At 39.4% G+C, this 144,179-nt stretch overlaps 2 protein-coding genes across 2 annotated transcripts; one reads left to right on the plus strand and one right to left on the minus strand.

Moving 5' to 3' along the window:
- Positions 1–10,611: 10,611 nt before the first annotated feature.
- Positions 10,612–98,178, minus strand: LOC140306497 (voltage-dependent calcium channel subunit alpha-2/delta-4-like). Its single transcript, XM_072385111.1, has 40 exons — positions 98,078–98,178; positions 89,178–89,259; positions 81,189–81,305; positions 80,529–80,588; positions 77,490–77,652; positions 77,273–77,404; positions 76,505–76,565; positions 69,562–69,712; positions 65,225–65,299; positions 64,606–64,695; positions 64,334–64,447; positions 63,575–63,653; positions 63,366–63,499; positions 63,066–63,083; positions 62,270–62,347; positions 56,365–56,445; positions 56,173–56,247; positions 55,580–55,666; positions 55,175–55,246; positions 54,699–54,760; positions 54,136–54,203; positions 53,759–53,804; positions 53,359–53,456; positions 53,099–53,189; positions 52,877–52,969; positions 45,642–45,763; positions 45,448–45,516; positions 28,294–28,355; positions 26,214–26,228; positions 26,080–26,124; positions 25,912–25,974; positions 18,412–18,482; positions 18,224–18,299; positions 17,986–18,038; positions 17,509–17,564; positions 14,104–14,124; positions 13,757–13,874; positions 11,342–11,457; positions 11,071–11,153; positions 10,612–10,713 (listed from the first exon to the last, which is right to left on the minus strand). The coding sequence occupies exons 1-40, from the start codon at positions 98,176–98,178 to the stop codon at positions 10,612–10,614; spliced, it is 3,300 nt and encodes a 1,099-aa protein (XP_072241212.1).
- On the plus strand, positions 39,565–42,526 carry LOC140307564 (uncharacterized). Its single transcript, XM_072386514.1, has 3 exons — positions 39,565–39,697; positions 40,251–40,928; positions 41,236–42,526. Exons 1-3 carry the CDS (start codon positions 39,571–39,573, stop codon positions 41,712–41,714), a joined length of 1,284 nt encoding a protein of 427 aa, XP_072242615.1. The 5' UTR covers positions 39,565–39,570; the 3' UTR covers positions 41,715–42,526.
- Positions 98,179–144,179: the final 46,001 nt, after the last annotated feature.

Here is a 144,179-nt window from a genome sequence, read left to right on the forward strand (position 1 = left end):
CTCTGACCTCACTAATTTAACGTGTTCAAAAGAGAACAATGTTGAAATATTTAATATTTCAATATTTTGACATATTGTAATATTTTGTTAGTAAAAGCTTGGTCTGTACATTTTAGGAAACCTCTTAATGTTACTGTTGGAGCATTTGTTACTATGACTGAGGGGGAAGGCAGGTCTGGATTCCTGGATCCCTTCTGGGGACAAATGTACTGTTGTTCCCTCAACATTTCACTGTAATCTATATAACTGTAATTTTGGAAAATATGCATTAAACTTATTTAAGCAGATTACAGATGCAAAACAAAACCTTTTGAAATATTTGGATCTGCTTTCTTAGTTTGATTCTGTCTGTTTGACAGGTTCTATGGCTAAATTCAGTGTACTTTGGAAATGTGATAGGGGAAATCGAATTACATGATTTTCAATATACAAAGTAGGAAAAATAATATGGCTGCTTCCAAGGTTGTTTTATCATTAACAGTTCACCTAGTGGGTTAAGCTGCGTATAAAAGTACTTTGTCCAATGATTTACTATTTCAAGAAAAACAAATTAAATGCCATATTTTCCAGAGTGTAAGTCTCAATTTTTTTCATAGTTTGGCTGGTCCTGCGACGTATATATCAAAATATATATAATTGAGCATTTTTTTTAAATGTAAAATTTATACTGACATGAACCAAGGAGTAAACGTTGCTATCTACAGCCTTGAAAGGACACTCTAGGCTTGTAACAACTATATGCTAACAAAGAAAGCTAATCGCGGGCTGAAAGCAAGATGGCCAGAGCTGGAGGAACGAGGTGGGTGCTTGAACAACATACTGCTGGGACAGGCTTGTCAACGGTGCAGTTATGTCTCCATGCCCTGTTACTTGCCAAGGAGATGAATATAAATTACTTTGCAGGCAGGCCTTCTTGGTGTTACCGCTTCATGCAATGCACCCGCCTCTCTATGAGAGCATGGACAACAGTGTATCAGAAACTGCCAGCAGACTTCCAAGTCTATTTCGACCGTTTCTATGAGTTCATTGAAAAGCAGGTAACTCGCACAACTTGTCACCGGATTACATTATCAACGTGGACGAGGCCTGTTCTTGGTCTTGGAATTTGTGAAAAAAAATTCAAAATAAGTGCGACTTATGTTTTTTTTTCCTCTTCATGGCGCTTTTTTTTGACCGATGCAACTTATACGGTATATCTGATTTACCATTATGGAAATCTGACTTTTTGTACCGTTTTCCCTGATTTGTTTTCGTCAAAATTTGGAAAATCAGAGTTCTCTGTGGTCACCTAAAACAATGTTAGATACAACAGCAGCTCTTAGTCTCTCCTTGTTTGCCAGATGCACCTCAGCACAAGTAAGCTCAGCTTTGCAAAGGTTAATGTATCATTACATTAATCTTTTGCATTTTGTTTGCTCCATAACATTGTGTTATATGTTCCCACACATCTGTGAAGGCATGAAGTCTACCTATAACTAAAATCATCCGAACTTGAGAATTTTGGTTTGGTTTATGATACAAGATACTTGGTTAAATCAAAAAGTTTGGTTCGACTAAAAAGGCTTTTTGTGCCAAATTGACTTTAACACAAAACAGGAAGTCTGATGTTTTACTTGAGTCACATGTTTCATTAGAGACATCAGAATATCTGCAGGTATGTGAATTAAACCCATGGTGAAATAGTCAGAATTTAAAAAAACATTTAAATAAACCACTAAATGAATTTACCATAGAGTTTGGAAGAAAAAGAGACGAAAGTTTGCAGAGTCTATGCTACTTTATTCTTCTCCTTACGCCACATCAGAAGAAAACTCGTATAACTGACAATAACTGACATCAACTGACATAACTCACATTTCCCCAGAACACACAAAATAACAAGCCAGCTGAACTGCGTCATCCTGGAGCACGTGAACAGGCTTCAAACGATATACTGAAACCCGTTCCTGACCTGTCCTTGATCAGAAAAGACTTAAGCCTCGCTTCCAGTACACGAAAGGGACCGTTATATGGGGACTCGGAAGGAACTCCCCTGGCACTCTCAAAGACTGACCCAGAACCAACTGAGCAGAGGAGTGCAGGTCCTCCTTAGGGGCGGAGTGCAGGCACAACAAAACCCATGGCAGCCTGTCCACCCAGCAACTGTCCACTAAAGAAGCATGGAGAGTAGCCTTCATAGTACGATGATACCGCTCGCGCAGTCCGTTGGCTTGTGGGTTGTATGCAGTGGTCCGGTGAAGTGAGAGGGAGTCAGCAACCAAGTTGTCCTTCCCGGCAATGTGCTGAATGTCAGTTGTAAACTTGGAAATAGGAGAAAGTGGTGAACTCCCGGCCCTCCAAGAGGAACCTGAAATGGCGTGTGGCGAGGAAAAGGGCCAAGAGCTCTCTGTCAAATGTACTGTACTTTTTTTCTGATTCTCACAACTTCCTGTTGAAAAAGGCCAGGGGCATCCAGGCCCCATCCACCCACTGCTCACAAACTGCCCCGACTGCTTAATCAGAAGCATCAGAAGTCAGGGTGATAGGTGCTGCAGGGCTGGGATGGGTGAACAAGGCGGCGTCAGCAAGCGCTGTCTTAGCTTTGCCAAATGCTTTATTTCATTTTCATTTTTTGTGTTTGTAGTAGATGAAGCCTTTCCCTTCTGCAAGGACCTCATGAGGCCTTTTCCAGGAGCCAACCTCCCTCCCAAGAACAGGGTCTTCAACTACAGGCTGTCAAAAGCGAGAATGATCGTTGAAAACACCTTCAGTATCCTGTACCGTCGGGTCATTGGTGTGAGCCCTGAAAATGTAGACACATGTGTGAAGACGACCTGTATCCTGCACAATTATGTCAGGAGGAACACCAGGACCAGGAGGGAACCAGTGCCAGTGTCAGAGGGGGAGGTCTCGGTGCTGCAGAATCTGAGAAGAGTGGGGAGCAACAATGCTGCACAAGAGGCCATCCGTGTGAGAGAGATCTATGCTTCCTACTTCTCAGCTGAGGGTGCAGTGCCTTGGCAACCTAGGCTATAGTCATAAAACACATAAACAAAAAAGGTTATTTTAAGAACCAACCACATTAAACTAAAGAGCATGTTCTCCTCCTTCTGTTGGTGATTTTTTTCTTCATTGTCTTGTTCAGAAATAATAGTTAATCAGAATTATTACCAAACACAGAGTTACATTCCAAGCATCATTGTGATGATTTTAGTAACAAAGATTTATCATGAAGTCATATTTTCAACCCTCTCTGCTTCAGGTAGTACGAGTACAACACTATTAACATTACATTACATTGTCTAATTCAATCATTCACTCTCTTTCACTACTCAGGTAGTGTGACTTTTCAAACAACATTTTTTGGATAAGGAAGTATTTATTAAACATTTTTATATAGTAAATGAACAGGCTTTGAACAATTTCAACATAAATAAAAAAGAGAATGAAAATGTGTTAACAACTTGGAACAAAAAACTCAACAAAAATTATGATTCCTCATCTAATTGTTGGCAGGTGGCCTCAAAAATTAGCTTGTGTATTTTGAATTTTATATTTGCCTTCCTCCTTGCTGACAGTGACTTGAGGTCTGGGAGAAGGCCTTCAAAAAATTGCCTGTCTGGATCAGGGGGTGCTGTCTGGGTCACAGTCTTCTCCACAGCACCTATCAGCTGCTTCTCAAAGGGAGAGAGGGAATCTTCATGTGGCCTCTTGTGCGCCTTAGGCCTGGACCTCTCCCTGGAGGTAGATGGTAATGGTGTGGGTGTGGGTGTGAATGGGAATGTGTGTGATAGGGCTTCAAATTCAAGGAGCAATTCAAAGGGCACAGGTTACAAAAACTCAAGAATTCATTTTCTGCATCACTGGAGGTGCTGGCATCCTCCGCTGTATTTCCTCCATCTCCCTGCCCCTGACTGTCACCTGTAGGGAGATTGCTGCTGGTGGCCCTGTCCTCTGTAAAGGCAATTAAAAGTGCCATGATTTGGCTATAACGCCATGGCCTGTTGGTGGATGTCTCAGCCCCGCTTCTGCATCTCTCCATCTCTTTTTTTCTCTCCCTCCTGTGAGTGTCCCTCAAACTTTTCCACCTCTTCCTACAATCATCAGCTGGAAACAACATACACAACATCACTATCTCTCCCTCTGCATATGAACACAGCATGTCACCTATTGCTGAAACAGTAGATTAGCCTATGGTTTGCATTTATTTTACTCAGGTCTGCAACCTTCCTCCAAGCATCTTGTTTTTTTTATTGTCTCTGTAGACAAATAGGGTTGTGTCATACAGCTCTGGGAAACCGAAGACAGCAATAATTAGTTTTTCCTCCATTGTTTTCCTCTCTTTCTGCCTTTTTCCGCCGTCGGCATCCAGATCGGCCCACAATTGGTTGTCATCGCCGCCATCGCTGCTCATTTGCATAAAGTTGAGCCTCTCTCAACTTTTGATGCTCACGATGCTCACGAAGCTCATGAAGCTCTCGACGCTCACAAAGTTCAAGAAGCTCACAACGCACCGCTCACAACGCACCGCTCACAACGCACCGCTCACAACACTGGCTGCTCAAATGAATGGCAGCTGCCCGCCTAGGCCGCTCAAGACGTTTTTGGTGTGAGCACCGGTTAAGCTGGTTTAAGTCATATTTATCTGATAGATTCCAGTTTGTTCTTGTAAATGAAGAATCTTCTTCACACACCAGAGTAAGTCATGGAGTTCCTCAGGGTTCTGTGCTTGGGCCGATTCTCTTTACTTTATACATGCTTCCATTAGGTAACATTATTTGACAGCATGGCATAAATTTCCATTGCTATGCTGATGATACTCAGCTGTACTTATCTATGAAACCAGATGAAACCAATAGGTTGGTCAGACTACAAGCATGTCCTGAAGACATAAAGACCTGGATGACTCAACTGTCTGCTTCTAAATTCAGACAAAACTGAAGTTGTTCTCTTTGGACCTGAGCGCTTCAGGGAGAAATTGTCTAGTTATATAGTTACTCTAGATGGTATTTCCTTGGCTTCTAGTTCTACAGTGAGGAACCTTGGAGTTATTTTTGACCAGAATTTATCATTTGATGCACATATAAAACTGGTTTCTAGGACTGCCTTCTTTCACCTTTCGTAATATTGCCAAAATCAGGGTCTCAGGGTGATGCAGAGAAACTAAACCATGCATTTGTTACTTCAGGATTGGACAACTGTAATTCTTTATTAATGGGCTGTCCCACATATTCTCTGAAAAGCCTCCAGCGGATCCAAAATGCTGCAGCCAGAGTTCTGATGAGAACTAACAGCAGAGATCATGTTTCTCCAGTTTTAGCTTCTCTTCAGTGGCTCCCTGTTAAATTCAGAATAGAATTTAAGATTCTTCTCCTCACAGATAAAGTTCTTAATGTCTGAGCTCCATCATATCTTAAAGATCTCATTGTAAGATATTTTCCAACAGAGCACTTTACTCCCAAACTACAGGTTTACATGTTGTTCCAAGAGTTTCTAAAAGTAGAATGGGAGGCAGAGCCTTCAGTTATCAGGCCCCTCTCTGTGGAACCAGCTGCCAGTAAATGTCTGGGAAGCAGACACCCTTTCTACTTTTAAGATTAGGCTTAAAACTTTCTTTTTTGATAAAGCTTATAGTTAGGGATGGCTCAGGTGATCCTAATAGTTAAACTGCTATAGGCTTAGACTGCTGGAGGGTCTCATCTGTCACACCTTTCCTCACTTTTCTCTCTTTTCCCCCCTTTTTAATTTCTCAAATGATATTATGTACATGTGACATTAGTTTCCCTGTTCCAACAGGTATCCTTGAATGGTGTTATGGTGTTTTTTCTCCCTCTTTTCTGTCTTCTCAAACCCCAGCTGGTTGAAGCGGATGGCCCCCCTTCCTGAGTCTGGTTCTGCCAAAGGTTTCCTCCTGTTAAAAGGGAGTCGTTCCTTTCCATAATCGCCTCATGCACGCTCAGGACGGGAGATTGGACTGAAGACAAGTTTCGTTGCAATCTCTTGGTTTCCTTAGCTGCAGCACGGTTAATTTACTCCATGCTCTGTGACAGTTGGCTAACTTCACATGTAGTTTGCTACTGATAGTTTTGTGCAACATGGCAGGATATTTATCAGCTTTTGACAACGTGGACGACAACTTTGAGTACGATGGACGTCCTTACCGGAGTGAATGAGCTGTGCTGCAGTGGCGGGCGTCAATGACGTCATCCCAGTAGACAAATGTGTAGAAAGCCCTCTATAAGCCCCCCGATAGCCGCCAATAACGACAACATTGCAGCTACGAACTAACAGTGCAAAAGTACGCATTCATTCATTCATTCGTCGTAAAGTATTGGTGAAATAAAGACAGATAATGCCTTATTTTGAGGCTGTATTGTCTATGCCCCCGTTCACTCCGTTATATGGATTATGGATATATAGATTAACGTATTTCATGCCAAAAATAAGGTCTAAGTTTAAAAATACCGGAGTTCCCCTTTATACAGTATGAGTCCATCTTTTCAAGATATAAAATGGATTGTGGTGAGGCAACAGATTTTGTCCACAGTATTCGCCTGGTGGACGACATGCCCTTCAGACTTCCATACAGATGGGTTCCACTGTGCCATTGTGACAAGCTTCGGACTGCTCTGACTGCGATGGAGGAATTGGGGATAATTTGCAAATCTCTGAGTGAGTATTCATCTCCCCTTGTCTTCGTTGTCAAGCCAAAGGGTGATCTTTGCCTCTGCAATGACTTAAGGTGGTTGAACGCAAGAACGGTGAAAGACACACACCCATTGCCTCATCAGACAGACGCCCTCACGGTTGCAAAGTGTTCTTCTCCACAATGGATCTCACAACAGGATTCTACAATGTCAGAATGCACGAGGATGACAAAAAATACACAGCGTTCTCCTCCATTTTGTCTCTATGAATATAACAAGATGCCCCAGGGCCTGACAAATAGTCCTATCACTTTTATGCGCATGATGATGTCCATCTTTGGCGATGAGAACTTCACAAGCCTGTTATGCTACCTGGATGACCTTATGGTTTTTCCTCCATCAGAAAAGATTGTACTTGAGCTTCTACAAATGGTTTTCTCACATCTTGCTGCCAACAACTTGAAGCTGTCTCCCAAGAAGTGTCACTTTCTCTGCCGGTCTGTCAGGTTTCTGGGACACATCATATGTGAAGATGGTGTTAAGTCAGATCCAGGGAAAGTGCAGGCTATTAATGATGTGCAGGAAGTTGACCTGATGGGAAAACACCATGTACTAAGAAAATCAGATCTTTCTTAGGAATGGTTCTGTACTACCATCATTTAATTGAGGCATGTTCTGCCAAAGCTAAGCCTCTGTTCAATCTCGTGGCTGAACCACCCACACCACCAAAAAGAGGGAGAGGCCACAAACCAAACTTAAAAAAAAGCTGTGTGAGGCTGTCTCCAACTGCCTGGACTGATGAGTGCGGAGAGGCATTCAGGACTCTGAAACATGAGGTTGTGTACAGTGTCACTTTAGCCCATCCAGATTTTCAGGCACCATTCATCCTTGCAGTAGATGCCTCCTTCGATGGCTTAGGAGCTGTTCTTTCACACTTGCTCCCTGATGGAAAGTTTGCCAGACCAGTGACGTTTCCTAGCAAGACCCTTTCACACTCCCAGCTGAATTATCCAGCACACCGGCTGGAGTTTCTTGCTATTAAATGGACAGTCTGTTATAAGTTTAGCCATTGGCTCAAAGGGCGGCCTTTCAAGGTCTGGACGGATAATAATCCGTTGACATACATTTTGACTAAACCTAGGCTCGACGCCTGTGAACCGAGATGGGTTTCAAAACTTGAAGCATACAGTTTTGACCTGAATTATGTCCCTGGCGTGTGTAGATGTCTTAGTGGTTACAGATGGTGTCAAGGGGAAGAGAAAAATTGCAGACAAATAGGACTCTATGGTCTATGAAGTGACATCGGTGAAACCAGGAATCAATATGTACTGCATCAGAGATCCTGTGACATCAAAGGAAAAAATTGTTCACAGGAATCTCCTGCTATCTGAGTTTTCTCCCACTGGGAGATGATGACACCTTGGGGTCAAGCTGCTATTCAATTGCTGGAAGTTTACAATGTGACCCAGGGGTTCCTGCTGACATACAGGACAGTGAGACGAGGACAATTAACTGGCTCCTACAAATGGATGAAGCGAGTGATTGGGATACTACAGCCAGCCAACCTGACTGTTCTCCTGTTGAGGTTGAGAATGCTCCATCCTCAGAGACTGAAACTACTGTAGCCCCACACACTGTGAGTGAGGTTTTGGATACCTACCTACCTTCCCCTGAGCCCCCTGCTGAGTGTGTTGAGTTCCAGAATGCACTCTCCCCACCCCAGCAGATAAAGCTCAACAGGTCCCTGGACATGCAACTGACACATAGCTAGTTGCACTCACACTAGATCATGAAGTTTGTGCACAGCCACCTCCAGTTTGCACCAGGTTGGTTAGACCTGTTAAACCCCCAGATTGACTCATTTGTGAAATGAATGAACAGGTTGTTGATGACTCTGCATCAAGAGTTGATTCCTTGTTTTCTTTTGTAAGGACCATGTTTTCTGGATATATGGTGCTATATGTTTTGAGAGCTGCTTTTTTTTTTGTTTTGCACTTGTACTTACCTGAGGTATGTCAGAGTTCTCTCTGTTATGGAGCAATGTTTACATTATAAGAGGTGTACCAGGCATCTTTTGTGTTTTTGTTGATGAGGGGAATGGCCAACCCCTTGACTTATTCCCGAGTGGAAAATTTCTAACTGACTTGAACTAAGGCGTGCTCCTATAACTACACTGCTTTGTGATTTGTAATTTTTGTGTTTTCTTGTTATTGTGCCCCAATTTACCAGGATTTAAGGGGGGTGTATGTAACAAAAAAAGGTTAAGGTAAAATCCAGCTAAATGGGATAACCACGCCATCTGCTCTCATAAAGGTGTACCTGCATGACTAGTAAAAGCAAAGGATTATGGGCAATCCTAAAAGCAACAGAGGATTTATGATGAGACAGAAAACGTGCTGTTACCCACATGAGATTACAATGCTACTCTACTCTATTGCCCTTTGTTATGAATGCAGATGAGGAATAAACCTGCTGTTACCACAAACCTGACCGGCTCCCGAAGAGTCATTTTAGGCAGAAGACATCTCACGATGGTCACATAAATGGATTACTATATATGCCTGCTGTTTGAAAGAGCCACCCCTTCGGTCGCTTCAGTCGCTGCCTGCCAGGCAACTGCAGGTGACGCGATGTGAACGACCAGAGCGACCACAGGTGATTTTGTCTCTTTTGGTCTGAACGCACAGTTAGGCTGAAGGTTGCCCGGTAACGTGGATGCAGGTTAAACTGTAACAAGGGAGTACCCACAGAGTTCAGGGAGAGCAAGTAAACAACACATAAAGGATGCCGTGATTGAAACAAGGAACCTTTTGCTGTGAGGAGACAATACCAACCACCACACCATCACTTACTGATATACAGAAGTGAAAAATTTTTATTGATTTTTTTTTTTGGTTCAGGATGGTTTTTACATCTTTCATCTATGAAAATCAAACTGATCAGTTATCAGAAATTCATTAAATACTTTCTCTTGCAGCAATACAACCTCTATTTCAGCACTCAAGATAAAAAACAAAACATAAATGTAACATGATGAGGTGAAGGCAATGTGAAAGCAAATTGTTCATTTCATGCCTTTGAATCAAAATTGCCTGGTCTCACAGATGACTGTATGCTTCACATGACAGTTACACTGTTTCAGTCAGTTGCAGGTCAGGTTAGACAAGCATTCACAATTATATCAACACATCATTGGTATTCGTCAAATAAAGGCTGTAAAATATTGGCTTTGGTCCTGAATGAACGCTTGGGTGGCAGATGAGATGACACCTTCATGCTTAATGCTGTGTCCCTGGCATGAGGCCAACACTTATAAAATGATGTCAGTCTGTAAGAATAAAAAATAGGGAGAAGTAAGCCTATATTTGTGGTTTGAAGGTTTTTTTTTTTCAAGAGTTAGATAGTGAGTATAAAGTAGCTATTTTCAATGATTTTGCAGTGTGAGTCATGTAGAAAAACTAATGAGATTCTTTCAACACGAGAAACACCAGTGCTTGAACTCTTATAAACACACTGATACTCTGTGTTGTTGCCTTAAGATAACTTAAATCATACTCAATATTTCACTGATTTTAAAAGTAGATTAAAAGACCTTGTTTCTTGTTACTGCTTGAAACATACTGTGTCTGTATCAAAAAGCCACAAAAAAGCTACATTCTTGTTGAAGTATAATAAAAAAGTCCCCACATACAAGCTGCCCTGTTTTTACCCCTGAACCCATGGAAAATGTTCTCCTGCCACCTCAAAGCTTTGATCCAGAGTCATTTTGACCTACTCCTAAAGAAATAAAAAGACATATATCTCTGCTGCAGAGTGAGGCTATGCTTTTATGAACAGCGAGAGTTCTCCGGAACTCAGAATCAGAGTTCTGCAGTCCAGGCCTTCATGTAAAAAACACAAAAAATGTTCTTAGGCCACCTGCTCAGAGAACGATAGTTTCTTCAAGTCCACACCACATCCTCCTAATAGATACTTTTTTCCTGGTTTATGTCCAGTGGAGGAGAGCCAATAAGATGAGAAGAGACGATGAGAAGAGCGAAAGTGACAGGGAGATGGCTGACGCCCCACCACATTCTGTAGCATCCTCCTGTTAGACAATTTGGACATTTTATTTATTTATTTTTTAATCAACAGGTACACATAAATTTACATTATATTACTACTTAGCAGTAGAAGCATTTTGTTATCAGGATACAGCACAACAAGACTTTGTTGGCTAAATTAATATCTTTGACTAGTCTGAGGTTTTGTTTTGTTCTCTTAGTTATATCATGTCTTCTCAGAAATACACACACTTTCCTGCAGTGTTGTAGCTTCATGTCTCCAAAAGGTTTTTCTTAGACTGCATATGGTAAAATGTCAAAGAGTTAAGTTTGGCTGTGTTTTTTCTTGTTGTTTGAATGACAGTAGGAGGCCCAAATGCTCTCACAGCCTCAGCACTGACCTTCGGATGGTAGGCGTGGCAGGACTCTGGACGCCGCCGCACCTTTTGAGATTTCATCCTGTTGCACTTCACTGTTGCATTATGTTCACAGATGTTAAGGAAGACAAAATCTGGCTGCTTATGACAGGATCAATTGAAAACAATTGTAATAGTTATTTTTGTTATGAAAAGTTAATGTTGAAACACGAAGTGTTACATGGATTATTATTTCCTGCAGTGACTGTTTGTTGTTTACGGCAGGGGGCAGTCTTGTGGAGTTAGTGAAGGATATATTTGATCTCTTTGGGCTCCAGCAGGATGGGTCCATATTGACGAGAGCAGTCACAGGAGGCTTGTGTCACAACCAGAACCAAGTTACTGTCAGGGATCTGCTGCACCACAAACATCCTGAAACAGAAATAAGGTGCAGATAGTCATCAGTTTACAGTCACTCTTTAGATCCAAATCACTTAATTCAATCTCAAAAGTCTCGTTAGTTTTGCTAAAGCTTTTTTCAAAAATATGTATTACAGTCTTTTCATTAAAAAGCACATTTTGACTCATATTGTACATTATATAAATGAATCAGAGAGTAAGCATCAGGTATACATTTACAAGTAACGATAGAGGAATTATAATTTTATATTCAACAGAGTAAAAAGGAGTTTATGTACATTAAGAATCAATGTAACTTTGGTTTAGTAAACAACAGTATGTGGTCACTGCAAAAGTAACCTATAATGTAAAGGCAAATTGTCATGATTTGTGTCTTTTGTGTTTTTGCTGTCTTGTCTCGGTTTTGTCACTTCCTCACTGTTTTCCTCAGTTCCCTCCTGCCTGCTCATTAACTCCTCTGTCTCACCTGTGTTCACTTATGCTCAGCTGCACTCATTCACCAATTGCTCTCCCCACAGTATTTAGTCTCCTTGAAGTTATACAGCATTTGTCAGATTCTCTGTTCTCCTCCTGTGTTGCCGTTTACTGCTTGGTTTTGTTGTTTTTGTCAGTTCCTGTTTTTTTTTTTTTTTTTTAATTTTTAAAATTTTATTATATATATATCCGGCTCTGCGCCTTTTGTTTAAACATAAAACGTTTTCTTTTCATTTTACCTCCTGGGTACCAATTTGTGTCTGCACCTGGGTCCTCCTTCCTCGCCACCTCCGACACGTGAGGCAATATGGGTTAGAAAATCCAAAACTTCACATTCAAAACTGGTTAAAATTAAGTACTGTGATGTGAGAATTTAATATATTTTTTATTTCTAATCAATATTTAACTGATTTAATTAATGTTCAACTTTAATTTTTGTATTACTTTGCATTGTGTTCTTATCTTTGTTCCCATGAAAGTCAGTGGGAATTATGTTAAACTAATTTATGTTTAACTATTAACAATTCAAAGATTTTCAAAGCCACCATCAGTAGGCATCTGATTGGTCTATTATTCATTCTGCAGCAAGGCAACAAACCCAACCAAAGGATTCCTTTAACAGGCAGTATGACCTCTATAGAGCCAGATTTTCAACATCATGACGTCAGTTCTGGTTTACAGGAATACACCGAAAACAGTAAAAAGGCCTAATTCCTCAAAAAAACTGTTAAAAGAGGTCCAGCTACCTTACAAATTCAGTACAAGTGCACTAAAAATAAAAGTGACCACACCAAGTACTTATCTAAAGCTGCATATAATTTTTTTTTCTTTTTCCAAAGCTTCCTTGCTCTACCTTTAGTGTGTAAAATATTATTTTTTTTTGTCACCATTTAAGGGTAATTACCTTCATTGGAACGTTCAAGCACAGAACAAACAAACAAACAAACACATTTGTTTTCCACATAATGCATCACATAAAAAAAAACTAAACAAATTAAGCTTCAGTCCGTGTTTCATGTATCAAATGCATCAAATTCAAGTCACTGACGTTATCCTACAAAATGCTTAATGGAACGGCTCCCATCTACTTGAATGCTCTCGCAAAGGCTTACATCACGACTTGGTCACTCCGGTCATCAAAGGATTGTCGTCTAGCAGTGCCTACACCATGCTTAAGGCAATCCAGACTCTTTTCATGTGACCACTACCAGAACAGGGGCGTCCCTGTCTGTCTTCAAGAAACTCTTGAAGACCCAGCTCTTCAGAGAGCATCTCCTACACTAGCACTTACCCTGTACTTCCCTACCACCTCTACTGCACTTTCTCTTTCTGTACTTTCCTCTATGACTGCACTCTATCTCTACACTGTCACCCTGACAGAGTCTGAGCTCATTATTAGCTTTGATGTTAGCTGTAATGTTATATCCTCATTTGTAAGTCGCTTTGGATTAAAGCATCTGCTAAATGCATAAACATAAACAGACAGCCTCCTCTCAACAGGAGAAATTGTACAGCTGGTTACTGTGTCACTGAATAATGGAATTATTCAATCTCAAAGTCATGTTTGTAAGAATAGTCATGGCCACCTATAGAACTGTTTTGGTTTTAACTAGTTAGCCTCAACATCAACAGTGGACAGGCTATTATAATGCAGCATGTGTTGTGTTGGAAGCACAGAACCTGGTCATAAACAACAATGAGGGACCCTGTTGAAGGTGATCACCAAATAAAATACTTGCTGCTAATTCAGTAAAATGCAGCCTGAAAGAAGAAATTGTTCCTTAAAAGCAAGTATGTGTAGGGTTAAAGTTTTTGTGTACGTGTCTGTGTGTCATACTTCTGGCAGCGTCCACACTTGATGAGGCTGTTGGCCTCTCTGACAGATGGGTCATATATGAAGCCAGGGTAAGCAGTGTCACAGGGTACCAGTGCATCCACTTTCTTCTGCTTATGAGCTGAAAAAGAAACACACATGATATTTCTACTGTTGAACGTGACAACTTTTCCAGTTTTTAACCTGTTCAGCCCCAAGAGTCTTTCTCGGGTTCCCCTCCCTCCCACAGTTAATGTGGGAGGCGGTCATCTCAGTTATCGTCACATTTCTGTTTTGGTGGGAATGTTTCTCTTTCACAAATACAAACACACACACACACACACACACATAAGCAGACATGTTGTACTCACAAGTGTGATAGCCAGCTTTGGCTGAATGGATAAAGATGGATCACAGTGAGCTCATAGAGAAACAGCGAGATGATGAAGTTGAGGATGATGATAGAGAGATGATGACGACAGCCGTTGAGGTGCGGGGTTCAAAATGAGACATAAAGCAGTGATATTGTGAATGACACATGAAAACATATACACCTCACATATTTGTCTGTTCTCAGCCTCTATGGACACAAACAACTTTCCTTATTGTTTGAATCCATCCTTTTTTCATCTTATTTGCCCAAGGTCCAATGTCTGAGCAGGTCTTGTATGAATGGGTAGGTCATTCCACTAATTAAAAGCTGCCCTTGCAAATAAATGATTACCTCTGTTTTTTGTTTTTAGATCTTACAACATCATTGAGGATTTGGTCGGATGGAATATAACAATGATAAATGTCATTGTAAGAGGCTGTATAAACTTGCTGTTGTCAGAGGAGGTCTGGGGCACTTACGTCCATTCTAAGGGTGTCTTGGGCCACATTGAAACTCCACCTAGTCACTTGATTTGCCTCCATTTTTTTCTTGCTCTTGCATTGTCCAGAAAAAAATAAATCTTGCATAAAGCAGAGAAAACCTTCTGCTCCTGGTTTGTGGAAATTCCTGTCGCAGTTCTGACATTTTTTTGGTTCACAACAAAAACTACAGAAAGTTTGTGAGTCTTTACTGACACTGCACTCGGCAACGCCACAAGATCTATCATTTGATACTCCTTCAGTTGTCATGTGAACCAAAAAAATGATGGACATAGTGTTTATATAAACGTTTTAATTAGCTTATTTGGTATACTATTTCTGTGATGGACTGGCGACCTGTCCAGAGTGTACCCTGCCTTTCGCCCGATGTCCGCTGGGATAGACTCCAGCAACTTTTATTTTCATATTCATTATCATTATGTCTTTATCATAATTTTACTGTGGGTATTTTCATTTGAACAAAAATATTACAATCAATACTTTTAATGTAACTTTAGTATGTCTAATAATTATATATATCTCAATCCTAATCTAATTCCAAATACTACTATTTTATATCCACACAAGGTGTGAACAATCTATACATAAATCTAAAATAAATGCTTTGTACAAAAATTCATTGCAATCTATTCAACAGTTATATTTATGAATTCAAAGTAAACACAAGAAACTTGTGCTACAAAAAAATAATAACAAATAGACCTATAGACCACTGAGCAGTGCTGACCAACACGTCATTGGTGTAATCAGGTGGTAACCTCCTGTCATCAGTGTTTCGTCTAGTTGGGCCCACGACACCTGCTCCTCACATCTTTTTTTTTTCCCACAACCACAAGCTATCCCACAAACTGCACACCAGTCATAGCGGGTGGGGATACAAACCTTGGTTCGGGTAGGGGGTAATGAAAGTAATGACGGTGCCAGAGGTGGAGGCAGGAAAAGACGCACTGGCAGATTCAGCAGAGAAACTCACCTAAAAAGTCCTACAATCACTAAAAATGCCAGCAAAAACCAGGCCATACAGGCTAACTCACCTGAAATGGCCACCTGGTTTCAAGAGACTCACATGGGCCACACCCTCCACTTAAATATATCCTGGATTTCTTCCTTGCTTCTCCCAAGAGTTTGTTTACCCTAAGTACTCCCTCTGCTGGGCCTCCAGCTACTATTGCTTCTTCTAATCCAAATCCACTGACTGGACCTTACTGCCTCATCTGACACTTCCTTCACTATTTTCCTCACACTCTGTCCACTTACACCCAACTCCCTCAACAATGAGACAGCAGACTTCACAACAAATCCTCTACATCCTACTTCCACTGGACAGATCCTAACTTTCCATCGTCACTGCTCTGCTTCTGCCCCCAACTCCACATACCTAAGCTTTTTTCTTTCATTTGCTTCTACTACTACTACAGTCAGCTACTACAGTCAGCTCTATGAAATAGACTCTCATTCTACTCCTAGACCACAAGACTATATCAGGCCTTAGATTCGTAGAGGCTATTTCCTGGGGAACAACAAGCTTATATCCTAAATCTACCTGCATCTCCCAATCACAAGCATCCTCTAAGCTGCCTTGCATCCTTATTGTCTTATTAACTTTCTCCCCCTCTTGAACAAACTGAATTGCCACTTGCTTCTTAATACTTAATACTTAATACGGCCTTGTGACAGACTAACCTTACAACCTGACACAATGTGCCTTAAGCTAGATTTATACTTTTCCAGAACATCGACAATGTTGATGTGATGTCTTCATTGATCATTCGAAGTTCTACGTCGAGGGAACACGTTGCTCTGCAATTCACCATGCCGGTCGGGGGGTGTGGCTGTATGTTTGTGTGGTTTCAGGGGTTAAAGCGAAATCCTTGCTTTTTCTTCCGGTCACAATTAACAACAGTAAACAATGGCAACCGAGATGGAGCAGCTGTATTTGCAGTTGGAGCTCATCAATATTGAAGTACAAATGCTTAAATTGCAAATGTTGAAGCCAGGCGACAGAGAAAACATTCGCGGGGGTGGTCTGTACGACCGGCCGAGGCTGGGAACGGGTGAATTTACAACACTGAATTCACAACCTGTGAATTCACAAGCATTGAATGAAGTGAATTGAATGGAGTGAATTCACACCAGTTGTGAAGTCACACCAGTTGTGAATTCACACCAGTGAATATTTGACATATTTTTGAATGTCAATGAGCTTCTTCGCCGTATACAGCCATTAAGACCAGAAAAGGCAACTGCTGGAAATTACGTTCTGAGCGTGCGCGTCAGGCTACGGCGGAGGGGTCAACGTCGACGACATCGGTACAAAGTAGCGACATCGTCGACATGACATTAAAGCATAAACTACGACTTAGAGTTGCAATACTGAACGTAACAAACATAGCGGGTCTCCAGTTTTAGGTTCTGGGGAGTTGGCAATAGATCATATGTTGCCCCTATCAAAAATCGAATTCTCCTTTCCTCCATTCTCCACAGCTCTTTCCAGCTAAGCTTTTTCTTTTCTACACCTTCCCAATTCAACCACTGTCCTTGCTTACCTGAGCCACTGCCTTTGTACCCCTTAACATTTCCTCCTGTCTTCGAACCTGCTCAACAACTAGCTTTCTCTTCTCCTTGGGACCTGTTCTACTCCACACCGGTTTGCATGGGCCAAGCCCCAAGCTTCCCCGGCCTATGTGAACATTATCCACAATTTCTGTATGTCTAAGAGTTGCTTCTACCTCCTGAGCTGCCATTCTTGGATTCCATTTCCTCCCCTTGGTTGGGTTTGGATATAATGTGGTGAATTGACAGACTTCACAGAGCAATAAAGTATAGCTTAACATTTCACTGACTTTGTTTTTCGACCCGTTTACGACAAAACATTACAGATCACAGCCCAACGATCATCTTACCGTCCACAAAATAATCAGAATGCCAGAGACCGCAGAGGTTAAAGTCCAGCAGGAACCTGACAGGGAACACACACACCTTATTAAAACAAAAAGAGCACCAAACATGTAAAACCTGCTGATGCCCTGTGGGAATTTCAGCTTGGAGACATTTTCTATGAAAAGAACAAAGTAAACCCAGAACACTGAACAGTGGTGAATTTGAATTTGACTCTTAATTTGAACAGTGGCAAAATTGACTTGAATTTGACCCACAGGGGATCTGAATGGTGGAAAGCAGACTTATTAATTACTTACTTACTATAGATAAGAGCAACTGTGATGTTATGTTATTTTCTAGATTATACTTATACAATAATGTGATATATTAAACAATAATCAAATCTATCTGCTACTTATATACAGGCATTAGTTATGACAAATTTGTGATAAAACAAATTCTCCACAACCGAAAAAAAATAATCCATGAGTGACACTTACATCAGTGCATTGGAGAAGAACCATCTTATCAAGGCCACAATGACGTAAAACGGCTACAGAAGATAAAACAAAACAAGTTTGTTGTGTTTGTCAGTAATGATTGAAATCTTTTTGTGATTTAAGAAAAATTTTGGGAGCACAATTGTAGTTTAGATTAAAACAGTTTTTATGAGGAAACTGTCTGTGCTGTCAGACTTGCAGATTCTTTAACTTTGTCCATGTGTGTCTTTAAACTCACACTGAGCAAAGGTCGAGCGCTGCTTGCATGATGGTGGCTGTTCTTACACATAGCCTGGTAGTCAAACAACGACACTCTGCAAACAAACATCCAGGTTAAGTTTAGTGATAAATGTAGCGGGAAGGTCGCCAAGTATTCTTCACAGAGCTTTTAAAATGTATTAAAAAATGTATTTGAGTCAATCATACTTTTTGAACATTCCCATCTTGATCAGTGATGCCATGATGGACCCGTCCACCTCACCAAAGAAACGGCCAATCTGAAAAAACAGTATGAAGGGATGTATTTATATCAATTCATCTACCTCCTTCTGTAACTTCATTCTCATACCCTACATGTCACATTCTATAGTTTGGTCACCAGCTCTTCGTGTCACTTTTCAACACACTGTCACTTTCTGACACAGACAAATGCTGCAAATAGCAAGCATGTTTTTACAGCAATAGCAAACAGCTGGAGGAAAATAGCATCATATAGTGCTGGCTCAAAAAACAATTAGTACATACTGCAGACGTTACTATGGCATGCATTAAATGACTTGGTTAATGTTAGGAAAACATTGTGGTTAGGTGTTCAGTTGCACATTAAAACATATTTCATTCCACAAAGGTTTGCAGACATATTTTTCCATGTTACTATAGCAACGTGGCCTGTGATGTCACATTACTAGCTCAGGACCCATTATTTGACTGTTTAGTCGAAAAACTTTGTCATAGCCTCATAATACCTCAATTTATTTAGTGGATAGGAAGCAAGTTAATATAAGCAGTGCTCAGACCAAAGCCAAAATCTGTCTGGCAACTTGTAATAGACTTTTTTTTATTTTTTTAATCCTGCTTCTGCCAACTTCTAGTTAACTGTATATTAGTGCGATTCTCTGGCTCTGGACCTGTTTTGACTTTCTGCCTCTGCTCTCTGCCTCTGGCCTCTGGCCCCTGCATCTGGATCTGTCTCATCCTCTTTTGGAGAGTTGTTAATGTGAGTGAGTTGTTCTGAAGAAGGTTGTTTTGGATGTGAGTGAGTTACTCTGAAGAAGAAAGGATTTATAATTATGACTAACTCTGAAGAGGATTATTTAGTGAACAACTCTGAAGAGGATCTTTGTGAACATTGGTTTTAGTTTCCCCAGCCCCCCATTAGAGATTCTCCTGAGTTTTTGCTCATTCTGCTTCAGTTACCTGTTGTGTGCTCTCATCTAAGGAATGGCCCAGTCTTCCTAGTCTCTACTGAAAAACAGATGCTGTTGGTAGTGCTGATCACTGCTCAACATCATCGGTGACTACGTGACAGACGTCAAATGTGGGAACAACCTTCTTCATATCCCAGCATCCCAGCTTCATACCTATCCTGCATGAGGGCCATCTGCTGTTGTGAGTTTGAAACTCCAGGGGTTGATGCCCACATCATCTTTTTCCACATTCTGCTGTCACCTTCTGAGATTTATTGGACTAAAAACTGTGCCTGGCTAATTCTTTGGGTCCTAAAAATGATCACAATCCTTACACTGACTGCTCTGACAGCCTTTCAGACTCGAGGTTCCCAGTCTTTTTCCAACTAAAAAAAGTGGAAGGCCTCCTGTCAGTCTCGAAGCCACCATTTGGGATACTATGGTGGGTATGGGATTGTTGGTATCTAAATAAGTTTTTGAGTTATAGTCAAAGCTTAACGACTCATTCTCTCCCTCCTCCAGCCTTTATACTAATCAAAAGCTAATCACACCATGACTTCGCCAGGTAACTATTTCCAGCAAGTTGCAGCATCCTAAAGAATAACATTAAACTCAGATATTTCACATGTAAAACAGGTTTCTAGGACGACTTTCCAATCATAGCAAAACGGTGTGGTGCAGGGTTGGAAACCAAAGTTGTGAACTGCGGTATCTCAGTCCAGAGGTACTTTAGGGCAGTTTCAGGCCAGGGAATGTACATAACAGAGGCCAATGTACTTGAAAATGAGTCAAATGCACATAATTTTAGGGTTCACAAGCTTCTCTAGTGTTGTTTTAAAGTTGGTTATCTGGTGCATCTCTTGTTGAAACAAGGGGGCAAATCCTGTCTTTAGGATTAAATTTTTATTTTTGATAGTTTAGTTAGGCCTAGTTCAGGTGAACTTGAAACATCTGCTTGGTGATGCTGTTGTGTAGGCCTAAACAGTTAGAGGACCTCACATTATGCACCAAGCACTGCTCTCTTTACTCTCCATATATACATATACCATTTACATTCCTCTTTAATTTTTCACAAAGCAGGAATCTCTGGCCTGATGTCAATGTGTTTGTTTGTGTCTCTCTCCTGTCCACTCCCCCTCCACCAGTCAAAATAGCTAGCCACCCATCCTCAGTCTTGTTCTGCCAGAGGTCTCTTCTTGTTTAAATGGAATTCTGCTCTCCACTATCTCCTGCTACCCTAAACAAGCTTAGGACCAGGGATTAAATCAAATTGAAGATTTCATGCAATGAGATTGTTTCCTTAGCTAGACACATTTTTTTATTTGTAATGGGGCATTACATGAATGCAATTAAAAGGAATTTGACTGAATTAGATAACAATGACTTCTGTTTAATGGGATAAAAAATTGGATTAAATTGAATTATAATTGGACTGATTCAAATTAGAGTTAACTGAATTTGTTTGCTCTCTCCAAAAGTTCTTTGAGTTTTGTTCTGAATTGAATCTAATCAGGTCAAAAGTCCTGGAGATGTTATCTTAGCTGGACTTTCTTCAATTTGAGGAGGATAGTTGTATCTGTCACAAGATCAAAAAATACAACTGCAAAGAAAGAAAAAAGAAACATTAGTTGTAGAGTAAAAACACCACGATGATTGAGAAGCAGCAAAGCAGATTCAAAATGTTTTACAGGGATTTAAAGCGTCTGCAGTGTGGCCGCTCTTTCTAGCCCTCGGCTGCTGCAGCAGAGAATCTGAATTATTCAGAGCTTTTTGTTTCAGCGGCTCTGTTCACATTTTTAAGCTGCTCTCTGCCCACACTTCCTCTTCATCGGTATGGGAAATTCCAGCTGCCTCTGAGGACTCATAGGTTGGTAACAGTTGGATGCTGCTTACACTAAAAACCGACCCTCTGTTTTCCTGACAGAAGCAGGTGAAGCAGTGGGTAAACGCACTGGGTTAAACAAAAAAGAAACAAATGTGGCGGGAGCTCAACCAGTGAACAACACAGGTTCTGAGGTCCTTGTTGCTTCTAAGCGACTTCAACCAAAACTGTCTGGGCTCAGGGCTGTGTGCTTAACTCCCCGTTTACCTTAGACATTATAAAGAGTAGACGCCGCATTGGCTGCTGAGAAATACGGCCGCCATCTTGGACCGGTCATCCTACTCATTAACAGCAGTATATTCAAGATGCCAGAGCACTGTATTCTTGTGCAAATCGGCGGACGATTGCGAACATGGGTCGGGGGATTACTTTTCACAAGAAAAATTCAACATTATTATTGGTTGTATTTTGTGAATAGAATATTATTGTACTGTATTTATGTCCGCCACCGAAATCGTAGCCAGCAAACGTTAAGCTAGGCTAGGTTTATAGCTGGTGTTCACCCGGCTATTAGGCCTGCTGAGACTTTATAAATCATATATTCCATAACACAGGCTACAACTGACACAAGAATGCTATTGTAGAAATAATGCAAATATTGCTGATATGACATTGATCAGCAGATTTTTTACATAGGTGACACAGGCTGTATTAAAAAAGTTTGTATGTAACCTTACACATTCCGTCACACATTTTAGAGAGATAAAGCTGTGTGAAGATAAAGCTCTGTAATACAAAGCAGGCCTATGGAAAGAAGGAAGTCAAGCAAATACTAAGTTTGCATGTTGCATGTTGAACAATTTAGAAATAAGTACTCTGTTCTCTGTATATTTTGAATAGATGAGTATTGCTTTCAACTATCTGATACCTAATGAAACCCTGTAATGATAGTGAATTAGATTCCATCACAAGGCACAGTGAAGGTGCTGAGAGCTGCAGAGAGGGTGATTCACCAAGCCTCAGCAAGGCCAGCTCCAAAGACGTCGACAGTCACTGACATCGTCTGGGAGGAACAGAGGTTGTTTTCCAGCTTGGGGAACACATTGAGGAGACACAGTTTGGCATCGACAACCATTATTCCAACTTGTTGTGATTGGATTGATTGTGTCTGTGTTTCTGAAAATAAGGCTGCACCTCATTGCCAAACTCACCTCTGTTGAGCTGCAGAAAGGGAGCACGAGAAAGAAGCTTTGCAAACAGTCCTCTTTCAGGGCTTTTAGCTCATTTAAACTTTCATGAGCAACTTTGTGTAAATATTGTTTGGGGAGGGGTGGTTCTAGTGTTTAACTTGAAAATTTAATCTTTTTAGGATTTCTCCATCATCTGTCTGTCTCCATTTTTTCTGATATATATAGATTTTCATTTATTTCAGAGAGAGATATATATAGAGAGAAAGAGAGTATTTAGATAATAATTAATGTAAATGATTCAATGTAATTGTATTATAATTTAATTGTATTTTGGTATGTTTTGCTTTTGGCAACAATGGTTGATACATTCATGCCAGTATAGCCAATTTGAATAAATCTTGATATAGATATAGATTTAAATTTTTCTGAGATATATGTAGATATATATTCATATATATTATATATTCATATATATTTTCTGATATATAACTTTGATCTATTGTGTTTTATCTTATATATGGATGTATAATGTATTATTGTTTCTTAATTTTTCAACTTAATAAAATAGCTGAGTAGTACACAATCTGCTTCTGCTTCTCGATCATATACATGCCAATACGCAGTATCGGTCGATGCAGCGTTTATTCTTTATATGTCTATGCTTATTACTGCGTGCCCAGATATCAAGACAACATCATGTTGGTTATGTTTATCAGTCTAACTTGTTTTCAGCCCTGAAGACAATAGACATTTTCTCTGTACACAGGACAGGAATTCCAAAACATCTTTTTGCTTCATCCCCCTGCTCATTTCCAGCTGACCCAACTTATTTAGTCAGATTCAGCAAAGAATTAATTTCTCTCCTGATTAAATATTTACTGTGCCCTGAAAAGTGTTACAAGCAAAACCTTCACACACCAGCGGCATCAACACTAGAGAAAATTCTGGGTGTTTGCACAAACTTCCTGCAAAGCCCAGAGCTCAGCAAAACATTGAGGAAGCACTTCATCATAATATCTGTTTAGTAATGCGGCTGGGAGCACAGGAGACATGCAAATGATGAAAAATGAGTTCTGCCTCAAATTATTCTGAATTCAAGGTTACTCTACACTAGAATATTTGCCTTGTGTGCCATGAAACTGTATCTTCTTTTAATGTGTATTTCACCAACACAACACACAGCACCAGCTGAGACATGGCTGCGAAGACTGGTAGAGTGGTCACCTTCCAACTGGAGCTATGGCGGTTCGATCCTCAAAGTGTTCATGTGCCCTTGGGCAATGCTTTCATTGGTTTCATTTCATTTAATTGGTTCGTGATTGTGGAGAAAAAAAACGCTGCATACCTATCTCATCCCACATCTAAAATGCATACATTTAATAGAACGCGTTGGATCTGTGTGAATGGGTGCATGTGAAACGGAGATGCCCTTTCAGATGCACCTCTGGCTGAATATCACTCAGTACTCTGTGATATTACATCAAGCATCAAATCACAGCACCTGTACCTCATGTAGGAATAAACATAGAGCAAAGTTGAAGATGTTGGACATGAATTAGGAGTGGCTGTATATATACTGAATGTGTGGCAACATGGTGGGCTCAGGATTAATCCACACTGTTAAAGCTCTGAGCAGTTAATCCATATCTAACAAGCAGCTTTCAGATAAACAGTGAGTTCACAGTCGGCATGCCTTTATGTGCAGGAAGATAATGCTCTGAGAAACAAAGCGAAAAACAAAGACCATCCTATAAGAATAAAATAAATTTTGAGATTTCTTAAATCAAAACATATTTGCACGTGACATCTCAGATATGTCACATGTAAGACTCATTAAGTCAAAATCATGACAAACCTAGTTATAAATACATCAGTCTAATCACAGAATGGTTGCATAATTATTACAAAAAAGAATTATCAGATGAATCAGTTTTTTAAAATAATCAGTCCTAGAATTTTGTTTTATTATCAGTATTTTCCTCATTTTCAAGAAGAAATTAATGTTATGCTCTTGTTAATCCATTAAAATGGGACGAAATTACACAGATGATATAACTGTAGACTTTAATCTCAGAGACAGGGCCCTTTAAGATTTTGCAGAGCTATAGAATTGAGTGACTTTAATGAGTCAAATCTATCAGGCAGTCTGGCAGCTTGCATGGCTCCATTAAAGCTCTACTAGGGTCAGATGATGCTAGTAGGTGCAGCAGCTGTCGTAATAAGTATTAATGCACAACAAATGCACATATTAAAACTCATCAAATCCTGTGAGCAGTCCAGATGTTGTTTTGAGCAGATTATGATCCTGAGTAGTAATGAAATTGGGAAATCACCAACTTTAGGTCTGATAAAGCAGCACGTCCACAACTCTGACATCAAAACTTACAATTACATTGTTACACAATTATACAATCAGATTTATTAAAAGAGGCAGTCCCTGGCCACACATCTCTCATGTTGTTCTGCTGAAGGTGGCGTTCTAGCTTTTTCCGTACATCTCCTTGATATGCCTGATCTTCCTTTTAATCGTTTCAAACAGTTCTCAATAATTCTCTGTTTCCCTTCCCATAGGCTCACGTTTTTATGATCAGAAACTTTTTCATGTTACTGGTGATCCGGGGCTTGTTTCTGGGTAAGCACCTTACTGCTCTTGTGGGAATAATACTCCTCACAGAAGTTAATGTAGTCTGTCACACACTCAGTCACGGCATTGATTTAATCTTCATGTGGCTCACAGAGTACATTTCAGTCCTCATGAGCACTCCAAGATTGTTCATTATATTTGCTAGCAATCTCACATTCCCAATGTGGATCAAGGGAAGGAATAAACTTCCTCCGCCATTTTCTCCGTCCTTCTCCTGCCCTGCATCCAGTGTTTCCTCTCTAACTAACTTTTTTTTAGCATTAGCTAGTATTGGGAACGTATTGGCTCGGTAACTTATCATAACAGATGTTAATAAGTAAGAGAAGTATGAGGAGAAATCACTCAAGCAACACACCTTCTGAACCAGGGCAGAAAAAATAGTTCAGTGGAGAATCTCAACATGATCAGAGCTGCTGCACAATGGTACAACCTTTGTGGTGTGGCGCTTTTTTCTAGAATAACATTTTAGATTAGGATAAATGTCATTATGACTTTTGGCAATCGAAAAAAATAGATATCAGAATTTGTTGATCAAAATATTTGAAGAACTAGCCATGACAAATTATTTAATCCAACTGAAATGTTTTTGAAAATCATCAGCAGAGGAGGGTGTGCACAACAGCTTCATGCTCGCTAGCCTATTGTGATAGAAAGGACTTGTTTGATGCATTTCTCCTCCAAACAGCTTTTCAATCACTTCTTCAAACTCAAACAAGGCAGTCACACCTGCAAACATACCCCGGTATATGTGTAAAATATGTAACATTGAATTCTTTGTTTTTTCCTCCTTTCGACAGGAGGAAAGCTGTTAAAGCTGTTGGAGTGAGGTGGGAAGACAGGGTCAGGTCTGATAAGGAATCTTACCTCATTTCTCTCTTTGGACAGCATGATAAAGCCGTTGTTGTCAACTAAGAAACAATTAAGATCCTAACCAGGAAGAAGCAAAAGGAAATACAAACAGTAAGTTTTTCTTTTCAACTTACAGGTGGTAAGCTTTGTTGATGAGCAAAAGACATGAAGCTATATACTTACACCGCTCTCACAGCTGAGAGGACATACACCTTCAATGTTTGTGCACTGAAAGAAAAGGAAAGAAGGTCGGAGGTTAGCATTATAAGATCATCACTGACACAGTTGCTGTGACACAATAATCAGTGTTTACTTACATCTGTATCAGCAGGCTGAAAATAAAACAAACAGAAAAGCGATTAATTGATAATTATTGATTTATGAATGATTACAAACATTTGAAGACTGAAATAACTCTTCATCTATGTGCTTTAAGTGGTCTGCCACCAGCGTAAATAAATGATGTTCAAAAATATCAACTGAGTAAAAACAGGTGACACACACAGACCCGTCTAAGCTTTTTGTGTCATAAAATAATCGATAACAGCAGATCTAATCACTTTTCATTTGATTCTACAGTACACAGGTGAACTTGACTCACATTAACTTTGCTCAGACCATCTCAAAGAATTTCTTCTTATCTGTATTTTTCATTCCCCTCATTTGTATTAAGACGGGTGAAGGAAATAACATACAGTAGTTTAAACCTCAGAAACTGCGAGTCAACAGCGTGTTGTAAACAGGTTGTAAATGTGTTCTGTCAGTCAGATGAGTTTATGCTGGCAGCGAAGCAGTTTTGTAAATCCATTAATCCAGTCAGTCACAGCTGTCAGCTCCCATTAATAACATTATCTACACTATCAACATCTACAGGACATCTGTGCACATTTAACTCAAGCTCTTATTTTGCTTCACTAAACAGAAGGAGAAAATGAAAATGAAAAGGAAAGTGTGTCGTTGAATATTGTTCTTTCTTATGTCAAATTTGAGAACAAATATCAAAAAGCTGAATCCAATCTAAGTGAATAATAAACAATAAAATGAAACCAGTCCATCCCGAGGGTGGTGCCCCAGGAAAGTTCATGCCACATTAACAGGGCTTCTCCTCTAAGCAATTTTAGGACACCTCTTTTCTTTTCAGGCTCAGCTCAGAGTTACCAGTTTAAGGCCACCATTTTTTACACCAACATGTCACTGTGAGCCAAAGGGATTTGCTTGAAAAGATGCATTAAATCCAGACAGAGTTTTGTTTCCTACAACAGATTATCTTAACACAGCCCTTGATGGAACAAAGTTGAACCTTGATCAGCCATCAGTTGTAACACCAAAACTACATGTTTTGCTTTAGAGGTAATTACTGCTAATGCTGGTGTTTCTGAGCCTGGTCACATTCATCTAAGTGTTTAGCTAAGTACTAACTTTGGGATGCTGAAATCAAGGTATTCATGAACCTACAGTTAGCATGTCAGCAAAGATGAACAAACATTGGATCTACATTTAGCATGCATGTTAATCAAAAATTAGATTTAGTCTTTAAAGCCAAAGATTCATCTTAACTGAAAAGAAGCCAAATAAACCTTGTAATGACAGCAGTCATCAGTAAGAGCACAACCATGAATTGTGACCACAGTATGATCTGCTGAAGGTAAAATCATGTTTAATAGATAGATAGATTATCTATTGACCAAATTCTGCAAAAACTTTACTGTAATCTTAATAAAAGGTCGAAAACACTTAATGCATCCACTTAATAGCCTCAGTTCCCAAATGAATGTAAAGGAAAATTGAATTCACAGTGAAAAACTACTCTTCTTCCTTGTGGTAGACTCTTGTCAGATGCTGGATCTCTTTTGTGGAGCTTCCATAGAACCAGGTGATATAAAATTGGATGGTGTGACACACACCTACACTAACAGTTTCTTGTATTTTGCCCACTTTGGCATACTGTTACTAAATACTGTTTCAGATTGCAGAAGGTAGTGCAGAGTAAAGCTCAGCAGTGAAAAGGATTCATGAATGATTCATTCTTTAACTACACTTCCTTGTCCTCACTGCTGTATATCAACTTCTACATGTCTCACTGTTTCATTAAGAATGCTGAATGTCACTGAATAAAGAAATGCAACAAGGTGCCGAAAGACAAGGACGTAAAGAACTACAAGAGCTTTACACAGACATAAACAATATCATTAATTTCTAAGCAAATTTTAAAGGAAAGGAACAGATGCCTCTAAGTTGTCATTTCTGAATGGAATCACATTGAGGTCATTTGTTAGATGGCTGAGTTGACTCCACAGGGAACTTTTAACTGATCCATGTTATTGTGGTCAGGTGATAGTGTTTAAGAGTTTGTCACAAGTCAGCTGATGTGAATGTGAAAGTGATTCCTCCAGTTACCTGCTTGGCAATGGCCCAGAACCTCTTTTCCAGCAAATCCAAGGACATCTGCACCCCAACAGCTAAAAATAGAAAACACACACACACAGCATTAAGACAGAGTACGTAGGATGGGATGGACTCTGCAGAGGCAGCACTGAACAGCTTGCTGTGTTTGTGGAAGAAGGAAGGAGGACAGGAAATCAATTCAACCCTGGTTTCACCTCCGTCATGTGCTGACACTAATGAATGGATGTAAACATTGATGAATCTGATGGTGTGTGTCCTCTCTGCAATCTGTGTTAGGACTGTCTCAATAAAGCACTGTGGTGGCTTCATCATTGTGAGCACCAGACTGTAGTACACTACAAGCATTTAGGAGAAAGCTGAAAGGTAAATAGTCAGCACCCAAACTACCCCTTCAGGTAATCTTCTAATGTTGGTTACACTGAGAAGATTAATCAGCCTCAAACGCTATATTTTTACTGGCCATAAAATTAGGCCATACATTACGTGACTATGATTATTTCCTCAAGTTACTTGAATGTAAAGTCTTCAAAACCTCTTAAAACTTCTTTTTTACGCTATAAAGAGAAAATCAATAAAATCCTTACATTAGATTACCAACTTTAGTCTTGATGCTTTCCATCAAAGCAGTGTATCAAAATGATAGCAATTATAACCACACTGACAAAAGAATATAGGGTAAAGAAAGTGTTAAATAGCAGTCAGCTTCTTTGATTCACTTCAGTGTTGTCACAATAAGTTGAATAGCAAAGTAGTTACTTTGGTAAACTCACACAATTAATCAATGACCTTGCTGGGGACCCCAGTTTATACATACACAAAATCAAAATCTGCTGTTTGTACTTCTGGCTCCTGTTCACATTTACTACTCTCTGCTTGCAAACTGTGTCAAGTCAGATTTGTGCTGCTGGTGTGCTGAAGACTTTACTTAGTGTTCAACCACAGCACTGCTAAACCCCTTCCCTGAATAGCAACCAGTCACTGAGGCTTTCTTACTTAACTTTACGTAGAAATTTAACATGACATGAGAAAAGTTTCTAACCCATTAGGACCCACAGGTGTAACAAATGATCCAAAATGGGCAATATAACATATGTTACATAATAGATCTTTGACACTTGTTGGTAGTACTTGAATTTATTTTTCAGAAATGTGATCTATGAGGTCCATTTGGTCTATTTTATATTAGGAAGGAAAAATGTTACTGGGTTCTTATGGATTAATATTTTTCAGTGTAACTGCGCTCTTGATGTACTGACTTACAGCAAATGAGTGAAAGATAGTTTGAAATGTGCCATTTGTAACACATTCTTCTCTTTGCTTTTTTATTTTTCCTTTTACTGAAAAAACTATTTTACATTCGAAACTTTTAATTGATTATAGAGCAAATTCCAATCTTCCTTTTTTAAGTTCTTGAAAAAAACATATTGCCACCTAGCTTTGTGATCATTTACCCGTATTTTGTGCACCATAAGGCTTACCTGATTATAAAGCGCACCCTTAATTATGGGGTCCATTTCTGTACTTAACCCATACATAAGGCACACCTGACATTGGCTTACTATTACCCAATGTTCTCTGATTGGTTTATCGCTGCCAGCACACGTAGTGTATGTATTAAGTCCCTGTGTCAGCGGGAAATGGTCCGACAACATCATCGGTCGTTTTTACACTTATAAACTGCACATTGGTCTGCATCACCCATCTCAGACTGAAGAACGGGCACTCACTGGGACATGGGCAAAAGCATTAATGATGACACGATTCAATCGCTCAGTACGAGCTCGATACACCCTTCGCCCCAATAAGAGTGAATGGCTGGGATCCGCCTAACCCTGGATTCACACCTAATGCAAAGCGAGCGACGGAAGTGGCCAGTTGCCATTCTTTTCCAAAGTACAAGAGCGAAGAGGCGCGGCAAAAGTAAACATGGCGGTGAGCGGCGCGAAGGGAGAGCGGTGAATGATGCGGAGGGGGCTTAATGCCCCGATGAATGCTCGGCACTCCCTGTGGTAAATTCAAAATAGCGGTATCCGTGACAGATTTTGGAATCTGGTGCACACATAAGGCGCACTGGATTATATGGCGCATGGCCGTTTTTTGTGAAAATTTAAGGCTTTTAGGTGCGCCTTATGGTGCAGAAAATACGATACATAGAAATAATCTGTTTGAAGAGTTTCAGTCAGGATTCAGAGTGCATCATAGCGCAGAAATAGCACTGGTGAAAGTTACCAATGATCTCCTCTTGGCCTCTGACGGTAAACTTAACCATGCGGTGTGGGGTGTCTGGGCTTGTACAGTTATTGCTGCATTTAATATGATTGATCACAACATATTATTACAGAGAGAACAAATTATTGGGATTAAAGGAACCCCATTAAATTGGCTCGAGTCAGATTTATCTGATAGAGTCCAGTTTGTCCATATAATCGAAGCATCTTCCTGACACACTAGAGTAAGTCATGGAGTAACGCAGGGTTCCGTGTTTGGACCGATTTCATACTGTGTATGTTTTCATTAGATAACATGATGAGACAACAAGGCTTACATTTCTATAGCTACACAGATAATACTCAGTTATACTTAGCCATAAAGCCAGATGAAACCAATCTGTTGTTAGACTACAAGGATGTCTTAAAGACATAAAGACTTGGATGAGTCTACATTTTCTGCTTCTAAATTCAGGTAAGTTTTTTGGACCTAAGCACCTCAGAAAGACACTGTAGCCATGTTGTTATGCAGCTATGTTTTCACTCTAGATGGCATTACCTTGGCTTCAGTAGTACTGAATCAGTACTTGATTTACTACTCCAGAACTTGCTGGTACTAGTCATTTTTGACTTTGTCTCACAAATAAAACAAGTTTCTAGGACTGCCTTCTTTCATCCAAAGCAAATTGCCAAAATTAGAAACATCTTCTAACACAGTGATGCAGAAAATCAAGGGTATGAATTTGTTACTTCAAGTGTGGGTTATGGGAGGCTGGAGCCTAAAAGAGATGCTATTAGACAAAAGGTGGGGTACCTTGGATGGGTCACCAGTCGTTACAGGGCCAGCACAGACAAACCAAGCACACTCACTCCTAGGGAGGATTTAGAACTGCCAATCAACCTAAAATGCATGTTTTTGGACAGCTGGAAGAAGCGAGAGTACCTGCTGAGAACTGTGAACACAGATGAGCACAAGCTGCGATTTAAACCAGGAAACCTCTTGCTGCTGAGGCGACAATGCTAACTACCACAGAGTCATTACTGGGTTCTCCTTAAATTTCTCTGAAAAGCTTTCAACTGATTCAAAATGCCACAGTGAAAGTTCAGATGAAAACATCCTCAAACTTTAGCTTCTTCTCATTGGCTCTTTGTTAAAGCATGGCTGGAGATTTTCGTAATTAAGTTTGCTCTTTGGCTCCCTCTAAAGTTGTGGAATGTAACATCATTGATGTAAAAACAAGCCTCTGTCTGAACTGCGCATGTCTGTTCATGCACAGCTGCACATGTGAATATGTTATCATACTTTAGAGGCTGACAAAAACACCTTCAGAAGCAAGAAAATATATCAAGAGACACGGAAGGGTAATGTTACAGGACCTAACATGAATAAGACTGTCTATATTTACATGAACAAGTATGTTCACAAAAAGGCAAGTGTTCTAGGCTATCTGTAATACAGTTTGATTTTTGAAATGTACATTTTTGAAGTATTTGAATGTGGTATATGTGCAATATCAGTATATGCATGCATCAGCAACTGAGCAAAGCAAACACAACAGAACAAGAGAGCTGTTAATCTATCTGCCTGTCCTGTTCTTTCTCTTTTTGACTTTTTTAAAAACTTTTTTATGTCGAAAATGTTCTATTTTTTTCTGGTTGCTGGTACATGACTGGGTACCGTAAGGCAAATCTGTACAGGATAGTTTGAGGCTTGGAAATGTGTATAATAAAGGTTGGTGTACTTCAGTATTTCAAAATTAATTAGAAGCACATAGTTTTAAGGTTCTTTTGGTGTTGCTTTAAATCCAGAATATAATTTGAAATAACTTTTCTGTACATAAAAAGCTTTTAATGACTAAGCTCCATCATATCTTAAAGATCACTTCATTCTCAGACTACAGGTTTACGTGTGGTTCCTACAGTTTCTAAAAAAATTGGGTTGAGGAACACTCTATACGAATGGGCTTCAAACTTTCTTTTTTGTTTAAGCTTAGATCTAGGGATGGCTCAGGTAATTTTTGACCCATCTTTTCTGTCCTCCAACCCCCTAATGAGTTGAGATAGATGTCCTCCCTTCTAGAGTCTGGTTCTGCTGGAGATTTCTTCCTGTTAAAAGGGATTTCTCCTCTACTGTCATGTCACGCAACTTTTCTTTTTTAGAAAGGCATTATGTGAATTGGACTAATATAGACTTAAGTTAATTAAATTCAGATTGATTACAACTGGCTTAAATCTGACAGTATCTTCAAAAAGCATTGGGACATCATTTGTTGTGATTTGGTGCTGTATGAATAAAATGGAATTTAATTGAATTAAATTACAAGTCAAAAAGTAAAGATAAGTTAAATTCAGCCTGACTATCTAACTTTAATCTTCTCTAAAAAAAGTGTCAACACCATAATTTAGGGTATCTATTCTTGGTCAACATTTCTTAAAAAACTAAATAATATCTGCATTATCTTCAGAACTGCAGTGCTGGTTGGGCTGTAATTTGGTTTCTTTCAGTATTTCCATTTAATGTGGAAACCATAATACTAAACAGTCCTGGTCCTGATTGGGACATTCTGGCTGCTTATGTACAAAGGAAAGAAGAAGCGGTAGATGCAGCCTCAGCCTGACACCTGACACTGAATAACATCACCCTCACAGCACCTGTGGGAGTCATTTCACCTCAGAGCTAAATAATGTCTGCCACTGTTTTTGTCACTTTAATAATGAAACATATCTTCACACAGGCAGCCACACACACACACACACACACTTATAAGTGATATGAGATGACAAGTTGTGCTTGTGTACTGGTATTATTGGAGAAGCAGTGCAGCTGTGAAACCTTTTATTTGTGGTCTCTGCTTTCTATCAAGCTTGTAGTTACTGAACATTCCACTGACTGCATGTTCTTGTCTGTAGTACAATAAAGTGCTGCTTTCTCCTCAGTTTAAGTAAGGAGGTTCGAACAAGCTTAATTCAGAGACTTCTCTTTCACTGAACATTTATTGTCTTTATTCCTCCAAAATAAGTTGAAATGGGGAAAAAAAACTTGCTATGCAGTAAATAACATTAGTCATTCAATCATGGCTGAGGTGCAAACTGAACTCACCACTGATTATTCCTCACATTTAAACCCATCAAAAGTTTCTTTTACATTTGTTTTTGCTCTATATCTATTGGCTTACAAGGGAGGGAAAAAAAGCAACACTGTGTTTGTGTTCATGTAGTTTCCTGACCTTTAAGCCCATTAAACCTCTTGAGGCACCACTCTCTTTCATTCTTTTAAAACAGCCTCCCTGCAGACTCAGTTGTATGCTGCTGTGCTCCACTGTTTGATTTTTAAAATCCTTTTCTGTCAGCAGCGTCTTTATCACAACCTTTCAGCACTGCAGCTGAACTGTTCCTGCAGCATTCTGCAAGGACAAGTCCACAATGGAACAAAACACATCTGATACATTTATACATGACTCTTAAAACTAAACAATAGTAAAACACAACTATTACAGAGCTTGCTCTCCTGTCACATTCCTCAATCACGACAGAATCAGAAAGTCATTGATTTAATTTTATCATACCCAACTTTTTGCTTGATAATTGACTGCTAATTAAGCCTAAAAAAAAGTGAACTCTAGATAATTGTCAAATTGTTTTTGTTGTTAAGATGAGATTTTTGGGGGGATCCTGCCACATATTGGAAACAAGCTCGTTTCTCTATAGTATTCTTTTTTTAATTGATTATTTCCTAAATGGCTGATGCCTCTAGTTTGGTTTCTTTGATGTGAAGATATTTGGATAATTTTACATGGGGTTTGTGTCCTCATGCATTCATAAAATCTATAATATTCTTAACCAGAAGGGTTAAGAATGAATTATTACTTTCAATTAGAGTAAACTAATGAGTCTTTTCTTTACTGACTGATCTTGATCATTGTCATAAATACTCTATTTCTGTTTGGTCTATATATTTAGCTGGTAAAAGTTGTGAAAATTGTTCATTCCCTTTTCCCTCACTGTGCAAAACTTTCATTACACGAGTAATCCTCCAACTTTGTGTCAGTTCATCATTGGTCTCTTTCCTGGTGAAAAATGCACAACACTCATTAAAAGAAATATATCCATCAATTTGGCATATAGGAAAAACTTGACTAGCCAGCAAAGTCCTGATTTCAACCTCATCCAAAACTTCTGAAATAAAGTAATAGTGCTGGACTTCCCTTTTGTTTTTGGGCTTTAAGAATGGAACACAACAATGTCAAGGATTGAGTATTCACATTTTGAGGAAATGTTTAGGTATCCATATACTCTTGGCAATGTATTGAACAAGGTATTATATGTGTGCTTTAACAGACAGTGACTCAAATCAAATGGGTGTGACATTATGCATGTGCTTTTGGCATGCAGCCAATGTTAGAATGCTTGCTGTTTACTCTTCCCTGCATCTAGGCCTCAATGTGGATGCTGCAGTGTGTTTGTGTTCTCGGCCTTTTGGACCAAATACTCGGCTGCCTCATTCTCAAGCTGTTTGGAGCAAAAGTGCAGCAATGGGGGGAGATAGGCTGTCTGTCAGAGGCCATTAAGCAGCTAGCGGGTTGCCAAGTTAGAGTCCAGAAAACTGGAGTGATGCTCTGCAGAGCATTGCATGGCAAGACTTCAATGACAAAATCCAAAAAGACTGGTTTAAATCCAAGTGTTAGTCCTTTACTTATACACACAAAGGGAAAGTTGTTCTTGTATGCTGTTTAATGTAATAGAATTTCAACCTACAAAGCAGACACCAAAAGTTCTGCACAGTCAATATATTTGTTATGAAGACAAAAGTACTATTAGAATTTTTTCCCAGGGCTTTCTAGGGGAAATAAATCTCAAAGTCTAATTTTGTATTTGGTGCAATCCTTTACAATTAGTGGAAGTCGAAAAAAATAATTTGATTTTAAAAAAAAAAAGGTACGCAGAAGGGGCAGTAGGGTGCTGAAGCGGTGGAAGCACAATGTATCAATCACATAAACATAACTATATTGGAAGAATCCATAACAAAATTACTCCAAACATTCAGGAAGACATAAAAGTTTGAGGACTCAATGTCAGTGAAGCGATTTGGGTTGAAATGGAAGATGAGGATATTAGCCATGTTATGAAAAGACCGGTGCAGAATTCCAGGATATTTTTCTGCTACTTATACTTATACTGGATTTGGCACAAAAAGATGATGTCCAAAAAGTTTGCTCACTCCATTTTGCTCTGACCGGCACATTTTTTATTCTTTTATTTCTTTTTTTTACCAAATGTTAAGGGGCTGCTAAATGGATACTTCATTTGAAAACAAATCATATAAGAAACATTTTTGGCATCATGAGAAAGAAGATGTAAAACATTTGAAACCTTTGGTTTACAAATTTTCTAATTAACATTTCTTTATATAAAGTTCATGGAGTGAACAGGACCTGTTGGTGAGAACCAGGGAAAGAAGCATTAAAGTTGACTACATGATGGGAAAGGAGTTGAGTATTTAGTTCCTGTATTACATCCTTTGACCAGAGTTACTGTATCATCAGCCACATTGACCAAGCTAAATAACAACTTTCACATAGACCAAGAAAAAATGAGATAGAACCAGATATGAAAAAGCAATCAGTATCAAAATCACCACTAAAGCAGCTGATGTAAGACTAATGTCACATTAACTAGATACCACTTTTGAGAAGATCAACTCAAGAGTTTGAAAATAATTCTGCCGAAGCAGAGCCACTGCCAGGTTTCTGTTAATGGAAAGAGAAAGTGTATCATGCTCTCACGTGTTTATGAGGATATCCACATTATATACTGTCAGTCTCGTGGTGCTTTAAATGAAAGCCAAAAGAAAACAGCCGAAACATAATGATGACAGGACAGTAAAAGCCTAGAGTGAGTGGCCAGTTGTTTCAACACCATCTGGAGCCATGAACAGGGATCTGTCCTGCTTAGGGACTGAAGCCTCCATTTTAATCTGTGACCCATCGCTGCTGTGAGGGCAGCGTCTAAGTTAGCTGATGGTGCATTTGAAAACCCGTTCTCCTGGTCTCAATAAAATCCAAATGGTAAAAAAACAGAGGATATTTTCACTTCAGTTTCTATAACTGAATGTATGCATTTTCTTTTTGTTTACTAAAATTGAAAGAGGATTTCAATATTATATCTCAAGGAGCATCATTAGTGTCAGTAAAAAAAGAGGCAAGAAACTCTAAGCCCAAACCACAGGATAACAAGTGTTTCTAAAAGATGTATCTAAGAATATGTGCACTGTAATTACTGTTCCTTAATTTGACATCATCTGATTTAAGTAAAGACAGCTATTTCTAGGCTTTGATTCACAGATGACAAAGAGAAGAAGGGATATGACACGCAAGATAGTCTACATTTAAAGCTTGCAATTATGTGAAGTCACCACATTGGATAAATTCCAACGTGTACCATATACACACAACCAGATACTTTTTGTCATGTGATGACTGCAGTGATAATGTATGCATGCTTGCATCTTTATGTTCCAAACCAATCAGCATAGCTGATAGCAGAGCCAGATTCAAAAACTGTAATCTAGGACGTGAAAGAAAAAGTAGTTAGTCTGCAATCATCTTCTGCCAACACATGATCCTGTCAAAAGTCATTCAATATAAGAGCATCTACATGGATATTAAAACAAATGTACAAAGTGTGACTTATACAGAAACAAAAAAACAAAACAGCTACATCTTATTGTATCTTACTGACAATCTTGCCATCCTTGACCTACAATCAGATGCCTCAGGACCAAGTGGAGTCCTTAAATGTTGTTCGTTCAAAGAAACATACAACAAGTGGGGCGGAGATGAGAGCGCACTCAAAGAGATGAATGAACGCAGCCTGGTAGATTGAGGAAAAGCAGCCAGGAGCAATATCAGTGCTTGATAAACATAATGACATGCCAGCTCCTCCGTTTGCTTTTCATCCATGTCTTGCAGCTGGACATGTGTCTTTGAGTGTACAAGTGTGAGTGTGTGGAGAGTTTTTAAATTAATCCCAGGGTAGAAGTTTTATAGATGAAAACGCTGCCACTGTCTTTGTGTTTTGTATCAATTTGCAGGATATATGCTTATGCGTCAATACATTCTCTTCTGTCTCTGTAACAAGATCAATCTTAATCTGCTAATACAGCCATCAGACAATGAAACTGGAGGTAATTTCCTCTAAATGATATTCCAGAATTCCAGGAAGGCCCCACTCACCCTCTTACAGGCTCTTGTTTTTTAACTAATATGATGTGTAGCTGTTACTCAGCATCGGATCAGAGATTGTTTGATTTATTTTGTTCAGGTTCTTTCACAGAACACAGGCACATATACATGCATATATAAGATAAGAAAAATGAATCACAGCTTGGCTAATGTTGATGAAAAGAAATGACATCCTAATTACGTGTAGTGTGAAAGCAGTACTGCAGTTTTTCTGTGGAAATCATGAGATTCAAGCCATTTCAAAACAGTCATATAAATGTCTAAAATATGCAGCCAAATCTCTAAAAAATGTTTAAGTGGAAACCAATTTCCGATCGCGAAATTAATGATAGATGAGTTGCAGACATTTTAGCACACTGAAAACAGTACTTTTTAATTGTATCATCGATTTGTACATTAAGCATTTACTTATCATTTTCAACAAGGGACTCAGACTCTAACTTAACTTTGCACTTGTAAGTTTTGATCTATTGATGGTGTAAATTGCTGTCAAATGGTCTTTAAAAGTCCCACTTGCCTCTTGTAAGTTTCAACATCTCCCCTCACCTCCATTAAATGTATTTTTTCTCTTTTTGTATTGTCAGCTGTGGCCTGAAGACCCCTTTCTACATAATGCAGTCAGCAGCAGAGTGACTGGCATCTTTGTGCCAACTTGATAAAAGAAAGACCTGTGACAAATGGAAGACCTTGAGGCAGCACATCTCTACTCTTTACAGCAGTAAAAACTGGAAGATAGAATCATGGCCCTTTTCATTTCTTTTTGTCTGTAGCTTAATCTCTTCTGAAGATCTCCACTGCATATCTGAGTGCTCAAAACTGTCAAAAAAATTGAAAAGAAATCAATAAGAGATCATGAAAAATATGAATAGTATATGAATGTATGTAACAATGCTTAGGCAGCATATGGAAATTGTGAGTGGGCATTAGGAAAAGTTGGCAATGACTTTTCTCTGTTTGTGATGGACACAGATTATTACACTTTTTTTTAGAAGAGCTTTGCATGTTTTCTTTGAGATTGAAAGACAAAGAATCAAAAGGATTGATGACAGATGACGAAAAGCTGTGAGGACAAAAATCAGGCCTGTAGGTGTAAGGCTGTCGGTGTTCTTTAATGAATCACAATTCCCTTAATCTTACATAAAGTTGTACTCATTTCGGTCATCGATGGGTTTGTGGAAAGAAGATCAACTGTGTGAATCCGTGCACCAGTGGTGCAACAATTATTTTTTCTTCATATAGTACTGACAGAATGAAGAAAAGTGAGACAATGTCGAGCTGGAGGGGAGCATAGCAAATCCTAACAAAGCATTATGTTTCTTGCCAAAGAAAGCATTATGAAGATTCCCCATCATGTGGTAAGAGAAGGTCTAGTTCCTCTTCAGAGATACAGACAAAAATTATACTTTGACCAACTTGTGGCTAGATTATTTTATAATGAAAGCAAACATTACCAGTCTGTATACATAAAGATGGAAAGACAGTCCAAATACGTATCCAATCTCAGAAGTTCAAATTCTGTTGTAATTTGAATAATGACAATGCAATTATAACCAAGTATATTAAAAAGGAAAAACCAAAAAGGGCTTTAGTGTTTGCAATAGGAGCACTCACTGATGATGATGATTACCATAATACTGGAAGCTATTTGCCATTTGCTAATGCTTGTGAAAAATACATCTATCTTCCAATGCTTGTAAAATTACCAATGGAATTACCCCTGGAATCAACTGCCATAGATTACTTTTACTTCATAACTTTGTTTCTTCAATTAATATTTCCTTTTCCATCTTTGTTTTTACTGTTTTTTAGGATCATCTCCAATGCTGGATGTTAAGGTGACACAGCAGAAAGCAAGAGTAGCCAAATGCCAGTCGAACACTGAAGCAGTTGATGTTGCAGACATGAAGAAACGTGACCAACATGTACAAAAACACCTGGAGAGTGTGGGTGAGTCACACGCATCCAACACACTGTAGAGATTTATCTGTAGACAATAGTCCCTGCTCCCCGTCTCTTAAAAATACACATAAATGGTAACCTCGCCCCTTCAACCAACTTTGCTTTTCTTTATTGCCTTCCTCATTTTCCCTATCATTGGGATTGCAGTGCTGTTCTCTGTATCCAAGCGATGATGAAATTAGCAAGAAAACCCTCATAACAAGATTTTTAAAACAAAATCTGACATTGAAGCCTATGTTCAAAATGAACATCTTCAGACACAAAACCTTGGGTCGCCTGTTTTTGTTCTCTGTGCCTGGTAGACTCATGAGCTTGTAGTACTTAAGAATAGCATGAACTTGATTAGTGGCTCATTACATTGAACAAAAACCTTTGTGGTTCAGTTGAATCCACCTCCTTTAATGGCCGGAACAAAAAATAATTTGGGTTCATAAGGAGAAGAAATTCAATTCTTAATCTCTGTTATAGATCTCTGTATGGTTGAATTTGTTTTGGCAATTTAAAGGACGCATTTGTTCTGTTTGCTTTTCATGTCTTCCAGTCTGTGGGGCGTCTGCTAGTTTGGTTCTACTGGGACTTCTGGGGTCAGTCAGTGGCTGCCCCGGTATCTGTACCTGCTACAGTAACACAACAGACTGCTCTGATGTCGGCCTCCTCTCCCTGACGTCCATCCTGGAGCTCATGGACCAGGACTCTCTGGTTCTCCGTCTTTCCCAGAACAACCTCTCCTCCCTGGAGAAGGCTGACATGTTTAACCTCAGCAACCTGGAGCTCATGGATCTCTCCCAGAACCACTTTTACAGCTTGCCACCTGGGACTTTCTTAGGCCTTGCCAGCCTTCGCTGGTTAAATCTCTCTTTTAACTACCTTGGCATACACATGGCAACCCCTGAGTTCAGCAACAGCACAGGGATTGTCCACGGCTTTAATGGCAGTCTGGAAAGTGTTGGTTTGAGCAAGCAAGTTTTCAAGGGGCTGTCGCAGCTGCAGGGGCTAGACCTCTCCTCCAATGGCCTCCTGTGGCTGCCTAAGGGCCTGTTTGATGGGCTTCAGAGCCTCACCTGGCTGTCCCTGGCCAGCAACCGACTTGCGGCCCTGGACAGAGTCACGTTCGAGACCCTAATAGGGCTGCAGAAGCTGCAGCTGGTGGGAAATCCCTGGGAGTGTAATTGCAAACTGAGAGACTTCAAACACTGGATGGAGTGGATGATTTACAGGGGTGAGCAGGGCTGTTTAGCAGGCTTCTTTTAATTTCAAATTATCAGTACAAATAGTTTGGAAGTTGAACGACAGTACCAGTACTAGAGAAAATTTGGAGTGTTTCATAAAAGCTGCAGAATTGAAGCAATTAGCAGGATGAGCAGGATGGATATGTGAAGATCAAAGACATCTAAGAGTATAATGATCTCCATCTCTCTCAATCCTCCTTTTGTCTCATCTGATTTATTTTTCTTCATTCCACTACTTTCTCCTTCCTTCCCTGTTCTCTTCCCTCTCCTTTGTTTCCCCTCTTTGTCTGTTCATAGACGGGCAGGTAGATGTGATGCAATGCAGTCTCCCGAGAGATTTGAAGGGCAGGGACATCCGCAGCGTGCCAGCAGAGATGTTCAGTTACTGCCTGCAAAGTCCGACCGAGGAGGGTGTGCTGGATCCCGCCACGCGGCCTCCTTGCCTGCCTGGTCGGGTCAGCAGCACAGAAGATTGTGCTCGCCAGCGCTATAGGCCAATTAGTGTGCGCCGGGCACATGGCACACAAATAGTTGCAGGCGTGGTTTGTGGAACTGTGTGCATCATGATGGTTGTTGCAGCAACTTACGGCTGCGTCTACGCCTCGCTGATGGCACGGTACCAGAAGGAGATGAAGAGCCGTGGGCAGCCTCTAATGACCGAGTCTGCAGCTGAGACTGACCTGGAGGATGGGCAGATGTCTTCTCCGGGTACACCAGAGGAATCACCCAAAGAGGCCTGCAACTTTGTGCATAGCTATCGAATCAGCAGCTTTTGACACACTGATGTATACCAATGTTAGATAGTTCTCAGATATTCTGGCTGCTTCTGCTCCTCTGATCTGATTACTGATGTAACAAAGAGACAATGTCTCCATAAAAAAAACCCTGCAGCTCTGCCACTATGCCGGTTCAGCTAATGGAACAGACTAGATGCGGTAAAGCTGGAATGCTGCAGCTCTTCTTTTAATGTATGGATGCTCTGTGAATAAATATTCCCTGCGCTGCATTGCTCAGCCAGCTTTTAAACTCTTCTGAAGCTGCTGTTTGGCACGTCTGCACCTTGAAACCACTTAATCTATGTTTCTGTTTAATCTTTAGAAATATGAAACTACCTTTTTGTTCTAGTTGTTTCTCTTTCTATCCGAGTGGAAGCAACAGGCACAAGCTACAAAAGCACACATCTCTGTGATTCTCATTTCTTTGTCTGTTGCACAGAACTATATTTCCCCTGATCGACTGTGTGTACTTTATTCATTTTTTTTGTCCCTTTATTGTATACCCTGTTGAAGTCCCTGTTATAATAGACATTTCAGATCATGTCAAAGTCTGCTGCTCAGAGAAACACTGCTGAAGCCTCATCCACAAGATTAGCTGCATTCAATCGGTGCTTGTCTTTTACTGCCACCTGAAGGACAAGCTTTGAGCAACAAAAGCTTCTAATCCAGCACGAATTCAACAGTTCTTGTGACAATATCATTTCCGATGTTGCAAATTATGAGAAACTAAGTGTGCAAACATATCCTCCAACACAAACTGTAACTTCAAATGTGTTAATTTATTTTCTTTGATAAGCACATCAAGCATTGTCTCAAATTTAACTCCAAGACTGATGAATGACTAATGCTGAAGAAAATAAACTCTATTTCTCTATACTGCATTTTTTCCTCTTTATGCAATGACCACAAAACATAACAAAACATAACAACAGTTCACACAATGACAGATCTACTCTCAAACAAAAGCAGATAATCCAACAACAGCCAACAACAAGAATATGAACTTATTTGCATTTTTCTCTTGCAAAAGGCAGCATCTGTTATATGTTGGGTTGTGTAAAAGGAATCCACTGTATGCTCCACTGATTATCTTGCACAAATGTTGATGTTTTTTTCAAGACAAGCATCATAAATTCAACTAAGACTTGCAATCTGGTTTATTTGGCTTTTCCCAGTCAAACATCAGCTGTTCTGGATAATCAAAGTCTTGAGCCTAAAGGGTTTACCTATCCGGTTACAATCATATTCAGATAACTGAGGTGAAATTGTTATTCAAACAAATATAATATATACACACAAAATTGTTGGTACCCCTCAGTTAAAGAAGGAAAAACCCACAATTATCACTGAAAGCACTTGAAACATACAAAAGTAACAATAAATAAAAATTAATTGAAAATTAAATAATCAAAATTAGCCATTACTTTTGAAATGTTGATTAACATAATTATTTAAAAAAACAAACTAATGAAATAGGGCTGGACAAAAATGATGGTACCTCTATAAAAGATTGAAAACTATTTGACCAGAGGGACATGATTAACTCAGGTGTGTCCTTTAATTGACATCACAGGTGTTTCCAAACTCATAATCAGTCAGTCTGCCTATTTAAAGGGAGACAAGTAGTCATTCTGCTGTTTGGTGAAAAGGTGTGTACCACACTGAACACGGACAACAGAAAGCAGAGGAGAGAATTGTCCCAGGACATCTGAAAAAAAATTATAGACAAACATCTTAAAGGTGCAGGCTATAAGACCATCTCTAAACAGCTTGAAGTTCCTGTGACAACAGTGGCTCATATCATTCCGAAGTTCAAGACCCACGGGACAGTAGCCAACCTCCCTGGACGTGGCCGCAAGAGGAAAATTGATGACAGATTGAAGAGACAGATCGTTCGAATTGTATCCAAGAGCCCAGCCCTGTAAGTTGCTTTGGATAAAAGCGTCTGCTAAATGAAATTAAAGGTGAACTCCAAGGCCAAGGTACATCAGTGTCAGATCGCACCATTCATCGTTGTTTGAGCCAAAGTGGACTTCATGGGAGACGACCAAGGAGGACACCACTACTGAAAAAAAATCATAAAAAAGCGAGACTGGAATTTGCAAAAATGCATGTTGACAAGCCATAAAGCTTCTGGGAGAATGTCCTTTGGACGGATGAGACCAAACTGGAGCTTTTTGGTAAGGCACATCAACTCTATGTTCATAGACTCAAAAACCAAGCATACGAAGAAAACAACACTGTCCCTACGGTGAAACATGGAGGAGGCTCAGCAATGTTTTGGGGCTGCTTTGCTGCATCTGGCACAGGGTGTCTTGAATGTGTGCAAGGTAAAATTAAATCTGACGACTATCAAGGCATTCTGGAGAGAAATGTGCTGCCTAGTGTCAGAAAGCTTGGTCTCAGTCGCAGGTCATGGGTCTTCCAACAGGACAACGATCCAAAACACACAGCCAAAAACACCCAAGAATGGCTGAGAGAAAAGCGTTGGACTATTCTAAAGTGGCCTTCCATGAGCCCAGATCTGAATCCCATTGAACATCTGTGGAAGGAGCTGAAACATGCCATTTGGAGAAGACACCCATCAAACCTGAGACAACTGGAGCAGTTTGCTCATGAGGAGTGGGCCAAAATACCTGTTGACAGCTGCAGAACGCTCATTGACAAATACAGAAATCGTTTAATTGCAGTGATTGCCTCAAAAGGTTGTGCAACAAAATATTAAGTTATGGGTACCATCATTTTTGTCCAGCCCTATTTCATTATTTTGTTTTTTTTAATAATTATGTTAATCAACAATTCAAAAGTAATGGCTGATTTTGATAATTTAATTTTCATTTATTGTTACATTTGTAAGTTTCAAGTGATTTCAGTGAGAATTGTGGGTTTTTCCTTCTTTAACTGAAGGGTACCAACAATTTTGTCCACGTGTGTATATATCATATGTGGAGGTGATATTCCAAAGTAAGAAATGTACACCATTTAACTAGAGTAGCAGAAAATGGTAAAATTAGAAAATTAAATTATTATGAATAATATTCAAAGATTTAAATGAGGTTATGGATAGAATTGGGCATAGGGGTCTTTAGTGTAGAGCAATTCTTTAAAAACACCATGCCAATTATTTCTATAATAACAAAAAAAAGTGTGCAAAATTGAAAAATGAAGACAAGAATCAAACAATCAAAGATGATTACTGTCCAAATAACTCAGGATATCTGAACAGCAAGCAAAAAATGTGTCACTTTTCAACAAATGTCTGTGTCTCTTCCGGGAAGCTTTGAGAATGACAACTGTACATATTGTTTTGATTGGTCTAAAGTCACTGTTGGCAGATTTGGATCGGACGGTCCTAATCTGCCCCAGAGGGGGAGTAAACTGTTTTGGCACAAAATACTATGGTGATCTCATTAAAAGTGAGCCAGCATTCTGATAAAGACAAATCCAAGTTAAACCGAAAGACTCTGGTTTGCATGTTTGAATTTGCTCAGATTATGAAAAACCAGATGAATGGAAGTACTTTACTATGATCACATTTGATCCTATTTAATTTGTTTCTGATCAACAATGATTACACTTTAAATTGTACTACCTTTAGTAGTCTGCAGTACATAACACACAACAGGTCAAATTAAGTAAATGTAAACAACTTGATAAAAATGTATTCAGCAACATATTTGAGATTTCTGGCTCTTAAATGACTTTAAATAAGAGCTCCAACAGTGAAACTCACCTCCAGCCATGGCAGTCTTTCCCCCAGATGTCACAGTCACTGCTGTTGTTGCTACAACATACTTCACTCCTGTTGGTGGAAAAATTTGCTCAATATAAACTGAAGATCTCCAGTGGTGTTTGACAATCACAAGATAGTCAGTAACAAGCACAAGAACTAAATGTTTATAGTTGAAGTGATGGTCATCAACAAACCTTTGTCATTAACAGGGTAGTAATAAAATCTTCCTGGAGTGTTTTCCACAGCTAGACGGTACCACAGGGGGAAGTGATCAATGGTGAAGAGGTTGTCTTTATCAGATGGAGTCAGGAACTTCCTTTGAAGGACAAACATAACTTTAGATAACTTTTTACTTAAACATTTTGTATTTCCTGAAGACAAATGATACTCGAGATAATTTATTGTCTGACCACTGCACGACTTAAACACATTAGCTGTGATTCAGTTGCTGAGTGAGAAGGTGGATGGTCTTCTCTGTCTTAATCTTTATGGGTTTCCTCATCTTTTCTTTTTTTGCTGGACTTGCTTGTGTCACCCTTGTCACTCTTTTGTAAACGTGTGCAGACAGTTGTAACAGCAAACAACTGACCTAAAATTAGATAGTAAATGATCTGGACTTATAAAGCACTGTCTAACCTTAGCTGTGCTCTACAATGTGCTTTACTGTGTATTTTTCTCTCTCTCTACACACAAACACACACAAAAGTGCTTAAAGAGCTGCCATACAAAGCACTGGCCTGACAGTAGAAGCAACTTGGGGTTTCTTAGATTTTATTTCTAGTCATTCAGCGTGATGACGTGGAAAGTAATTGCAAAATAATTGCAGGTTAGAAGTGTTAGAGATGCTCTCTGTAGGGGTGAGGCTTTAAGAGCTTCTTGAAGGTGAAGGATGAGTGTAGGGATTGTTTTCTCAAGAACTTTAAGCTCATTTTCCATTTTATGTCAATAATATACTTAAAAAGGCTGTGACGTGCATGTTAACCATTCTGTTTGAATATTGCCTTCCTTTTCCAGTGAAGTACTGCTTGATATAGGATTTCAGCTGTTTAACATATTTCCATCCTGCCTTAATTTCCCCGAGGGAACATCTATCTATCTATCTATCTATCTATCTATCTATCTATCTATCTATCTATCTATCTATCTATCTATCTATCTATCTATCTATCTATCTATCTATCTATCTATCTATCTATCTATCTATCTATCTATCTATCTATCTATCTATCTATCTATCTATCTATCTATCTATCTATCTATCTATCTATCTATCTATCTATCTATCTATCTATCTATCTATCTATCTATCTATCTATCTATCTATCTATCTATCTATCTATCTATCTATCTATCTATCTATCTATCTATCTATCTATCTATCTATCTATCTATCTATCTATCTATCTATCTATCTATCTATCTATCTAATCTATCTAATCTATCTATCTGTCTGCGCATGCGTGTGAGATTGAGGCGAGTGTGAGTGACTGATTCTCTATCTTTATATTTTTTGTTTTGTCCTTGTGACAATATTTTCTTTGTTTGTTGGGTGGTTTGTTTTGAGGATAATTGTGGTGTTTGTTTGATTTTTTTGCGGCGGTGCGCTCCAGCGTTTGCTGGGAGGCCGGCACCCCGTGGGAGAACGATGGATTTTGAAAGTTTGACAAGACGCCATGGCATCAAGGTGGTTTCTGATGTCAGTATAGAGGAGTGCAGTCTAGCTGTTGGGGAAGTCGTGGGGCATGAGCATATTGTCTCTGCCTCGCGGATGAATCGGGCGATTGTTTTATTTCTTAGTTCTGTTGAAAAAGCAAATGAGGCCACTCAACATGGTATTGTTATTCAGGGTTCCTTGACACCTGTTCTCCCCTTGAGTAGTCCCTCACGGAAGATAATTCTGTCAAATGTCCCCCCCTTTCTAAAAGATGAGCATACTGCCCGTGAATTATCACGTTTCGGAAAACTGGTATCTCCGATAAGAAAGATCCCCGCTGGTTGCAAGTCACCTCTGCTCAAACACCTTGTGTCTTTTAGGAGACAAGTCTACATGGTTTTAAATCATGGTCAAAATGAGCTGGACCTAACGATTAAATTTAATGATGGTTTTGACTATGTAGCCTTTGTTACCTCGAATGTAGCACTGAAATGTTTTGGTTGCGGCAGAGTCGGGCATTTGGTGCGCGACTGCCCTGGTGAGCAGACAGCGGCCGCCGGTGATGAACCAAGCACGGAGCAGGGGGGAGCGGCTGCGACACAATCTGCAGGATGCGTAACTGACCCCCCAGCGTCTACTGATGCAGCCGGTCCTTCTAAGACTGGTTCCCCTGAAAATGCTTCTCACGGTGATCTTGTATTCTCTGTGAGAGACCCCTCGGCTGCTGTAACTATAGCAACATCTGCGGAGCAGGGACCGGGTGGGTCTGCTGGAACTGAAGCTGTCAAAGACAGTGTCGTTCATAAGTGGGCTGCCCTGGCAAACAGGATGGTGCCTGGACCTGCGATAGTCGACTGTAATGTTGCAAAATATATTTCACCTGAACCCGACGCTGGTCACCCCCCTGGGCCTGTTAAGCAGGCAGAGCAGGTAGATGATCTAATGGCAGATATAGTGTCTGATATGGAGGCAGACGCACAGTTTAAGGTACCAGACAGAAAGAGAAAGCCACAGGGAACTCTAAAAAATGCCAGCAAAATGACGAGGGGGGAGGATAGTGTTGACCCCTCTGACACTGGGGAGTCTAGCTGGTCGGAGTGTTCACAGACTGATGCATCAAACACTGTTTATACGTCTGAAGACATATTGAGTTTCCTTAGAACCCATAAAGGGGAAAGAGGTGTTGACTTTGAAAAGAAATTCCCTGATCTCCCACAGTTTGTTAATGATGCGACTTTATGGATGAGGGAGGGTGTCATTCCCAAGCCAGAATTTTATCGGCTTCGAGCAAAGGTTAGCCAGATTCGAAAACAACTGCACGGTAAAGATGCTTCTAAGTGACATTTCGGTTTATCGGTTGACCGTGGTTCATAACATCTCCACTAGGCTTGTTTCAACATTGTGAGGAACTTCACTATTGGAACTATTAACTTAAATGGTGCAAGGGACATTAAAAAGAGAATGATGCTTTATGAGTTTCTGAAATTGAGGCGTATCGATGTATGTTTTGTGCAGGAAACACATAGTGATGGGGTCAATGAGGTTGACTGGAGAAGGGAATGGGAGGGTTTGTCTGTGCTAAGTCACAAGTCCTCCGTGAGTGGGGGCGTGGCTGTGCTTTTTTCTAAGACCTCTGTGCCGCTTCACTATGAGATAGATGAGATTGTTAAGGGACGATGTTTAAAGGTTGTGGCCAAATTTGATGGTGCGACCAGGATTTTCTTAAATATATACGCACCTACGTTAGGTCCAGAGAGAGTTCTGTTTTTGAATGTAGTTAATATTTTGAAAGATGCATGTACAGATGACTTGTTATTTTTGGGTGGTGATTTTAACTGCACTGAGAACGACACTTTGAATAGAAACCACTCGGAGCCCCACTCTGCTTCTCAAAGGGCTCTTATACAACTGACTGAAGCCAATGACCTTTGTGATGTTTGGAGGAGTTTCCACCAGAACACTAGACAGTACACTTGGGCGCATAGTAAAGACAACCTTGTATCTCTTGCAAGGTTGGATAGACTATATGTTTTTAACCATCATTTAAGCTCTATGAAATTGTGCAAAATATCCCCTGTTGGCTTCTCTGATCATAGTGCAGTAATTTGTAGTGTAATTATGGAGCCGATTAAGCCTAAAAGTGCCTACTGGCATTTCAACGTATCTTTGTTAGATGATAAGCACTTTCTGGACTTTTTTGCCTTTTTTTGGGAAACTTTTAGGAAGGAAAGGAGAACGTATTCCTCCCCGCAGCAGTGGTGGGATTGTGGAAAAGTACAAATTAAGCAGCTTTGCCAACAGTATACACTGAATGTAACAAAAGAAATGGCTCAAGCGATGACAGCCCTGGAGAACGAAATCCTTGATCTGCAAGGGCTAGTAGCTGCCACTGAAGATGAAGAACATTCTACAGTACTTAAGCGTAAACAGAACATGTTGTCTGATTTGTTAGGTACAAGAGCCCAGGGAGCCCTGGTGCGTTCTAGGTTTCAATGCGTCACCCAGATGGATGCACCCTCCAAGTTCTTCTTTAATCTGGAGAGGAAGAATGGGCAGGGTAGACTTATCCGCTGCCTGCTCTCAGACACTGGGCATGAGCTCACTGATCTTACGGATATTCGTAAGCACACTTTAGGTTTTTATGCTGGTCTGTATAAATGCGAGCTTGCTAATGCAGCAGATATAGCCAGTGATTTTTATGATGGGTTACCCAAAATAAAAAAATCAGCCACCACTGCTTTGGATGAACCTCTGTCCCTTCATGAACTCCACTCTGCACTTATGAGTATGGACAACAGTAAAGCGCCAGGAATTGATGGTTTATCAGTAGAGTTTTATAAATGTTTTTGGCCAGTGATTGGGCAGGACTTGTTGGGAGTCCTGCTTGATAGTTTTAAAAGAGGCCTACTACCACAAAGTTGCAGAAGAGCTGCTATCACCTTACTACCCAAGAAAGGTGACTTACGAAATATAGCAAACTGGCGTCCGGTTTCTCTCCTGTGTGTAGATTTTAAAATAGCTTCCAAGACCTTGGCCACAAGAATGCGTGGGGTAATTGAACAAGTTGTACACATCGATTAGACTTACTGTATACCACAGAGGTCAATTTTTGATAATATTGCTCTGGTTCGCGATCTTCTGGATCTCTCTCACAAAAAGGGCATTAAAGCTGGCTTGATTTCATTGGACCAACAAAAAGCTTTTGACAGGGTCGAACATGTGTATCTTTGGCAAACGTTAGATGCTTTTGGCTTTAGCCCTGGTTTTAGTGCCATGATAAAAACAATGTACAGGGACATTGAGAGTGTGCTTAAGGTCAATGGTGGTTTGAGCGCTCCTTTTAAAGTCTGTAGGGGTGTTAGGCAGGGTTGTGCTATGTCAGGGATGCTTTATTCCTTGGCTATAAAACCATTGCTTCACAAACTGCGATCTGAATTGAATGGTCTGACATTTCCTGACTGTAACAGCTGCTTTTATTTGTCTGCTTATGCTGATGATGTAACAGTTTTTGTCACCTGTGCTGATGATGTGCGCAAACTTGTATGGATTGTGGAAGTTTTTAACAGCTTATCTTCTGCAACAGTTAACTGGGGGAAGAGTGAAGCGTTATTGATGGGAAACTGGAATGGGCAGCCCCCCAGCTTGCCTGGTGGGCTGATCTGGAAAAGGGATGGTTTTAAGTACCTTGGGGTTTTTTTGGGTCATGACGCTTTTCCTCAGAAAAACTGGGTGGGCACTGTGGATCGGGTCAAGGGTCGTCTGGAAAGGTGGAAATGGATTCTTCTTTGTCCTATAGGGGGCGAACCTTGGTGATCAACAGTTCATCCAGAAGCTTTTGCTGGGGCCAGAAAGCATGGTTTGCCGCCCCCTGTCGCTGGCTATTCTGCGGGAGGTGGACACGCTGAGGATGGATTGTGCCTTGTTCCTGGTGGATCCTAAGAGACTTGCTTTAAGTGGACTGTCACCCTTCTACCAGAGTTGCTTCAAGGTCTGGGGCCTGATCAAGCACCGCTGGCTGAATCCAGTGGTTTCTCTACATTGGTTGTTTGAAGAACCGGTCATCTTGGGGGCTCGTTTTGATTTGTGTGGGGATGACACCCCAGGACTGAAGAAGGTATTGTTTGCGTGTAACTGCTTTCAATTGCGACCTGTCTTTGAAAAAGCTGGGAACAGTTTACAGGATGCAGAGGCTTTTGCCTCTTCTTTGGGACTGAGGTCTGTGAGGTATGCTCATAGGCTTTTAGAAAAAATGGCTGCACTTTTGAATGGTGGGGAGAGGGCCCTCTTAGAGGGGTACTGTTCAGGTATCCTTCAGCCAAATGATGAAGATCCTTTTCCTGACATTGTTTTTAGTTCTGGTTTCCGTGAGTCCAGCTACACTAGTCCACTGCTGGACCTAGGGATCCGTGGCAACCTTAACCTGCATTCAGCTGATGGGAAAGCAATGTACAGAATGATGGTGAAGATTCTGAATGTGAAACAACTAAAAGATAGACCTGATACGGCGTGGAGAGAGAAATTGCAAATTGATGGAAAGAGTAAGCCAGCTTGGAGGGTTCTATACAAACCACCATTGACTAAACTGACAGGAGATCTTCAGTGGAGGATCTTGCATGGGGCCATAGCTGTTAATGCACTTACTGCTGCGATCAATCCAGGTGCAAGTGATAAATGTCCATTTTGTGACGAGAGGGAAACAGTGTTTCATTGTTTTATGGGGTGTGACAGGCTTCTTCCTATGTTTATTTTTTTAATGGGTTACTTCGCCCATTGGGGGTGATGTGTTCAAGGCAAAGGTTTATTCTTGGGTTCCCTTACTGTCAAAAACGTAACACAAAGTGTTGCCTGATTAACTTTATTGTTGGGCAGGCAAAGCTTGCTATTTATTTAAGTCGCAAGAATAAAGTTAACCAGACACCAGGTTATGAGGCTGTGGTGATCCTTAAGAATCTCCTTATGTCGAGGGTTTCACTGGAATTTTGTTTCTACAAGACAATGGGTTCTTTGGATGTCTTTACTGATCGTTGGTGCTGTGAAGATGCTATTTGTTCAGTGTTTGGGAATGATTTAGTTTTTAACTTTTGATTTATTTGTTTGTTTCTTTGGGTTTTGGCTTTTTTGATTTGACGTTTTCCTAAGTGTCTTGTACTGGTATTTGACTCTGTTCACCAATAAATGTTATTGTAAAAACTAAAACTATCTCTCTCGCTCTCTCTCTCGCTCTCTCTCTCTCTCCCCCTCCCTCCCTCCCTCCCTCCCTCCCTCCCTCCCTCCCTCCCTCCCTCCCTCCCTCCCTCCAGGCCCAGAGTCCTTCTGCTGTGTTATACAGAATGTGGTCTTTTGAGTTGTTTTGCTGACAACCAGTAACTCGCAACTAGTCTGGATGGAAGCATGTGCTGTGTTTCCAGAGCAACATAAATGTTACTTTTTTAACCAGGGGAGTTTAAATATTTGCAGATTTTGTCTTAACACAGAAAGAAAAAAAAGGGCAGAAAACAGCTGGGTGGCATTTCATGCTCTCAACGTTTAACTGCTGTTAGCCTGCAAAAAAAGTAATATGGCTGGGGTACACATATGAGATAATGGAAGAGAAATTATTAGGTAACAGGACAAGAAAATTAGAGTTAGAGTATTTTATAATGTTGATTAATGATATGCTGAAATACTATTATTTAAAAGGATCTGGGATGAAGAAATAACTTGTCAGACAAAAAAACATGCTGCTTTTATTGTATTTATTACAGATGTTGGATCTAGTGAGAGGTAGACTCTTACTTTGCTACCCTTGTCTCTGTTCCAGCATATCTCATAATCCTCATCAGTCCGGAACGAGTACCAAGAAATGCCGTTTCAAGCCCCGGCTCCACCCTGCACACACATACAAGATACACCAGGCAGAAATGACAGATTATAGGAATAATTTATTCACAAAGCTTCAGTCACTCGTTTTGTAACGCGTGTTACTCACGGTTTGAAGGCTTCATTTCTCTTGCTCACCTGTCATTAAGCATCAGGGCATTCCAGTAGGCCTCAACTGGAGCTGTTACCACAGCATCAAACAATGTCTGCTGAAGCAAAACCTCATCACCTAAGCAACAGGCAGGTTCAGTTAAAAAAAAAAAAAGGCAAAATCAAGGTAAAATTAAACCCAAGTCTATGTTGACTAATGGAATAACCAAACTAAAACTGAACAATTATTTCAGTTGAATTCAGACAATTAGAAGAAAAAAACAACAAAAAACAACAGGAAGACCTACACTCAAGATCAGGCTCCTTCCCCTGCAGGTAGCGAACGACAGCTTGAAGCTGGGTGTATTTTCGATGATCAGGGTCGATGTCCAATTCACAGTAAGTCCTGAACAGAATAGATTTATTACATGGGGGTAATAACAACAGGAATAATTTTGAATCCTGTTGGAAGTCTCACGTAATGCCAACATAAAATGTTTAGAGGAAAATATGTGAAAAAACTTCTCTGAACTGTTTTAAGAAAATTGACTATGTAGTATTCCAGCCCTTTCTATAGCCCATCAACACTGATCAATAACATTATAATATAATTAGTCAATTTTCAGTTTTACTTATTCATCTGTTTTTTAAGGACAATGGCATTTCAGCACAAAGACTTTTAAATGAACAGTTTCTGGTTTCAGATACCACTCAGAGGCAATCATGAGGTCCGGTGAGGTCATATCATGCAACCCTGCAAAGAAAAGTAAGAATATTTCAATAGAAACAGAAAAAATAGACTTAATTTTTCATTTCACTTTAGTTTGAGAAGCCATTGTCCTCCTGAACTAACATAGTTAACAGCCTTCAGGTCATCTGTATGAGGCTTGATATCAATGCATCAGTAAAAACATTTAAAAGGAGCACGTTTCCTACCACAGGTTGTGGGATAGAGCAGTGATGACGCACATTTTTTTGAGACTAAACTAAAAAATTTAAAAAAGTTTGACGAAGTAAATCTAACTAAACTATCTCTATCACCCAGCTCATGTATGTAATACTAAATTTATGTGTAAAAATGATACCTTCTTCCACAGATACAGTTCCTGTAAACATCAGGTTCCCGTGACCCCTTGTCAGTACCATGCCAAAGCTGCAGAGAGACAGCGGGAACAGATAGGGAAACACGTGACCATAACTTCACTTCTGGACTGTACTTTGTGTCATGCTGCCCTCCAGAGTTAAGATCCCACAGCTACAACTAAAGTACACCAACACTGAAAAATAAAACCAAAAGTTTCCTTTTGGTAAAAAGCATTGGATTTTATCTTAAACACAACTCTTATTTTTCAGCAAAGCTCAGTGTTGTACACTCAAGATAAGGTTAAGAGGTTAATATTCCAGTGATGCGCAACTCATTTGAATTCATAATTATTAAAAGAAAAGCTCATCTGAAAGCACCTGGCAAAGTCTTTGCAATAAAAAAACTCTATGAACTGCTGGGGACTACACGGTGATGTGGTGGTTAGCACTGTTGCCTTGGATATACCCTGCCTTTTGCCCAGTGGCAGCTGGGCCAGCACCCCTGCGACTCTGAATTGGAACAAAAATGATAGAAATAGAAGGGATGGATGAACTGCTGGTTTACCTGAAAGGTGTTTCATCAATATTTATGTAGAAATAATCATTGATGAGGTACAGGGGTCTTTTCTGTTAGATAAAGAGAAAACTGTATTACAGTATAATCAGAGCTGTTATTCAATATCTTTTTTTAAATCATGTTTAGAACATTAAGACAGTCAAGATCAAATCTGAGATTGTCCTGTAGTCTCTCACTTCCAGACTGTGAAGTGGATCGAACAACTGGTTGAAATTTGATGTAGAGAGCCAACAAGGTATCTAAAAACCAAATTATTTTAGCAAAATGTGATAATGAAAGTTAGCTGAGAGCCTATAAAAGCAATCTTTTTTTTTTGCTCATGTTGCTGGAACAGCCATAAAATCAAGGTGCAATTGTTCCAAATTATCTCCAGGTTTAAACTCCAAGGTAGACTGACTCCTCTCAAAGCTGAATGGATCTTTATATGGCAGAGACAAATCGATGTGAAGTGATGGATCTTTTACCCCTTTATCTACAGATGCTCTGACGCTCAAGGTGATGCTGCCTCTTTCCCCTTTGACCATGGCTGTCCTCAGCTGTAAATACAGAAGTTAAACTTCAGCTTTAGGCTAGATTAATGTTTCTGCCTAAAAATACTCAAATGCAATTAGATACCATCTTCACACAAACAATCCTTAAATCAACAATAAGTCAGCATACAATGATGTTACAAATCCTAAAAAAAATGACTGTTTTGTCCGTTGCATCCAAAAATTCAACTGAAGAAAAGCAAAGAGTCTCCATTTCAGCTACAACAGTGCCAGACAACCTCACTATTTCAGCCATTTGTTGCTGCTGCTGTTTGATATTTAGCTGGTTATATATCAAAATAAGATTAATTAGTCTTCTGAAATTCTTTCTGTGTTTACCATCTCATCTGTATCTTCCCACTCCACCTCAGAAAGATCTACACTGTTGTAGTTTGGCTTCGGCTTCAATTTCTTTCCATCCTTGTACTGTAGGACAGAAGAAACACTGTTACTGAGTGTGTGTGTAGTGAAACGCTATAAAAATCTTCTTCCAAATTATTCATTTTTTTCCCTGAAACCTGATTTATAATGTAATGATATTACCCTCCCCATTTTCTTTGTAATGCCAATGGTGTCTTTTTGTCTACTTTATCAATGATGACCAAAGGGTGTTTTCATCTTACTGGTGCATGATGTGGTACCATAAAGCAAAACACTGTTGAAAGTTCAAAGCTCTGAGGTGCAGTTTCTTAGTAACAGGGCTCTCCAGGGCACTTTCAAGCCCAGAAAAGTACATAACAAAGGTTGGTGTTCTTCAAAATGAGTCGGAAGCACTTCCCTAGTGTTGCTTCAAAAGAACTGATGAGACCTCTGACTTTGAAATGCTCCAACAACCCTCTTCTCTTAAAATATGCCCTATAAAATATGTTTAAATGATTTGAAATTCAACCATGTTTGTTATATATTTTGAACTGTCAGGAGACAGAACTCACCAGCGGTCGGAGGTCAGGATGAGCCAGGATGTAACCATTGTTGTTGAGGAGGAAGGCGTAGCCATGTGCTCCCAACTAAATGAGGAGCAGAAAACAAAGAATATGTTTGTTCATTTTTTTGATAGAGAACTTTGCTGTGTCATTATTCAAGCTAAATATCAAACTGGAGCCGCTACAAAAATTTGAACTCACCATGTATCTGGGTGCCAGCTTCATCACCTCCATAAGTGGAATGTCGGTGCCAACCACACCAAGCAGGATTCCATGAGACAGCTGAAGACAGTGGCATTACAGTACTACTTTATCATACAGTTTGGATATCTAAAGTCAAGATGTCATCAATTTATGAAGTCCCATATTCTCTTTAATCTATTATTAATTTACCATTTTAGTTATTATTTGAATTACTTCAGTGTTCTCTGTTTTTTCTTCTTTGATAGTTTGAGATTACTGTATGACTGGGCCAATGAGAAATCTGTAGGGCCTGACAATTTGTTTAATCCTATTATACCTGAGAAATCAGATACTAATGTTTTTTTCTTACTTCTTTACATCTCCTAAAACAGTCAATGTTTAGACTGACTCTGTAAATTTGACTTTTACACCATTTATTCAGTATCTTTAGTTACAAATTCTATATTTGTGTTATTATTGAAGCAGATGCTTAAACGTTATAGCTGTTAGGGATTTTCTACAATCCATTAGCCAGTTCCTTTGACAGTGTACGAGTTACATTTAGTCATTCTGTTTCTTCCTTTTAGATAAGTATAACAACCCCACCAGTCCATAAGTTTCAGCCACTTCACCCGTTTATCCTTTACATGAAGGTGTTTGATGTGTTACGTTTAGCTACTCATTTGACCCTTTTTTGGTTTTTCAGTGATATTAATAGTTTTTACAGTAGTCTTAGTTAACTAATCTATTCATCTATTATTTTTTGTGATTTCACCCATTATGAAACTATAATAACAGGGGCATCAATACGTTTTCATCTTTCTGTAATACTGAAATAGAATTGGATCTGTCACCATTAATTTTTTTTAAAAAGTTGTCCACATTTTGAAAAACAGCAGAGGAAAAACAGCTGTAGGTTGATGGCAACAAAGGTATCTTTTGCTTTTGTTTTATCTTGTGTGCACAGTGATTTCTGGAATATGGTTACAAATTAATTCTTCAGTTTTGTTTGGGTTCCAGTTTGTAAGTGGACCTCAACAGAGACAAGTCATGCCTACTCAGAGAAAACTGTTGAGAATCCTAACAAAGAAAAAGAACATACTATACATGCGTTACAACATACTAAAACATTTATCGTGGAAGTACAAGAAAGTCTGTGAAGATGTACTTTCCATGAAATTGTTTGTTTAAATTAGTTTCTTTTGAACAGAGAATGCAAGTGACAAATTATTCAAATGGCATGCATGTAGCATTTTTTTCAACTTCAAAATACAACTGCCTGTTTGAAATTAATTTGCTTCCCTTTTTTATTAAGAGTCTTTACACTCTCAATCATAGGATTTTATCTTAGTGGGGTTTTAACTACAGTGCAAAATGTTTAAATGCTGACCCTATCTTTATTATTTCAGTTGTGTAGAAAAACATGAGCGGAAGGACTTTGGAAGTACACATCTTTAAATATATTGAACCCTTACATTTTCAAAAGCTCAGATGCAGTTTGGAGAATTAACATAATTTAAAAAAGGTATTTTGTAATAGTTTGTTGATAAACATTTTTCAACCTGCATGAAGCCCATTAATATCATCAAAGCATGTTTTTTCTTGGTTTCTAATACTTTGCCAGGCCTTTACTGCAGTTGTCAGTTTTTGTTTGCTGGTACTGTACCGTTAGTTGTGTCTTTAAGATGTGCTGCCTTATTGGACTACGATCAGATTTAATAATGAATACAGACCGACTTGGCCGTTGCACTTAAATTCTTTAACTTGAAGAGCTGCTGTAGCTTTTGCTACCTGTATGTGTTTTGAGTTGTTCTGCACCAGCTGTACCTTGAAGAGCAGTCAAACTAATTTTGCTGCATTTGGCTGAATCTGAGCAGACATATCACTGCAAGGTTTTGAAATCTTGCTTTGTGTTTCTGTCACATCAACATTAAACACAGGTGACTTAGGGTCACTGGAGGCTTTGAAGGCCCATGCATCTATACTTTTCACGTTTATTTGAGAATTTATTTTCATAATTTCTAAAGAATTTGCTTTCAATACTGTCTGTTTCTTTTTCTTTTGTTTTTTGATAAGTCTATCTACTTTCATCCGTCTTATTTTGAGGCTTGAAGATAATGTGCACCTAGTGGTGAACCCTCTCTTCTCATGAAGTGGTACACTTTGTGTCTCCTACCTTCCTCCATTGGCTTTTTTTTCCCGGAATATGCTAAACAAATGCTTTGACTACTTCTAATGTTCCCAGTGTCTCTAATAGACATAATCTCTTTTTGTTTTTTCTCCAGTCATGCTGCTCTACCTGAACTGATCTTCCAAGATGCCCCCTCACTGTCACTTGAACCATATTCATAGGCGGTTGTGGGGGTTTCCTATTACAATGTTCTCTGGCAATAATATGTTCACCTCCCTCCTTTCCTAGTGACTAAAGTGTCATTCATTGTGGGACTTTAAAGAGGATAAACATTATCTTGGGCCTTAGCCTTCTCTAATTCATATGCTATCAATTAATTTACTTTTGCTTCCTTCCAAGAGGAGTTTAAACAAACCTTCGACCATCCCCTTAGAGAAGGAAATGCTGCTAAGAGCCTACTAAACTTGGACAGAGAAATCAGTGTAGTGATCGAGTTAAGAACTATTGCCGTAGAGACTGATTGGCCGACTAACACCTTACAAGGAGTCTTCCTGAACTCCTTAAATGATCAAATGAAAGACCAGTTGCCTTCAAGAGATGAACGTTCCTCTTTTGTAGACCTGGTTTTCCTTTCTATTTGCATAGATAATCACCTCAGAGAAGGAAGCCTAGAAAGAAACCACAAATCCTGTCAGCCTGTTCCACACGTGGTTGGTTCGTGACGGACATCTCCCTCCGCCACCTTTGTCTCCGGTTACTTCCGCCCAGCCACACTCTTCAGACAGTTCTGAACCCATGCAGATTGGCAGAATACGGCTTACATCGGAGGAGAGGCTCAGGAGAATTGAGGCGGACAAGTGTATTTATTGTAGCACTAAAGGACACTTCTTAGCCTCTTGCCCAGTTTGGCCAAAAGTAAGAGCCCACTAGTAGAGGCAGGATTATGGGTGAGTGATGCAAGCAAACTCAGTTCTCCATGCTTAACCTTCCCGGTTGCACTGCAAATTGACAAAGTTTCTCAGAACCTCCAAGCACTAGTAGACTCTGGTGCAGAACAGAACCTGCTAGATGCTAGCTTAACTAATTGGCTCAACATCCTGTTGCAACCTTAAATCACCCCCATCTCTGTAACTGCTTTGAATGAACAAGCCCTTAACACCATCACCTACAAAACCCAGGCTCTATCTCTAGTAGTTTCAGGCAACCAACATGGACCAATTGAGTTTTACATTTTTCCTGTTCCTAACACCTCGCTCATCTTAGGTTATCCTTGGCTAGAGTTGCATAATCCCCACAACAATGCACAGATAGGAGAGTGGAGTGCTGGAGTCTCTTCTGTCTTTAACATTGTCTCAAGTCAGCCATCCCATATACCAGTTCAAGCCCCCTAAATGGTCCCAAAGTAGCCCAAGATCTTTCCTCTGTTCCATTACGACCTCCAAATGGTTTTCAATAAGGACAAGGTTCTCTCCCTTCCACCTCATCGACTGTACGACTGTTCCATAGACCTCCTCCCTAGGGCACCGCAACCCGCCAGCAGACTTTATAATCTTTCACATCCCAAGAGGCAGGCTATTCAGAAATATATTCCGGAGTCCTTAGTCGCTGGCATCATTCGCCCTTCCTCCTCCCTTGTTGGGGCTGTGTGTTTCTTTGTTGATAAAAAGGATAAGACCCTCAGACACTGCATTGATTTTCATATACTCAATCAAATCACCATTAAAAACAAGTATCCTCTACTGCTCATCTCTTCTGCTTTTGAGCCCATCCTTTGGCCCACTATATTGGATCTACACAATGCCTATTGGTTTCTCATATGCTGATCAGGAAAGGAGATGGGTGGAAAATGGCAATTAACACTCTGGGTAATTTCAAATACATTGTCATGCCGTTCGGCCACCAAACACACTTGTCTTTGTCTATCTTGATGATATCCTGATCTTTTCCAGCTCTCTAGAGGAACATAAACTCTACGTCAGGCAAGTGCTTCAGAGGCTGCTGGAGAACCAACTGTATGTTAAGGCAGAGAAATATGAATTCCACATCTCCTCCATCACGTTTCTCGGCCACATCTTCAAGGGTGGGCAGGGGAAGATTGACCCAGAAAAAATACAGGTTGCCGCCGACTGGCCAGTAGCCACACTGGCAAGTGACGGTTTTTGGGGTTTGCCAACTTCTATCGCCGCTTCATCCAAAACCATAATGGGATAGCTGAACCACTTCGGCCACAATTCACATCTGTTAATATCTTCCCACGGTCCAAAAACATGCATGTTAAGTTTATTGGTGACTCAAATTGTCCCTAGGAGTGAGTGTGAGAATGGATGTTTTTTTGTTTCCTTTCTGTCTATGTGGCCCTGTGATGGACTGGTGACCTGTCCATGGTGTACTCTGCCCCTCGCCCAATGACAGCAGGGATAGGCTCCAGCCCACCCGCGACCCTATATTGGATCAAGTGGTATTGAAAATGGATGGATGGCTGATGTGCTCCATTCCCAAGGACTACCATCCTCTCCATTATAGACTGGTTCTCTTCGTAGCTCTTGAGAAACTACCCACAGCTACTGAAACTGCAAATTTCTTATTCAAACATGTTTTCATACTCCGTGGTATCGCTGATGTGACCCAACCGTGGAAGACATTCTTTTCAGCCCTGGTTGCCAGAGTATGTTTTAGTTGCGGATATCATCCCCAAACCAACGGACAAACGGAGAGCTGCCCTCCATTGTGTCACCGCAGATAACCTGGATATCCTGCAGTGAACAACTTCCATCACCCCCGGCTCGACCATCATTACATCCATCTATTTTCTCTACCCGCTTAATCCAAATTATGGTCTCGGGGGTGTGCTATCAATCCCAGATGTCATTGGGTACGGTAAGACCCTGGACAGGTTGCCAGTCCATCACAGGGTTACACAGACACAAACAAGACAAACAACCATCCACACTCACTCCTACGGACAATTTAAAGACACCAGTTAACCTAACATGCTTGTTTTTGGACGGTGGGAGGAAGCTGGAGTACCCGGAAAGAACCCAAGCATACATGGGGAGAACATGCAAACTCCACACAGAAAGGCTCCAGGAATGCTCTTGCTGTGACGCAACGGTGCTAACCACCACACCACCGTGCAACCATCATTCCTCTTGAAAAATAAACCATTTTTACTCAAAGTGTTTCTGGTGTTCTGATTTAGATTCCACCTGGCATGGGCGCTTATAAGCATTCTTCTTTGAATTTGAATATGAATGTAAAAGCTGTGATTCTACAATTAAAACCCATATTCCTTGTTTTATTGAACTTTCAATATGCATTAGTAAACAGGTTAATAAAATTGTCCAGATCTGCCTGACCCAATTGTGTTTCTTCTTGCTAATATTGCCTCATAACACTTGCTGTATGAATCTTTGTAAAAACTTTGTATGTTACTGTAATGCACAAGCAAATAATAATCATATGTTTACAGCACAACTTGGGCTATTTGAACATGAATACTGCAAATATGCAAATACTAATATAAAGAACCCAACAAGGTTCTTTAAGGTGCTTAAAAAGAGATTGTAGGTTAAACATTAAGCTCATGCTAGCTCAATACATAGTGTAAAATTTTGGTTGTTTATATTTATATCTATCTACATAGATATCATATTTGTTAGGATGTTTTACTATGAAACAAAGAGCAATAAATATTACCATAGCTAACAAGTGTTTGCTCCCTCTCACAAAAATGGTGAAATATTTTGACAGAATGTTTATTCCAAGATTGATACCCATTAAAGTGACACTGACCGTCTCCTTCTTCTTGCTGAAGACTGGCATGGCCACTGATGTCATCAGCAGTAGACTCTGAGCCTTGGTGGTAAAGAGCTGAAAAGTAGCAGAATATTTAGCACACCTTGTAGTTATTCTCAGACATACATGTGTGAAATAAATGATCAAGAAAATTATTGATAAAGACAGACAATAAAAATGATGGAGCAACACTTCACAAGTGTAAGTGCACATACAGAGTTTTGTAGTTAAACACCAGGTGGTGGTGCAGGCCTGCTGCTAGCACTGAATTCATTTAAAAAAAAGTGATAGAGCTATTGTTGCAGTCATTTCAAGAGACACCAATGGATCCTAACATGACGATAATTTCAGCTCATTAAATTAGCCATTTTAACATTACAATGAATTAAAAAGGTTCTTTTTATGTGACTCGACTCCATATTGGAATGCATTACTTCATTTTGTGTCTCATAATGTCAGTATGTTCTAAATACATAGTTTCTCATGCGTTTCACTCTGGTTTTTAACACTAACTGCAAGTTAGAGTAGTGATACAAGGTTGCTCCTGTCATGTAGCAGGTGCAGCTGTAGTCAGAGGTCAGAATGTGGGTTTTACGTCTCTTTGGCAGCAGGTCTCTACACTGGATAAGGCACTTGTGGTCTAAAGCCTGACATGATAACATGTCCCTCGAGCAAAAAGTTTATGCCAATATTAAACATAGAGAAAAATAAGTTATCTTAAGGAGCTCCTGTCAATCTAAAAAGGAAATAACTTGATCTAAAACTACAAGTTCTTTGTGCCCTTGTTATTTACCTCATTTGTGTTGGGAAGCTGCCAGAGTGAAGGATGGGAAGGCCCAGAGGATCATGGGAGAAAGAGCCCAAAAATACAATGAGGAAACAGACAGATGAGCGTGAGGTGACAGGGATGATCAAGATGTGATTGAAAATGATGACCACTGTACAGTATGCTTATGGAAAGGCACAGATCACCCTAAAATGAAAATGTGGCAAAGGTATTCATAATTGAGATGTAGAAAATGCTTAAAAATTTCCATTGGGTTGTTTCTGATCATCTGATTTGTAAGCTTTCTGAACAGACAGTTCAGCTCACCACAGTGTCCATGTAGGCTTCTGTCCAGATGATGTCATGGTCGTGGTTAATGACCATTGGCCGGCTGAGCACATGCAGATACTCCATGACATTCTCCTGAACGTCGGCCAGTGTTGAAATATGCGTGTAATAACCTGGAAACAAACAAACATATTCTATGTGAGTGTATACAGGCACCAAACAAAAATCTACAAGCACACAGGACTGACCTTTATTGTTACAAGCAATCCATTTAGTGTTTTGAGAAAAGGTCATCTCTCTGCCAATCAGGTAGGTGAAGACTCGCACCTTAACAGAGGAATACACCCATTTACACTTATATGTATTTTATCTCTTGGTATCTGTTACGTTTTGGTCCTAAAAGTTTCATCATCCCATATAAAATGCAATACAGTCTTAGAAAAATACATCACTTGCACATCAGATCCATGAAAACTCAAGTAAGTGAGCTTCTCTTAGTATAAACAAATTCAATGATTAGTTTTACAATGAAAATCAAGTAATTAATCTTCTTAACATGGTCACATAATATTCTTTATAAACTAGAAAACATAATAGTGAAACAAGCAGTAAACACCATCAACATTTCCACCCTGGAGCAACAGTGGACCCATGACAGTCTCCAAGGGGGGCAGAGACAAGAGGCTCGGCTAATATGCATATCAACAAATCCCAGTTAAATGTCTCATCCTAGCCATTTTACAGCAGGATCATTTTCATGGAAAACAAGCAAATGTTTAAAGGTGTAAAATCATTGAACAGAGATCGGTTTTAGGGGTTGCATGTATGTCCAGAGAAAGATTTTCTGAAAATTAACTAGAAGAAGTGATTGAAAATGTTGAGCCAATAAAATTTGTGGCTCATAAGAATGGCTTTGATTTAACAGATATGGTTGCCTAAAGTCTCTTGTAGGCTTAAGTTGTTATTGGGAAACACATAGTTTTACCTGCTTTAGCCCCGGTCCTTACCCTGCGCTCAGGCCAGTTGAATTCCTCGAAGACAGACTCAAAGTCCTCCATTGCACCGTCAGTGATCAGCATGATGGCCTGGTTACACATACTGCCCTGACCATTTACTCTTGCCTGCTCACAAATATACATTTACAGAGCATTTATACATTGAATAAATATCACTATTCTTCAAAGTAGAATTCTTCAAATTCTTTCAAAGATTACATTTATTTGATCCTTTTTTAGAAGGTTTATAATTATAATTATAATTCACAAAGAGGCACACAAACCTCGTTTAGGATCTTGAAGGACTCTTTCATAGCGTTTTTGATTTTTGCTTCTCCTTTAACATGGAGCTCATCCACCAACAGCTTAAAGTGCTAAGAGAGGAAGTAAGAACAACGTTTCTTCCAACAGCAATAATTGTGTTGAAAACATTAATTCTACATTGGTCAGAAATTTAGATAGTAATCTTTCTTTGTACAAGATTTCAGATAAACTGGGCTGCCACCAAAATACAGAATTACATTAATTCTGTATTTTGAAAACTAATTTCTGCAATACAAGTTCAAACAGTGTAATAGTATGAAGAACACACTGCTGTGTTCAACCTTTGTCTCATGATCAATGTCAATGCCTCAATCCCTCTGAGAAAAAGACATTCTGGACATCAGAAACTCAGACTTGTCTGCACAAAGTACACTGTTCAAGCACACACTCAGAGGGCCAGCTTGAGTTGACATGGTTTCTGATATTACCTTAAGAAGAAGGTCAAGTAGTTGATCTAATGATCCCTCTGAGGGAATTCCTCTGTGTGTGTGTGTGTGTGTGTGTGTGTGTGCATATGTAATGAGACCTTAGATGGCTCCTCAGCTCCATAAGCCTCAATGAAGCAGATAATAGTCTTACCTCTCTGTTGTCTAAGTCAGCCTGCACTAGAGTTCCCCTGAAGCATGGCTCCACGTAGCGAACATAGTCAGTGTACTACAGACAGGAAGACAAGAGGGAATGCAAAGTTTCTTGAGAAAACAGTCACAAGTTCATACCCAACGACAAGTAATACAGCCTCGACTGTGGCACTTTGTATAGACTTTGGCAGGAATAGACTAGGAATATCCAGAGGTGATGGGTAATGTGTAGACGAGAGAAAAGGTGTGTTGGCTTGATATGGAGTAACCAGATACATATGCAACAGAAAAACATTTGTTGCTGTACTTTGTTCTACATTTTAGGTGCTGCCACAGTATAGCCCCAACTTAAACATCTTGGGGCTTTGTTAAAGAAACTACAGTACCATGTGAACCAAAAGTTCTTGTTTTTTTGTGTTGGGTTTCCACCCAAGTCCAGGTCTATGGAACAGGGTAGATTAACTTATAGACAGTTAAACAAAAAAAGTGATCTTAAACTGTATTAAGTCAAAATCTGCTTATGCTACATATTTCTATCTGGTTTGGGGTGTTTTTATTTGTGCCTCAGAACGAAACTGCTGTGAAACAATCATAAATAAACTTCTTAATTGATTTCTTATCAACTGGAACCATCTCTCCCTATTCATTCAGAAACAGAAAAGTAAAATGCTGGGACCACTCAACCAATCTGAACTGTTCAGTACTTCAAGCACAATCTCAACAGTTCATATTACAGAGTAATCTCAGAAGCTCCATATCTCAAACAGAGCTATCTATCTAAATATAAATCTAATTAAGAACCTGATTTTCTGCAGTCATAGTGGAAGGATGGAAGAGGCCTAAGAAAGGTTCACCCCAGGTCCTGTAAGGGTTTTCCGGTGGTCGAAACACAGCTAATGTCACATATCCACTTAAAAAGAGTGAAGGCATCAGCAAAACAAATTACAATATAACAGCTGGAAAATTGTGACACTATTGCTGCAAATACGAAGGTAAATTTACTTTAAATAAGAAAAAAAGAGAATGCCTGCTATGTTACTGCAGAAATTAATAATCCAATCAAAGAGTCCAGCTTTCTAACTGAAAGAAATTATCCAGAAGTGGCAGCCCTGGTAAGAGCTGTTCAAATTCTCTCTAAGCAAAGGAGTTCCAATGCTTCTCTATAGCTCACAGTTGAAGGTGGATGGGGGTTCCAAACCATTTCAGGGGAGGCTCAGATGGATGGAAGTGAAGAAATAGTACATATTGAATTACTTATCAAAGGGAGATCACATAGAGTGGAATAAATATGTAATATCTGATTAGAGGTACATTTCATAGGTAACTTTGTATCAAACGAATTTGATCTTAGTTATTTCCAAAGAGACAAAACAACCACAAACAGTCCAAACAATCACAGATCTGAAAATACTAACATTAAATTAAAAAACAACTAGAAAAAGCTGTTCCTGCGAAACAGCAGTGAGAATGCTTATTAGCTGAATGGGGACAGCTGACCATGCTCAAAAAGTTGAAAATAGTGAAAATTTAGCAGAAAACCAGTTGCTGAAATCTGGGTTGAAAGAATTTGAAGATTGAACATTTGAACATTGGAATGACTTGAACTTACTGGAAAAAAGGCAGAATTGATTAAATGTCTTATAAAAAAGTTACAAGACCTAGCAGAAAAAAAATGAAGGTTTAAAGAAGGAGATGTGAGATGAATTCTGTTCATAATGCAGAAAAATGTGAATGTTTAAGCCACCTGAAGCTAAATGAAGGCATAAAAGTACAGGAAAGAGAGGAAAAATGCTAAACTAAAAGGGAACAAGATCAGAAAGATGACAAACAATGCAGGAAAATGTGGATATTTAGCAGAAAATGATTTGCTGGAGTTTCAAAAGGCCTTAAATGTATGTTTGAAAAGACCTGGAGCAAGATGAAGGCAGAGAAGTACAGCAAAGAGAAGAAAAATGCAAAAAGGACTGGCAGTTGGAAGATGCTAAGATGATGAAAGAGGACTAAAATACCTACGTTTTGATGTATAATTTGTCTAGATCAGGCAGACATTTTGGACGTGAGAGGCATTTGTTCAAGAAACTTTTTTTAAAAGATTTTTAGAGTGGGGGTTAGAGTGTGAGCGACATGAGACGACCTCCTCTGGACACCTAAAACGTAAATTGCCGTTGTGTCAAAGCTGTATAAGCTATCGACAAGCCCTTTACCACAGTTAAAGTTGAGTCTTTCCTGTCACATATAAACTTTGAATGATGTCTCTGTGATACCGTATGGCTGAGTTATGAGCCCTATTTTCATGCATAAAGATCAAGAAGGAGCAAAAATGTTCATGTTTTTTAAACTGTCATATTTCAAAATTGGCTTAATATTTGAAAAGCTGAATCATTTGGTAATAGCTGAATGTCTTGTGAACATTTTAAAGTTTGAATGGTGTCTCTAGCTGAACGTATGCTCAACACGTTTTTGAAGAGTTGAAAGAAATTTCCATTCATTTGAATGAGGAAAAAAGTTGAATAGAAGTTGAATAGTTTAAAAAGTGTAAAAGATATCAACACCAAAAGTTAAAGCAGAAATCACCTAAACAAGCTGAACGTTTTGATACCAAAATTGTTGAAATCGGTGAAAGATTGCAGGAGTAGTTAAGCTCCAAAAAACGGCGGAATAATAATAATAAAGGGAAACAGGAAAACAATAGTGAGAATGCCTTAAAGCATTCTCACAATTACAAGGACACACAAAGCAACCGCCAGGGGACTAAACGACTACAAGGACATGCAAAATTACAATTTAACGCAAAATGAAAACAAAGACACTAAACAACCAAAAAATTACATGTGATTACTAGAGAGGCATAAAACATCCTCAACTGCTATGGTACTGTATATGCTAATAAGGAACAAAGATTCTCAAAATGACCACATGAACCAATTAAAAGTCCAAGAGACCAGAAAGACATTCAAAAAAGAAAAATCACAAAAGCAAACAAATAAGTAAACAATGAGACTCAAAACAACCGCTTGTCTTGACTTAAAAACTAATTAAGTGGGATATCTTTATCTTAGCTTTGTCTAAGGGGAGGCCAAGAATCCCTGAATTTGACAACCCGTGCATTAAGAAAAGTAACTTAAAAAACTCCTAAAGTAATTGTTAAGCATTTGTAGTTTTATTGTTACAGACCTACACCACAGCTTCATGTAAATGTGGTCCGATTCTCTTTGCAGAGTTGTCACCTTTTCCTAAGTCCTTACAATGACTTGAATTCCAATTGGCTTGAATTGGACTATATTATTTAAGTGCCTTGAGATGACATTTGTTATAATTTGGCGCTATATAGATAAAACTGAATTGAATTGAATTAAGGATTTGTCCTACCATCTTTCCTTAACCTTACTACGTTCCCAACAAAATGAAGGAAAAGAGCTTAGGAAAAGATGATAGGCGATAATTTTTTTAACAATTTGATCATACCCAATATAATAATGGTCAAGTCATTATTACTGCTATATAATCAAAACATGACTACATCTGGCTGTTTACAATTATGTACTTCATTAAATGAATGTACTGCGAGAGTATTTATGACGCATGTGAGAAACTTTTTGTTGCGTTTATGTTTATGTTTATGTTTATGTATTTAGCAGACGCTTTTATCCAAAGCGACTTACAAATGAAGATATAACAGGCTATATAAAAAGCTAACAATAAACTACATAGAAGGAACCCACTAGTTTGACTCTGTCAGAGGTGACAGAGTAGAGATAGGGTGCAGGCGTAGAAGGAAGTGCAGACAGATAAAGTGCAAAGATAGAGGGGGTAGGTAAGTACAAGGTAAGTGCTAGGATAGGATTTGTCTTCTACAAACTAAGAAACTGGCTCAGTTCTGGCTGTGCTGGCCCAAGTTTGAATCTCAACCTGTGTAATACTTTGCTGTGTCATTGCCTTCTTTTGCCTAATTTCCCTTCTCTGACCCACTGCTAAATGGAAGCCACTAGTACAAAGTACACAAACATTCCATCCTGCTTATATATCTGTTCTTGAGATGAAGATCAGCATAAACCACACAGCATATTGAAGAGTTGGAGAAGGACATCCTTGCTTGACTTTTTAATTTTCTAAGAAAATTGATTAGTTGAAAGGCAGCACATCTTAATATGCCCATCTCTCATCTTGAAAGCTAATCTGCTTTTCAACATAAGTTGCCATTGTCACACACCCTGGTAAGAAATGAAATAGTTTTGTGATACTTAAAATACAGACTTGAACCTAAAGTTTAATCAGAAAGTCTTTCCACGATGGTGACCATTTTTCATGAGAAAAAGCATTTAATTTCATGTATCTTACAGCAATGACGTTGACAAAGTCGTTCTCTCCCAATGTATCCAGGATGGTGTTGATGGTGTGTTTTGCAATAGTCATCTTCAACCCCTTCATACTCCCGCTGATGTCCACCATGATGATGATGTCCTTTGGAGATGTGGCTGCTTGGATGTACCTGCACAAAGGCATTGTGAAAGAGTCTGAGACCACATGTAGATTGACTTAAGCACAGAGAAACATACATTTTATTGATAGCACATATACACAGATATATAATAAATATATCAGACGAAATATACCTGACGCAGACGTTAACAAGTCTGCGTCAGGTGTTGGGGGACCAAGACATACTGATGGCAAGTGGGTTACTAGTTGTGGGTCAGTGGAACAGTAGTGGGCTACAGTGGTGGGCTACTGGAACAAGACATTCATGGGATAGAGTGGAGAATCTCTCACTGTTGGAATGCTACATCTAAACTAACTAATAAACAACTTCCAGACCCAGTTTTCTAATGTTTGAAAACTGACTCTGCTATCACAACTAGAGATCAATGAGGTACAACAAAGATGCTTGGCAAGGGGGAAGGGCAGTGATCACCACAATGGCAGGCATCCATGAAAGAGTTATGACATGATACACATTTACTGGCTAAGAAAAACTAACTCCAGGAATGCTTGGCAGCACACATGAACCAGCTGTTCATGAATGGGACCCTGATCATGAAAATCCCCAGAAGGGGATTGTTCCATCCAACTACTGGCCAATAACCTGCCTCTGTACAACATGGAACCTCCTGCTCATAGCAGATAAGATGAGTAGGCACATGGCTCAATACATGATAGGGGCCTAGAGGGGAACTGTAGGCAATAAAGAGCTAACCACCAGCTATTTATCAACATAACTGCCACTAAAGACTGTAAGATCAGACATAGAAATATGAACACCACCTGGATTAACAAAAAAAAAAAAGAAAAACTACCACTCAATGCCACACACACGGATACTGGAATGTTTTGAACTCTACAACATCAACAGGTCACTAAGAGCCTTCATCAAGAACTCAGTGGAAGTGTGGGAGACAGCCCTGAAGGCCAGTTCCAAACCATTGTATAAGTTAACATCAAGTGTGGTGTCTACCAAGGAGATGCTCTGTCCCCACTACTATTCTGTATAGATCTAACCCCCTCAGCCGCATCATCAGAAAGAGAGGCTATGGATACCGTGTCATGTCATGTTTTGAGTTTGTTTTTGTTAGGTCTTGTTTTCAGGTTTTAGGTTTATTTCTTGTCATGTTTTTTCCCTTGCCGCATTAGGTTCACTCAAGTCACCTGTCTTTGTTTCACAGCTGCACTCCATCACCAATCACTTCCCCACAGTATTTAGTTTCCAGGTTTTCCTCAGTTCATTGCAAAATCCTCACCTCACTTCATGCAACAAGTTTCACAGTCTTCAGGTTTGGTCAGATCAGGTTTTGCCTTATTTTCCACAGCCATAGTTTTGTTCCACAGTCAAGAGATTTATTGTTATCTGGCTCAGCTGCGCTTTTTGTTCTTTGTTAAATAAATCAAGTTTTTCGTTGAAAATCTGCATCTGGGTCCTCCCTCTACATCTTCTTAACATACCAGTTCTGAAGTGGTGCAACTATCAGTCTCCTCCTCTACATCGATGACATCAAACTGTATGCTAGGATTGAGTGAGACATCGACTTGCTGATACGCCACACCAAGATTTACAGCAAGGATATTGGGATGTCATTTGGACGAGATAAATGCGGCTGAGTGATATCAAAGAGAGACAAGGTGATAACAGGTGAAGGGGTTGAACTAAACGCCAGTTTTAAAATCTTTACACTGGCTTCCAGTCAGTCACAGAATAGATTTTAAAAGCCTACTGATGGTTTACAAATCCCAGAACAGTTTAGGCCCAAAATACATCTGTGATATGTTTGGAGAATATAAACCCAGCAGAGCTCTTAAATCCAAGGACTCAGGTCAGCTGGTCCAGTCCAGAGACTAGACTAAACACGGAGAAGCAGCATTTAGCTGTTATGCTGCAAACAAGTGGAACAAACTGCCAGTGGAGATTAAACTTTCACCAAATGTAGACATTTTTAAATCCAGGTTAAAAGCTTTCTTTTTCTCTTGTGTCTATGCATGAAATCTGCACAATATCTTTTATCAAGACTGTTGCTTGTTTTTATTCATTTTATTTCTTTCTCTTTATATTCTTTTACACATTTTTAATGCTTCTTCCATCTCCCGCTGCAATGCTTTTATTTTATGTAAAGCACTTTGAATTGTTTTGTACATGAAATGTGCTGTACAAATGAATTTGACTTTGACTAACTACCAGAGAACACAATAAGCAAATGTCCAGGATAGTTACAAATATCTTGGGATCTGTCAGAAAAATTATCTCAAAATGAGGCTCAGAGTCGCTGGAGACAATGAACACAAAACATTTATTCTTGCAGCAAGGAGAGAAGTCTGCACAACATATCAGAAAGATATCCCAGAGTTGTCGGAGTTAAAAAATTATACTAATGCTATTTATATTATTTATGTTTACAATGTTATGAGAAATTGAGTTCAGAAACAATCTCACTAGTCACACAATGTAATGAGAACTAAAAGATAGGAGGAAGCCTCCCCCATCACATAGTACAGCTTTTTCTCATAGTATAACTTCATCATTTTTCTAACAGGATCCCACAGGCAAATAGCAACCACGAGGAGGCCACAAGGAAGTCAGCCACAACCAGCTACTTACAAGGAGGAAGGCAGGTCCTGAAGAGTTAGGTGTATCGGAAGAACAAAGTCACGCTTTCAGCACATACGCCCTGCCAGTCATCAGATACCCCATCTGTATCATAACCTGGCCAACGAAGGCGATAGAAGCCACTTATATCAAGACAAGAAGGCTCCTGACATTGCACGAAGTGTTTCACCCCACGTCCAGCACTCTGAGATTGTACACTAAATGAGAAGAGGGAGACCAGGCGCTAGAGAGCATCAGAGTCACTATCCAGGATAAAACAACAAATATCCAGAAATACATCAGGAAGATGGCCCTCAATGTTGAACTGCGAAGTGAATGCCTCTGGCAGCTGAAACCTATGGAAGGCATACATGGAATGCCCTAGCCAAGTAGCAGGTATAGTGTACAGGAACATGTGGGCCAAGTGTGGAGAATGACAGAGATAAGATCCTGTGGAACCAACATTGTGGTGGTTGACAAACTGCAGATTAAAGCAGTAGTGATAGATGTATCTGTTCCAAGTGACAGCGATATCAAGTAGAAGGGTTGAGAACATGAGAAGCTGGAAAAATACCAAAGGCGGAAAGAGGAAGTAGAATGTGGGAAGTGAAGGCAACCAGTAGTAACTGAAGCACTCGGGGACCATGACCCCAAAACTTTGGGAGTTAGATCTCTGTCCAGAGGAGTGTACTTTATAGAACCCTAAAGCGCCTCCTCTTATACAAATCCATCCATTCATTTTCTATACCCGCTTAATCCAACTGGAGTCCTGGAGCCTATCCCAGCTGTCACTGGGTAAAAGGCATGGTACACCCTGGATAGACTGCCAGTCCTTGCAGGGCCACACAGACACAAATGACACACAACCATCCACAGTCACACTCACTCCAGTCGAGATTCGAACCAGGAACCCTCTTGCTGTGAGGCGACGGTGTTAACTAACACAGCACCGTGCTGTCCCCTCATATATATATATATATGCATGTTCCTATCTATCTATATATAGATATAGATAGATAGGAACATGCATATTTTGCTATTTTATGATAAACTCTTATCAGTCTAAACAACATCAGTTGTAATAATTTGCCATGGGTAGGTATTGAGGGACATATGGACTTCTCTGGTATTATTTGGAAATGCATGAATAGTCACATATGGTGCCATGTGGGCTGTACTGACCTGGCTAAGGAACAGCTTGTCGTCTTTTACAGAGGATCAGGACTCTGGCTGCCACTCAGCCACACAGTTAGACATATAACTGCCAAAGACTGACTAAATCTCATAGCATAAAACACAAAATAGCAAAACTAAAACATCAACCTATTTACCCTCACCAGTGTAAATAAAATGAACCAATTTAAATTCACCAGTTTATTACTGCAAAACTCTGACCCCACCCATACTTTATGGGTGGGGTCAGAGGGGCACCAGCCCCTGCTGAAATCTGATTGGACCCCATGAAGTCACTGGTAGTTGAAATCTTTACAGGTGAGTTTTACAGAAGATTTACAAATTCTGGAACTATTTTGTTTATATTGTCTTGGATGAAAAGGTATTTGTGAGTAAGACATTGGTATTTCAGAAGAGACATAAATGCAGCAATTTCGAAAATACTTGAGGGCAGCATAATGCCTCTTAGTTCTATTTGAACTCAAAAGTCTGAAGTTCCTAGTTAAACAAAAAAATGACATTACTTTTCTTTTAAGTACACAATGTTACAGAAGTAGGAAATTATTTTCAAGGTATGATTTTATAATTGCTCAAAACTGTAGCCAACAGCAAACAAGGATTGGCTGGTGAAATGTATATACACCCAACTGAAAAAACTATTATGCACAATTGGACATATACTTTGCCCCTCTTTTTTTATGTAAATGTGGGTTAGGGTTAGGCACAAATTTGTAAAACATACCTCCAAAATTTCATAGAGGTTTAAGTAAAAAAGCTTTATTGAAGATTTTTACACTGCATTCCTTTCACATCAGACCGCTAAACTGGTGTGGTGTTGTATAACAGACTGTTAAACACACTGCAGACATGTTGTAACATGGTTGTTCTGATGTTGTTGCGATGTAGTGACAAGATAAATAACAGAACCAGATTTATGCTTGATTAACAGTCTCTCACTGTTCCAGTTTAAAGGCAAAATATGAACATAGTCATTGGAATTGCACAATGCACAAACTCATAGAACCATAGTTACATTTACTTGAGTAAGTAAGGTCAGAGAACAGTTTTTTAGACTGATTTTGTGCAGAGTCACAGTTACAGAAAGTTGAGGATCACAGCCAACACCCTCCTAATTTCACCAGCCAATTTCATATGCTTGAATGGGAGACAGGATACTCTGCTGCAACAGTTCAATATGACTGGATTGACTCTCTCCCTAACCTTGCAGCAACTGTTAGTGGGACATGCCCTTTCTCTTCCTATAAGTTACATAATTTACCAGTAACTTAGTCCACAGCTGGATGGTGTCTGAAATATCTAATAGCTCTTGTGTGCATTTCAATTTCCCATCTAAGCAGTTTGGTGATTTTGCAACAAACTCCACGTTTGCCCCATAAGTGTGGTTCGTCTGAGATGGGCTGCAGTCTGTCAGTCCACATTACCAGTTGATATTCCCCCACCAACATCCCTGAGCAGAAAATATTACTCATGTTCTTATGATATTGGACCTTAATTTTACATATCATTTAAATCAATCCCAAGTCGTATGACAAACTCAGAACACATTTCTGCTGTACTATTCAGTAACCTGAATTTCGTTGAAAATTTTAGTTCTACCAAGAACCTTGCAGATCCCAACACATCTACAATCCTCCAATTACAATGAAGTTGGGACATTGTGTAAAACTTAAATGAAAAAAGAATACAATGATTTGCAAATCCTTTTCAACCTATACACTGCGAAGACACAATATTTAACATTTAAACTGATAAACTTTATTGTTTTTTGCAAATTTAATCATGTTGAATTTGATATCTGCAACACTTTCCAATAAAGCTGGAACAGGGGCACATTTACCTCTGTGTTACATTATCTTTCCTTTAAACAACACTTAAAAAGCATTTAGGAACTGAGGACAATAATTGTTGAAGCTTTGTAGGTGGAATTCTTTCCCATTTTTGCTTGACGTATGACTGTAGTGGCTCATAGGTCTCCGTTGTCATATTTTATGTTTCATAATGCACCACATATTTTCAACGGGAGACAGTTCTGGAGTGTAGGCAGGTCAGTCTAGTACCTGCACTCTTTTACTACAAAGCCACGCTGTTGTAAAACATGCAGGATGTGGCTTGGCATTGTCGAGCTGAAATAAGCAGGCATGTCCCTGAAAAACACATTGCTTGGATGGCAGCATGTGTTGCGCCAAAACATCTCTGAACCTTTCAGTATTAATGGTGCCTTCACAGATGTGCAAGTTATTCATGCCATGGGCACTAACACAACCCCATACCATTAAAAATGCTGACTTTTGAACTTTGTGCTGATAACAATCTGGATGGTTCCTTTCCTCTTTAGCCGAGAGGACACAATGCCTATGATTTCCAAAAACAATTTGAAATGTGGACTAGTTGGACCACAGCACATTTTCCCACTCTGCATCAGTCCATCTCAGATGTGCTCGGGCCCAGAGTAACCAGCATTGTTTCTGGGTGTTGTTGATATATGGCTTTCACTTTGCATGGTAGAGCTTTAACTTGAACGAAGTGTGTTAACTAACAAAGGTTTTCTGAAGTGTTGCTGAGCCAATGTGATAACATTCTTTACAGAATGATATTGATTTTTAATGCAGTGCCACCTGATGGATTGAAGTTCACGGGCATTCAATGTTGGTTTTCAGTCTTGCTGCTTACATGCAGAAATTTCTTATATTATTGACTGTAGATGATGACATTACTAAATTCCTAGCAACTGTACGTTAAGAAACGTTGTTCTTAAACTGTTGGACTATTTGCTTACACAGCTACACTTTGCCCCATCCTTGCTTGTGAATGACTGAATGACTGAATTTCAGGGATGCTCCTTTTTTACAATATCATGCCATTCACCTGTTCCAATTAACCTGTTCACTGGTGGAATATTTGGAAATGATAGTACATAAGGATTTTTTTTAATCTTCACATTTCAGAAGGCACAAACTAAATACCAACAAACATCCTTTTAGAGTGGTATGAGAAGTTTTAGTTGGCCAAACTCACCAGTTTCTGTTCCTGCTGTCAAAGGCTGCCACACCATTGGAGTCTGGAGTCCATTTAATACCTTACAGATAACACAATGCCAGTTTTTCAGCAGAATACAAAGATGATGAGTCTTAGAAATACAGAAATGTTAATGTTTGTTGAGGAGAGTTTTATAACATTTTCTCATGATTAGAGCAACATTATGTTGACCTCAAGATCCCCAATGACCAGCCTCGCCATCTTATCCAGTTTGGCAAACTAGCTAAAGCAGTCTAACACCAAATAGGCTAGCTTAACCTCTTCAACACCTGGGTCCGCAGTACTGGGGGCAGGACGGCAACATTTAATCTGACTCTGAAGTCTCACAAATGTTAGCTTTATTTCATTACCAAGAAGGTTTAAAAAGAGTTTATTATTTCGGGCATGTCATTTTCGAGCAGCAATCCCAGAAAGACTCCTGGGGCTGAACAGGTTAGCCATTTTAGGCTGATGATCAAAGGTCTTTCTTTTATTTTTGTTAAATTGAGCAGCTGACATTTATAGAGATAATTAATATTACTTAACATAACTTTTTCAAGATAACATTGTTGATATACTTATGACATTTCTCATATTGGCCTGAGAGGCAATGAGTCCAGGATTAATGATGGTATTCTTTAAGAAATATCTTATTGTGACTGTTTAGTTGAGACTGCAGTTGCTCCAGCGATAATTGACAGAGCAAAATAGTTTACTGAAAAAAGTTGCAAAGCTGGACCATGAAAAATTTAGTCCAGAAAAACTTACCAGGGTAGAGCCTGAAAAAACCGAAAGAACTGCCAAAGTATTGCCAGGTGAGAGTGGGATCCTTTTGGAAGTTACTGATGAAGACATCATTTAAAGCCTCTGAGTTGTAGATGGCATTGAGGATGTTAGGATCTATACAGAGGATGAAAACATCCTGATTAGATCTTTGCAGAAATGGAACTTGACTTCCAGCAGTGGGGTCTGAAGCACCTCTAACCTTTGTTGTAGACGTTGGTGGGAACCTGGATGTTGCTCTGCTGAGTGTTCACAGGCATGTTGTTGAAATGTTCATTCTCCTCAAGGGCAAACTCTCCACCCAGTTCCACATAGTTCCCATCTTCATCCATCGTATTGATCAACATGGAATTGTAGTAATCAAACTGAAATAGAAAGCATGAGGAAATTAATAATATTTTTTTTACAAAAGTGCTGCTGCTTTTCAGTGCAGTCTGGGTCTGAACATGGGAGACCAATTAAAAGAGCATGTACTCTCTTAGTTAGCTGTTGCTTAGAGATGGAGTGGTAGACTGTGTATGGAACAGAGACATACATTCACTACATATCATACAATAGGCTGTATGAATTCGGTGAAAGTGGCTTGTACTACAAAATTCTTTGAAAGAACAGAGTACATTATAAATACAGTCTATTTAGTATTCTAAGAGAATTTTTTTGGAGAGAAATTAAATTTCCATCAAAACATTTCAGTGTTCATTGGTGGGGCAATTGTAACAATGACATATTTCTATAGTGGCTTGACACAGTTGTAAAACTGGTTAATCAGCATTGTCCTAAATAAAATCCTGACTAAAATAATCATATAACAGTGGTAGGAGCTAATTATATTGCTTTTGATTTGTTTGCATATGTTTCCATTTTTTTCAAATGAAGGCATCGTGTGTGCATAAAGAAGTCTTATCTAAATACAGACATTCTAACACCTGAATATTGTTTCTGCAAGGTATATATAACTTGTCAATCTTTCTCTCAACATCCAATGTCAATGGCAAAATCTAAAACACAATATTTCAAACATATTTCAAAATGTTGTTAACTTGCCATGTGATTTAGATGCAAAGTGATTTAGGCACTAACCAGACGTGAATAAAGCACAGGTGTTGCTCATCACATTATGAAGGTCAACTAGACAAACTGGACAGTCAGTCAGTCCAGAAAATGCTATAGAAAAACTTAAGCCTGAATGGGCCATTTTTTCATGTTAAAAAACTGCAGTGAAAAAGTTGACTGAAACACAGTATTCCAGTTTAACTTGATGAAATCTTGTATGCTACCAAGCAATACATAAATTAGCACAGGTATTACATTGGGCCTCAAACCTAGAGATAAAATTAATGAAAGTTTTTAACTTTGAATAGCTAAAAAGATAACCTTAGAATTGATCATTGTAGAGATTTTCCAAGGAAGCAGGAAAATGGAGAAAATGCTGCTTGATTATCTCTCATTGAAAGATGAGTGTTATAATTTCCCCCAGTCTCCCCCACACCTGTAATCAATTTTTCATTTCAGATTCTGTGAAATAAGTTTCAAGTTTGCTTAAGTGCTCGTTTGTCTAATAAGCTTGTTATTAACTTATTTGATTAAATCATCAAATAGGTACACTGGCACCTGCAGAACAGTTTTTCATTGTTCAAATGTCACCAACTCAACAAGGCCACCACCACCATTTTGGCCTGATAACAGCTTCCCTTTTGAGCTGACTCATTGTAGCATTAAACTAAAAGTTTCAGTGATCTTTTCAGCTGCACTTTCCAGTCTTGAGCATAATGACAATATCAAGATGTTTTTCCCGGCAATATTTAAGTGATTTGATTGTAGCAGCCTATCAGAAATACACTGGCATATAAACCACAAAAAAAAAAAAAAAAAAGTTTTTTAAACATACCATAGAAGTGGGCTTGTTAAATAAGCGATAGGAAACAAATTGCTCAACATCAAATTATAGAATGCTGACACAAAACTCACTGATCCGTGTGAAATGGGAAGAACTCAGAAGGATTGCGAATCCTTGTGCCTGACACGAGACAGCATTAGTCTTAAGTGTGTATTCTTGTCTTAGTTTTCTTCTGTCACGATTTGCGTTTTTGTTTAGTTTCTAGTTTACAGTTTAGCCTTGCCATTTCCTCAGACATTAATACCATCAGTTAACGTCTGAGTACAGCAGAAATGTGTTCCGAGTTTGTCATATCACTTGGGATTGATTTAAATGATCATATGTAGAATTAAGGTCCAACATCATAAGAACATGAGTAATATTTTCTGCTCAGGGATGTTAGTGGGGGAATATCCACTGGTAATGTGGACTGACAGACTTGCAGCCCATCTCAGACGAACCACACTTATGGGGCAAACGTGGAGTTTGTTGCAAAATCACCAGACTTAAAATGCACCATCATTCATGCTTAGTCAAGTTGCCATTGTTACAGTCACGTTTCACGTCAGGTTTTGTTTAAGTTTTTTGGTATTCTGGCTCAGCCACGTTTTTTGTTACAGTTTACTTGGAATAAATCAAGTTTTCATTTATATGTTTGCATCCGGGTCCTCTCTCCTCACCTCCACACCACTCTTTGTGACAGAAGGATCTGACAATGGACATGAACAAACTGGGAGACTAAATACTGAGGAGGGTGATTGGTGAGTGAGTGCAGCTGACAACAATGAACACAAGTGAAGGGATTGGAGCTGATGACCAGACCAGAGAGAGACTGAGGAAGGTGAGGAAATGGCAAGGCTAAACTGTAAACTAGAAAGTAAACAGAAACACAGATCATGACAGAAACATAAAATGCAGATAGCGACACTTTACTTTAATTTTTACAGGACATCATCATGCCAGTGTATTTTGCTTCTATGTGACATTTTGTGTGAAGGTTCTCTTTGATGTTGACCAAGTTTCTCACAGGATAACGAAAGCTTGGTTTAATCTAATTTCAGGTGTTTGCTAAAGCTTTAACACCCCAATCTGTCACAGGATCATCGGTAAACAAGCCTCTTGTTACGTCTGATCCACACACCGTGCACGATAGTTAATGTTCAACTATCAGCCCAGACTAATTACAGCTGACGTTGACAAATCAGATAGAGAGATGTGATACAAATATACAGACAGTATAATTGAGATTGTTGTGGATGATAATTATCCAAATTTTGTCCAAGTTTTATTGTCCAGTAACTTGAAAAGCTGGACTGGTCCTTTTAATAATTTGTTGATTATCAGGAGAAATGTGGGGTCACTCACCTCTAGTGAAGCATTGTATTCATGGTACAGGTCAGCATCTTCTGCAGACTCTGCTAATCTCTAACACAAAAAATAGATAAGAAAAATGTAATAAAATACAAAATAAGTGATTATACTAACAAAAGAAACAATGATTGAGAGAAAGATGATACATAGAATATGCACCCATGTGAGCAATTCAACATCATAACCAACACCAAGGTGCTGTTTTTGTGACAATTTCCAGTGTATAAAAAAATAAAGAAATATGTTTCTCACTAAAGGCTAGAAAAGATTCCAAAATCTGTACGCTCAGGTCTGTGGTTTATGTTATGGTATTTGTTGTGTTTTGGCTTGTGTTTTAGTCTTTTTTTAAAACTTTTTTAGACAAAATGTCATGTTTTGTTAATGTCTCCTAGTTTCATTGGGTGGGTCTTGGTTTTATTATGTTCATTGCTTTTGTTCCACTCCTTTTCTTTTATTACAACAAATATTGATCTTCATCTGCTGTCCTGTGATACATCATTAACTTCAGCAAGTGTCATTACCAAGTGAGTCTGTGGAGGAAAACTCAACAGAAGTAACAGCATCAAATGGAAGCTACAAATTCTATTAAAAAAATTATTGTCAACAAGCTCATTCACTTTAAAAGTGAAACAACCAACTTTTTTTTGTCCTCACCTTTACAGATTTCATCTTACTTCCCAACATTCGTTCGATTTCATCAGAGTAGTCCTTCACCAAGTCATCTCCATTCAGCTCCACAATCTTAATGATAGACTCCACATCCTTCAGTTTCTAAGAGGACAGAAAACAAGTGTTAACGTTAAATGCCTCGCTACAAGAACACCAGATTTGTACAAACTGAGGCCATCCCAGAGACTGACTCACTCATGCATAGGGTGTTGGACATCCAAATAAACAAACAATTCCCAACTGAGTGCTTAAGTATGAACAAAAGTTTTTTTTGTGTACAGTCTGTGGTAAATAGAGTGTACTTTCATCTGATGTGTACTTTCATCAGTGCTGTTGTCTTTTCACAATGAGAACTACTTATACTCAAACACCAAAAAGGACTAACTTATTGTGTGTCATCACTTATTCCCTGCATACAAATCTTTTGTCAACAGGAGCAGTTAGATATGATCTAATGTATTAATATTTCACTTTCTGTTGCCAGAGTGTGACTGACACAGTAAGAACAATTCAACATTATTGTGCAACTGTCATGCTGTCATCAGGTTATTTCAGACTGTGGGATTCACTCTCAAATTCCACCAGCTCCTTAAATTGGGTATGTTGTTTACAGAATATATTTGAGGTATTGAGGTCACAAACAAATGGATGAACAATAACTTTCTCAAATTAAACGAGGACAAAATTGAAGTTCTGCTTATTGGCCCTTAATCAAAAAGAGAGATACTAACAAAGAATCTAGGAGGCTTAACCCCCTGGCTCAAACCTGAGGTGACAAGTCTCGGTGTCATCCTAGAAGCAGACTTAAATTTCAACTCCCACATTAACAAAGTGACAAAAACAGCTTTCTTTCACCTCAGGAACATTGCAAAGGTACGACCATTCATAAAGCAAAGAAGCTGAGAAACTAATACATGCTTTCATATCCAGTCGGTTAGACTATTGTAATGCACTCTTCGCTGGTCTTCAGAGGAAAACCACTGCAAGACTCCAGCTGATTCAAAACTCTGCAGCCAGATTACTGACAAAAACTAAAAGGAGAGAACACATCAGTCCTGTCCTAGCTTCTTTACACTGGCTGCCTGTTACGTCACATACAAAGCTCTAAATGGACTAGGGCCCAGTTACATTGCCACCTCTCTTCCAAAGTACATAACAGCTAGAACACTGCGATCATCAAATGCAGGTCTATTAGAGGTCACTAGAAGGACTCATAAGAAGATTGGGGATGCAGCCTTTGTCACCTACGCCCCAAAATTATGAAACTCACTAGCCATTAATATTAGGGAAGCAGACGCACTAGACAAAAGGCATCTTAAAACCTGTCTTTTCAAAAAAACATTTTATTAATCTTATCGTGTCTTATTGTCCTTCTCTTACCTGTTTTACCTTTGTTTTATCCTCCTATTTATTTTATGCATTAGTATCTTCTTGTTATGCACAAGTTTTCTTATCTTGAACTAACAATGCAACAATCCAGCAGCACCAGGGGACTTGCAGCATGTATGCAAAATGGCATACCAGTAGCCTTTGCATCACGTATACTCATATACAGACACAGAGACATGGTATGCCTAAATAGACAATGCGCTTCTTGCTGCAGTGTTTGCCTGCACAAAGTTCAGGGACTAAGTCTGTGGCAAGATCATCCAAGTGAAAACTGACCACCAATCCCTGGTCACCACTGTAAAAAATAAAAATGATTCATTCCCAGAGGATGCTACATAGGGTACAAAGCTGTGAAATCACAAATGTATCTGCCTGACACTTTCCAGGTCTTCATATCCAAGTTTCCCAGATCCTAGCTGAAGATGACGTTTTTGACATCATGTTATGCTCAGTATGACTGGAGGAACTCAGGTAGCGCACTGAAAAGTAAAAAGTGCTTCAGGCTCTAAGCACTATGACAAAAAGAGTATGGCCCAACAATAAAATAAAAACAAAACAGCTTGAGTCTACTGTGTATTTCTTCTTCCCCTACTGGCTTAGCAAATTCAGTGCAGTATGAGATTGACATCCTCCATGACATGACATCATCCACTGCCATTTCCATATGGAAAAGACATTTTTCAGTCCATGATGCACTTCAAGACTTTTCAAGGACTGTGGGTCACAGTGGGCAGACAGTGGGCAAAAGACAATGTCACCAGCAGCCCTGAATTTCAAGGTCCAATGGATTTGCAGAAAGAGCAGTTTACAGCACAAAGCAGTTTATGAAGATGTCACACAAGGACCGAACTGCTTCCTCACCGAGTCTTCCTCAACCTCCCGAATGTGACAAATCCTCCTTGTGATTCGACACCTGGTTCCCTTGCTGAACGACAGAAAGACACATTGCTTGCACGAAAACCCAGAAATGCCTTGTGCGTTATTGACCAACTCTGCAACAAAAAATTAATTCTGAAAAGCCAATATGACAAGTCAAGTCACCTTGTACAACCTGTATCAGTAACCTGTAACCTGCATTCGGACAAATGGTCCGAATGCAGACCAACAAAGGCTACAATCAACTTGGAATCATGAAGCACTTGCGCTTGACCCCTGTTGAAAATCATGAGATTTGGACCCTCAGTGCAGAGCAGTATCCATATGATAGTCACATGTTCTTAAAACTTGTGTTTAATGGAGATGTAGTCGGAATTGCTGAAACCATAGAAACACTTGTGCTTGTGTTTCACCCACAACAACGAGTTTATATGTACTCAGCACTAACTGTGATTAAAAAAAATAATTCTTAGAATTCAGACAAATTAGAATAAGGGCCAGGTGGATGATACACAATAACGAACAGAAGAGGTCTTTGTGATATCTACCTTTGGTGAGAAAAACTGAGAGTCAGTAATTCAAAAGAGCTCAAACTAATCTTGGGTCTAGGACTGATCAGTAACCCTGATTTGAAGATAACTGCCACTCCTCTGCATGTGGTTTAAGGAATGTGAAAATTTAATAAAAATTGAAATAGCTAGTGCAGTTATCCTCCTGCTGCAACCAGGTTTCTGTCAGACAAAAAAAAAACATCAATATGATCACCAATCAAGTTATTTAATACCAGAGACTTGGACAGGACAGATCTAATATTTAGCAAACCACATTCAATAGTTTTATGTTTTTGATCAATTTCAGTTTTTTAGATTTTCAGGATTGGCTGTTCTTGTGTTTATTGATTTATTAAATTTGGGGGGTCTGGGAGCAGACACTGCTGCAGAGAAGCTGCAGAGAAGTGTGTAAGATTCTTCATCCTGGTCTCAACCCTGGGTTGTCATGTTTTTGGATGATAAATTAATTCTGCCATATTTATAGATTTGGGAGCTATCCCTCCCTAAAGTGGAATGGATGCCGTCTCTCCTCATCACACCAGGTTTTCCCCAGACAGTTTTCCAGTTATCTATGTAGCCCACATTGTTTGTTGGACACCATCTAGACAACCAGTGGCTGAAGAATGATTTACGGCTACATGTCATCACTGGTCAGATTTGGCAGGGGTCCAGAGAAAACTATGGAGTCCGACACTGTCCGAGACGGGTTTTTTTCTCAGCAGGTGTGTCTATTTATTAGAAAATGTCAAGAGGTTGGTGAAGAAGCACAGGCTTGACCATGGAGGCTATGTCCCCTCTCCCTGATCGTCATCAAGCCAGTCCTGGGTTCCGTCTGTGGGAAGACAGGTAACTGGATTTGTTACGGTAGGTTGCTCTGCACTCGCAAGAGGAACCTGGCTAGCTTTCGCATTCTTCTCAACGGTGTGGAGCTGAGCTTAAAATTCAGACAACCTCGCCTCCAAAACTTCAAAAAGACCTTATTTGTTACATATACCAATATCGCTCAAGAAGGCAGCTAAACATCTGACACATGGAACAAGTGAAAGCCGGAGATGGAGGGAGAGAGCTGGTAGCCATGCTAAGCAGACATTAGATACACCGATTAAAGAGTAAAACGGGCCGAACCTCCAAAATCTATTGAAATAGGTATAGGTGAGTGTGAGACAGGGTTTATGATGAAAATGTCAGTATGAAAAGAAATTCAGTGATAATTTAATAATCAAAGAGGAGTGAAAAGTCTCACAGAGCACAAACCCACTATAATTTACCCAAGAAAGCACACTCATATCAAGACATGGATCTTGAGTGTCGCCTCATTCACAAGTTGTTGAGCATGCTAGGCGTAAAGAAAACCAGAGCTTCTACCCTCATGTAGATGCCCAATCTAAGTGGTTTAAATCGGGAACACAAATGATAAGATCAGATGGAGTAAACACACCAGCTATCTTGTACTTGTGTACAACCGCAACCTGAATGATTAACAGGTTATAGGCCTACCCCATATTTTCCTCTTACTTAGACAAGAAGCCAGACTCCCAATAGATGTAACCTTTAGAGTCTTAAGTGATAGTACCTCCACCAAGTCCAATTCAAGATATACCAGAAACATGAGACATTAACTTCAAGCTGTCTATCAGTTGGCTGAGAGTATGGCAGAGAAGAAGAGTGAAGGAAACATTAAACGCTATGATCAAAGAGTTTGTTTCTGTCCTCTAATTTCTGATGATAGCGTTTTGAACCTTGGACCACCAAGGAAACAAAAAGTAGCAGACCGTTGGAAAGCAACACCCTACATTCTAAAAGTCAGCTAGGGTAACCTGAGCAAATGGCTAAAAGCAAAGACAGTTGAGAATATAGGTCCCCTTCATTTATCATCTGTTGAACAAAAGGATCTACCTCTGACTCAGAAGATGCAACGTGCATATGGTATATGGTATGACTATTGGCAAACTTGAGAGTCAAGGAATCCTGAACCTCAGAGCAACAAACCTGAATCTTTAAGTCTGGATTTGGATTTCGCTCCTCCCAGCCTTGTGTCTCAGTTTCCAGTAGAGAAACTGACTGCAAGACGTAAGTTTTACGGAGAGCTCAGAGGAGACAACACAGTCTCTGAGGGGGTGGGCTACAGTCATAAACCTTTATTCAGCAGTACAACTACTTTCTACTTAAAGATATACCAGCATTTTGACGTTCTTACCAGAGTGTGCAGTCTTTCTCCCTCTGTATGCCTTGTATTTCCTGTCTTTATGCTTTGTTTCAGTGAATTTGGAAAAACAGGGATGAATGAACATGGAACCAAGCCAACAGATATTTAAAGCAGATGTGACAACAGCGGCAATTTTTCATCATTTAAAAAATGTAAAAGTAAAACAAATCACATTCATTCCTGATTCTTAAAACAGAGATTGCTCTAACCGCTATCGACTGCAGGGAAGACAATGACTACTCATAAGTACTTCATACAACCCTACTTATGAAAAAAGACCCACACAGGGAGGGTTAGGTTTGTTTATATCTAGATATAGGAGTTTTTGAGCCTTTATGAGGGCTTTTTTAGCTCAGTTTTTTTTCAGTTACTCTGCCATCAAAAGCGTATGTCGAGTCATCTTGATATAACGCTCAAGAACTGACACTAAATGCATATTTTCCTGCACACTAACCACAGCTAAATAAGACCATACTACCTAAATGTTTTGCCAAAATAGGTGTTAAACTCAGACATGGGCACAAAGATTCTTCCCATCTACACAATGCTTACATTTGTATGTCAGTCAGAAGGCCCAGCAACTCTGTACCTCATGGAAAAGCAAGACAAAATACTGAGTTCAGTAAAGAAATAAATTGTTGTCATTGAGCAAGACACTGAACAATGAATTGGACTGTATCATTGTTGTGCCTTAAGATGACATTTGGTGCAATTTGGCATTACATAAATAAACTGAATTTAACCACACATTGCTGATGTGCTAACTGCTGTGTATGATAGTGCAAAAGCACTACTTTTATTGAATAGAAAGCTTGGATGAATGAAAATTAAATGAAATAATGAAAATTTTAACCAAGGTTAAAAAGTGCTATACAATATAAGTGTGGATCATTTATCATTATTTTAGCTCACATCAACACTTTGAATTTTAGCTGGAAAACATAGCAGAACTGAAACAACAACAGAAAACAACAATATAGAACTATAAAGGAAAGGAAATACAGTAAGAAAATGATCACAGGATGGATTAAGCTCCATTATAGAAGTGTTGGGTTATTTGTTCAGACTATAGGCTGTGACTGTGTGTTTTTAAAGCAGACTGAATGCCAGCTGCCTCTAACGAATCTAAATCTGACAGATAAATGGATGAATGTCTAAAATCAGAACAGGCCACAAATCCTGACGCCAGTAAAGAGGGCTCAGTCCTCAATCTGCGCATTACCATGATCCCTGTGTGTGTTTCTGTCTGAGTGTGTTTCGCTGTTTCTACGACCTGGTGTACAAACACACACATGGACACTCTTCCGCACACACTCATTCACAAACTATACAAATGCACATTCAGACTCACACTAACTCTTTGTTCTCAGTTCAACCAGCATTTGTTGTTCCTTTGTTTATTATCATTTTTACACCCGTGTCTAAAGATTTACACACTATCACCAAAGTCTCAAAAGTGTTTAAAAAAACCAACAACAAACTTTTGACCTGTTTTTACATTACAACAATTTTCAACACAGATGAAGACAGCTCCATCACATGCAGAATAGACAGGTGTATTTTGTGACAGAATTCCCTCCCAGAAAGGCCAGGTGAGACTGATACTCAGGGTGGCCTGTCCTTAAACACAGAACATACACATGGCCTCATTATAGGAAGGGGGTCTCATTTTATGCACAAACAAAGTGCAAGTACGTGTACTGTAGTGCCATTGGTTCAAGCAGTAGCACGGTTCCCAGCCTCTGGAAAACCAAGTGCGTCATAGTTTGCCTACTTCACCCACCACCCAAAACACCACCTGGCCTCTACTTAGCACCACCTGGTGTTTAATACACACCTGGTGTCGCTATTTTACACCTGGTGGCCTCCAATAATAATCTCCACCTTCAAGCAATGAATTTTAGTATTTCTCTCTCATTGAGTAAATAACAAGGCAAAACCTTACTAATTAAGAGCTGGTTTTGGCTTTGCACTTTGGCTTTGTTTGCAGAATGGAGCCAGTTGGAAAAATCCAAACTATTGATGAGAGATAGGTAGTATGGTCTTATTCTCTCCATTTCTGATAGAACTGATAGAAACAGCTATGCATACTTCTCAATCACTGTTGTTGACTATTATCACCAAAAATCACTTAATAACTGTTAGGATAGGATGCTGATTGGTCTTTACAGATTTCCCTGTAACAAAAGCATAGCTCAGAGTCTGGCAAGCGTTTCATATGGTTTTTACATCAATAATATGGCACGTGAAATCGATAGGGTTGGGGTAAAATTACAGGCATTCATTGTCAGTGCATGGCATGCTATGACAAAGTACTTAGAAATGAGATAAAGCATGTCTTGGTGTGTTATAATGAAATTCAATGCATGGAAATTCAACAATGCCTAATTTCATTAAACCAGGGCGTTTTCTTATCATCCTGATGTTTCCAATCTAGTGAGATATAGTGTTAAATCACAAAGGTTTCAATAATAGGTTACTTTTATTTAAAGTTTTACAGTAGTTGGGGATTTGTCTTTGAAAGTCCACAGTAAAGCAGGACAACGCTTTATTTTTTTAAGCAATGACTGATTATTTATTTCTATTTACTGTTCTCAAGTATGTATAATGCCTGTATTTTAATAATTTCATGTCTGTCAAAACTCAGAAAGTCAATTTGCTTTTCTGTTTCAAGAAGCCTCTGATGCCCAAAACTTTGGTCCTTCAACTTAACACAGCTGTGGAGATCCAAATATCAACATTAATGATCATGTAGACCAGTTTCAGCAACAGCTAGTGTAGTTGCTCCAACACCCATATATTTCATCCACAACCTGGCATGACACCAATTTATTTTTGTGCATGTGCTCTGTAGAATATCCAAATCTTAAAGTTGAACTTGAGAACGTGTTGGTGGTCCACTAGGCAAACTGTTTTGTAGGAATCTGTTACATTAAGTCTGATATTACTTACCTTCTGCAGCAGCAGGGAGCCAGAGTATTTGGTTGTTAACTCTCGAAGTTGGACAGAGAAAAGTGACGCCCACTGCTGCACCCTGAAGAAAACAGAACACACTGACCATTTAGCTCCAAATACTGCTCAAATCAGGGTGAGATACTAAAGATATACTATATCAGGGTGATAAAGAACTGTTTGGAGCAAATACTTGTTTGAAATGTTTATCACTGCCAATAATATTAAGTGTTATCAGCTCCTTTCCAAACTGTTAGTGTGAAGATGCAAACATTGGTATGGCAACATTACAAAGACTTTCATTTGCGATGTCACAAGTTCAATATGTGTGTCATTTTTATATATAGTAAGCACATATTTTGGGTACATTTTTGAAGCAGACAGAAAACAATAAAAGGTATAAAATATCTAAATATTTAATTCATTTTAGAAATGTTAAGCCAATGAGATGGTACATAGAGTCAATAAAATTCCCATAGCTATATACTGTCAGATGCTGTTTGCCTTCACCAAATCCACAGCAGGAATTGATGCGGAAACCACATGATTTTCAATCACAAAGTTAAAAAGAATAGGAGCATAAGGTTCCACAATCAGTACATTCAGACTTTCCATAGATTGAATTTGACTTAAAAATCGGGCGGCAAGAAAAATTCTGACAAGTTCTACATGTACACTTTTAAGTTATCCACTAGCTCTATATGCAATTCAGGAAATTAACTTATTTTCTTCTATTAATATTTACGTGGTGAGCAGCATACATATTCATTTTTTTGAAAATGTATTTGTCCACACCTGTTTTGTCTGTGGATATACCTTTTGCTTATCATTGTTATTATCTGTGAGTTATTTTTCAGTATCAGTGGTGGGATGTTGCCCTTCATGCCAGCTAAGTGACGATAAATTCTTTTTTAAAAAACAGTAGTTAGGTGGAACGAGAGCTACATGCTCTGTGTATTCATTTGGCTTGTTGTAGAGTTTCTGCAATTTTTCCACCTTTAATCTTTTTTGTGACCGCTGTGACTAAATCTTTAAAATATTCATGAAACAAGTGACATAAAGGAATATAAAAGTAGCTAGATCAGGCGAAAATGATGGTACATTTGCAACAAAACCATTGAGTGCATTAAAAGAATGAAAAACTCCCCTAAACAGTGTTGCTTTAACTGCTTATTACTTTGTATGCTAAAATGCTGTTGAAAAGAGAAAAATAAAGTTTGATTCAAATGCAGACTGCAAAATTCATGAAGGTTTCACGATTTATGATGTCTTTGATTTAGGTGTCTTTGATTCATGTCTTGTCTCGTCATTTCCTGTTTTATTTTGAAATATTAACTTCCTTCTCGTTTCAGATACCTTGCTCTTCCACTTGTGTCAAATGTCTGATTGTCTTCCCTGATTCCCAAAGTGTTTCCACCTGTTCCCCATGGCTCCTCTTGTGCTCAAATAGTCTGCGTCTCCCTTGTCTTGGGCCAATGTGTCGTACTGTCCTGAGATTCACTATTAGCGTCTTCGTTCCAGTTTCCACAGCCACAGATTCCTTGAGCCTGCAGTCGAGCGATCCTCCTGCAGAGCGTATCCTTTGTTTTGTAAAATTATTTCATAGCTTTAGTTTAAACAACAGTAAGTTCTATGGCCTGTTTCTGTTCCTCCATTTTTTGGAGTTATTTTGTGTTTTGTATTTCAGTGAACCTGTTGTGCCTCCGTTAAAGGAGTGCTTTAAGTTAATTGTTAAAGTTTCATAGTGCCTCTGTTTTTGAGAGAGCGTCTTTTGTTTCAGTCCGCCTCAGTAGGAGAGCGTGAGTTTATTTTGTAATCTTTAATAGCCCTTTGTTTTCCTCCTAGAGTGGAGAGGTTTTGGTTTAGTAATTTTTATAGCTGCACCCTCCTCAAGCCATAGTTATTGAGGAGAGTGCTTAGGAGTTTCACAGCCCTTTCAGTTGCTCTGTGTGGAGATCCTCAACCTGTTGTTTAAAAATGAACATTCTTGCATTGAACTCAATCCTGCATCTGTGTCTTGTGTACTCGAGGCCCTGACAGAAGGCAAATGTAAATGCAAATGCAAATTATACAAAAGTTTTTGGTGAAATTGTGAAAGTTGGCGACAAACCCCAACTAATTAGCACTACAGCAATAAAGTGGTAATAACAATGCAAATAATATTACACAGAGTACTAACAGCAACTGTATTAGTAGCAGCAGCTGTCAGAGATATTTATAATGGTCTTAGTTATGTAATCATAGCTACATTTGATCTCACCATAGAAGTGTATAAACTGATACGCTCATAAACACAGAGTGTACTGCATGTATTGATTGCATTGCAGCGAGAGTGGCAGGGTGTGGCCATGGAGACATTGCTGTGCAGCGGTGTGTTACAGCAGAAAAAGGCCCTTAAATATGACGTTGATGAAAGAGATTTAGATAATCTGTTCTTCATCTGGGTCACAGCAGGTGTCTGTTCAGTACTAACTCACAGTAACACGCATGACACACAGTATCTGAATAACATGGGCAATTCTAGATGCTTAGGGTACTGAAAACTACAGAAACTCAACTTTTAGTGTGCAACCAAAAAACAAGAGGCAATTTACCATTCGATCATAGTGTCTCTGAATACAGAAAAAATGTGGACATTAAAGGGGAACTCCGGTATTTTTAAACCTAGACCTTATTTGAAATGAAATACGTTTATCTACTCACCGAGAACAGTTTGGCGAAAGTCGGCGTCCTTCGGAAGATTTAGATCACTCGAGATCCGCGTATATCCATATAATGGAGTGAACCTTGGCATTGCCAATACAGCCTCTAAATGAGACATTATCTGTCTTTATTTCACCAATACTTTAAGACGAATTAATGAATGAACGCGTAGTATTGCACTGTTAGCTCATAGGTGCTGTGTTGTTGTTATTCTACACACTTGTCTACTGAGATGACATCATCGACGCCCGCCGCTGCAGCACAGCTTATTGGTTGAGTCATCTGACTCAACCATCTTCTAATTTTGGAGGTCAATCAGTCTACAGTTAAGAAACTAGCTTTTACTGTCAAGTTAAGTCGTAGTGACAAAAAGCTTTTGATTTTCAACCAAGTCTGAAAATGTCTTTTGTGGTTTTCACACTGTTTTTCAAACATGTATCAGGAGCAAACTAGACAAAAAAACATTGGTATTTTACTCTGGTTTATATTGATGACATATCTTTTCAGTCGGTTCAACAAAGCTCCACAAGTTAATACTAAACCATGATTTTTGCAATGAACTGTCAAGGTTTGGAAATTGAGAGAATAGATGATAGTTGCTATGAAAACTTAATAAAACCCCTTCCCAGCATTAAGGTATATCGTAATGTTTCATGGGGTTGATGAATAATTATGGTAATTGACTGCATAATCTGACCAACTTCCCTGTTTTCTGATAGTTTACCAACAACAGAGTACCTCTGCTTGTCACCCCTTCAGTTCATTCACACAGCTTCTCCTCACTCAAATAAATATTGTCTGGAAACATAAATTTAGTAATTTAGAAATTAGATTTAGACAGATTAAGTTAAAACATTTCAATTGTTGAGTGTCTGAACAGTTTATATTCCACATTAACAAAGCCATTATATTCTCCAGTTAGCCTTCACTAAGGTACACAGTTGCAGAGTCACAGACAAAAAGACACATGTCTCTAAGTTTGCATGCCTGAGCAGATGAAGTACAGTTCTAGGGGGTTGGTATGCTTGAATTCAGCTACTGTGTCCAGGTCTGTGGTGGTCGCTCAGATGGTGAATTTAGGTCAAGGGGAAAGGTTACAAGGCTGACGGGATGTCGCTGCTGATTAGCAGGCCATGTTGGACAACTCATATGGATAGAGGAGGGAGTGTGTATGTCCTCCAGGACACTGTAGTCATGATGTTCTTGCAGCTGCAGGGACATGCGACAGCTTCACTCGAATGCTGTAAGTCCATGCTAATGACGTTGCTAGCAAGAAACTAATACAAGACAACAACACTAAAAATTCAGCACCACAAATAGAGGTTGCAGGCAGAAAGAATATAAGCTGATACTAACCAACTGTGGCAGCTCATTTGTTATTTCATGTTGAGCCAGTTACACTATATCTTGGAAATATACGCTACTGTTTAAAATGGAAATGCACCCCAAAATTTCATGTTTTGCATCAAATAGTGTCAGGACAGTTTTAAAAATTATAATTCAGAATGTAACTCTGAATGATCAAATCAAATCTATTAAGCAATTACTAGAGATACAGCATGATACTTCAAGATATCTATATTAGTTGAGTATCCCTTGATTTTATGAAAATGACCAACTCTTTCTGTGGCAAGTCATGCAAGGCTGTTAAGCCTGAAATGTCTCTTGACAGTTGACACAGTAGCTGAATATGTGTCAAATAAGTTAAACCATCAGTTCAGAAACCATTAGGTGTACATACATCTGGGCCTCCCACTGCATGTCAGAGAGAACTCTGGTGAGGAGATGCCAAGTGAGTGTCCTCTGAACTGCACCTAGTGATATTTTGCTATTTTTGGTGTTTGCAATGTAGTCGTACCCCTCTTGTAATAAAATGTGTTATTTCTTGGGAAAGATCCCTCTGTTTGTTTCTTCCTTTCGTTGAGTCAGTGTTTAAAAATATGGCATAGAAATGAAACTTCACGTAGTTTCTGAGGTACTTGAAAAGCTGTTAATCACTTTCTGAGGTAAAAAGAAACAAAACATTTACAGTTCAAGCTGAGCAGCTGTAAGCAGATTGTGCTAACTATCTGAATACAAATGCTTAGCTATCCATATGTTAAGGGATGTGATTATAACTCATAAAACTCTGTTCAAGGGATTAAAATATGTGTGTCCTACCAGTAAGCACAAACATCTGCTATTTTCATGGACAAACTACTAGCAAAACTATGGTTATTGCATCACTGGTTGGATCACGACATCGCATTTAGTAGGCCCATCTGTTCACTACATGATACTGTATTATTATTGCATTTGTGTTGTCTAGCTCAACCTCATTAGACATCGCACAGCCCTTAAAAGGTTGAGTAAGTAAATGCCATCTAATATTCTTTATATAACATAAGCAAATATCGCCTTATCATTCGTTAGGTTGGTTGTTCAATCCCCACTAAAGTGTCGTTGGGCATGTCAGTGAGTTCCCCACGTGTTTTTTGCGTGTGTAAGATTAAGAGAAAAAAAACACTGCCTGTACTGTATAGACTATGAAATGGTGTATGACTGTGTGAGAAAGGATGGATATGGCTTGTAGTGTAAAGGGCTATAAACCATCAACAAGACTAGAAAAATTTAGTTATCTTTCCTTTCCTGTTACCTTAACAACAAATCAACAATTATTTTGTAAAAGCAATCTAGACAAACGTTCAAAACCCAATTTAATTTTGGATGTAAGGTTTTTACCATTGCATTTGCATTCATCCGGGGTTTTGTTAAAAGCTCATTTTTGTCTTGCTTCGGCTTTGAGTGATCTACTGTATGTTTATGTTTATGCATTTAGCAGACTCTTTTATTCAAAGCAACTTACAAATGAAGATATAACAAGCTATATAAAAAGCTAACAATAAACTACATAGAAGGAAGCCACTAGTCAGACTCTGTCAGAGGTGACAGAGTAGAGATAGAGTGCAGGCATAGAGGAAAGTACAGAAAGATAGAGGGGGTAGGGAAGTAGAGGGTAAGTGCTAGGATAGGAGATGCTCTCTGAAGAGCTGGGTTTTCAAGAGTTTCTTGAAGATAGAGAGAGACGGCCCTGTTCTGGTAGCGGTCGGTAGGTCTTTATATGTAGACCCATTTGATTTTAAGTCAGCATTGACTATACTTGAATCTTAATCCCTCTTGATGTGTATGACATTATTCATGTCAGGATTCATTGACACTTTATGTTTTGAAATAGGTGTTGTCTCGTCATTTCCGGTTTTATTTTGAAATATTAACTTCCCTCTCGTTTCAGGTATCTTGCTCTTCCTCCCATGTCAAATGTCTGATTGTCTTCCCTGATTCCCAAGTGTTTCCACCTGTTCCCCATGGCTCCTCTTGTGCTCAAATAGTCTGCGTCTCCCTTGTCTTGGGCCAATGTGTCGTACTCTGTCCTGAGATTCACTATTAGCGTCTTCGTTCCAGTTTCCACAGCCACAGATTCCTTGAGCCTGCAGTCGAGCAATCCTCCTGCAGAGCGTATCCTTTGTTTTGAGCCTCCATTAGACGGAGAGTGTTTTGTTTTCTATAAAGTTTCATAGTACCTCCGTTTTCGGGAGAGCGTCATTTGTTTGTTCCGCCTCGTTAGACGAGTGTGTAGAGTTTAAAGATAATCTTTTATAGTCTTTAGTTTTACTCCTGGCGTGGAATGAGTTTTATAGTGACACTAGCCTCAAGCCTAATTATTGAGGATGGTGTATTAGGATTTAATAGCCCCTTGTTTTCACTGTCAGGAGACCCATAAGAGGTTTATTTAATAAACTGTCTTATACTGAAAGATCCTGCATCTGTGTCCTGTGTCCTGCCCGGTTCTGACAATTCAGTGTGCTGCAATTAATTTGTTCCTCAGATGATAAAACACGAGTTGTCATTCTCTGTCTCTGACAAGCTGATGCTAGTTGTCATCATTGAATGGGTTCGACAGGATTTAGGCATAAGGCATGATAACCTGTTCGAGTGTCTGTTTCAGCTAAATTATAATAACTAGGTCACTCAAATTGCATAATCATGTAGGTGATTATGTAGTCTGTAGGCCAGTGTTGAATCACAAAATCTGCATAATTTCTGAAGCTGGTGTTGATTTCAAGTTCCCCTTCAATAAAAATCAAACATTTAATCTTGCTGATTCTGCAGAGCACCACCTGAAGTCTCAGAAGCATGTTGTTGGCATATGTTCCTCAATATACACAAACTAGTCCTGACAGCTTGCTCGGTGGGGCTTAACAGCTAATTTGCATGTGCTGTGAGGAACTTGAATAAGAAGCTATCTCAAGTTAAAATTGTTAGCACAAGCTAGGTGAAGAAAACCAGTAGGAACAAGGAATAGCTCCTTTTCATGTTTTTCTAGTGATGATGGCAGACATAATGTGTTCTATTTATGGCTCTATTTATTTAAGTCTCCATGTCTTATCCAAAAATATTCTGTGCAGCAGTTTTACAAATTTCATCAAAGATTTGTTTGGTTTTGTTACTAAATAAATTGTAATGCCTACTCAGATCTGGTCATTTATTTTGGGCAGTTTCCAGTGTAACAGAAGGCATGTCTGTCATCATGTATAGCTGAATTGCCCCAGTGTGAACATAGTGTCAAGTGCTGGTGGATGGAGGTGTGGGCAGGGTCAAATTAACGTATTCATACATTCTGTCCTTGTCACGTCTGTTAGTTTTGTTATGTTACGTTTCTGGTTAGTCTGTAGTTTTTGCCATGTTTTCTTTAGTTTCTCTTGCCCTGCCATCAGATTCACTCACTTCACCTATGCTTTTTCCCTCAGCAGCACTCCATCACCAATCACCCTCCGTCAGTATTTAGTTTCCAGGTCTGCTCATGCATTCAACCAGATCCTTACTTCGCGTTGGGTGGTGGTGCATGGTTTGGTGAAGGTAGGACCAAGATGCAGATATTTCAAAAGAAAAAAATTTATTTAAACAGAGAAAAACTAAAAGTCGCGGCTGAGCTGGAATACAAAAAACCTTAACTATGGAGGAAAAAAAAAACTTGGCAAAACGAAAACCTGACTATGACTAAACAGACCCTGACTGTGACTATGAAAACCATGGGAACAAACTTGACATGACCAAACCTTGCATGACATGAGTAGCTGTAACTTCAGTGTCGGTGAGGATCTGGCAAAATACATGAGCAGACCTGGAAACTAAATACTGAAAGAGGGTGATTGGCGATGGAGATTTTTGGAAATGGCTAAAACAACAGAGGGTTTGGCTCATAAAAAGCTGTAGGATACTTGTGCTCCTTTACCTGTTCTCGGATTCCTGCAACACAGCTGGTGACTGCAAACTAGCTAGCTGTTCAATAGGTATATCAGGCTGAAGTAAACCAGAATTATACTTAGTATTTACATGTCCATGTTTTGAATCTGTCATTTTTGGAAAGTAAGAACATATAGTTTGAAGACATTGTTTAAAGTTGGAATTGGGGCTGGAAATGCTATTATGTTAGTGGCTATAGTTAGACGTCCAGATCTCATGTCATTTAAAGCTGTTGTTACCGCAGCCAATGGGATAATCTGCCTGCTCATTCTGTCTCAGAAATTAGAGCAAAGGCTCACATCTTGTATACCTCTCAAGGGTAGTAGAACACTTTGCTTACAGACTTACTGCTTCACAAAGGATCTCATTACTGTAAAATATCTGACTAAGGGTAGACAGCTAAAGTTGGAGCTATAAAAAGCTACAGAGCTGTATCAACATTTTTGTTTAGATTAATTGAACACTACAGCCCACATGCCACAGATTTGGTGGTACAAAATCATGAATTATATTTAGGCTATGATCTAATGAGGTATTTGCCAGTATCAGTGTCTGCTTTTTACTCACCCCTGAAGTTGTGAATGTGTCATTCAACAGTTAATGTTTGCATTTATGCAGTTAATCATTTGTTCAGACTCAGAGATCTTACACTTTCTGGGGAAAGTCAACTTTGCAATGACAGGCAACATCACATGCTGAACTTTTGAGAAACCTTTCTAAAATTAAGATCTTTATTGAATGCTGAAGCTCTAAAAACCCACTTTAAACCTTCTAAACTTAATTGAAAAAAAAGAGAGACCTGTCTGAATATTAAATCTGCCAGCTGCTAAATATGTACTAGTGTTTTTTATCACAACAGGTACAGTAGAAAGAGCAAAAATCCAGAAGGGGGAGTGAAAGAAGAGGATACTTGCGTTTCTGGTGGGATTTTCATCTGAGCTTCAGTCGTAATCCACAGACAGAAAAATCCCAGAATCCTCAAGAGGTTCCTCATTTCAGGCGTCCTGCTCCCCATCCTGCCTTCCTAAAGTTGTACAGCTTGAGCTCCAAAATTCTGAGGGCAGTTTTACAAAATAAGATCAGGTCCACAAATTCAAGAGGATGATAAAAAGTTTATGGGAAATGGTTTTCTCATCTTGGCAACAAACAAAAGATGAAAATATTTGCAGTGGTGGTCTTTTGACCCTGACTGCTTTTCATCATATCTGGATGTGCTGCAGCTTGCATCTTCTCTTAGTTTCCTGTTTTACCTATCATCCTCCTCAGAGAAACTTCCAAAAGATCCTTGAAGATTTATAAGCCCTGTATGGCAAAGTGATGAAGAGAGGAAATCTATTTCTGGTGCAAGAAGAGAAGACACTGAACAAGTTAGAATTCCATCCCACAGACTCCTGGGAACAAAACTGGCGTAAAGGTTTTATCTGTAGTCGGTTCCTTTAGGTTGTGTATGGTTCCACCACATTGTTGCACATCAATCAGGGCAAATAGGAGGGTTCCATCTCTCCACTTTGCAGATATTTAGTAAATCATGAAGGCGTCTGCGGCAGATTTTGCCCAACTTGCAACATAATCCACTTGGATTAAAAACTCCTCTTTCACGTAGATGAACAGAGAGAGAGGGAGGAGAGACACCAGGGGGAGGGAGAAAAGGGATTGATGCAGGGGATTGGATGAAGGCTCTGTTTTATCTAAGAGGATTAGAGTAATTTCTGCAGACAGGCTCTTTGGCAACCAATCAGAGCTGATGGAGGGAGGAAAAAAAAACCCTGTGGTTCAGTTTGGCTGCTCAAACCATAAGAAAAGAAGGCTAGCCAATGTGATGCCTCAACACACTCTCACACAATGAGCCGATTACTCAAAGAAATGACTAAGCACAAACACATACACACACACACTGCATTGACCCTATTGATGGGTTACTCCTGAATTTGGCACCTCCTGAAACTTGGTGGGATCAAAAGCTGTCAGGGGGATCAACATGCAGAAATCTAATATGTGTTGGTGATTTTTTAACAAAAGAGACTAAAAAAGAATGAAATGCAACTTATTTTATGAAGTTACTGAACCAAGTACTCATGCCATACACAGTCAATGGGCCCAGGGAGTTTCAACCTACAACTGCCATATGTGAACACAGTAGGAGAAAAAACTGTTGACCAGAATGAGCTCAACATTACCTCAGTATCATCTCTAACTTCTATTCCACCTCATGATCACCATCATCAGCATTACTATCAACTGCTGCAGGCAAAGACAGTTGACATAGTTTTGGAAGAACTAACCATGATCAGCTGCTTAAATGTAATCATTACCAAAATTCATTCACAACGTAATACAGCTTTATTTCTACTATCCGAAAAGCACAACCTCAATAATACACACAGAAAAACATAACCATCTCACAGATTTACAGACTTTTATCAACAAATACATTATGCATTCTGTCAATTGGACACAAACACATCCATCAGCAAGTCCTCCCATGTGGTTTTCAGTTTAAATCAGACTTGCTTTAGCCCCCATAGAGGTCAAGGTCCCTAACTAACTGTAACCTGATCTCTTTTAAAAGTTAATGTTACACATAGAGTATAAGAAGGGATGTCAATGCTTTTAGTTTTTATCAGTAAAACACCACATATTGTGAAAAACATACATAATACTGCTGTCAAATAGTTTGACCTCCCTGTATTTGGTGCATCTGAAATTTGAGCCAATCATAGGCCTCAGTTCATCCAACATTTTTTGCAACTCCAACTCCATCCTGATATCCACATTAAGATTATTGTAACTTCGACCACTTAAATTTGTCAAGAGTGCTTTGATATCAGCCACATGAATGTGTAAAACCTTTTAGTAATTTTTCAAAGAACAACCCTAATTTCAAATTGGAAAACTCCAAATATTAATCCTTGAGATTCAGAAATTAAAAAAAAAAACTCCGAACAGCAGGGCGATCAGGTGTTAAGATGAATAAATCACATGGAACAGTAAGTGTAGGTGTGGATAATTTTCTGGCTGCTGTTTGGTTTCACAGTTCACAGACTCCCATTAATTATTGATCAGCATCCCAAGAATAGGTAGCTCAGGAGGAAGAGCAGTCGCCCTCCAATCGGAAGGTCGGTGGTTCGACTCTGGCTTCCCCAGGATACATGTCGAAGCGTCCTTGGGCAAGACACTGAACCCCACGTTGCACCCCCAGTGTATCATTGGGGGTATGAATGTGTGTGAATGCTTAGAAAGCACGTAGTTATATCTTAAGACGTGCTGTATGAATGTGTGTGAGCATGTAGTGAAGCGCTTTGAGTGGTCAGCTAGACTAGAAAAGCACTATACAAGTACAAGTCCATTTACCATGCTTGCACTTCGTCTGCATTATCATATCAACATTGTCTTTTTATGACATTATAATGTTTATTGTTTCTGCCCTTCTCAGAAGTTCAACCAATAAAATCAACAAATCTGTACCTAACAATCTTGTAAATCTCAAAGACTGTAAAATGTGAATTGTAAATTAACACACTTTAAAAGCAGGATGCTGAAACAATACCATTACAGAAACTCCACATACCACATATGTAGCTGACTGGTTATGACAATATTCATGATGTTGTCATGTCAGTCAACAGCTCCCTCTAGTGTGTAAAGGTACAACATACAACAAGTAAGACAAGCATATTCCTTCTTTTCTTGCTTTCCATTCTGCAGAGCTCAACTTCACCTGGACTTAACTTTAACCTGTCCTAACTTTCAAACAGCAAGCCTTTGGGGAGGTAAATGGTAAACTTACTGTCAATAAACATGCCCAATGTCTACAAGTCAGGTAACTAAACGGTCAGCACTGCTTCAGTGCATCAACACAAACTAAAACTAAATTAACACATTTCAGTGTTCCTGAAAGCAGAAGCTCTAAAAAAGCTCAGATGACACACCCAGACTGTTTCTTTATGCTAGTATCATTGTGTTTTTAGTTTGCATGTGTGATGGTAAATTTTATGTCTCAGGACTGACAGACTCTCCAATCCACATTAACCATTTGTATCACCCAGACACGCTAATTGTTTTAAACTATTTACCTCTTAATTAACACTCAGACAAGATAATTGTTTTAACCTCCTGTTTCTTAATTATCATCAAGACTGCATCCTGCCCCCCTCTGGAGATGTTGTTACACATCTAAAGGTATAAATGCTCTGTATTTCTTTTGTTTGTATCTTTTCATACCATTGCCGCTGAATGGTGTGGACTGATCTTTTTCCTTGCAACGAAGAATAAAAAACTTAGCCGGCCGACAGAAAAAGTAAGTTTCTCTATTTCATTGCTCATCAGAGGTATTAGGAAGGAAGCGATTGAAAACTTCCATAACACATGTGCTTGTGTGATAAAGGCATATTTGTTTTTATGTTTTCATATTAATCACTTGTATCAAATACAAAAGAAATCAAAGTAAAAACTCACACTAGACTTTAGAGGCCGAAACCAATGGTAGATCTACGTTAATTGCTTCTTTATTAACTGTAAATAATTATATAATACCATCAGATTATCTGGCCAGGCTCAAATTTTAAATTTTTATTTTTATGGTCTGATGGTATCCCCTACTCCTTGTCCGTCTCTGTTTCCGGCATGTTGATTACTCATTTGACACAGCCATGGCTAATCATCCTCCTAGTAGTTTACCTACATAGTGCGCAGTAATCTTGTGTCCAATTAAAAGCTGTGTCCAATTAAAATACTTCATTCCACCATGGCCTGCAATGACTTTGCCAAATTCTCACAGACAAAGTCCAAAATATTAGACAAGCAGTTGGTACATCAGCAGCTGGTTCAGCATATGTATCGTATATATATAACATTTTTAACTGCACTTTAATATTTATTACTTGTATTACGTTTTACACTTGTGACATTGTAGCTGCTACAAGAGATGCTGCCGTTGTATTCTTGTACGATGACAATAAAGCTAATTATCTTATTTTATTGTTCTGTGTGCTCTGTCCTCGTTTTCCCACTGTCCAAAAACATGCATTCTAGGTTGATTGGTGACTTTAAATTGACCTTGTGATGGACTTATGACCTGTCCAGGGTGTACCCTACCTCTCGCCCAATGACAGCTGGGATGAGAGGTGAGACTTCAGCAATGATTTGATTATATCTACAATCTGAGCGGTACGTATATGCAAAGGTAAACTGTTCCACAGATATGGGGCAGCCACAGCAAAAGCTTGAGTTTTATTCTTGATCTTGGAACTTCTAAGAAAAACTGTCTGGTCAACCGTACCGCTGTCACAGGGGTGTGGATGTTAAGAACATCTGACAAACAAGATGGTCCATTTATATCCATTTAAAACTAAAAAAACAGAATTGTATATACCTTTGACCGAGAAGGACTCAAAATGCACACCTCAAAGGTATGTAAAAAGGGTTTATTCCAAAAAAAACAAAAGACGCTCATCCACAACGTAAACTACAATAGAAAAGATTTTGATTTAACAATACTTGACGGGTCTAACAATACGTACCGGTTTTAACTCACTTGACAGACATGCAAGACAAACTGCCAAAGAGACAAGGGAGACAGGACTATTTATACATGAGGAGGAACACAGGTGGAAACAATCTGGGCGGGGAAGACAATCACACAAGGGAAGAAGTCATGGTCTGAAATTAAAGGGGAAAAAGGTGAGTCCAAAATAAAACAGGAAGTAAAACACGGTCGTAAGCCTTTTCCAAATCTACAAAACACATGTAGACTGGCTGGGCAAACTCCCATGATCCCCTCAGTAACTCTGCAAGGGTAAATGTCGGGTCCACTGTTCCACAACCTGGGCGAAAGCAACACTACTCCTGAACCCGAGGTTCGACAATCAGTCGGAGCCTCCTCTCCAACACTCTGGAGTAAACCTTTCCAGGGAGGTTGAGTAGTGTGATCCCCCCTGTAGTTGGAACACACTCTTCGGTCCCCTTTCTTAAAAATGGGAATCACCATCCCGGTCTGGCACACCCAGGCCTCCAAGTGACATTGCAGAGGCTTGTCAGCCAAGACAGTCCAACCATGTCCAGAGCCTTTAGCCACCAGGGGGCTTTTTGATGATCTTGATGACTTCCACCAAGTTGATGGACGAGTCCTAAGTCCTTAGACTCTACCTCCTCAATGGAGGACATGTCAGCCAGATTGAGGAGATCCTCAGTGCTCCTTCCACTACTCCACAATATCCTCAGTTTGGGTCAGCAGTTTTCCACTCAGGTCAAGCACAACCTGGGAAGGTCCCCGCTTTCCCTTTCTGAGCCGTGAAATGTCAGAGTACCCTTGAGGCCAACCTAAAGTTCTTCTCCATAGTCTCCCTGAATTCCTCCCACACCCAAGTGACCCCCGGAACAACCAACTCCTTCTTCAGCTTGACAACTTCCCTCACTGCTGGTGTCCACCAGCGGGTCCTCCGGTTACCGCCATGAGAGACACAGACAACCTTCAGGCCACAACTCTTGGAGGCAACATCCTGAACATGGTCCATTCGGATTCCATGTCCCCAACCTACCTCGGTATGTGAGAGAAATTCTCCTGAAGGTGCAAGTTAAAGACCTTGCGCACAGGGGCCTCCAACAGACATTCCTAATACACCCTCACTACTCGTCTGGGCTTACCAGGTCTGTCCAGCAGTCAGAACCTTCGTTCCTGCAACTTGCAGCTGCAGTGAGGCGACCCTCTCACTCACCAGGCAGAACTCCAACACGGAGGTGTTTAACCTGGGCCTTCTCCTGCTGCCCAGCTCATATTCATCTTCGTGCTAAGCCCAACAAAGCCCAAGGAGCCATGGCTCAGCCACCAGGCGCTCACCTTATTTGGTCCTACACAGTTGGACATTGTACTATTAGTACTTTCAAAAATGAAAGACTTGTGACAGAGAGGCAGACAGAAATAAAGGACCAGGAACAGACCTTACCATTACAATTGTGAGTAAAATCAAGAAAAAAAAGATGATTAAAAAGTAGAAAATCTCAGAAATACAGTGAGCACCTGGAATAACCAGATACTTATAGATCATATGAATATGGGTATGGTAGGAGAATAACATGGCCAGTTATACAATCAAATAATATATAAATAAGGTATCAGTGATGGATCAGGATTTAAGACCCAAAGTGATCTCTTCTTTTTCATATGGCTGTCATTATGTTCAATAGTACTTTGACCTCCAGCTGAATCCTCAGACAGGCACATTCCTCTCTTTGACTTTTCAAAACCCTGTGCATGTCTGTGTGTGCTTTAAGGCATTGATGAGGTGGGTTTCAGGTCCTCGTAGCATCAGTGAGGATCTGGTAACAGTGTGGTATCAGTGTCAGAGCTGATAGTAAATTACACAGTGTGTTAAATGCTTCACTGACACACACCCACCCACACAGATCAGTCCAAAGGTTAGAGCTTGCTAACTGTTTTTACACTATGATTCAGTTTGTGCATTGGATTCTTGTAGGACTATTTAGATTTTCATTAACTAGTCATAAACGTTTTTTTTGTAAATCGATTAATCAATTAGTAGAGGTTTGTGTGAAATAATGCTCTACTGAATCGAAATCTAATGTCTTCTCTGATAGCTACCACACTCAAATTGCCACAGAAGAAAAAAGAACATGTTTAAGTATCTATTATGATTATCTATTGTGACAAGCAACCAATAACCATAATCAAAAACTCTTCTCATGGTCATGTTGAAATTCCAGCCTCTTTGATCCAAAAGGTAGCATCTTTAATCATTGATCCCTTAACATTCCATTTTTCCATGTCCCTCGAATCAGGTATTATCCCTCAGGCTTACAAAATTGCCAAGGTTATTCCGCTCTTTAAATCTGAGGATCCATCTGTTTTCTCAAACTATCGTTCTATATCAACATTGCCTAGTTTTTCTAAAATCCTTGAAAAGCTGGTATACAATAGAATCAAGACACACTTAGATACTATCAGTATGGGTTTAGGAAAAAATATTCTTCATATAGGCTATGGCTCTTATTCTTAGATTCATCAAAGGCTTTTGATACAGTTATGGTTTTAGAAAACAGGGTTTACAATGGGTTTCTAATTACTTAAACAGCAGAGAGCAATTTGTTCTTTTCATTGGTTTTCAATCACAGCAGACTGCACTAAAATGTGGTGTTCCACAAGGATCCATTTTAGGACCCTTGATATTTTTGATATATGTTAACGATCTTGCCAATGCTTCAAGTTTATTGTCACCTATATTATTCACTGATGACACAAATCTTTTTTTCACTGACAAGAATTTCGATTCCCTTATTGCTAAAGCAAATGCTGGACTCATCCATTTTCCCATTGGTTTAAGTTAAACAATGTCAATGTCAAGAAATTAAATTTTATCGTTTTCAGAAATAAAAACAAGAACTAAAATGCAGATAAAGCCAAAATTTCTATCAATGACAATTTACTTGCACAAGTTTCAAGGGCAAAGTTAGATTTCAGAAACCCTTTGTAAGAATTGCCACCAACTCTTCTTATTTAGCCCCAATGAAGCCACTATTTAAAAAACTGCAACTTCTCACAATTTATGAGGTCAATAAGTATCAAACTAGAGTTCTTTTGTATAAAATGACATGAGGTTGAACTGATTCTGGTTATGTTTCAGTCCTGGTTCTGTTGGATCTCCAACAGGTGTATAGATTGGACTCCTGTTGCACAGGCTGGAAAACTGGGTTGGACTTTCTGGAGCGGTCCTTAACTGGTTCAGGTCCTACTTAGAATGTCTGAGTTATTTTGTTACAATTGGCAGCTATGAATCTGAGCGAGTGGCCATGACTTGTGTCCCCCAGGGGTCAATTATTGGACGCTTGAAAACGCTCTCTTTGGGTCAGATATTACAGAACTTTAACATCAATTATCACAGTTATGCAGACGATACACAACTTTATGTGTCTCTGTCACCAAATGACTGCAGCCCAGCAGACGTACTGTGTCAGGTTCTGGAGGAAATAAACACCTGGATTAGAGAGAATTTTCCACTATTAAATGATGACAAAACTGAGATCATTCTGTTTGGTAGCAAAAAGAAGAGGGTCAGCATTGGTAAATATCTTGAGACTCGGGCCCTTACAATCATTGACCAAGTTCGTAACCTTGGAGTGTTGATAGACTCAGATCAGATTTTCAGCAGCCACATCAAAGCTGTCAACAAGGCAACTTTTTACCAACTCAGAAACATCCATCCATCCATGCATTCATCTCCAGTAGACTTGATTACTGTAATGGTCTTTTAACTGAACTAGCTGCTGCTAGAGTTTTAACCAGGACTAAGAGATCTGAACACATCACACCAGTTTTTTTCTTTCTTTTTCTTTCTTTCTTTCTTTCTTTCTTTCTTTCTTTCTTTCTTTCTTTCTTTCTTTCTTTCTTTCTTTCTTTCTTTCTTTCTTTCTTTCTTTCTTTCTTTCTTTCTTTCTTTCTTTCTTTCTTTCTTTCACTTATCTATTTATTATGTTTATGTATTTAGCAGACGCTTGAGGAAGAATCCCCGTCAGTGTCCAGCGCCAACCCAGACAAATGGATAGTACCCTATCCATCTACCTCCCAAAGACACTAGAAATAACAGACGCAATATCTTTTCATTTGGCCAAAGACATCTGTCCGATCAAGACAGTAAGTACTTAAAAAATTTTAAATGATTGGGTTTTTGTTTTTATTTTGCATTATTTATAATTTGTTCTAATTTAAAGTTAAAATTTTCACTAAAAATTGTTGGCACATTGCTTGTTTATAAATGGTGCAATAAAAATGATATATGATCATGATTAATAATCATGATTTAAATATTGATCTGAATAATCGGGATTATGATTTTGGTCATAATCGTGCAGCCCTAGTGGTAAGACAGTCATCAGTTTATACATTGCTAAAGCTTTTCAGCTGGTGAGTTACATAATTTTAGTCTTTGCCATGTCAGGCGTGCTTTGCAAAGTTGTTTCTGTTACATCTAATGAGCTTCACGTCTACTACAACAGACAAAAATCACTAAAAGGAAACATTTTTTTGGCTTTAGTTGAAGTTTTATATAAATTTTTGCGATTTCCATCCACTTTTCCTAATTTACATCTTTTAGATGAGCACTGAAATGGCAAGTAACTTCAGCTTAAACAAACTCACCTCCAGACTTTGACTAGAGGTTCCTTAAAAAGCCATTACTTGAAATGACCAAATTGCTAATGACTGGGTGCAGATCACCTTGTCTAATGTACTCTAATTCCAATTCTGAACTAACAGATTACAGCCCACTCTCCCATTTCCAGTCTCTAGTGATCATGTTCAACTAAAGCTAAAAATTGAAGAGACATAAAAGATTACTAACAAGATCTACATTTGTGGGTAAATTATCGTGGGTTCTTTTATTCCCCGACTGTACTCAGACAGAACACAGCATTATTTTGATAATTTTGGGGGGAGTATGAAAAACATTCAAATAAAAATAAGAAACCAAAATTTAGCTTTCCCTCTCAGCAAAGTTGATTTTGTGAACTTTCAAAATGGAGACAGCACACACACGCACCTGACAATACACTCTCACTGACAAAGTGCGTTTACTCGTCACACACCAGCTTGTTAGCTCTGCAACCCTCCTCTATGGACTCTGCTAACTATTCACTCTCTGATTTACTGTTTGTCAGTGTGTTTATATCATCACAGTTGACAAAAATACACACCGCTAACAGTCACTAACTTCACGGTCGGCAATATTTCGCGGGGCTGTCAGGTCTCATGGGACTTCAGAGTTGTTGCGAGATTTGCAGTTGCGCTCAATATTAAAATGGAAAATAGGAAGCATGCACACATTATGAAACCATTAAGAAAGACTCACTAAGGACGTTGAATGCTAATTTCTCAAAGGTAGCACACTGCCAAGCAATGTATTTGTTTGTTTTTTGACTCTATTCTACTTTACGTAAAATGTGTATTTCCTAAGTAAGTATTACTTTATTTTTTGAAGTAATTAACTTTATGTTACTTTTAAATATTTGCTTTATGTTAAGCTAACATGGTCTGTATTTTCTTTTAATTTTTGTATTTGGTTTTCATGGTGCAATTTTTTTCAAGTCTTCAAATAAATCAGTAGCAAGAAAGCCACTTGCCTCTGCCTGTGCTTTGGGCGAATGACAATCAGTGATGAGAAATTAGATTAATTTCATCGTTATTCAAATTCATAAAACTTTAACCTATCTACATTGTTTAATCTAATGGTACACACACACACATACACACCTCATGTTGATAATTGTTTGGATTTATTGAATTCAGATATGAAACACAAATCACTTTCATCTTTCTGCCAACAGCTGCTTAACCATCTGTTGATGATGTAACTTGGACATGAGAAAAAGGCACTGTGATGTTCTCTGTAAGGGAACAGGTTATGAGTCTTGGCAAGCTGTTTTTTTTTATAGAAAGTCTGTGCTGAAATGGAAATATTGTTTGGAAGGGAAATGAAGAAACATTTCCCATGAACAAAGTGGCACCACCACAAGCAAAACTATATGTATGTCCCTCTTTATTTCAGTGTTAACACATTCTCATCTTAGGTCAGTCTTGTGGCCATTTTATGTTTCTAGAATCTACTATATCAATTATCATAGATAAGATGTCTTTATGCCTCTCATATCATTTGCCATGTAGATGCTTTGTGATAAAATGCATGTTTATTAAAGACATTCAAATCCTTTTTAAAAACAATTTATTTAACCAAATACTCAGTCAAAGTCAAATTTATTTGTATAGCACAAGCAATTCAAAGTGCTTTACATAAAATAAAAGCATTGCAGAAGGGAGCAGAAAAGCATTAACAATATGTAAAAGAATATAAATAGAAAGAAATAAAATAATTCAAATGAATTAAATTGAATAAAAACAAGCAACAGTCTATATAAGTTAAAAGACACCGTATAAGTAGTATTTGTTCCTAGCAGCCCTAGATTTTCTGTCTTGTGTTTCTACAGACCAAACAGCTGCTGAGTTATCAAAGTGCAGTTCATCATCCTTAGCCTTATGTTAACACACCACCACACTAATGACCATTACTTTGTGTGTGTGTGAGTGTGATGCAGGGGTTTCATTCCTCTTATATGCAGGGCTTAGCTGGTTTGGAGCACAACAATGGCTGTATTGAGGAGGCCTTTGCCCCACGTGGCTTGGCGTAGATAGAGCTTTATGGAACAGTTTGGGGGGTGATGTGGAGATTTTTTTGGGAGGGGGTTGTTATGTGAAGAGACCTTGAGCTCTGCAGCTGTTGCCTGGCACGCTCCGGCCTCAGGGAGAACCAACAGCTCATATCAATGCCAACTGTCCTGCTGTGGCTGATGGTTGGGGCCTCTGTCATCATGGGGCATCTGGAAATGGGTAAATGAGCGAGGGTGAGGTGATGAACCTAAAAACACCCTAACACCACCCGAGCTCACACTCTCTCTCCCTAACCTCTAACCTGCATGTCACACAGCTGCCTCAACCTCTTATTCCTCATTATGATGGAACGTGTCACAGTTTGAGTGTCAAACATTGCAAACATGTGAATGGTTGTCAAGTCCAAGCATCAAACACTCAACTACAAATCTTTCTCACAAAACAGGTGACTCCTCTACCAGACATTTTACATTAAATGCTTTGCACAAGATGAGAGATATTAACATTCTTTACGGCTGCAATGTAATATGCGGCAGAAAGCAATAAAACTGTAGTATAGAATCCAAATTTATCAAGGCAGATATCATGCTTCTGTCATTTTTTAACCATTAAATTGTGTTCGGGGAAAGGGATCAGTGAGCTGGTTATTATTCGAAATTCTGGACAAAAAAAAAAAAATCTTGAAGTGATATCATCTTTTTCCCACACAAAATGAAACAAAAAGACACAACTACTGCAAACTTTAGATAGAATGAGATAAAGTGACTGCACTTCATTTATGTCTTTGGCTTGAGTGCTGACACCACACCTGTTGTAAGTAGTCTGCAGCTAGGCTTTATGATACCACATAGCTAACATACTGCTCCTCCAAAATATTTTGATTCTCTGAGATGTCGGCTGTAAAGATTAATTATTATCTCCACAATATCTAGAAAATACATACATACAATACGATACATCTAGAAAATACATAATGAAACCAACCAACAGGATGCTGGGTACCATGGAGCCCCTGGTAACTTACGCAAAGATTAATGCTACATGAGTTTGTATCATAATGGACAATACTGCACACTCTCTACATAACATAGTAATCAAGTGGGCTCATTAAGAGGCTTCTTAAGCTTAGCTGCAACAAAGAATATTACATTGCAGTTGGCAATAACTCGACATAATGACAGTTTTATAATCAGTTTTTCCTCTATTATTGACTCTTTAGACTGCAAAAAATAATTTCCTTCTGGTTAGCTATTTTGTCATCAGATGGGAGGTCTTTGCTTCTTCAACCTGTACACAACAGCTACTGTCCGAACTGGTGTAGATGCAACGGTAAAGCGTGCATTAGATAGTATAAAAGGTTGCAGTTCCAGAATAAAAACACAAAACATTGATTTATTCACTACAGACATGCAGTTTATGTCTCACTTTGTGATAACATGGGATTTAGCTTCTTGCTTCTTGCCATCGACATTTGAAGTCTCATATGACTCTATATGTGTCTAACACTGTTAATTTGGCCACAAACGCTTAGGAGAAAGGAGGGGTTGTCAGAGCTGTGCGCATGTGGATTGCCATGCTTGAGAACTCAGTTTGTGACCCAATCACTGCAATGTTATCCACAGTCCTTTTACTTTACTTTATTCTCAATTACAAATGATCTGGATTAAGAGTTAAAAATACATGGGTTGGACTGAAGTCATAATATATGGTTAGGACACACATTTTACTATTTGTTGGTTGCAGTTCGCATCAGGTACAATGAATTCTAATTACAGAAATCTACATGCTAGAGATACATTACCATGTCACTATCTCCAATCAGAGATTGTGACACTACTATGTAATGGATATGTGGACAAATGTATCTCTTACACATATTCTGGTGAGAATGAGCTCAATTATGCATTTATCACTTTGTCCTTTAACAGTAATAACTGTGCTGTCTAATTTCTAAGAGAACGAGGTACGCCACTCGTAAAAATATTCAACAGGCTGTGGAAGTTTGAGCTGCACCTCAACCATTCCTCTCTCCCAGACTTTGTGGCTATTCTTACCTGCTAGCATTGGAAGAGAAATAAAAACTGACCAGTGGGACACAGCCCTTACCATCAGCAACTACACTACACAACACAGCACAGCTGCACATGATGGAAATGTTTTGCAGGTATGTAGCCATAGACCAGATGGTGGCACTGAAGAAAAATATCAGGAAAGCACTACATTCACTTTATCATACACACAAAAAAAGGATTATTCAAGACAGAATGTCATTAGCTAAAACCACCATTTGAAACATAAGTGCAGGAAGCAGAAACAAGCAAAAATGAAGTTAGTTAAAGATGCAGTGTTTGAAAATTTAAAACAGTATAAATTTGGAGATCAAATTTAAACACTGACAGATTGGATTGAATGTGTGTATTTGCTGTATTTAATGTCTGAATAGGATTATGCTGAAAACACATTTAACATGCAAAATCTAACAGCAAGATGAGTAAAATATGAGCTTTGTGTGTGATCGACACCGTCCTGCTCTGAGTGAGTTCTGACTGGATTTACCCTGCACACACATATACATGCTCACTCTCTCTCGCTCTCGCTCTCGCTCTCTCTCTCTCTCTCTCTCTCTCTCTCTCTCTCTCTCTCTCTCTCTCTCTCACACTCTCACACACACACACACACACACACACAGATAGCTTTACTAAGATTTTAGATAAAAATAACTAGGGAGTCAAGTTGAGTGTATTTATAGGGTTCATCTCACACAGTGACACAGCACACAAGGTTTTTGATAAACACCATTCAAGGAACATACAAATGGTGAAAAAGGTGACAAACATCAGAGAAAGGAAATTTGAACAATTCTTTTGGACACTTAAGAGGCATGTTTTGCACTGAATGCTTTCTCTATGTTATCAAAAGGTTTGGATTATTAAAAAACAGCAACTTGAAAACAAACATGTTTTGTCTTTTGCTCATAAGTTTAAAAATTCTTTGTCGACATATGTTTTCATCAAGAATCCAGCCGCTACTGATGTGTGCCAAACCATGAGTGCAGCGATTTCAACTGCTGCCCTTCTTCTTCTGTATTACTTCTTGTTCCCTGTCCTTCTTGACAAGCAGTGCTCAGCTCACAGTTGGTTCATTATTTATCTACCGGCATTGGGCCAACAGTTGCTGTTCTCCCTCTTGTCCTCTAAAAAGTACTGCTCAAGCACCTGGAGCTGTCACTTCATTTTACTGTTGCTGCTGCCTCATATATTCACAGTCAAACCACTGGAGCCTGAAAACATGACAAATTTGACTGACATCTGAAACAGGTTTTAGGAAAAAATTAAAAATGTTTGTTCTGTTAGTAACATATAACCCACACACAGCTTTGTTTATATATATCTATTATGAAATTAAATAAAAATGTCAAAAACTCAACTTTTGAGATGTGACCACCTGATAATCAAGCAGTTAGCAGGGTCACAAACTGACAGACAAGGTGTGAAAATTACCTGCAAAGACTGAAATAAATATTATGTTACAAGGGACTGGTTATACCCATTGACAGAAAGGTCATTTTCTGTTAATCGATTATTTTAATTATTGAAAAAAACACATTTGTAGATTTTACAATAATGAATTGAAAATTTGTTAGAAAAAAACAGGGCAAAGTTCAAAGTGGATGCATGTAAACCATAAACCATCATCAGCATCAGTCCAGTGAGTGCTTATATTTCATGTTTTACTCTCAGATAAGACCATGCACCAGAGTTAGCTTTTTCCTACATTTTTCAGAGCTGTGCATTCTGCCTTCCTTTTATGCAATGAGAGGGTGTACTTTTTCTTTTAGGGACCAAGAAGTAATGGAGTAATTTCACTTGAAAAAAGACCTAAACACATCTTTTTGTGAAAGTAATACTTTGTTTTGTGGGTGGCATGCAGCATGCTGGATCTTCATATCACTGGTTGAATGAGCATGTACTTGAAATACATGTTAGAAAATATCCATTCTATTCCCACATTTTTTAAAGACAGCTTCTTTTCTTGAATTGGATATGAGAACTTTTCGGACTCATCCTGACTGCTGAGATTATTACAGATATGACCACAGAGGTCATACCTGCAGTGACTTTCAACATCCATAACTGCAGCAGTTGTCCATCTGTTAAATCTTAAGCATCAACACATAGACGCCAGTACCACTTCACACAGTCTACCTGATCCTCATCTCCACCTCTCCTCTCCGTCTATTCAGAGGCTGTAAAGTCCCAAACAGTATAGCAGTTAAAGACCATCAAATAGGATGGCATTACTTCTGCCTCCATGTGTGGTCACTTGTAAATCCATCCTTGTGGCGGCACACGGTGCTGCCACTTGCCTAATACATTAAAAATGCCTTGTTAAAGAGCCTGTTACCTTCAGATGGTGTGACAGTCCAAGCAAACAACACTCCACAAATACACACACAGATGGCCTATACTTTTACAATGAGTTCATGATAGACAAATTAAATAAAAAACAAACCTTGTTCTGCTGATGGACCTCCAGATGTAGTTTTACTCACCTGTTAAAAGAGGCAAAAGGTCGTATTGTGTTTCAGTCAGGTCAAATGTCATCTTTAAATCTTTACTAAAGAAGAGTCTTCTTCTGGGCTGTTTGTTTTAATGAAGGTCAAACAATTGTGGATGACAAAGAGGAAGAAGAGTGCACAGCAGTATTGTGTGTGTAAAGGGTTTGGGTGTTTTTGTCTCAGCGCTGTCAGCTATGTAATGAAATAAAATTCTTTAGCTTCAAACAATGATGAAACTAGATTCTGTGTTATTTGTTCATCTCGTGTTTTTACAGCAGGCCCAACAAAGATTCCTCCAAAGTGAATCAGAGGTCTGTCTGTTATATCAATTCTCTGAGGAGATGATTCACATTCACTCTAAAAATGTTTCTTGTCTGTGTCAGACTATCTGAATGTTAAAACCAGAGACTGACTTGTTCCTCAACAATGTTTGCTCATTGGACATAGATGTCTGTAGTGGACAGGCAATACTGTATAATGAAATTAAAAGATTTCATTAAAGCAAAACACATTAAAAAAAACATTAAAGAAAATACTTTATTTATTCCGAAGAGAAATTGTGTTGTTGCAGTAATTGTCTTTTGTTTTCTTTTTTTTATACAGTCATCATACGCTTTCATCGTGAAGAGTTATTATTGCTGGCAGAGTGGACCTCTTGTAACACGGAGTGATACAGTTAAAGAAGCCTCAAACTGAACATATTCGGTCAGTGTTCTTTATTTTCATTAACTTGTGCAGCAAGGTCCAGGGGCTCCAGTGAAGTCCCCAGGACAGAGCCAGCCTTCTTTATCAGTTTGTTTATTGTTGTGGAGATAAAACCAAAGAAGTCGACTGGTCTTGCAACCTCTTAGGGGAATTTATTAACATAATCAGCAGAGATGCATGTCTCACAGAAGCATAGAAAGATTCCCAAAAAGAGTACATCGTTTAACTCTTTTTTATGTGTTTTGATAACATTTGTGCATATGTGGCCAAAAACACCCTTAACTTGGCTCCTTCGTGTCTGCATCTTGCACAAACATCTTCTGTTGTTTACTTTGCAAGACCTCAGTCTTGGTAAATGATATGGATATGATTTTGATTTACTCCCACAGTATCAGTCATTGGCTCATGATCCTCAGTGTGCTTCCTGCTTTGTCCAGATGAGAGTGGGCTCGCCAAAACAGGTAGGTGATGGCACTTCAACATCAACCCAAGCATAGGCAAACTAGTGGGTCCTGAAAGGTGTTTCATGGGACGTTAGGGTAGAGCTTTTTTTGTTATAGATGATGTCGCCATAAATACTTGACAGGTAAATGGAAAATCGTAGGATTTTCAAGCATTATTCTTTATTCTTCACAGATGCATGGGATTTTATACTATACCGGTAAAGGTAGGGTGTCTTCCACAGCACTGGGACTTTCTCTTGATTCAGACTAAGGTTGAAAAGGTGCTGTAAAATTCCACATAGCTATTCCACACAGGCCTTCAAGACCCTGGGGCTGACACCTGAAGGCAGAGGCGGTATTATTGTGTCCTGGTGTGGGGCGAGATGTTGGTAAGGCTGTGTTATGATCTATGACTGAGGTGGAGGGTGAAATTATGGTGGTCAGACAGGGAGGATGTGGATGGAGGTAGAGTGGGAGGTCTGTGTTGCTGAAGGCAGGGGAGGAACATGCTCAATGTTGATTTTAGTAGAACCTATTAAAATACATGTTCAGCTCATTGACAGGCTTCCGTGAGTCTGATTCTCAGAACACAATCTGTGAACACCTCCAGGTCTGGATGTTCAAAGATGTCCCAGTTGGTCCTGTGAAAACAGTAGCTGCTGAGATGCACCATCAGGCCAGGTTTTTACAGTCTTTGTGGTAGTAAGAGCAATTCTCCTGTGGGGGACATATGCAGGGATTAAATGTAGTGACATGTTATCAGACTAGCCCAGGTGAGGTAATGGCCTAGCTCTGTAGCCTAGCTTGATGTTGGACTATGTCCAGCGTATTGGTAAATGGACTTGTATAGCGCTTTTCTAGTCTAACTGACCACTCAAAGTGCTACACTACATGCCGCATTCACCCCACTCACACACATTCATACAGCACGTCTTAACTACGTGCTTTTTCTAATCATTCATACCCCAGTGATACACTGGGAGGCAACGTGGGATTAAGTGTCTTGACCAAGGACTCTTCGACATGTAGCCCGGGGAAGCCAGAGTCGAACCACCGACCTTCCGATTGGTGGGCGACTGCTCTTCCTCCGATTGGTGGGCGACTGCTGATGGAATTTAGGGAGCTCAGTCTTTAAATCTGCATCCCCTGCTAGGATGTGCACAGCGTCAGGATACATGCTCTGCTGATTGCTAATACTGTTGATTGTTCATTCTCAATGTCTTATGTTAGCACAAGATCAAAGGTATGTTTGAAAGAGTGAGTGAGTTTTTATACATTTTGAGAAAAGCCAAAAGAGTCTAATAATAAATTGAAGGCTATTTTTAAACATCTATAGGAATAATAAAATCACCGTCTACATTGACTATCTGCCCTTAGCAAAAAAGTAGTTTACTTGAAGTAAAAGTATAGCAAGTATACTACAGACCATGTACTTGTAGTGTACTAGAAAATATACTAATTAAATACTTCTTTGGACTATATTGGAACATTTTTAAGTTTATAAAAGTATATACAACTAGTGTATTAGTTCTACACTTTCAGTCCACATTTTAGTTTACTGAAGAATACTTTTATAAACTTAGAATTACTAAGACTAAACCCCGAGCTGGAGGTTGCACTTTTCATGCAGGGGATTTGGACACAGGTCACCCACATGAAAGGTGGCAATCTTACGGCTGCACTATTCAGTACTCTTTATGTATGTATACATTTTATAAGATGTGCATTTTAAAAACAAAGAGCCTATGAAACCAAGTCCTTCTTTGCTGAGTCAACGACTTGACCTTATTTTATACTTGGATCAAGATAAACTAAGTATCAGTACTCTGTGGCAGAAAGAAGTAAAAAGTATACTAATGTACAAGTATAAGCTGTAGTATTAAAGTATAAGTGCAAGTCTGAGTCAAGGAATAAAAGGAGCTAAAAGCTAATCATGAGACAAGACTTCGGTACAGCTTAGAATCTCTGATTCTGACCTACAGTGATCAAAGGTCATGTCCAGCAGAACAAAATCCACTTCAGATCAAACATGTGCTTTGAATCTTTGCCACAGTCCAAACCTCACTCCTTTCTTCAAAATTTTAATGAAAGTATTCAAGCTTGGAACAAAGATCAGATTCTGCAGATTAAGTGGATGATCAACTCACAAGAGGCTTTCAGAATGGTAGAAATCCCCTTTCTGCCACATGGTGTCCTGTTACTCAGCATGAATTTCAGGGCTTTTAGAGTCTTCCTGTGGAGGTCAATAAATTCTTTGTGGCAAAAATTATTCACACTGAAGGCCTGGCCAAAGTGAATCCTAGTTGAGTTGCTGCTTACTAGTCCAGCTGAAAAGCCATACTTCGAAGTATTCACAGCGCTCCTTTTCCCACAATATCCTAGGTTACAGCCTTATTTACAAATAGATTAAATTAATATTTTACCTCAATTCTACACAAAATACCCCCTAATAAAGTTGTTTGAAACTTTTGCAAATTTAATTTATTTGGGAACAAGGCTGTAATTTAGAATACTGAAAAAAAGTGGAGCATTGTGAATACTTTCTGGATGCACTGTTGGAAGGATGAGCCACAGGTACCAGGGAAGCACTAAAATAAGAAACAAACTAAAGATAAGACACAGTTGGGTTGAGGAAAAACTGCTGCCAGAAAACTGCCAGACCCTCTATTTGCCTGGTCATCGACTTGCATAGCTTTTCATATTACTATGCAGATGATACCCAACTGTACCTATCATTACCATCAGATAACCCCATGAATGATGGAATGCCACCTTCAAATTAATTTAGTTCAATTTTATATAAATTACTACAAATCTCATCTCAAGGCAAGTTACAGTCCAATTCAAGCCAATTAGAATACAATCATAATCTAATCAAATCCAACTCATTAAGTTCCAAATTAGTCAAATTCATACATACAAAGCCAATTTAAAAAAAATAATAAAATAGTCCAAGTAAGGAAATTAACCAATTGCACCAAAACTTCTCTTCAGTCCAATCGCCTATCCTGAGAATGCACAAGGTCACAAGGTGACCGGGGAAAGGAAACACTCCCTGTTAACAGGAAGACACCACTGGCAGAACCAGACTCAGGAAGGGTGTCCATCCATCTCGACCAGCTGGGATTTGAGAGGACAGGAAAGAGGGGACAACAAAACTGTAACTCCAGGCCAGGGATATCTGCTGAGTAAGAGAAACACAAGTTTCTGACAATGTCATATGTACATTTGGGGAAAAAAAAAAAAAGTTGCAATTATGAACCCAGCAATCCAGACCTATAGCAGCATAACTATGGGATGAGCCAAAAGAGATAGAGGATGTCTGCTTCCTGCACGTATACTAGCAGCTGGTTCCATAAGAGAACTGCCTAAAAACAAAGTGCTCTGTTTTTAAAATATTGCACTATAAGATCTTTAAGGTATTGTGGAATTTGGTCATCAAGAGCTTTATATGTGAGGAGAACAATTTTAAATTCTATTCTGAATTTGACAGATGTAATGGGTTTGGTTTGGACCCAATAGCAGCACAAAGATAGGCAGGTATAGTTGGTAACAAACTTTATTAGCACACATCCAGGAAACAATGGCAGCAGGTAAAACAGTTTGTCTTCTGGCCTTTAACAGTCTTTAGTGAGGATTGGAGGTAAGGCCCAGCCTACCCAGACACTGGTGAGTAATGTCTGAAACTCATTCTTGTACTCACTCAGCAAAGGAATAATCAGAGTCAGAACTGCAGGAAGCCACAGGGGAGACAGGAGTAACGCTCACTCTGTAGAGCTGAATCAGGTAATCACCGGATAGCCAAGGGAGCAGACAGGCAGAATCCAGAAAGGGACAGATCAGGATCGTGGTCGGGGACCGAAGGCTGAAGTTATTTCCAGGAGATCCATGGGGCAGGGTAGTCAGAGGCAAGCAAGGTCGAAACTGGGATATCAGGGAGAGAAACGCTGGAGAATGTGGTGCAAGCATCAAGAACAATATGGCAATGAGTGAGTGTGGAGCTGGGGCTTAAATACAGCCAGAGCAGAGCAGAGCAGAGAGCACAGGTGAGTGGAGTTGGCTTGGTGAGAGGGGTGTGTCTGATTGGCTGATTGAAGCAGGCAGGTGCAGAGTGGTGAGGCAGAGATGAACTGTGACAAGAGAGCTAATGAAGTGAAGCTAAAACTGGAAGAACGGGATGATCTCTCCTGTTAGATCTCATCAGAACTCTGGCTGCAGCATTTTGGATCAGCTGAAGGCTTTTCAGAAAATTTGTGGGACAGCCCAATAGTAAAGACTTACAGTAGTCCAATATTGAAGTAACAAATGCATGGAGCAGTTTTTCTGCATCACTCTGAGACAGGCTCTTCCTAATTTAGGTAATATTAAGGAAGTGACAGAGGGCAGTCCTAGAAACCTGTTTTATATATGCGTCAAAGGACAGATCCTGGTCAAAAATGGCAACAACTTCAGTTTTGTCTTTATGTAGGAGTAGAAAATTCAAATTCATCCAGGTTCCCGCAGCTTTATGTCTTTGAATAATGCTTGGTGTCTAACCAGCAGCTTTTTTAAAATCTGGTTTCATAGATAAGTACAGCTGAGTATCATCAGCATAGCAATGGAAATTTATGCCATGCTGTCTAATAATGTTATCTAATGGAAGCATGTATAAAGTAAAAAGAATCGGTCCAAGCACAGAACCCTGTGGAACTCCATGACTTACGCTGGTTTGCATAGAATATTCTTAGTTTACAAGAACAAACTGGAGTCTATCAGATAAATATGACATAAACCAGCCTAATGCAGTTCTTCTAATCTCAATGACATGTTGAAGCCTTTGTAACAGAATGTTGAGATCGACCGCATCAAATGCAGCACTGACATCCAACAGGACAAGCACAGACACAAGTTCGCTATCAGAGGCTAAAACTGAGCTTTTGGTTATTCCAGTGTTTTGAGCCTTTTGTTTCATTCTCCTCTTCCATGTTGTGAGTCTTATTTCATAAGTCTGGCAGTATATCTTCCTTGGTAAAACCACAACTCCTCACGAGATGGTTGTAGTCACCATTTGGGCAAACATCTAAATAATGAGCCTCAGTTTTCAATACTTATCTGTTGTAACTTTGTTTCTTTGGTGTTCAGGAATCCTGCCTGACCATAGCTGCTCATAACATTTGCCTCTCAACCTGCCTGACTGCTTGCTTCATCAACAGCTTCTTCCAATGACATCCTGGAACCTTGCCTGCTCGCCTGTCTGGCCCAGATGCTTTCACTGGCTCTCACCTTTGGTGACTTCTGGAAGAACTACTCTCTGACTTGGAAACTCAGACTAACTAAACTGAAATAAAAATGCATTTTCTTTGGAAATTATCTCTTTTTTTTTCCCTTGTCTTGTCCAGCATTACGGCAGTAGAATTGTAGTCTGAATACCTTTTATGCCAAACAGGTTTGCTTTGCTAAGGGAAGCTTTATAAATGTAAAGCTCCCCTTGATGCCCATCAACTGCCCATGTATTTATTTTTGTTTACAATATATAACATGTAATAGAGCCGAACTGGACCGGGGGACAAGGAAAGAAGAAGAGCAAAGAAGAGCAAACAGAACAAAAATAAAAACAAAAACCAGACAACCAGCTGCTACACCCGTAAAAACAAAACAGACGACAATCCACGGCGTGTTGGGAATCCAGCCTTAGCGCCTCCAGGAGCACCTGAAAGCAGACAAGCAGAGAAAAAACAAACACACAAACAAACAAAAACAAGCACAAGTAGCGGTAATCGCATACAACACAACTGTGGATAGATGACCTAAACCACAGGATAACACATCAACTGCTTAGCGAGCATGCTACTGGGCTAATGAATGTGTGTGTGTGTGTGTGTGTGTGTGCATGAACATGCAATACCCATGGCAGAGGACCTACATGATAACCCTGCTTAATTATGAGTGTATAAGTGTACAGAGCCAAAATCCACAGCCCCCCCAGAAATCAGAAGCAGGCAGAAAGGGCCACAAGACCCAGGCCACCAGCAGCCCCCACGGAGCACAGAACCCAGGAAGCCCACTGCAGGGACAACCACACATCCACCCAGAAGAGGCAAAGGCCCCCCGGGAACCAGGGGCAACGGCCCACCGACCCTGCCAGGTCCCAGCTGCACCGGACCCGAGCCCCAGGAGCCAGAGCGCCCCCACACCCCCACACCCCCCGTCAAAGGCCCCATAGGCCCCACCCAATACCCGAGAGGGCCAAGCGCCCCAGACAGCCACACAGTGGGCCAGCGCCTGCCCCAGCAGCCAACTGAGCCAATTGAGGGGCAGCCAACCTTGTAGAACTGGGAGCGCGGGTCTCTGGGCAGCCTACATACCCAAAGAGCCCCGCCCACCAGATGCCACTCAGTGCAACAACCCCCCCAGAACTAATGTGTGTGTGTGTGTGTGTGTCTGTGTGTTTGATAAGTAGTAATGTCTGTAATGTAATTAAAACAGGGGCGGGGAACTGCAGAGTGCAGCAAAGGGGACCACCTACATGGTCCCATCCACTACACCCCAAAGAAGACACACGCCCCCAAAATCCTACATGTTTGAGTGTGTGCTGTGTGCAGGAGCCAGAAGGGAGAGGGGTATGGGGATATAGGGCAGCCAGAGACTGGCTGCAAAAGGCACCCCCGCTACTTGGGACCCGCCACAGGGCAGAAGGGCCTGATGTCTACCAGGCTCGGGGCCTGCAGCGACCATATTCGGGGAGCTACTGTACCCCCAGAAGGCAAACCCCACCCCACCCCACCCCACCCCAGAGGACCGCTACAAAAACAAACAAACAACAAAAACAAAACAAACAAACAAACAAACAAAAATCTCTTAATAAATTGTCTCCAAGACATTCCCTGTGCTCAGTTTACTTTTGGGTTCAGAGATCTGGAATCATGCTATACTTCCATCCAGCACAATAACAACATAAAAATTGCCCCTTTAAGTATATCTTCAATAAATTAAAGAAACCTGGGTGTCATGAAAATAAAAGTAAATGAAAATGGAAAAAAACATGATGATCATGATTGACTGTGCAATGAAACTCAAATGCTGAAGAATGTGGTGGTACACTTGGTGTTTGATAAGGACATATGCTTAATATCAATAAGGACATGTCACTCCATTACTTGTTTAACTCCACAGAAAAAATTAAAAAAAAAAAAATAAAATCAGCAATGGCTGCATACAGGGTGCCTTTGGGGTCTGCAGGCAGCTAAACTCAGTCATACAATCCTATGCTGCTTCTGGACCACTCCTTTCCTTTCAGGAACATTGTCTGGTACTGCCATCCTTGCAGTCTCAGTTCAGACTTTTCTCATTGCTCATGTGCTCTCAGAGGAGGAGCATTTCTCTTTACCTTCACGATTCTCTTGAAGACTCAGGACTCAGAGAATACCTTCTCTCCTAACACCTCTAGACCCTAACACACCAGGTTTATTTTATTATGTTTCGCCATCTGCTTGTAGCCATGTTTCAAACAGAGATTTTGTAACAGTGACATCTATTAACATGTTTTGCTTAACAAAAGTGCATTTAATTGTGTGCAATCATATGACCATTCATATCTTACATTTAAAAAAAATAGTTTATTAAAATGTATAAATAATACAAACTAAATCGTCATTTAATTGTAAAATACTGTGAAAGAAATTTTAAAAACCAGTTCATACTGTGTATTTTCATTTACAGTACATTGGGCGAGAGGCAGGATCTTGTTCTAATTATTTACCGTAAATTCCGGACTATATTGCCCACCTGAATATAAGCCGGACCCTCTAATTTTAAAAAGAAAATCCATTTTGTACAGGTATAGGCTGCACCGTATTATAAGCTGCGGTGCTCAAAGCCTGGGAAAAAAGTAGTGGCTTATTTAAGTACCGGAATTTGCAGTAGATACATTTGAAATACATTTGTATTGATTTAAATGTGCAGTAAGAAACCCTGGTCTAATTTGAATAATGCAAGATAAAGTAAGTAACTAAATGTAAGTAAATGTATTATTATTATTATTATTATTATTACTGTTGTTATTATTATTAGTAGTAGTGGTAGATTTATCATTAGTATTATTATTAACTTCTTTTATTAGCTTTGTTCTAATGAAAAAAAGCTATTGTTTTTTCTAGTGCTCCATCTGGATCTTTAGTCTGTGCCATTTTAATTTTCATTTGGACTCTGCATTACGTTTAATTTGGTGTTATATTTAAAATAATTAATTCTGGACAATTTTCAATTAAATTAAAGAAAAAGACTGACAATTTAGAACTTGACTTAGCTTTATTTGGCTTTGCTTATAATGCACGTCTTTTCCTAGTTAGTTTGGTAAAAACGACAAAAACAAAATTCAAAGGCAATAAAAGCTCAGAGCCTGCTCCTGGCCTTGGAGGACCTCTGACTATGCGGGGTTAAAATGTCCCAGGAGAAAGAGGCACAGAGTGCTCAACCTAATCCCCCCAAAGCAGCAGCTTTAGTGTAATTCACTGTGCAGCTGTCCACTGCTGGAAGAATCGAAAAATTGTCCTGCACATGTTCAGCAGCAGGAACAAATGTCACAAAGTGCAGTAAGTGAAAAAACAAACTGGCCAACTGAATCTACATTTACCCTTCAGTAACCAAAATACAAGATAGTTTTATTTGTCACATACACAATCATACACAGTACAATGTGCAGTCAAATTTTCCTTGTGCTGCTACCAATAAGATAAGGATAAGAATTAAAATTGAATATGAATAAGAGCCCTATCACAATAGTCACACACAATTTAAAAATGTCTCTGTTTAAAGTGTCAGTGTATACAATAAAAAATTACAAGATATCTAAAATGTACAGTATTAACAGAGAGAAAATGAAAGTGATATAGTCCAGTTTAATGCTCACTGTTGAGCAGACTGGATGCAGCAGGTCTGGCGGAAGAAGCTTTTCCTCATCCTGTCAGTGTTGGTTCTTAGGCTGTGGAACCGACGGCCTGAAGGCATTTTGGACTGTACATTGGTGAGTAGAATGCTGGGCAGAGGTGAAATCCTGTTTCGGTGTGCTCTGCGTCTCAGTCTGTTCCTAACGCCGGCTCATTTCCCTCAGGACCTTCTCCATGATCTGAGGTCTGTGCATCCGTTGTTATTGTCGTGGGCAACTTGTAGAATGTCGGGTCTGGTTTTAAGTTGATAGGAGCACAGTTTGAGTACTGTGTTCCTAAATTAATTAAGTCTGTCTGTCGTATGTGTTACAACCTAGTAAAGTAGCACTTAACAAGTTAAGGCTCTCTTTGAGCCTTTGATTCGATTCTCAGCACGATCACTGGATCACTGGATTTCCTTTAGTGTATATGGACAGTGTCTCTACAAGAGAAAAAAATATTTTTATGAGAACAAAGACAGGAACAAAGCAATAGAGTATTGGCCTTGTCAACTCGGCTAACGCTAGCAATGGAGCTTGCGTTTTGCTAACAAAACAAACAAATACAAAAAACAAAAGAAATACAAAGAGTTACAAGCAATGTTGGCGGTGTGCAAGTCCTGCCTCCCCACACTCTCAAAACTGAGGGAGACTGTCTCTGGTCTGCGGGCGGACCTCATGGAGAGGGAAAAGATCCTCATGGATGTCTCCACAGTCGCTGCGACCCACGCGAAGCTCATTACTCACCTAAAAACATCTGTCGCTGGCAATCGGAGCATGACGGCCACGGACAACACCACCCTGCCCTGGACCGGCTCCATCACCACCGGGATTTCGGCACTATTTGAGTCTTGCTGGCACCACCAGGGAGACAAGCCCAAGACATCGGCACCCCCTGCCTCCTGCCTTCATCCCACAGAGTCACTGCTTCATCCGGGACTGAGAGGATGGAGTGGAGGCTCTGGTGAGCTCAACTCCACTCAAGCCCAGGGAACCTGGTCAGCGGTGCACAGGGGCGTGGGGGCTCGTCCATCTTCTCCTCCTCCGCCTGAAGGATTTCCCTCCCGTGGGTGCTTTGTCCAGCTTGCCTGCAGGACGTGTCCACCCAACTGGTCGTGGCTCTCACCAGTCCAGGAGCCGGGGTCCACTCGTCCAGCCTGACCCCCCCATTCCATCTCTGCCAGGAGAAATCACGAGCCGGCGCCACCAACCTCAACCTCAGGCTCCATCCCGCCCCTGCTGCGCCTCCAGGCTGCCAGTGGAACGGCGCACACCATCTGTGCTGGTTGTCGGAACCTCCATGGTCAGGCACGTGGCAGTGCATGGCGGCTGGACCTTCTGCTACCCTGGAGCCTGCATCAATGAGGTCACATCCTCTGCCCAGGCTGTGTGCACAGCACAGCTCGGCCTCCACGCTGGTCCTGGAGGCCGGTATTAATGACATAAAAAATCAGCAGTCAGAGGTCCTCAAACAGGATTTCATCTCCCTCGTGGATCGCCTACTGGACACGGGGAAGCGACCGATTATCTCCGGCCCACTTCCCCGACCTCACCACTGTGACGTCACCACCGGCCGTTTTCGTCAGCTGCACCTGTGGCTGAAGGGATACTGTCTGCACAAAAGTATCCCTTTAGTTGACAACTTTGCAGCTTTTATTAAAACAGGCCATACCTTTTTAAACAGGACAGCCTCCACCCAAATCATGAGGGTTCACGGCTTCTATCAGTTAACTTCAACCTGACTGTCTGGTCCTGTACCACAGCCACCCCCTGACTAACTGCTAAGTCACATGCACATAGACCCCCTCGCTCACCCCCACTACATGTTTCATCCTCACCATACACTCCTTTCAATCAGTAGACCCTTCACCGCCACCAGAATCTCAGGACATTCACACTATCAAAACTGTCACTTCACACACAGTTAAAACCCAGAAATGTTTGTAGACTCAAAAGTGTTTTTAATATTACCTTAAAATGCCATGATGAGCGCATGTTCAGCACTGACATCAAAATGGCTTTGCTGAACGTACGCTCTCTTTTAAACAAATCTTTTATGATAAATTATTTAATTTTATATAAAAACCCGGACAGTATTCTCCTCACAGAGACATGGCTTGGCACCGATGCACCCGTTGTTCTCACTGAGGCTTCCCCACCAAATTTTAACTTTCTATTACACAAACCACAATGTCTTCAAACAAAATTCCTTTTAATCATTTGAGCATCATGCCTTTGTTTTTAGCAGATGTATGATGGTCCCCCAGTATTCCACTTCTTTTATCAGTGAATTCTCTGATTTCCTATCAATCATTCACACCACCTACAACAGGATTTTAAATAACTGGTGATTTTAATCTACACGTTGACAACACCTCGGATCCAGTATCCAGAGAACGTTTAAACCTCTTAAACTGCTTGGATTTTAAACAACATGTAGCACAGCCGACCCACCGTGGACCTGGTCATAACCTATGGCCTGTCCGTGGGTGTGTCCTCTGTTGTGGATCTGGCTGTGTCTGACCACTACTGTGTGTTTTTTAACATCACCAGTTTTAATCAGTGGGAGGCCCGGTGAGAACGGTGAAGAAACGCTACCCAACTCAGATTTTATCCAGATTTTACCGGCACCCTGTGATTTTATCGTTGACAATTTTAACAGCAATCTTAAGTCAACGCTGGACTCAGTGGCTCCTCTTTTAACAAAAACAATTAAGACCTACACCACCATGGAGAAATGAGGAAACAAAGAAACTGCAGGAGTGCTGAAAATAGATGGAGAAAAAAAAACTAACAATTCACTATCAAATTTTACGCCACCAACTCAAAATCTACAATATCAATCAAATAGGCAAGAATTTCCCACTTCAAAAAACTCATCTCTGACAATAAAAACAATACCAAATTTCTCTTCTCCACCATTGATCTTTTAACAAACAGTAATTTAAGCAGATCTCACAAAACAACATCAGATACTCTCTGTGAGGACTTTGCAGACCACTTCAGAAGTAAAATTGATGACATCAGATCCAGTCTTTTATCAACAGTTTTTAGCGATCACCACAACTGGATCATTGCTTTTACCTGAGGAAACACTGGAGAGTTTTGTCCTGTTTTTTAAAACATTTTATGGATTCTTTGAGGAGCAGCTTTTAAACATTGTGAATTGCTCTCTTCAGATGGATGTCTTCCCCACCTCCTTTAAAACCCAAACATTCTCAACAATTACCGGCCTGTATCCAACTTACCATTTTTAAGTAAAATATTTGAAAAACTGGTTTTTAACAAAGTCAATTATTTTTAAACATGAACATCTATTTTAGGAGCTCTAAATTACACTAAGTGCATAAGTTAGATGTTGAAAATGAAACCATGGCATGTGACAATGGCATGGATGACAGTGAGGATCTGGCAAAGAAACATGGAAAACCTGGAAACTAAATACTGAGGGGGAGTGATTGATGATGGAGTTCAGCTAAGGAAAGAAACACAGGTGATGTGGATGAACCTGATGGCAGAGAAAGAGAAACTAATGAAAACATGGCTAAACTAAAGACTAAACCAGGAACTAAAAACATCACAAAACTTAACAGATGTGACGGAATGTACTGTCTGCAACAAAGGCAGTTTACAACAAAGAGTAATAAAACTATCCAAAATTAGTTGCAGTTTCCTGGCTGATCCAATACAGAGTCATCTGTAAAATGGTCTGCAGTCTTTTTTTCTTTACTCAGTAAAATATAGAAAAGTAACTCAGTTCAATCATTGAAAATTAAATCCATAACTTAACTAACTTGGGGAGTCCATTAAAAGCCTCTGAGTGTTGGTTATTATGATGGTGTGACACCCAAAAGAATGCAGAATATCCTCAGCTCAAAGGGGACTCTTTATATTCAACTTCAAACTGAACAATTTCTTGTCATGTCTAGGACTAAAAAAAAACAAGAGTGAAGCGTGCAGTGTGTGCGCATCTTTATGAAATACATTCCCAGCGTGTCATGGTCTTACAGAGCATTAGTGAACATATTCACCAACATACCAGATATCTTAGGAAACACAGTGCTCCTCACTGCCTCATGGGGGAGCAGTAATCTCAGTGTCGCTGCGAAAACAGGCAATAATAATAATAAGAGCCCACATATAATAATAAACTATATACCATTCCAATTAAAAAAAAATTAAAAAGTTGATGTAAGGAATTGCAAAACTCTTTGGATTGGAAAACATTTTAAGTGTTGAAAATGAGACATTTTACTATTTCTTAAAAAAATATTGTCTCTCTTCAATTTGATGGCAGTAACACATTTCAAAATGGTTGAGTAAGAGTTATGAAAAAAAACAGCTGGAGGAACATTTTGTAACTAATCAGGTAAATGGCAACAGGTCAGTGACATGACTAGGTATAATAAGAGCACCTCACAGAGGCAGATCCTCTCAGATGTGTGAAAGTCTGGCAATTTGTTAGAAACTATGTCTACAAATTGAGGATTAATATTAGAATTATGTTCCTCCATGCAAATGTGGGAGGTCTTTTAAAATTCTACCATCCACAAAAAATAATGGAAAAGGATTCTTAAAAGTCTGGAGACAAATATCAATGTTGGATGAGGTTAGTGTAACGGTGTATGGACCAAATTGCAGTACAAAGGAGTCAGAAGACAGTAGTAAAAAGTTCAAGGCTTTACTGAAACTCTGGCAGACAGACAAACGGTTTAGAAACCGGCAAACAGGAATCAGGAATCAGGAGAGGAGAGGAGAGGAGAGGAGAGGAGAGGCAAAGTTCTTGGTCAGGGACAGAAGGCTGGGTCGAATTACCAGGAGGCAGACGAAGCAGGGAATCAGGGACAGGCGAGGTCGGTAACGGTAAAGCTGGCAGGAGAACGCTGGAAAGACTTGCATGGCAAAGAACAATCTGGCAAAGGATAGAGTGTGGAGCTGATGACTATATGCTGGGCTGATTGCATGTGATGAGAGGCAGCTGTGTGTACAGGTGAGTGGAGTTAACTGATGAGGTGTGTGTGACTGACAGGCTGAGTGGGGCAGAAGCAGGATCAATGGAAAATTACTGATGGTTGGATGACTAAACTGTGACAGTTAGTTGTCATGTCATAGCTGAATCTCACAGATTTGAACTACAATACATATTGATTTATGGGATATACTAACTGTTGATCAATCTGTCCTTACAGTCAGCATGTTTAATGAAATTGAAATGGGCAGGTCTAAAGGCCAGATATTGATTTGGGTCAATGTATCCTCTAAAACAGTCAGGCTTTTGAGTGTCCTGGTCAACAGTGGTGAGCACCTGGTATGAACCCAGAAGGGAGATGATGAAGGAGGAAGCAAGTTACCTACTTGAACATGGCCTAGCCAAACCTAGCTGTAGTTTGTGGAGTTCTCCTTGTCTAATTTTTCCAAAATTGAATGACACACCTTGATTTTGCACAGACTTTCACACAGTGAATGTAGTTAGAGTATCTGGACATTTCACTAACACTCTTCACACAATACGACTACCCAACATGTCATCAAGAGAATTATAAAAATACATGTCGATCTGTTAACACTGGATTTTCTCTTAAATTTATTGAGAACAGATTCTATTCAAAGGCTGATACATCAAATAAATGTTTATCAGCTGTAGCCATCAATCAATATCGCTACTTTATCAGTGTTTATCAGCTGATTTAAATTTATTTTGTTGTCCACCTATAACAATAGTACATCTTTGGTAATAATCTAAATTGCAGCAATATAATTTCCTCTGACATTAATAAAGTATTATTGAATAAACTGAACTGAATTTAATTGGATTCAAGTGAATTAAATACAGAGACCCACCAGAGCTATGTCAGAGCCTTCTCATGACTAAAAAAAGAGCAGGAGAGCTAACATATCAACATACCTAAGCATTTAGGACTGAAATGGATCCAGTGGAAGAGTGTAGCAAGTATTTTTCTCATATTTCCAACCGCATTTTTTTTGATAAACCACTGGTGGGACATACTATATCCTCTGGTGAAAACTCTACATGCTCAACATGATCTTGGTGATTTATTATACTCTCAGCCTGCGCATCTTTTCTGACAAGTCATACTCAGAAAGGTCACATCTGACGCTCCATACAAAAATAGTACTGAAAACTCATCCATCAAGCAAGTAAGCCAAGGGTTAGTAATGAGGTAGAGTGGTTGGGGGGTATCCCAGAATGCTTGGGAGTGTATACTCTCTGTTACAAAATGTAAAGTATTTCAGATGGATTTCCTAACTTCCAGGCACGTGTCAAAAGTCCTGTTATTGTGCTGACAGGTAATATCTAGATAGTTCTGCTGGATGGTGTATTGAAGCACAAATCAAAAGTGCTGAATCAACGTATTGATACTGTGCATCATTGAATACACAAACAGTTTTTAAAGTTTTTAAAATTTTTCCGTATTCCTGCATCCTATAAAATGATGTAACTTCATCCTACGCTCTGTATATGCACTATTAGTATAGTATAGTAATGCCGCACTGTTAAAGTGGTCACAAGTACACAGGACCATATCTAAAAACATAAGCTATCATTTTGTGTGTGGTCAAAGGTTCAGGAGACTTTTTTTCTTTCTGCTGAGACTTTCAGCTCATTTAACGGGACTGTCCCTGCCTTAGATGAGAAGATCACTAAATTCTTGGACCAGAATACCAGTGATTCAACTCATAGATTCAAAGCCTAGACCAGAATAACACAATGTCAGAATTCTACTATACAAACAGCCCAACTGAGAAGAGATGTGTATGGGATATGCATACATTTTGGGACCAATGGATACATCAAAACCCAACTTCGAGGAAAAGAAACAACTTCCAAATCAATGTTATAAAGACTGGAAAAAGAATAATGAAATAAAATTCAGGATTCATTTGGTACAACAATGACACAACAGTAAGGGGGGCCCTCTTGAAGATCATATTTAAACTGGATACCCAAAGCTAAGAGGTAAAGTGACTTAAGAAAAGCTGTTTGAAGATGTAAATGCAGCAATACATATAGTACTGTACCTACCGGGACCATCACAAAGACCATTAACCTGAAGCACACCACAGCTGCAGTGATCCATATGGAACAGTACCCCCCAATTGAAAAGAAGGCATCAGGCCAAGATCAAGGTAACATAGGGAGTGATTAGCAAGCTATCAAAGCAGCAGAAAGACATAGTGATAACAGACTCAACTCCAGCAATCTGCCTTAAAATCTGCCTTCTGTTTTTTTGCACACTGGACTTTTTTAAACTGTGAAATTAAAACTTCATCCATCCATTTTCTATACCCGCTTAATCCAACGCAGGGGGGACTGGAGCCTATCCCAGCTGTCATTGCCAGTCCATCACAGGGTTACATAAAGACAAACAATCATCCCCACTCACTCCAAAGGCCAATTTAGAGTCAACAATTAACCTGACATGTTTTGGGTGGTGGGAGGAAGCTGGAGCATCCAGAGAAAATTCACACTTTGCAGTGGCAAACTCCGCTCAGAAAGGCCCCAGACGAGATTCGAATGAGACAGTGAGGCTATGTTGCGAACTGAAATTAGAAATCTATAATACTAAATGAAAAAACTATTTTGAATAAAGTCATGACCCCAAGAATCAGACTACAACAAAAAACTTTAAGTTAAATCATTAACCAAGAGAAATTACTCTTTGAGCAAGGTAATATTGAACGGTGTCGCTTTACATCAAAGACAGGAGGTGTCAGTCAGTAGTGTTTGAGCCTCTGCAACTACACTATAACAAATACAAATCACATCTGCTTCCACTCAGCTTCCCAGAGCGCAAGAATAATTCCGGCCATCCACCTAAATCAGGCTTCAGACACATAGGCAGAGGGTTCACTACTTAAGTCTGAAAATCCAGCCAGTCTGAGAAAATCTTCCTTCCCTGTGTCTGTACATAGAGACAAAGACTAGGCATAACTCTGAAAGTGATCTGTAGTTTAAACCCAAAACAAAATGAAAACAAAACAAATCACAATTCTCTTCCCATGCTCTCCTCCATTCATATTCATCCCATAAGAAAATAACAAACCTATTAGTGCAGATCATCGACCATAAATATCAAACAATCACTGGGCCCAGATGGGGAGGATTATGTCGCCTTAAAGTCATTAACATCACATCCTCTCCTTAAGCTTCCAATTCCCCTCTCAGCTGCATTGTAATACCCCATCTCGGATCACTTTCCCATATTAAACTCATTGTTTGACGATGAGTTTATTATTGCTTTTGTTTTTCTGTGCATATAAAACTGCCCTGCACTCAGACAAAATTCCAGAACCTGACTAATCAGATTTTGTTTTAAATGGGTCTGTACACTATGGAAACGGGCAGAACAGGGCTCTTGTGGGGCACGTCCTAGGTGGTGGCAGGACATTTTTTTTCTTAACGCCTGCATCCTTTGAAGTGAAGACAGTGCATGTTTCATGCTGAAAGTGACTGTCAGAAGTTGGGCCGTACTTATAACAGCTGTAACCTGAGATTGCAAAGGGGCTTAGGCTTCCCCAGCCAGAGTTTTGATATCAATTAGATTTGTGGACACCTGATACTTAGAGGGCCTGGCACTGAACATCTGCACAGAATAATGAGAGGAAAAGGAGGAGAGGGGCCTGGAACTCTACTGGTACCTTGGCACTGCTGGAACACATGAGACACCAGCCAGCACTGATGAAAGAGATACATAGCTCCAAAAAAAGCACCAGTGGACAGACAGCAAAAACTTTGAAACATACATACATACACTGGGGTAAAGAGTACTTAATGAATTCACTTAAAGTAGTGTTATTGTGGGGACATTCTACTCAAGTAAAATTAAGATTACTCCTATGTAAATCTAATCAAATAAAAGGGGAAAAACATTGAAAATAGTAAAAAAAAAAAAAGAGCAAAATCTACTTAGTTGCAGATTTCCCCTGGGACCTAGATATAAAGATATAGATATATACTTTCTAGATACATGAAGCAGAAATTTCTATCCATCCATTTTCTATACCCGCTTAATCTGTCGGTCGGGTCGCGGGGGGCTGGAGTCTATCCGAGCAGTCATCAAGTGAAGGGCGAGGTACACCCTGGACAGATCGCCAGTATGAAGCAGAAACTTGTATACACTATTATATCTAATCACATATAGTCTTTATAAAGTTGACAGAACTATCTAAATTGAAACAATAAAAAGTTATTACATTGATCTGGACTGAAACTGAAGTTTTGACTATATATGTAAATATCTTAGTATACTGAGATGACATACAGTAGGTTGTGCATTTGGGAATGTATAATTGAAACTAAATTTAGCTAAACTGAAATTAATCTAAACTTTGCTACTAACCTGTGAGCTGATTGGCTGTTACTACTATTGAACTGGAAATTCAATAACTGCAGTTCATGTACTGTATTTATCTGAATGTTTGTGTAGATTGGATGCAGTTTTTGAATGCCACTATCTTCACATGTTTATGTACATGGAGCAAACACTGCAAACTGAGACTGAAGTTTTTCTTGCGCTTGAAGGTGACTTGGCTCCTAGATGGGGCCAAGAACTTTAATTTCTTTCATGTTCATCCTCACTTTTACTTGAATGAGATTCAAAAGATGAATCTGCATTTGCAGAGGCTGTATATCCATCTTTTTATATCTCAACCTGCACTGCATTACCTTAGAATGGGCAGTTGACGTGCTCCCATAATCTCAGTCCCTGTTGAGTCTTTAATATGTTCAAATTTTAAACTGTAAGGAAAAACAGATGAAATATGAAATTTAAGGTTTAAATGAATCTGTTCACCATTTTCCCAGATAACCAATAAATAATTTATTATATAATGTATTCACTATATTTGTTCTAAAGTATAAAGTAAAGATAATATAAATCTCATCTCGAGCCACTAAGTTGGATTTCAAAGCTATTATCTTAAAACCATTCATGGCAGTAGGTCCCTGGAACAACAAGTAGGAGTGCTATGTTTATATCCCTATTTTTATTTAACTAAATTGGTTCTATTGAAATCATTAAAAATCTACCATTTATCAGATCTGGTTTGTAATGTGCCCATTAGTCTGCTGAAAACTTTCACTGGATCTCTCTGATACAGAATACAGCTTAAAATTGTGATGATATTCAAGAAATTAACACAAATTCTCCAGGAATTCTGTAATGATTGCCTACCCTATCCCGCCATTTAATGAAGACCTGCCCAAATAAAGCCTTAACTTGATCATGCTCAATCAGTCAGTGGTGACGTGCAGCAGTGTGTCATCTATTAACACTTTAGTGGTGAAAGTTTATCATCTGGAAGTTAACAAAATGGTGGGAGGTCAACAGACAGACAATGGACAACACAGCATGTCTGACTTGTCTGACAGTTCATCATAAACATTCATTTTAAAGAGCTGAGCATACAAAGGAAAGAGGAAAAAACCCACTTTGCCTCAGCACTTTGTGAAATTGTTGTTAAATTTACTGGTGCATAACATATAGAGCTGCACATGACTGCCAAGGCAAAAGGTTGAGTGTGAGTACCATCTCAACCACTTTTGTTTTAAAATATCCTAAAATGGAATGTGATTTTGGGGATTCAGTCTCAGTTTCTTCATTGTTGTTACACATTATAAATCACTTGGATTAGGTTAGTTATGGCTAATTAATTGGTTAAGGATAGGCATTACAAACTATAACAGGAGGCATTTAAACTACAAGACTAAGACTGGGAAAACATGATGGCTGGAGTAAAAACAGAAATCAATGTATCTCGTCAAAATATCTGTATGTATACTGGCAGGCAAGTCCTTCTTCCTCGGCTTAACACACAAAAAGTGTTTTTTGTTTTGTGACTATTTCACAATTTTTCACGACACCAGACTGTTTATATGGGGCTGTCTTCATGTGATCTATCAAACTCTTATAATGTATTTCTCAATTTCTAACCCTAAACATGTATTTAGGTAATACTTAAACCTAACCAATCTTGAGTGACAGTTCACCAACAAGCTTGGAAAATTTCTTACAAAAATCTTGAAAACCTCTCTGCAGGTATAAGTAGAAGAACTGCAGATTTGATTTTGACAGGTTAGTGGGAAGTTAATTTCTAGAAAGTATGCATGGCGTAATTTTTTAAAGAATGTATATCTATTCTGTTTTCACCAATTTGCATAGGCACCAATTAGAACCTCTGAGTGGTACTATTGCTTGAGAAATATGGTGGAAATACAAAAAAAGCCAAGGACCGTGGTCTAATTAGTCTATGAAAATCCTGATGATATAGGTTTGTCTCATAAAGAAGGGTGGTGTGATTTTATATATATATATACAAATATATTTAATTGATATGTTTCTTTGTAATAATATTATATATGCTATAAAGGTTGGCAGAGAAAGAAGGGCACATTTCCATTGGTCAGTTGAGTCCTTGGAAGCTATGTGCTCAGAGCAGCAGAGGTTGCGTCCACTTGAAGGTTCAGTAAGAAGACTAAGAGAGCTGAGAACAGACGAGACGGGAAGTCCTGCTCTCATGGGATGCTGATCGAACCTGTCCAGTAATTAATGTCCCCCATGTTAGATCTGCCAAACACTCACAAACAGTGTGCAAACAACCCTCCAGACGTTTCACATTTCAAAGTCAAGTCCTCAGCTCCAGCTGTAAAGTCTTTTTTCACTATCCACTGCAAGAGAGCAAAGTTGAGGGCAGTTGAAGACAGAGAAAGAGGAACGTTTGATCAACTGCAGATGTTCTAGAGGATAAACCAAAACGACTGACAGAATCTCTGAGCAGAAACACTCTGTACACTAGCATAAGCTATACAGACGGGACAAGTTATTAGCAAAGAAAAAATACTGCACATCTTAATCATCAATAACATAAGGTTTGTCACAAGATGTCGTGGACTTTAGCTCTTTTTAGCAGTAAAAATGTCATGCAATAGCATATTTTCACCAGATAATCTAGCCGTAAACTTCAGTTGCAGGATGCCTTGCCTTTGTTTTAATCCAATAAAATTCATGCATGGAAAATGGTAAACAATATTCATACTAAAATCTGAGGAAAACACAAAGTTCAAATAAGTCAGTGCAATAAGTTATACTGTACCACATAGTCCAGTGGGGTCCTTTGATTAAGAGCACTGCCCATCTGACCTAATTAGCTGTATGTTTAACGGCAGTGTTTTTGATTGATACCAAACCATCTCAGTGTGTACAGTCAGTGTACAGCAGGATGTGCAGCAACTGTATGCTTCTGTGAATAATGCAAATGAATTTCATTAATAAAAACTATATTGCATATAGTTTAAATAATATTTTAAATTCATATTATTAATATGAATGTATTTCATTAATTAAAAAACATTTTTTACATACAAAAATAGAAATGTTCAAAATTATATGAGTACAAACTACGCACAAATGTATTAAAAATTTAATGAACCTTAATCAGAATAAGTGTGATAGATAATACTTGTATCAAGTATTGTATTTCCAAGCCTTAAAATAAATAATGAAATGTAATGTCAGCTTGACACAAGAGAGATGCCACGACACTATATCAGTTCCACAATAAATTTCTCAGCAAGGCTACATAAGTTGTAAATATTAGTACTTTTAGAAAAATTAAGAAATTCATTCTTGACTTGGATCAAAGGCAGAGTTGGTAGCTGTACTTTCATTCTGACAATCTTTTGCTATATTCTTACCCTTGACGTTGACGCTTTTGTCTCTCTGTAACACAACCCTGGCCAACCCCTCCCTTTTTGTCCTGCTGACCCCTCACCAGAGCAAACCTGAATTTACATTCTTTATCAATCCTTTAAGCTCAGCAACCAAGAATCTCTCATCCCCTGATCAAAACAGACCTGTTGGCACGACCAGACAAGTCCCAAAGCACAGTTTGTCCTCCTCTAATTGGCTTGCTGGGTGTGTGTGTGTGTGTGTGTGTGTGTGTGTGGGGGGGGGGGGGGGGGGGGGGGGGGGGGGGTGTTGGAGAGACGAGAGCAGGGGGAATCTTTAGGAATCTTCTGCTTGTTTGTAAGTATAGCTTCATTAAGTGGGGATAACCAAGGTCTGAGCAGTGGATCAAAGGTCAGGGATGATGCATAAAGAGCTAAACGCCTTCAGTGTGAAGCTGTGACGAGAAGGATTAGTTTTAACTCCATAAATTAATTATCTAGGAAAAATTTAGTGAAAATTTGATCCTCAAAGCTCAAAACTGTTTTGTAGGTTTTCACTTTTCTTGTAAGAAAATAAAAATGGCAAAGCTAGAGCAAATTTTTAGAAAGCACTGTTTATAGCATAATATAAAGAACCAAATTGTGTTGGTCTGACCAAAACCTGACTTTTAAATTGTACATATTCAAGTTAGTGGGAACAAAATGGAGCATCTCAAAACCTGACTAACACACCCACATAAATAGGGTCAACTTACGCCTCCTCAAAACTTTCCTTTTACAGGGCTGGCCCAGTGTGGTGGAAAGAGAGGAGTTGAGGCCTCATGCTAAACACAAAACAGAACTGAGTCTGTAGGATGGCTGCATCTTCTGGCGTGCGAGGGTCATCGTGCCTCCCCCAGTACAGATTATGGAAGAATTAAAAGAGACTCAACCAGATGTATCTTGGATGAAAAGCCTTCCAAGATCCTATGTCTGGTGGCCGAGACTGGATCAAGATCTGGAGAACAAGGTGAAATCGTGCACACAGTGTCAAACCAATCAGAACATCTCTCAACCTGCTCCCTTGCACCCATGGGAGTAGCCAGACTGCCCCTGGTCAAGGCTGCATTTGGACTTTGCTGGTCCTTTTAGGGGGCAAATGTTTCTTGTAACGGTGGATGCACACTCTAAATGGATAGAGGCTCACATCATGAGCACGGGTTGCCTGACAAACTGGTCACTGATAATGGCCCAACATTCACCAGCGAGCTGTTCAGTGAGTTCATGCAGCAGAATGGCATTCATCACATATGGACAGTTCCTTTCCACCCAGCCTCAAATGGGTTAGCAGAGTGGGCTGTTCAGACAGTGAAGGAGGGCCTGAAGCGGATGACAGGAGAAAGAGAACCTGCTGAGAAAGAGAAACATGTAGATGACAACAATGTACACGAAGAGTAAAGAGAGCAGAGTGAGGAGAGGTGCATCATGGGAGGTCTCCTAGCAGTTTAGACTTATATCAACACTATGGGATGTTCCAGGGTAAACTCAACCATCCCTAACTATAAGCTTTATCAAAAAGTAAACCTAATCTTAGAGATGGAGAGTGTCTGCATTCTTTTAAAACTCTAGGAACCATGCATAACTCTGCAGTCTGAGAGCAAAGTGCTCTGTTGGGAAAATATCTAACAATGAGATCTTTAAGATATGATGGAGCTCAGTCATCAAGAGCTTTATATGTGAGGAGAAGAATCTTTCATTCTATTATGAATTTAACAGGGAGCCAGTGAATAGCAGCTAAAACTGGAGAAACACGATCTCTGCTGTTAGATCTCATCAGAACTCTGGCTGCAGCATTTTGGATCAGCTGGAGGCTTTTCAGAGAATTTGTGGGACAGCCCAATAATAAAGAATTACAGTAGTCCAATCCTGAAGTAACAAATGCATGGAGCAGTTTTATTCAGTAATATTCAGTTATTCAAGTATTTTGACAGTAATTCCTATGCATGCATTCTTTTTTTTGTATGTCATTCTATTAGGGTACATGACAAGCATAATAATTTGGGATTAATGCTAAAATTCAGAGCAGGTGTCCATTCAAGAATGAATGTGACATGAAGCATCACACAAAGAAACTTTTCACATGACTTTGTATGTCATTTAAATGCTAGTGGTCACCAGAGGAACTGCAAAATAACATACTTTAGTACTGACATCAACAATATGAGGGTTGTCTTTGTCTTTTTGTTCTCTGACCACTGCAAGTGGAAAAATGAAAGGCTCTACCAAGGAGAGAAACTGATGCTGAAATGAGATCAACTGTTATATGAATGATGACAAAAGATGAACTGGTAACAATCTGAAGTGTGCCCGCTTTTCGTGGCAACCTTGCCCTGCTGTGACTTCTTATATTTATTTCAAAACTGTGAGGGATTATCACTTCCCAGCACTGATCCATGGTTGTAATATGTCATTGTCTCTCTCCATGACCACCCAGGACAGTGGTGGCAGCATAATTCTCAAGCTTTTTGAAACATATACACACAACTCCAACAAAGCAGCCCTGAAATCTGCATGTTTTTCTCTGTGCTGCATCTATGATAATTATAATTGTTTCTTTTGTAGTGATATTGTCACAGTTGCATAGTATCTAGTAGAGTGCGATAAAAGTAGCTCTACAAAGCATACTTTTACATAATCATCCATCCATTCATCAATTCTCCATACCCATTTCATTTTATTCAGGGTAGCAAGTGGTTAAAAGTGGTTATACAACATTTTGAAGTGAAGTCATGGTATTAGGAGCTACCGTGAGGCATGGGCTGTGGCTGGATGCCTGAGGCCTGACTGTCATAAAATTCACTCTAATCAATTACAGCATACAGCTGCAGAGTGTTGAGCTGATCGTGTTTCCCATTCAGAGCACCTGCTATTGGTCGTGATCACAGCTCTCTGAACTCACATCTCGCTGAAAACCCTCTGACTCACACCAGCCACACTGTTGGCCCGACTACTTACAGGGCATCCACACACACATGCACATATATCAGCTTACACAGTGGCGTGCGTGCCAACAACTAACACGCTCCTTCACGCACAGCCTTACAAACGTTGTCATTTTATTTTCGTGCTCGTCACAATTTCACACGTCTTTTCCAGGCGTGGTTTGATAATCCCTCGCGGGGCAAACGCCTGTGGACCAGAGGGGCCACAACATGCCCGTCTGAGACTGTCACGAGTCCCACCCCCCCTCTATTTAAAAAAAAAAAAAAAGTCAGGGGCAAAATAAAGAGCTCTCAGAATTTGGGTGCCTTCTTGGCACTGCAGTGACGCTTCATCTAATTTTTCTGTAAGCTTTTCTTATAACACTTGGATGACTTTACATGATAAGTGACAGTAAACTCATAGGACGGCACCTGTTTGTCTTTTTGTGTTTGTAAGTATTTAGTTTTGAATATTCCAAAGATCTTTTCAACAAAAGGTGTCCCTGGCCTGCTGTCATGGTGCTTGTTGTCCCCTCTTTCCTGTTCTCCCAACATCAAGCAGATTGCCGTCCTTCCTGGTTCTGATTCTGATGGCAATTTGTAAAATTTTTCTTTCTACAGTCACCTCATGCACGCTCAGGATGGGGGATTGGATCGAAGAGAAAATTAATTTGTTGGTTTCAGGCTTTTTTTTTTAACTGGCATCATATGAATTTGACTGACAAGGAATTTAATTAATTAAACTAGATTTGATTTGAGGCAGATGGCCACCTTTCAGATTCTGCTAGAGGTTTTTTTTCTTTCCGCCATCACCTCACGTGTGCTCAGGATGGGGGATTAAATCGAAGAGGCACTGAACGGGGTTGCACGGTGTTGTGGTGGTTAGCAACATCGCCTCACAGTAGAGGGTTCCAGGTTCAACTCCTGGCTGGGGCCTTTCTGTGTGGAGTCTGCATGTTCTCCCCGTGTATGCGTAGGTTCTCTCCAGGTACTCCAGCTTCCTCCCACTGTTCAAAAACATACATGTTAGGTTAATTGGTGTCTCTAAAACTGTCTTAGGAGTGATGTGTTAGCATGTGTGTGGTTGTTTGTCTCTTTGTGTGGCCCTGTGATGGACTGGCAAGCTGTACCCCACCTCTCAACCAATGTCAGCTGGCATAGGCTCCAGCCCCCCCCCCCCCCCCCCCACGACCTCACTAACAGATTAAGTGGGTATAGAAAATGGAATTGGACTGACTTAGAATTCTATGGATTTGATTTTATTGGATCATAATTGGCTTGAATTGGTCTCTATCTTTAAAGTTCCTGGAGATGACATTTGTTGTGATTTGGTGCTATATAAATGAAAATGAATTCTTATAATATAGGATACAAAGAAAGTGAGCCCATCTAGATGAGGTCAAATTAACTATTCTTGGTGAAACATCAATAATCATTTATTGAACCAAAAATATTAGGATTTTTGTTCAAATCTTGCCCAATGAAAGGGAAATCAATACAAAAAGACCCCAAAAAAACGTAGAATGTCCGTTTGTTCAGGGTAAGCTCTGACTGTATGAGCATGTCCATCAGATTAAGCACGTGAATCACAATAAAAGCTCCCAGTCTATCGGACTCTGGAGAATAATCTGGTCCAGGAGTTTGTCTCATCCATGCAGTTACAACTCATCACTGTGAAATAGGCTCATTCTTGGAGGGTAGAGTCAGGTCTTAAAAACAAGAAATACCTCAGTGGACTTGCACAGTAAAGAAGCTGCTTAGATACATAAATTCTTTCCAGTTTACTACCACCTCTGATATGAAGCCACAACACAGACTTCAAGTGACTTTAAGAAGTTAATGTTTGTCAGTCAGCATTAAAATAAAGTCATTAATTAATAAAGCACTCTGAAAAACAACAAACTCAAAGAGCTAAAAAGAAATGCATTATTCATTCAAGTGGACACTTGGGGTATTAAACAGGTCAGTTTCTATTCACTGTATATGATGTTATGGAAGTTTTCAATCGCTTCCTTCCTAATACCTCTGATGGGCAATGAAATAGAGAAACTTACTTTTTCTGCCGGCCGGCTAAGTTTTTATTCTTCGTTGCAAGGAAAAAGATCAGTCCACACCATTCAGCGGCAATGGTATGAAAAGATACAGACAAAAGCAATGCAGAGCATTTATACCTGATGAGGGGTGCTTTGTTCTTTAGATGTGTAACAACATCTCTAGTGGGGGGCAGGATGCAGTCTTGATGATAATCAAGAAACAGGAGGTTAAAACAATTATCTTGTCTGAGTGTTAATTAAGAGGTAAATAGTTTAAAACAATTAGCGTGTCTGGGTGATACAAATGGTTAATGTGGATTGGAGAGTCTGTCAGTCCTGAGACATAAAATTTACCATCACAATGACACTATCCAGAAAAAGCTATTACATCACCCTTTAAAAAAACATTTAATATAGTTCCGTTCATTAGCATAGCTAGATGTTGACACATGAGACCAACTTATAGTTTGATTACCTTATGAATCGAAAATATACCACCTGCCCAGATGTCTGGAACAACTACCTCCCAGTTTAATTTCTGTTTAGTCAAAGGTAACACTTAAGCCTCCCTTTTAAAGCCACTCATGTGCAAGTCTGGTTGGTCATGCTGGTCCATGAGAACACTGTCACCAGCAGTTATCATATCGGTCTTTAGACTTTTGTACATTTAAATCTCATAGATAATGTATACAACTGATTCTGGTGATGCCAGACTTTTTCTATAGAGGCATCATAAGGCTAAACTTTGATATCATTAACCAAATATGACCAAGTAGTGTAAAAAGTTTGATACCAACAGCACTGCAGTATCTAAGTGCAACGTCAGAGTGCTTATAACCTTGCAGTAGAATGATGCATGTACTGTCTTGTACTGACAGCAGCTTAGCTATCTTTATATTTTACATTAATATTTTGCATATTATATCAGCCAGTAGGGAAAAAAACAATAACCTTGAATTATTATTTGGGAAAAATTATAGGAAAACCACCATCCTTCTCATTTCGTTATAGATAAGACATTAATAGCTCACACTCTTGGGATTCTTGAAGTCAAAATTTTATGTTTCATGTGGGTTTCCTTCTGAATGTAGCACAGAAAAACCTGAAAACTGCCTTTTTTTAGTTGCTACAGTCATGCAAATCCTAACCCAGCAGAGAAAAACACGAGGTAGCACAAATCTTATTGCTGACAAAAGGAGAGTGTACAACAACATGACCTTAGTCAAACCTTATAATATATTTTACCAGGCACTGCTGGGTTTTTTGTTGTTGTTTTTTTTACTGCAAAGCAGATAAATATATCTGATCTGTACTGTCCAATAGCTGCTGAGATTGCCCCATAGCGTAATGTGTCCCAAGACAGAAACAAACTAATTTTTGTAAATCTGATATTATCTGCTCTGTCAAGTATTTCTTATCAAGTTTATTACATAGTCTGTGATACCATTTTATCTACAAGAGATGGTGTTTTGATACTGTGATGGGCTTCTCCTTAGGTGTCAGCATGAATGGGGGGTAGGTGAGTTCAGAGGTTTAAAGGTCATGGGGGACAAGGATGGCTGTAAACAGTGTGGGCTTTCGCAGGCAGATACAGCCAGAGTTTTATTTATGAAGCTATGGCTGCAGCTGGGGTCATGGTTACTAGGAGCGATAAGGGGGTTGTTACCTTGCCTACAGGGATAGGAAGTTGGTCACAGGGACAGAGGTCAAGGGGGTGGGGAACGGAGTAAGAAGGGTATGTGTTTGTGCGCATGGAGGGGGTCGGTTCAACAGGTGGGACACTGCTACAGAGGAGCCACACCTGCCACATCTGTCAATCAGCGTCCAGCCACGAGTGTGTGGTTACAGTGAGAGTGTGTATGTGTATATAGACTTTTTTATGAATGAGAAGAGAGATATACAGATAAACGTGGAGAAACAAGAAGAGTCTTTAGACATTTTCACGTTTTCATCAGGGCTCTGCTCTCACTGGGTTTTGGGTCTTTGTGTATACATCGATACATAAATGAGATTGTCATTCTTACATAGGTGTATATGAAGCACTGTGATGCGCATTTGTAAGTTTTCTTTTTTCATATTTTCAGGATAAACATTAGTTTTGGTAAACTTTGGGTTACACTGTCACAAAACATCAACAACCATCTAAGGATGAGACAAGTCTTGAATATATGAGTGCACGAGTGTATAAAACTTTTTTCATGATATACTATGAATAGGAAGGGAAAGGGCAGGAAAAGACAGAGAGATACAGTAAAGAGAAATAGAGGGAGACTATAGAGAAAGATGAGGAGGTGACATTAGAAATATATTAGCCCTGATGAGTCGCAGTTATCTAAGAAAAATGAACAGCTTGCTGTCAGTCAGTCTCCCAGCATGCCCTGCAGTTGGTCAGATGGATGTTCGGCTCCGTCTGTCTCTTATGTAGGCCGACTGTGTGAATGAGCGTGTGTGCATAGACGTACATTTGCTGTGTCAGTGGCAGGTGCAGATTAGATGGGCCGTTGTCCTGACAGTTGCCGACAACCCAAAACAACACATGCAAAATGCACTCACACACA

The sequence above is a fragment of the Leuresthes tenuis genome, unplaced genomic scaffold, assembly GCF_036924035.1.
Source record: "Leuresthes tenuis unplaced genomic scaffold, fLeuTen1.0.hap1 SCAF_5, whole genome shotgun sequence".
Lineage (NCBI taxonomy): Eukaryota > Metazoa > Chordata > Actinopteri > Atheriniformes > Atherinopsidae > Leuresthes > Leuresthes tenuis.

Coding starts and splice junctions, on each gene's coding strand:
- LOC140307564 (XM_072386514.1), top strand. CDS start 39,571: ATGCTGGATGTTAAGGTGACACAGCAGAAAGCAAGAGTAGCCAAATGC. Junction 39,698..40,250: donor AAAACACCTGGAGAGTGTGG/GTGAGTCACACG, acceptor CATGTCTTCCAG/TCTGTGGGGCGTCTGCTAGT. Junction 40,929..41,235: donor GGAGTGGATGATTTACAGGG/GTGAGCAGGGCT, acceptor GTCTGTTCATAG/ACGGGCAGGTAGATGTGATG.
- LOC140306497 (XM_072385111.1), bottom strand. CDS start 98,178: ATGGGGAGCAGGACGCCTGAAATGAGGAACCTCTTGAGGATTCTGGGA. Junction 45,764..52,876: donor ACAGAGACAAGGGTAGCAAA/GTAAGAGTCTAC, acceptor TGTCCTTCAAAG/GAAGTTCCTGACTCCATCTG. Junction 18,300..18,411: donor AAGATGGGAATGTTCAAAAA/GTATGATTGACT, acceptor GTTTGTTTGCAG/AGTGTCGTTGTTTGACTACC.